The sequence below is a fragment of the Mangifera indica genome, chromosome 9 (genome assembly GCF_011075055.1).
Source record: "Mangifera indica cultivar Alphonso chromosome 9, CATAS_Mindica_2.1, whole genome shotgun sequence".
Taxonomy (NCBI): domain Eukaryota; kingdom Viridiplantae; phylum Streptophyta; class Magnoliopsida; order Sapindales; family Anacardiaceae; genus Mangifera; species Mangifera indica.
The window spans coordinates 3,794,661-3,938,839 of NC_058145.1; the positions used below are offsets into that span (position 1 = coordinate 3,794,661).

The 144,179-nt window shown below is 30.7% G+C and overlaps 6 protein-coding genes, 1 long non-coding RNA gene and 1 pseudogene across 7 annotated transcripts; 5 read left to right on the plus strand and 3 right to left on the minus strand.

Annotated features, from left to right (window-relative positions):
* Positions 1 to 7,935: 7,935 nt before the first annotated feature.
* LOC123225091 (putative kinase-like protein TMKL1) lies at positions 7,936 to 10,928 on the plus strand. Its single transcript, XM_044648951.1, has 2 exons — positions 7,936 to 8,737; positions 9,556 to 10,928. Exons 1-2 carry the CDS (start codon positions 8,248 to 8,250, stop codon positions 10,146 to 10,148), a joined length of 1,083 nt encoding a protein of 360 aa, XP_044504886.1. The 5' UTR covers positions 7,936 to 8,247; the 3' UTR covers positions 10,149 to 10,928.
* A 12,678-nt stretch (positions 10,929 to 23,606) lies between these two features.
* LOC123225424 (F-box protein At5g07610-like) lies at positions 23,607 to 25,005 on the minus strand. Its single transcript, XM_044649366.1, has one exon. The coding sequence runs from the start codon at positions 24,950 to 24,952 to the stop codon at positions 23,738 to 23,740; it is 1,215 nt and encodes a 404-aa protein (XP_044505301.1). The 5' UTR covers positions 24,953 to 25,005; the 3' UTR covers positions 23,607 to 23,737.
* A 13,846-nt stretch (positions 25,006 to 38,851) lies between these two features.
* On the minus strand, positions 38,852 to 40,066 carry LOC123225684 (F-box protein At5g07610-like). The gene has a single exon (XM_044649793.1). The coding sequence runs from the start codon at positions 40,064 to 40,066 to the stop codon at positions 38,852 to 38,854; it is 1,215 nt and encodes a 404-aa protein (XP_044505728.1).
* Positions 40,067 to 60,336: 20,270 nt separating this feature from the next.
* LOC123225685 (F-box protein At5g07610-like) lies at positions 60,337 to 61,655 on the minus strand. The gene has a single exon (XM_044649794.1). The coding sequence runs from the start codon at positions 61,653 to 61,655 to the stop codon at positions 60,441 to 60,443; it is 1,215 nt and encodes a 404-aa protein (XP_044505729.1). The 3' UTR covers positions 60,337 to 60,440.
* A 24,443-nt stretch (positions 61,656 to 86,098) lies between these two features.
* On the plus strand, positions 86,099 to 90,803 carry LOC123225445 (annotated as a pseudogene).
* A 3,775-nt stretch (positions 90,804 to 94,578) lies between these two features.
* Positions 94,579 to 96,312, plus strand: LOC123225246 (berberine bridge enzyme-like 15). The gene has a single exon (XM_044649163.1). The coding sequence runs from the start codon at positions 94,602 to 94,604 to the stop codon at positions 96,204 to 96,206; it is 1,605 nt and encodes a 534-aa protein (XP_044505098.1). The 5' UTR covers positions 94,579 to 94,601; the 3' UTR covers positions 96,207 to 96,312.
* Positions 96,313 to 135,021: 38,709 nt separating this feature from the next.
* LOC123226572 lies at positions 135,022 to 137,386 on the plus strand. The gene is made up of 3 exons (XR_006504349.1): positions 135,022 to 135,448; positions 136,060 to 136,548; positions 136,684 to 137,386. It is a non-coding gene; the product is annotated as an uncharacterized LOC123226572 (long non-coding RNA).
* A 2,347-nt stretch (positions 137,387 to 139,733) lies between these two features.
* Positions 139,734 to 141,540, plus strand: LOC123225195 (berberine bridge enzyme-like 15). The gene has a single exon (XM_044649095.1). It carries the CDS (start codon positions 139,738 to 139,740, stop codon positions 141,358 to 141,360), a length of 1,623 nt encoding a protein of 540 aa, XP_044505030.1. The 5' UTR covers positions 139,734 to 139,737; the 3' UTR covers positions 141,361 to 141,540.
* The last annotated feature ends 2,639 nt before the right edge of the window (positions 141,541 to 144,179 follow it).

Below are 144,179 nucleotides of genomic sequence, written 5' to 3' on the forward strand. Positions count from 1 at the left end.
ATATTTTGTATGATTAAGGTGATACTAAAATGACATTTATCAATTAATTAATTAAATACAATATCTCAAGATATAAAATGAAAAGTTAAGCCTGGAAAAATTATAATTCATATGATTATACTATCACCTGTCAATGTATTAACACCTTATTTATATTTATATTAGTAATTTATTTATTTATTTATTAAAATTAATACAAATTAAAAATATAAAAATTATTTAATAAGTTTTTAGGAGCACAATGTTTTTTAGCAAATAGAAAAAATATAATATGAGTTTAATTTATGACATAGAATTTGCATTTCAATGACGGCTGGGTGGCCATTTCCCTTTTACGAGAAGGGGAGTTTCACCTTTTTTTGTTTTTTTAAGGGGGGAATTCATCGAAGTAAAATTGTTATATAGGATCATAATTAATCATATTTAATAAGATAAATTTTTGATTTAGTGATCAATTTAATCACTATTAGATCTAATAAAGGTTAAAAGACTTGTTCTTACTTAAGGTATAATAAAATTATAAAGTGACATTTTTTAACTTTCGAAAATTTAAACATTTACTCATAAACAAAATTATGTTAAAAATCTCGATTAAAATTAAAAGGTATAATTATTTTTGAAAGTTTTATATATTTTGTTTTATATTAGTTTATGGACACTTAGGTCTTTTAATCTTGTTCATTAGATTTAGTTGTGTGCCAACTGGGATATGCAAGTTATAGTCATTTTCTAAAAATGTTGTACATGAATAAAAAAAACAAAGATGTATTGATATCACACAGATAACTTAAAATAGATATTTTTATGAAGGCCAAAGGACTTATTCGTACCAAAGTTTTGATGCGTTTGTAAATCACATTCATAGGTTTGAAAAATTTAAACTCTCAATCATGAGTCAATTATTATTAAAATTTTATGTTAGAGGTATGAGTAAAATCGTCATTTTATTAATAATATTAAAAAACTATAAAAATAATTATGTCCCCCCCCCTGCGCCAAAGACTTAAAATTAACAACTTCATCCATGTTTAAAGTTTTTTAACTTTCAAAAGTAACATTCCCCTCCCCCCCCTCCCCCCAAAACCTAAGATTTATTTTCCAAACACTCTCTGACCACCATCTCTTGCCATTAATGATGACGCATCAACCCACCATCTTCGACCACCAGATCTTTACTCTCCAGAGTTTTATTAATAATATTAAAAAAATATAAAAATAATTATGTCCCCCCCCCCCCCCCCCCCCCCCCCCCGCGCCAAAGACTTAAAATTAACAACTTCATCCATGTTTAAAGTTTTTTAACTTTCAAAAGTAACATTCCCCCCCCCCCCCCCTCCCCAAAACCTAAGATTTATTTTCCAAACACTCTTTGACCACCATCTCTTGCCATTAATGATGACGCATTAACCCACCATCTTCGACCACCAGATCTTTACTCTCCAGAGCAAGAAGTCGATTTTTCTGGAATAGTCGAAGACGCTAATCTTTGTTGATTCGTTTGGAATCAACAAAGACTAGTCTTTGTCAATTTTTCTGAAATTGACAAAGATGCGTCTTCATGCCATCTCCTAGAAGCGCTAGAGAGATAAAGGGTGGTCAAAAATTCGTGCGTTGAAGCATCATCCCTAGTGGTCAAAGAGTGTCTGAAAAATAAACTTTATGTTTTAAGAGGAAAAATGTTACTTTTAAAAATTAGAAAACTTTAGATATAGATGAAGTTGTTATTTATTAAAACTTTGGGGGAAAACATATTAAGTTTATATTTTTTTTTTGATATTATTAATAAAATGATGATTTTACCTTTATCTCTAATAAAAAAATTTAATAGTAATTAACTTATAAATGAGATTTTATATTTTTTAAACTTTTTGAATATAATTTTGAAAACGTAGCTAAACTTGGGTGTGAATAAGTCCTTTGGCTTTTTATGAATTATAGATGAAATGTCATTGTCAAAAAGAGAGCACAATTTGCGTGCTCAATAATTATATCTTGAGATATTTTGTATAATTAAGGGAAAACTAAAATGACATTCATTAATTAATTAATTAAATACAATATCATTAATACGTCTCCTCAAATATCATCTAACAATTAATTAATTAATAGCTAAAGGACTATTTCCCACCCAAGGTTTAATGAAAAGATAAAATTTTATCTATTAATTTTTAAAAACTTAAATACTCACAAATATATTAAAATTTATTGTTAGATTAACGATAAAATTATTATTTAACTAAAATTATTTAAAAAATTAAAAATTTATCACATTTTCTCCTTAAGTTTAAAAATCTAACAATTTTCCATCATCTAAGGTTTGAAAAGTTGTCATTCCCCATTAAGGTTTGATTTTTTTCAATAACCACTTTCCAACAACCATTATAAGAAGACCGTTAGTCGACCTTTCCACCACCTCCCTTCTTGATGGTGTCTTGGTGTGAAAATCAACGAAAATTCGATCGAAATGATTGAATAATATTGTACAAATCTGTGTGTCATCTAACCATTTTGGCGTTGGTTGGATGACGCATAAACGACATGTGTGTCATTCTACCGACATCGAAATGGTTGGACAACACACAAATCAATGTGATGTCACACAAATCTATGTGATGTTGCACAAATCTGTGTGATATCGTTCGACCATTTTGGTCGGATCTCCAGTGGTTTCCATGTCGGAAAACCACTGGGTCAGAAAGTGGTAGGAAAGCTGCCCAACAACCTTCTTGGAATGGTCATCGGAAAGTGGTTATTGGAAAAATCAAGCCCTAGAGAGGAAAATGCAATTTTCAAACCTTGGGTGAGGGAAAATTATTATATTTTTAAATCTAAGGGAGAAATGTAATAATTTTTTATTTTTTAAATATTTTTTAACTAAGTGACAATTTTACTCTTAATCTTAATAGTGAATTTTAATAAATAAGTAAGTATTTAAAGTTTTAAAAGTTTATAGATGGAAAATTGTCTTTTCACTATACCTTATATAGGAAATAATCTTTTGGCCTTAATTAATTAATTAAATAATGTACTAGGGCTACTAACATTTTGTGGCAAATAAAACAATGCACCGTCATTTTCTTAGGCCACCATATTCACCAACTTATTTATTTATTATTAGTGTAGATTCTTCATGATAATGCTTTGTGAAGAGACGCCATTAAACAAATCAATAAATTAGGCATTGGTCATTTGGTGAGATGGGTTCTCTCTTTTGGGTTTTTTTTTTTCTTTTAATATTTTGTTATGAGGATTGCAAGAAAAAATATATACATACTCTGTTAATCATTTGTTATCCAGGGAATATTTTAGTTATTAAGAAAGAAAAATATTAAAATTTAAAACTATTTATAATGTGTCACTCTCTAATTTGTTGCTTTTAAATTTAAAAAAACAATTTATTAATACTCAAATTAATGTTTATTATAAATTCTTATAGTGTTACTTATATTTATCTGGATTCATAAATATGGTTTCATTATATTCTAGAAAGAAAAAAAAAATTCAACTAAATAAAACAATTATAAGCCTTTGAGCTCTAGAAGTACAGGTGGGCAAATAGCTTGGGCCACGAAAGGGGTGAGCAGAAGTCAAGTCGGGTGTCTAGGGCTCGGACCAAGTTCAACCGTCAAATGAGTAAAAATATTAAATAAAATTATAATTTTACCCATAGATCCCTTCCCAGGACCCGATACGAGGTCCGGTTCGGATCTGTGGTTGGGGACAAATTGCCAACCGTGCCTGTCTCCTAGCCGGGTTGGGTCCAGACCTAATTGCCCCGGTCTATCTGAAAGGAGTAATAAACATTATTTCTACTCTTTTTAAGCTTCCCCAATAAAGAAGTTGTATAAACTCAAGTGGGCCAAGCCATAGACGTCCACACGTTTTGATAAGGAATCATGGTGTTGACAAGGTGGCATGGGACCCGCCCAATTGATGATGATGAGATGACCCAACACAATGCCATCAGACACAAGTTCTCTCGATGACCAAGTGGGGACACCTGTCAACTCATCAATCTGCGCCGTCAATTTGCCCTGTGATTTATTCAACCACCACTTAACCAATCTAATGGGATGGTAAAACAGGAGGTCCCACTTAGTAGTGTGCTTTATTATGAACATGGGGACCAAAATTAATTCATTTTTCTTGGTGAGGTATTTCTTTTAAATGAAAAAACATTATTTAAGTTAAATTATTTTTTTATAATTAAATTAACCATATAAAAGAATAAAATTTTAAATCTATTAACTGATCTTATAATTATTATATTATATTTGTTAAATATTTAATTTTGATATATTATTAATAAATCTTATATTTTTTATCATTCAAATTAATTTTGAGATATTTAATTGATGTATCATCGGATATTATTGATAAGTAATCAATAATAAAGTATTATAATATTATGTATGGTGGTGTTAGGAATGAATGCGCTATGGTAGTAGGTTAGTTTCAACTTTACGCAAATGAAGTTAATGATTTGATAATGAGAATTCAACAATAGTCACACAAAGACCCGTCGCTTTGGTGGATGGGTATGCCCAAGAGAAGTAATCAATGTAAGAGTACATATGTAGGAAAGCTTGACTGACTATTTCCCATCTCAACTTTATTGAAACAGTTTTGTAGTCTTTAGATTTGAAAAGTATATTTTCTCACCCATCTATCAATTTTGTTATAATAATTCATTAGGTTTAATTGTCAATTTCGTCAATAGTTATGGTAAAATATTTGAATAAGGCAAGTGCAGTGGGGAAGAGCAAATTTGATGGAGCATGGTTGTTGGTATGGAGGTTGAGCGACATCATGAAGGAGCCAATTGTGGTTTTGGAAGCTAAATAGTTTCCCTCAGTTGATTTCACACCAAATCAAAGTGATGAGATGACGACACTAAAAGAATTGAAATACAAATACGGTGTATACACAAATTTGGTGAAGATAGAATGTTTGGGCAAGCAGCGGTACAACAATATCTAAATTTTATTAGAGTGTAAATGGTGAGGAGAGGAAACAAGTGGAGGTGTTGATACAACTTTTTGAGTATAAAATTGTTGCTCCTGTAGGTAAAAGGAGAGAGATTTCGAGTGATGAAGTAGAAGATTTCTTCTGTATTCATGGGATCATGATAGTGTAAAATGATTTTCTACTCTTTCATTTTACAATTCTTATTAACACAGTTGATAAAAGGATAAAAAATATATTTTTTAAATTTAAAACGTAAAAAAATAATTTAATCAAAATTCGGGTGGGACATAGTCATTTGACCTAGAAGAAGAGAATATAATGCGGTTGGAAAGTCTAAATCATTCACAAATCAATTGTGTTATGTTTTTTAGTTATTTTTTCAAACCTGGACCATCCTTCCTGTGAAAGCGTAAAGTAATCCTAGCTTTCCATTTTCTATAAATTCATTTCTACATTTTTCTTTTTTTAATTTGTTTTTTAAAGTTATCCTTAGCTGAAAGATATGCACCCACAACCAATATTCTTGGGGCTTTGACGTCTACTTATAAAAATTTGGTAAGTTTTTATATTTTCTTGCCCAGAAATGACCATATAAACCCAAACTTGAAAACTTTTCATTTGTGGTAATTGAAAAGAAATGACAAAAAAAAAAAAAAAGGGATATCACTATGATGTACACTTTATTCACTAATTTTACCTATTATAATATTATGTACATAATTTTATGTACAAATAACGATATATCATTATATGATTGAGTATTTTTTATTTTTAATTATTTATTTATATGATAATGGATTATTATTTATATATAAAATTATACATATAATATTATTTTAGTTTTTAATGAACACCATTCTTAGCCAACAAGGTATTAGTCAAATCGTCATTATCTTGTTAACTTCTAATGATACAAAACGTTACTAAAAAAATACCATAAAACTATTTTCCACTCAAGGTTTGATGAGATATAACAATTTTTATCATTTAAATTTAAAAAAATTAATTTTTAATTTATCTTTTAAAATTAATTATTAGTTTTGATAATCAAAATATATTTATGTTATTTTTAAATATCATAATATAAAATGTAAGTAGAATTATAAGTCTCATTTTTCAAAACTTATTAGAGAGCAAATGAACATTTTTCTTATCTTATTTTAAAAATTATTATATTCAAGTTATATATTTTAAAAATAATTTTTAGTTTATTAGTTTTAATTTGATATTTATGCTCTTAAATTATTACATTTTACTCTTTTTTATATGTAAACTTAAAATTTGAAATTATTAAATGACATTAAAAATTAAAAATTAAAAAACATCCTAATTTTTTGTTATAATTTTAAAAACCTCTTAAAAGTTTTCATTATCACCCCTAAAATTTTTTAAAAAATTATAATTCATATGATTATGCTATCACATGCCAATGTATTAACACCTTATTTTTATTTATACTAGTAATTTATTTATTTATTTATTAAAATTAATACAAATTAAAAATATAAAAATTATTTAATAAGTTTTTAAGAGAACAATGTTTTTTAGCAAATAGAAAAAATATAATATGAGTTTAATCTATGACATAGAATTTGCATTTCAATGACGGCTGGGTGGCAAGTTCCCATTTCCCATAAGGGGGAGCTTCACTTTTTTTTTTTTTTTTTTAAAATGAGGAAATCTATTAGAGTAAAATTGTTAAATAGGATCATAATCAATCACAACTAATTGGATAAATTTTTAGTTTAGTGGCCAATTTTATCACTATTAAATCAAATAAAAGGTCAAAAGACTTATTCTCATTTAAGGTGTAATGAAATTTCAAAGTGATTATTTTTAAATTTTTAAAATTTAAATACCTACCTATGAACAAAATTTTATTAAAAAATTTAGTTAAAGTTAAGGATAAAATTGTCTTTTTGATAATATTATTAAAAAGCTATATGATTAAATCTATTTATCTTCTAGATTTTAAAAACTAATATTTCACCTTGCATAAAGTTTTTCAATTTAAAAAAATCATATTCTCTCTCCCCCCCCCCCCCCCCCCCCCCCCCAAACCCTCTCCGACCACCATCTTTGTCTTTAACGACCATCAAGTCCACCCTAAATTATTGTTATTGAAGTCTTCTCACTGTTCGACCATTGAAAGATTGAAATTTCAGATGAGAATCATTTAATAATGTTGTTTAAATGAATCGTTTGGATGTCGTCTAAACATATCGTTATCCAGATGATTTTTGTTTGGATTTCCAAATGACATGGCTTAGGGAGAGATAGTTGGACTTTTTTTCTAAGGATTAGAGCTAAAAGTACTATCGTTGGTGACTAGAGATAGTGGCCAATGTTAGGAAGAAAAAAACTGTAAGTTTTGAAAGAAAAATATTATTTTTAAAAGTTTAAAAACTTAAAAAAAAATAAAGTTATTAATTTTTAAAATTTAAAACAGAAAATATAATAAATTTTTTTATTAAATAAAAATTTTAGTTTTAATTTTATTTAAATTTTTAACAAAATTTTATTGATAAATAAATGTTTAAATTTTTAAATATTAAAGAGCTTCATTTCAAGATTTGGCCACAGTAGGGCTTGGCCGAGCTCGATTTTTTATTAAAAATTTTTATACAAAATAACATCGTTTTGATCAATATATATTAAAAACGATATCGTTTTGATAACGAAAAATTAAACGAACCGAACCGAACTGGAGCTCGAAACGAGCTAGCCTTAACCGAGCTCGAGCTCGAACTTGAGTTGCTCATATATGAACTGAGCCGAGCTCAAACTCAAACGAGCCGAACTCGACTCAGCTCGAATCCACCCTTAGCCACAGATAAATCAGAAGCCTGAATTTGATATACCGCAGTCAAATTACCAAAACCATCACATGGCTGATGTCTACATCTGTCTTTCTTGCTGGATTCTGTTAAAAGTATTTTTGCTCTTCTCTTTCTTTTTATTTTCTTTTTCATTTCATTTCTCCCTGCAAACTACAAATCTTTCTCTCTTTCTTTCATTTTCTTCCTTGATCCAAAGTCCTAATTATTCTTCTTTTCTTTTTCAAAAATTAAAAGCATTGGGTTCCTTACTCTTCCACAAAGTTCATATCTATCTTCATCTTCTTGTCTTGTAGTCCCGATTTACTGTACCATTTCCATGAAAATCAACTAAGCACTCTGTACTTCCATTAAAACATTTTCTTTCTGTTTTTTGCATTCTACCCAGATCTTGTTTCTTTCTTTTTGCCAACTCGCCTGATAAAATTACCAGTCTCATGAAATGAGAAACACCCATTTGCTGGAACTAGTTCTTGGACTAACTTCAGCCGCTGTTTTCATCGTTTTCATTGTCATAGTTTTCTTTTACCGCAGAAGACCTAGAAAAGATGAGCAGGATGACTTGGAAGCGAAGAATAAGCAAAAAAATGGAGAGAAGGACATTGAAAGAGAGGATCTTGTGACGTTCCAGGGAGGTGAAGATCTCACAATCAAGGACATTCTTGATGCGCCTGGAGAAGTCATAGGTAAATCAAATTATGGGACTTTGTACAAGGCCCTGTTGCAGAGGAGTGGCTCGGTGAGGTTGCTGAGGTTCCTGAGGCCTATGTGTGCCGCTAGAGATAAGGAGTTTGGTGATTTGATTGAGTTGTTGGGGTGCATCAGACACTCCAATTTGGTGCCTCTTTTGGGATTTTATGCGGGGTCGAGAGGTGAGAAGCTCCTTGTTCATCCATTTTATAAGCATGGGAATCTAGCTGAGTTTATTAGAGGTGAGATTCTTATGTTTGTTTCATTTTCATAGAGAAGTTTTAGATTTTTTTTTCTTCTGGGTTATATGTACACTTGATTCAATTTGAGGACAGATTTTTTTTCCTTAATATAGTTTTTATCCATTTCTTCAGCAACCCATTTTAGATTAAATGGGTTCTGTTATTTGTTTCAAAATCTGGAAAAAAATTTGATTGAATCAAGGTGATAGTGCTTGAACTTTACTCATTTAGAAGCAAAATACTTGACTGAATTTTTTTTTAGCAGCAACTTTAGAACATTACATGGAGTTCTTTTAGAATCCTCTTTTGAGTTCTTTAGCATCTTATCATTGTTCTGCTGGGATTTGACACTGAATTTTTCATTTGCTTGAGTTGATGTTTTGCTTTGCCTTGTGAATTTCAATTTACTTGTTTATTTTGGCATCTTTTAACTTGTACCAGCCATAAAAGTTAAACAAGTTGTAAACTTTAATCAATTTAATTTGTCGTTTAACTCCAATTTCTGATGATGATAGCAGCTTCTCATATTGATCTTATTATACTGTGTCTTTTCCTTCGTATCCTTTTACAAGGGTTTCTTAAATTGATGAAAAACTTTGGATTTCTTTGTGCACGTGTTCACAAGCAATATCTGGTTTCTTTGTGGCATAATTTACAGTGTCGGTACCTACCTTTGTCCTTTTCCCTTTTCCTTCACTTGTTGAAAAAGATTTTGAAATCTTTTTACCACAATCCTAAGTTTCTAGCAGTTGTATTTTCTTATTGTACTTTTAGCTGCATAGTGTACATTTTGAATAAATTCTGTTTCCCATGTGCAGGCGGAAATGGCGAGTCTCACAAATGGACCATCATTTACGGAATCTCCATTGGAATAGCTAGAGGATTAGATTATCTCCACACAGGATTGCCTAAGCCCATACTTCATGGAAACCTTAAGTCGAGGAATATATTATTGGATCGGAATTACCAGCCATATGTCTCTGATTTTGGTTTACATCTTCTATTGAATCCTGCTGTTGGACAAGAAATGCTTGAAGCTTCGGCTTCTCAGGGGTACAAAGCTCCTGAGCTTATTAAAATGAAGGATGTAAGTAAAGAGACTGATATTTACAGTCTTGGGGTGATTTTGCTTGAATTGCTGTCAGGAAAGGAACCGATCAATGAGAATCCACTTCCTGACGATGACTTTTATCTGCTAAATTTTATGCGAAATGCACTGCTTGATCACAGAATCTCGGATTTGTATCATCCAGACATGCTTCTAAGCAAAAACAATGGTCATGAAAACCCAGTTACTGAAGAATGCATTCTCAAATTCTTTCGGCTTGCCATTTCTTGTTGTTCTCCTTTGCCTTCTCTTAGACCAAACACTAAACAAGTCCTATGGAAGCTTGAAGAAATTCGAAAATAGGAATTTTGTCATTTTGCTGAAATTGAACTTCACATTGGCGGTAGGCCATTGTAAGGTTGATTTCTGGCTGATTTATCTATATTTAAAATTTTCTAACATAGTCATGTTTGATAGTGTGACAATAGTGATGATAATGGCATATGTGAGGAGACATGAAAATTGTATTTTTATTAAAGCAAAAAGTTGAAAATATATGGCTATGGAACAAAGATTGTAGAATTGGTGATGTGGATATTGTTTGAGAAAGTTGATTGCTGGCTATTCTTTTGTCTCAAAGGATGCACATTTTAGCCATATATCCAACAAGCCTAACATAATTGGTGAAAGGATCTGTCGGATACCAATATCAACAGCAGAAGATGGTGCATCTATTTTGGTCCCAGCTTGAGCATGGGGAGGCACATAATTTGTGAGAAAGAGTCAAATTTTCAACCGGAAAAGTGTTCGATTCTTCTTAGACCTCAGTATTCGACCCTCTACAGTGTTTGGATATATGCATGAAGAATAAAGTAGAACATTTTACCTCTTCAGGGATTTTGAAGAAAAACTCATGTCTTTGTTTGTCACAGCAAAAGGTCAGTGTCCAAACTCTTAACGCTACACTTACTGTACGTATAAATTTGCAGTTTCATAGTCGATGGTTGGTTCGTTCTTTGACCTACTTCTTGAATTACCATAGCATTGGTATCATTGTGATATTTTGCTTCTAGATTTGTTCTGATTAATTAGAATCTTGTGAATTATACATTCAACCAAATACATGTGCTTTTATATATCAAATATACCGTGCAGAACCTCCTTATGTTGAAGCCTTCAAATGTTTAGCTTTCATGGAGAGCTTACTGAAGGAATTCAATCTCTAGTTGGGCTGTGAAGAAGAGTACTTATTCATAATATTTTATATAATAAGTTAAGACTGGTACTTTGTGATGCCTTTTGCCTGCAGTTTCTGCAACTTTATTGGCCCACTGCTCATTCTCTTTTCCTTTTAATTCTTTTGGATGATTAGTGGGAGAATTTCTAATATCTTCAGCCACTAAATCAAAGCACTAATTCATTGTCCTTACTAATGGAAGATTTGAAGTAATTTTATCAAGATCTTTGCCTCCATTTACTTCAACAAAGTTGCCACAAAATTTCAATATTGGAGCCTTTTCCTTGTGACATGGAAACTGCTTTTTCTGAAAATAGTTGTCAGTGCTTTTCTGTAAAGTGCCTCAAAAGCATATCACAAAATGAAAATGTTTTCTGCTATGATGGAATTGGTTAACAAACTTTCTTTGGTCAAATTTGGGATATGCATCTTGCACATTTCTGTTAAATTTTACACTAATTATCTGTTTCTAAATCATATTATCAGATTCATGAAACATCTCTTTCAATTATCTAATACTAGGGTCAGCCAAAACAGAAACGCATGAAGTGTTGACAATTTGATCCAGGCTTTTACTTGACAACACAATTCAATTAACTGATAAGTACTCTAAATACTAACTTTAAATTAACTGATAACAACTCTGTTGAAATGAATTGTGAAAAAAATTATAGGGGTGTAAATGATTTTTTCTAAAACCTATTAGGGGAACATGAATATTTTTCCCTACCTTGTTGCAGAAAATCATCATATTTACTCCATATATTTTGAAAATATAACAATAATCCCAATAGAATGTATATGACATTTACACCTTGTGTGTTGTTTAGTATATAACTGTAATTTTTGAAATTAATATGGAAATTTTAAAAATATAAAATCATTACAAACTTATTTGAATTTTAAAAACCCCCCTTACAATTTTCTTTGCCGACCATAAAATTTTTTAAAAATTACATTTTTCTTCTATACACTTGATTATGTTTCATTGGCACCCTTTTTTAATATTTTTACTATAATATTTTTTATTATTTTAAAATGACATTAATACAAATTAGGGTATTAAATTCCTTTTAAAAAATTTAAGGACAAAGTGTTTTTAGTTTGAGGGTTTTTCTGTCTTTTCAATAATCTTATTAAAAATTTAACAAACTTTGTAAACAAATTTAATAGATAAGTGAGAAATTGATTTTTTTTTTAAACTTAAAAGATATGAATCTGACATTTCATCAAACCTAAACAGTTATTTGGCCTACTTTTAAACTTGAAAATGATAGTATATATAGATTTACAACATTAATGCTTTTTTGAAGTTTATTTTTATTTTATCAAAATAATAATTGATGAACTAACAATACAAATACATGTACAAATGTGGATGTGAAGTTAGGTGAATAAATGATTTTAAATAAAAAATTAAATAATATTCCATCAAACAATAATATCTTTATACTTAATACTTATAATTAATACGTATGTTGCACTTTTTTATTATGTTGCTGCCTTGGTCGTGCCATTGAGAATTCCAATAAAAAAGATTAGTGTCCCCTGGAATTATGGGCTCGTTTAGTTGGGCTCCAAGAGTTAATTCATTTTTACCCTGGGGTTTAATATGTAGAGTATAGATCTTGTTGTTTCAAAACCAGGAAATTCCCCCCGAGATTTAACTCATGTGAAAAATGAAATGACAGAATATCCAAGGCCAAAGGACTATTTCCCACCTAAGGTATGCTGTTTTTTCAAGTTTTTTCTAATTAATTTTGAAAATCTCATTTACCGACCTGTGGAATGTCAAAATTAACAGTTTCAAGGACAAAATTATTATTTTGTCTGTATTATTAAAAATAAACTTAAATTTGATTTTATTTTCCTCCCTAAACTCTAAAAACTAATAATTTTTCTCAATCCAAGTTTTCAAAAACAACATTTTCTCCCCTAGGATTTTCAATTTTTCAAATTCAATTTTTCGACGCCGTTTCTTTCTCTCCAGCGACCTCTAGGTGATGCCTCTTCCTCTTCGACGCGAGCTTTTTCTAATGGCTTTCCTGGGCGTGATTGTTTACTAAGACGAGTCGTCTTCCTCAAATGAAGACGAATTGTCTTCGTTGACGACGAGGACTCTTCGTCGACGAAGACCTCGTCTTCTTCTCTTGACAAAGACGACTCGTCTTCGTCGACGACCACGCCTGAAAGAGCCGTCGGAAGGAGACCACGCCAGAGAGGAAAAGGCGTCACCTGGAGGTCGCTGAGAGGAAGAAACGACATCGAAAATTTGAATCTGAAAATTGGAAACCTAGGGGGGAAAATGCTAGTTTTTAAAACTTAGGTTGGGGAAAATTGTTAGTTTTTAGGGTTTAAGAGGGGAAAATAATATAACTAACGGACTCAGTTAATTTTAACAGTCTATGGGTGGATAAATGAGATTTTCAAAGTTAATGGGGGAAAATTGAGAAATGTGCATACTTTTGGCGGGAAATAGTCGTTTGGCCAATATCCAAATAGTATGAAGTGCCTTGCAATCCAAATGCAAGCCCAATTCCAAGCTAGTATGTGAAATGAAATGAACATTGGCTTTATCCTAATTGGTTTGGTTTAATTTGAAATAGACTACTAATTATTTTCAATAACAATTTATTTGCAGTATCATTTGTTTGAACAATATTATGTATATACACTTTTTAGTATAAAATTAAATACATAAATAATGTATCATCATGTGATTGAATTGAATGTTATTTTATCATTAATTTAAAATCATTCAATTATATAATAACATATTATCTGTGTATTTAATTATGTACTAAAAAATATGTATATAGCTTTATTGTGTTTGTTAACGCAGTTACCAAGATCACAAAGGCCAATATTTTTGTAATGTTGCTTTACTGACTTTTTATTCCCCCATTAATACTCAAATTATAAATCAAATCCAACATAAACATCCTCAAACACAAGCATGGATCTTAATATGTTGAAAAACATGAAAACGTTCCCATTCAAGTCCACCCACATCAAATTCAGTTGGAGCAAAATCATGAATCTTCTTGAAGCTCTGATCCTTGAATTTGTAATGGATTACTTTCTTATAATATAATTTGCGGGATACAACCTTGTAATTTTATTGAACCTTTATCAATAAAACAAGCTTCCATCCTTTAAGCTTTAATGGTACCAGAGCTTGGGCTTGAACATTCGAAGGTTCATCTTTGCACATAGATGTTCTTGGCTTATGCAGAATGTCAACAGAAACTACAAGCAGTACTGCAGCTTCGTCAAGGAGGAATGAAAAGGTCTCTCACTATCAGTTAAGTCGCTTTGACAGACCTAGGGATTAGTTGGTAACCCATTCGCTCAAAGGAATGAACTACTCTATATGGAGAAGACTGATGATGAATGCCTTGATCTCTAAGCATAAAATCTGTTTTGTAGATAGAAATTTGCTTAAGCAACCAGCTGGAGATCTAAAAGAAGAAGATTGGATCACATACGATTCAATGGTTATGTCTTGGGTATTAAACTCGCTCAATGAAGAAAGGCCAAAGGTATATTTTCCACCCAAGTTTAAGTGTGTTCTTAAAGTCACACTAATAGAATTTAAAAAACTCAAAGTCTCATCTATAACATTACTATCGTTAAAATTCTTAGTTAAAAAAAAGGGTAAAATTATTATTTTATTAATAATATTAAAAAATATAAAATTTATTAATTCCCCCTTAAGTTTTAAAAACTAATAATTTCACCCCTAATTAAAGTTTTCTAACTTTGAAAAGTCATATTTTCCCCCCAAATTTTTTCTTCACCTCTCTGGTGCCGACGACTTCCACTCTGCACCCTAAACCATTGGTCGATGCATGTAGACAAATCTGGAACCGATTTCTTCATTGGAGACGAAGAGATCGACAAGATCTGGACTCTTAGTCGACGAAGAGATGACGAAGCGTCCAGATCTCCTCGTCGATGAAATGAAGAGATCCAGATCTCTTTGTCGATGAAACGAAGAGATCCAGATCTCTTTGTCGATGAAGAGATCTGAATCTCTTCGCCTAGATTTCTTCGTTTGACGAAGAGATCCATATCTCTTCATTAGCCAACAAGCTTCGTCGTCGTCATCCTTTTCAGATCGTTGGAGAAAGTGGCTAGAGGGGAAGAAAAAAATTCAAAGGTTTTGGGGGGAAAATGTGATTTTTTAAAGTTTAAAAACTTTTGAAGGGGTGAAATATTAGTTTTTAAAATTTAGGAGAGAAAAATATAATAAATTTTATATTTTTTAATATTATTAATAAAATAACGATTTTACTTCTGTATTTAATTAAAAATTTTAACTTTAGTTGATCAATAGGTGAGATTTTGGATTTTTTAAATCCCATGGGTATGACTTTGAAGTCGCACCTAAACTTGGGTGGGAAATAGCTCTTTGGCCATGAAGAATTCCATGAGAGTGTCGAATATTATGACTTTTGGGATGTAGAGATATGGGCATATGTGGCTTAACTTGTAATGAAAAGGGCTTAAATGTAATTGACTATTGTTGGGGTTATGTGGCATTTATGGCAGGGGTGAAATAGTCATTTCGATGGTCAGATATTTTATCAACCCTTGGTATAAAACCCAAGGTTATTCAGTCAAATAGAAATCGAGAGAATTCTGCTCCAGTATTCATCTTCTTATTTTATGCTAGGGTTTTCTATACATAGAGAAAACTATAAGGTGTTCTTTGATCTTGTGTGAGTTTCGATGAGTATTGTGGTTGTGTATCAGTGTTGCTCTATGACAAAGTGATTGCGGTCACATTTCTTGTATGGATCAAAGTTTGTTTGTATTGTAAATTGAATGTCTACTTGTTATAGCAGATTCGATTAGATGATCTCCTTTGCCTTGGATGTAGGGTTTCAATTGAGAAACCCCAACCAAATAAATGTTCAGTTGCATTATTTTGCATTCTGGATATTTTCTTTCATATTATTTGTTACTAAAATCTGATTGTATGGATCCTTATACAAGGGAGAATTGGAAAGTGTTTTTCACAAGGTAGTAGACCAGACATTACCAATACAAGACAAGAAAATCTGTCAATTTCAACCTATTATGCTAAGATAAGGGGCCTTTAGGAGAGATGGGAGGCTTAATTTGCTAAACCTCACAAGACAAGATGTGGAAGTTGCACTTGTGGAGTAACGATCAAGGAGAGTGAAGAAGAGAAAATACATCAGTTTCTTATGGAGTTAAAAACAAGAACATAGATTTAAGAATCAAAAAGTGTCTCACCATGGTGTCTGCATCAACAATAATTCTTTCATTCAAGAAAGCCATTTCAAATTTAAACATGCAGTAGAAATATAATCACCAAGTTTTTCAGCACATTTGGAAGCGTTTAGAAACAATTATGACTGTGTTATTACTATAATTATAAGCTTATATATAAAATTAAAAACAAAAATTAATATTTGCAAAATTGTGGAAAAGATAAACATTATCGAATTAAATAAAAAAATAAGCAACTTTTATGTCTTCTTTAAAAATTTTCATAAATTAAAAAATTGTAATTAAAGAAAATAATTGTAAAGTGGGAGGCCAATAGGCCTTTATATTTTACCAAAAAACATAATCATATTATACATTTTATATTGACAGAGTTTGAATGAAAAAATACTGCATACTAATTCTCATTACAATACATATATTTATACAAATACAAGGCTAACCTTTAGGCTAAAGTCAATCAACCTAATTGGAATACTAATATCATAAAAATACTAGCTAATATAGGGAATAAACTATAAGAATGATATGTAGAGATCCTATATATTCTGAAACTCCCTGCAAGCTGGAGCATGCAAGTTTCATACACCCAGCTTGCGATGTAAAAGAAGAAATCGGTGTTTATTAACAGATTTAATAAGAAGATCGCCTAACTGGTGAATAGTAGTGATAGGCAAAGGACGAGGAATACTATCAAACATACTAATGGTATAAAGACATTATAATACATATAACACACTGCCAAACATCATTTAACATTCTGCATAGTATTATAGAATAAAAATTATTTTTATTCTTGATCAACTTTGAAATTAAATTTTAGTAGACTATGTACCAACCCAGAGTTGTAAGCGGGCAAGTTTCTATACTGTCCAATCACTGATCCAATCGTTTCTGACTTTCTGTTGTTCTTTGCCACTATTTCCATCAATTATTATCTGTAAGAAACGCTAACCAATTATCCCATTTTCAACGAAGAAAAAAGAAAAAAAAGAAAAGTCAAGAGATAGGATATTCCCTTGAGAAGCTAAGTCTAATATAAATTAGAAGATAAACATTGTTTACCATCAAATATATTAAAAATGTTTGCGTATGACTTCAATTCTCTTCCATTTCTATTTAATTATATTTACAACATATTCTCTGCTTTTTTTCAATCTAACATTTTTTCATTATGTTTCTCATCAACATGGCCTCATAAGATCATATGGATAAAATGGGAAAATTTCTTCAAATTTTAAACTGTTAAATTACAAAGTAAACAGTTTATTATTTAATTATGGATAAAATTATGTATACAAATAAATTATACAAACTTATTCATACAAACAAAGATGATAATTTATGATTAAATGATATAATTGTTTACTATTTTACTTTTTCTCCTACTTAAAAATCATTAAATAGGTTCTATGACTTCAAATTGTATAAATAAATTTGTATATGTGATATTAATTTTTTATTGTATTGTAAGACTCATTCACATATACTCTAATCTTCCAACTAATTCGAATTACTTGAACTAATTAGACTAAATTCCTTTCAGGTGTGAGAGAAGAATAAAAAATCTTTGAGAGTCAAATTTACCTATAAATTTGTATCAAAATTGTCTTTAAGTTATAATAACCTAACACAAATGTAAAAGTCATATTCTGTTATGAAAGGATGTCTTCCCACATAATAAAATGAAAGGAAATTGGATATGTTAAGTATCCTTTTATGATTTTGAGTGTGTATGCATTTATAAAAAAGTCAAATTTTTTGGCTTATAGGGTGGTGGGTCCCCCTATAATTAACTCACTTAGATATAGTTGACTGAGAAAAAATAATGATACAATTAATAAGGGGGCATTTGCTTCAATTTATAGAAAAGTTTATTATGAGAATTTATACTATTATTATTTTGTTTGGCTTTGAAATAATAAAAGATTTTGATAATTTTTTTATTACTAATAATGATATTATAGATAATATAAGAGGTGATCTGATTATTAACTTTACATTAGCTATCAAAAAATTATCAAGGTAATTTTGATTTTATTATAATTATATTTTTATTTGTTAATTTTTTAAGATAAAAATAATCTTATTTTTAATTAATATAACAAGTAACATAAAAAATATTTTAAAATAATTATATCTAAAGACATTTAAATAAAATATTATATTAGTATTATTTTATTATCTTTAACCAAACATAATAATTATTTATACTTACTAAATTTTATTAAACATATAAATAATTTATACTCAATAATATTTTAGATAATTTATCTTCAAGGTAATCTTTTAATTTTGGTTATAAAATATTATCTAAACTAAATGCACAATGTTACATATAAAAACTAAATATACAAATTGATTTTATTGATATGTAATTCATTTATATAAATTAACATTTATTGAGTTGATTTTGTATACAAATTCATGCATTCATTTTATGTCACATTAATTTATATGAATTAGTTTAACAATAAAACTATATATAATACTTCTGATACACAATTTGAGTATATAAATGGCGTGTCATCATATGATTGAATAATTTTGAATTAAAGATAAAATAACATCAAATCATATAATCACACATCATCTATATACCCAAATTGTGTACCAAAAGTGTGTAAACATAATATTACTCTTAGTTTAATAAAGAATTTGTACTTAATATTATCCTTGATTAAATCTATATTTATATAGGGTGCATTTGGTTTGGTTAATTTTTTAATACAAAAAATGAAAAATTATGAAAATGATCATACTAAGAGAATTATAAGGTATAATAAGTGTTGTGTTTGGTTAAATTAACACATATAAATAATCATTATATTTGATTGTTAGTAACAAAAAAAATAATGAAATATCATTTTACTTAAATGTTCTTAAAATGTTAAATTAAATCAAAGATGTGTAGATAGAAGGAAACTGTAGCAAATCAAAAGTGTAGGCTTGATGAGAAATGATATAGGAAAGTTATAGGAAATCAAAAAGTTGGGGTTGAATAAGAGTCTAACACTTCTTATCTTCTCATCTCGATCTACATTGGTAACTTTTCCTCTTGATTAATGCATACAACTTTTCATCTCGAAATCATGTACATCTCATCTCACTCAACCATCTTTTAGACCCAAATGAAGTTGATTGCTTCTTATCTTGTTCGAAATATCTTTAAAATTTGAAAAATTGACAAAATGGATTTCACTACCATTAACAAAATGGATGAAATCTTCCAGCTATTGATGTCTTTCACTAAGGATTTTAGTGTCTTCCACTGAAAGATTTTGGTGGCCGATGGTGATGGGTGGCGGAAGGGTAATTTTAATATAGAGTGAGGAAATTGACTGCTTCTTATCTTGATCAAACCATCTTTAAAATCCAAAAAAATTGACGAAATGGATTTCACTCTTATAGAATCAACATAATGGATTTCATTACCCTTAACGAAATGGATGAAATCTTCCAGATATTGATATCTTCACTAAAGATTTTAATGTTTTTCATGGAAAGATTCTTGTGGCTGATGGTGGTGGGTGGTGGAAAGGTAATTTTAATATAGAATGAGGAAATTGATTACTTCTTATTTTGATCAAACTATCTTTAAAATCCAAAAAAATTGACGAAATGGATTTCTTTACCCTTAACGAAATGAATGAAATCTTCTAGATATTGATATCATCACTAAGGATTTTAGTGTTTTTCACCAAAAGATTTTGGTGGCCGATGGTGGTAGGTGGTGGAAGGGTAATTTTAATATAGAATGAAGATATTTTTGTTTTAATGATTGTTTATGGGTAAAATAGTCCAAACAAGGTTTATAATTACTTGTAATTTTAATTGTAATATAATGTAGATTATGAGAGTATTTTTGTCCTCACAATTTTAATAAGAGTAAAATTGTAACAATATTAAAATTAACTTGAAAATATTTTAATATCGAAGATGAAGATAATAATTGGATTACTTTATATATTACTTGTTACATCAGATTGATAATAAAATAGTAAAAAAAAAAAATTATTATATAACAAATCAAAGAAAATAATATAGGATACAACAAACTACACTAAACAACCTCTTGACATTTATTAAGCTAACCTTCTACCACAATCATCAATTTATTTTATTTATGAATCTAATAAAAAGATACTTGAAATACGACTGAAATATATATTAAACTTTAAGAAATAAAGAGAAAGAGAAAGGGGCAAAATTATACCAATGAAGGCTATGTAACATTTTGTAAAGTGAAGGAGGGGTAAGGGCCTTTCATAGTGATTTTCAAAGACTCTACTGCCGAAGTCATTATGTCCACCTCCCATGTTATTAAATGCGTCACCTAAGCTCATTTAATGTTGTTGACCAAGCTTGATTTTCTTCTTTGGGTGGAAAGCTGTCACACCCCTAAGGTCAAGACCCAGAAGCAAGGGGAAGTGTGTGTGCAACAGGTAAAAACAAGTGCACATGTAGAGGCCATTTTAACCAAATGCCCAAACAAAGCCAAGCTGAGGCGCACCTGCTGTGCCAAGCAACAAGAAATGTGCACAAAACCGAGATGGAGTGTGGAGTGCCAAAGAACAGACGCTTTTCAAGTAATGCTCATTAGGTGCCAAACAATGGAGCTTGTATGGGACCTGGACTTTATATGTAAATACTAAATGTACAAATTGATGTTATACTATTTATATATAAGAGTAATATTATATGTACAAACAAATTATTCTTACTAACTTATTCATATAACCTGATGTGATAAGATATGAGTAAGTAATTTTGAAATAAGATAAAAGTAAACAATCACATAACCTGCTAATATGCAACTATCAGAGTTTGGTAACTGGTTTCACAAACATGTAGAGGTTCATAATTTTGTTGTTGGTCTCTCTTGGGACCTTTGTGCTTCATAATTTTGTTGTTTGCTTCTTGTTGTTACATGTCCAATAAGGACTTTGGGTTATGATTTATCGGCTAATTTTGGATTTGTTAAAGTGTTGGACATATATTTAGGTGTGCCTTACTGTATACTTATGTGTTGCTATCCTCCTTTCTTAGGATGAGCTCAGGTTGTCTGCCCTTGGGCTGGTGTTTCAGGTGCAATATAAATATTTACTTACCAGAAAAAAAAACCATAATTTATGTAGATAAATTAGTACATATAATTTTATTCTATTTATAAATGAGTGGTGCTACATATATTGATTAATTAAGTAGATTGATGTGAGACAACTCTTTTATTGATATGCCAGTTTTTTATATTGATTAGCATTGATTGAGTTGTTTTTGTATACAAATTTATCTATTCATTTTATGTCACATCGGTTTGTATGTAGAGTTTAATAAAGAATTTGTGCTTAATATTATTCTTTTTTAACAAGTTATCATCTATATTTATATATGGTGTGTTTGGTTTAAGTCATTTTTTTAGAAACAAAAATAAAATATTTCAAAAAGATTGATTATTTAAAAAATTAGTAGGTGTAATTGGTATTATGTTTAGTAAAATTGACATGTATTAATAATTAATTATTATATTTGGTTGGTAGAATTTTAAAAAAACTGAAATATTATTTTATTGAAATGTTTTTAATATATTAAACTAAATAAAAAATCTGTAGATAGGAAAATAATAACAAATAAAAGGTTTGATAAGAGATGATAGAGCAAAATGGTAGTAAACCAGAAGGTTGGGTTGAATGAGTCTAACACTTGTTATCTTCCCATCTCAGTCACTATTGGTAATTTTACATCTTGATCAATACCAATAGCTTATCATCTCAAAATCACGAGCTTTTCATCTCACTCATACAATCTTTTAGATCCAAATGAAATCAACTATTTCTTATCCTGATCAAACCATTTTTCAAACATGATAAAATGATGAAATGAATTTTATCCTTATAGAGACACCTTATGGATTTTACCTTTATGAAATCTTCTAAATTTTCATGTCTTTCACAAATGATTTCAAAGTTTTTCACCAAAAGATTTTAGTGATCGATGGTAGTGTGGCGATAGAATGATAATTTTATTATAGAATATGAATATATTTGTCTTAATGATAATTTAAGGGTTACTTGTAATTTTAATAATTTTGTCATAATAATTTAAAAATAATAAAATTATAATAAAATTAAAGTTACATTAATACTGCATTAATAACGAAGGTGAAAGCAAAAATAAAATTAATTTATATATTATTTACCACGTTAATTTAATAATAAAAACATTAATAAAATCTTTAATTATTTGACGAATCAAATAAAGTAACACACGTTATGCCAAACTAAACTCACTCTTAGCATTTATTAAGATGACCTTTTACCTACATTCATCAATTTATTTTATGACATAACAATATTTTATGAAAATATTTAAAAACAGAATTAAGAGATTAGGTTTTTCTTAGTCAAAATTCTTACATTTCTTCTTGATTACGCGCATCTTAGTTTCAAAACATGGACTAATTATTCTAATCTATTGAGTTCTTATCCTAAACGATTAATCAATAACAAAGATATCTAGAATAACCATATGTAACCTAACTGAACCCTAGCGGCAGTACAATAAGTTGTCTCCTGACATAATCCATCTTATTATGAAGCAAATAGCAACAGGTCCCACGAAAATTCTTAGTGGGAAACCTCATTGATTTTTCTTCAGTTTAGTTAGAGGGAGTGCAGCACAAGACAATTAAACAATTTTTAAAGGAAACCCTCTTCTGTTATTAAAATATACAAGAACTTGGTCAATTATAACATGCATGCCACAAAAAGAAGCAATTACTAAACCAATACGTTCTTTAATGTTAGAGGTAATTAATGAAAACGGTGAGTTTTATTTTCAAAATGCACCGATAAGGAAAGAAGTAACAAAAATTAGAATCCTCTTGCATTTTTGACTCCTCAAAAAATTGCTAAGGTTATAATGCCCTTTTCTCTCGACTGTAGTGAGGATTAAACACTCAACTTGCATCGGTTAAGGACAAGATAAGTGCTTAATTTTCGTTTCTTTTATAAGATTTGATCAGTGGTTGTGATTAATCTTGATAGCAAATGTCAGACATGTTTTTTTGATCTATAAGTATCTTGTAAATTCATATCTTGAAATATTGAATATAGAGAAGAAATTTCAAATTTTTTCTTTGATTTCCGGTTCTTGGTAGTTTACTTTCATTTGTAACTGAATTTATATATGAGCGGTAAACTGACTTGGCTTGAAGCGAACCAACCATGAAATGATCAACAAGAAGAAATGAATTGTAAAATTCAAATTGAATGTAGTAATTCATAATGAGTAAGACTACGTTTATTAATAATGAATTCTAATTTGTATATACAAATAAGTATTCATCATCAGTCATTATAGTTTTACCAATTCATATTGTACATCTTATAATAACATACACTTGTTGAGATCAAAAGAAGAAAAGAATAAAAAAACCTATATTGAAAATTACTCTTCAAACGGAGGCAAGACTTTCTTGGTACTGAAACGCAGAAGTACCCACAAAATCTAAATCGGTCACTTGTTCATTTCCATTTTCACTTCCACCTTGATGTTCAGAATCACTTGAAGCAAAATCATGGATCTTCTTGAAACTCTTGTCCTTGAAATTGTAACGTATTATCTTTCCAGGTAAATGCACCACCAAATATGAATCGTCATCGTTTTCTTCCCTTACAACACATAATGTCGAGAATAGATAGTAATCCAAGTCCGTCTGCAAGTTCTTGATCATCTCAGGATAAGATGTTACAATTTGACTAAGATCAACCTGATACTTCACAACCCACCTGCAGAAATCTTCTCTTTTCTCCATTTCGTAGATGTTGAATATAGTGTTGAAAGGGCTGTAAATTTCAATAAGATGCAAATGGCCTCGAGATGCTCCTAAATACCAGCTCCACTTCTCACCCAATTCACTAACATTTGGAGGCATTGGTATTTCTCGGACTTCCTCTTTATCCAAGTCAAAATATATAGATGGGCTCCAAGATTTGCACCAGTAGATGGCATTGTTCCAGAAAACACCCTCCATGAAAAATGGACTATTTGGATAATTGAAAGAGGAATTGCATACTCTCCAGGTCCTGGTTTGGGATGAGAAAATCTCTATCTGAATTGAACTTTCAGAATTAAAACAATCTTTCACACAAACCACTTTGTAGTGAGGTGATTTTGAAGGATCAAATGCTAAGACAACATCGCGATACAGTGCCCCGTTGTCATTAGCAATAGGAGGAAGCATAGTGTATTTGTTTGTGGCTGGGTTGTACACAAAATAGTCGGGGCGGCGAGCATTTTCTTGCAAAGAACTGCACAATAACAGGCCATTGCAGGATTGTTTGACGTGAATCCGAGATGGGATATTTTCGAAGGTGAGAGATTTAAAGGGGGCAGGAGAAGGATTGGAGCCTAGATTGATGAACTTATATTCTTGACTGTTGTTGCGGGACATAAGGAGGCCACTGATGGGTTTGGGGAGACGGTTGAGACGGAAGGAGAAGTTGGGACTGGTGATGATGGACAGCCAGTTTTTGGAAACGGATTTGAAACTGAGCAAAGATTTGACGGGGAGGCAAACGAGTATTTCAGTTAAAAGATCTTCATTGTTTGCAATGATTTCTGCAGACAGTGAAGGCTGGTAATGGGAATAAGAAGATAAGGCCGCCATAGCTATAGTTTTCTCTGAGTTTAGAAGAGCTTGAATGGGTTGATATTTCTGCTTGGTTTGGTTACAAAGACATGGAAAGATGCTTATATAGCTGAATAAGAAGCTTGGTGGAAGCAAGCTAGTTAATAATTTTTCGAAATCTCAGTAGTTGAATTCGATGCTTCCCATAAGATTCCTGATAGTTAAAGATTGACCAGGTCTATTCAATGCCTTGGCAAGTTGTTTTTAGTGCAATCCTTTTACGACCAATCCTGGTCAACCACTATTAATTATTGGGAGGACAGAATCAAGATAATTTGTCAGAAATATTTTAATCGACTTTAATGTTAACATGTGAAGTACAGAAATTTATCAGAGTTAAAATCCGAATCCGCGTGCGTGCCGCGGTTTGATTTGAATAGTTCATAGTAATTAATCCAAATTCGCCGATGACTCGCTGAAAATAGAACACTTCGAACAGCCTTTGATCAACTACTCTGTTTGTCCATAGCTAAAACAAGCTACAATCTTTCTAAGCCAAAAGTCTTATTCTCACCTAAAATTTAGTGTAAACCCAAAATTTATATTTGTTAATTTTAAAAAATTTAAATATCTTTTTATTTGTTAAAATTTATTATTATTATTAAAAATAAAATTATCATTTAATAAAAATATTTAAAAAATTATAAATTCATCATATATTTCTCTCGTAAATTTAAAAACTAACAATTTTTTCACTTAAAATTTAAAAAATGATTATTTCCTCTTATAGTTTGTATTTCCTCCATTGCAACTCCTCCGGTAATCAGAGTCAGCCAACCTCAATCATCAACGCTCCTCACTCTCCGGAACGATGACGAATCATTGAATAACCATCGGCCCACCAAATGAATCTGTGCATAGCACCAACACGCGTCGATGAATCGTTGGCCAACTTTCAATTGATCAATGATTCGTCATCATTCGAGAGATAGAAGGAAAGAGGTTGGCCAACTCTTGTCACCAGAGAAATGGCAAGGGAGAAAATGCAAACCCTAAAGGGTAAATAGTCATTTTCAAACTTTGGGTAGGGAAAAATTATTAGTTTTTAAATCTAAGGTAAGAAATATGATGAACTTATAAGTTTTTTTATATAGTTTTGTTAAATGACAATTTTACTCTTAATAATAACAATAAAATTTAATAAACAAATAGGTATATAGATTTTCAAAAATTAGTGAATATGAGTTTGGGTTCGCGCTAATCCATATGTGGGAATAAGTCTTTTGGCCATCTTTCTATAGCATTCCCTTGAATACACTGCACCACAATACCAACAACACTGGCGCATTTTTTCTAGGAGGATCCCTCTCTAATACCTTTTTTAGATGTATCGCCATCAACTCTAGTTTGAAATAAACCATTCTATTTGCTTGAACCACCATTGCGACCTTTACCATACCATGCATAATTTTCTTGCTTCATTTGTACCGAGCATTGTGGTACTCAAGTAGGCAATGATAATTTTGTTGACATGGTTGATTAGGCAATGATAGCTAGAGTTGACAATTCTCCACATGCCTGTTAATTCAATACAACACCATATAAAAAATACTGGATTAGAGTTGAGTTTTTTTACATAAAATTTATTTTGGATCAACTCAACATGACTCAAAATTAAATTTGATAGTGTTAGGGTTCACACGAAAGTAACCCAATATGATCCGAATCGATCAAATATTTTGAAAAAAAATTACTTTAATAGAATTTGTTAAAGATAGATTATAAAAATGTTAAAAGACAACATCAACAGTAATTGAAATTTTTATGGATTATATATAGTTGTATCTTTATACAATTATAATTACTCATATTATTATTTATTTTTTTAAATATTTATTTTATTATTAAATAGTAAGGATTTGATTCAGTTAGATTATAAACGTCTTTTAAAGTTCGTACTCATATTATAATTATATGTTGTATCTTTCAGAATTTGAAATTTTTACCGATTGTATATAATTGTATCTTTGTATAGTTATTATTACTCATATTATTTTTTATTTTTTAAATATTTTATTATATTATTAAGTAATAAGAATTTAATTTGGTTAGTCAGATTATTAACATGTTTTAAAAGTCTTAATATAAAAATTTTTAAACCATTTGTCAATAAAACAAAATATTATATTGTGCGTTTTATTAATAGTATGTTGGGATAATTTGATGAAGAATTAAAATAATAAAAACACTTTAGCAAGTAAAAATAATAGATAATTTTGGATTAATTTGGGTTGGGTTAAGTCAACTTAAATGTTAAAAAGTTAGGTTAGGGTTATAAAATTTTGACATGGTTTTAATTCAGATCTGATTATAGTTGAATATTTCTAATACAAAACTCAAACTAACATGACACGAAGACAACTCTATAACAAGAACTGTTACGTCTAATGATAGCTAAGGTGGTTCAAGTAAACAAAGTAGTTTATAATGGATCTTCATAATTGGTTGTAAACCCTCACAGAAATGTCAATAGTGATTGCCTTTTAAGAAGTCTCGTTGTAAAATGAGACGGTGTAGTACGCCGCTCGTCATATTCAACTACGAACTTATCGCCTTGAGATAGACTGAGGAAATCAACCCCCATCTTAAAATGTACACGGTCAAGAAAGTATTCATCGTTAAATGCCCCGTCAAACATTTTCCATTTAATGGGAGTTACTTCCAACTGATTCCTCAAAAGGCATGCATGAAGTAGCCTTCTACCAATATCCGGTTTCACCCTAAAGTATAAATGTAGTTAAATCAACCTTTTGATTATCATGACTTCATACTTGTTATTATCTTTTGTATTTGTTTCAACCAAGCTTTAACTACCATAAGATCTTTAGTCCATTGGAAGACTAGAGGTCCCAACTTCTTAAATTAATTGCTCCATAGTTGCACGATTTGCATTAATATCTTGTTTCTCATTCCTTCTGCTCTGCCTTGGAAGAACTCTATCATCTGGTATCTGCTCAAAAACTCGAGTTTAATTTTCAGGAATCTATTCATTACTTATAATATTGGGTTGTTTTCTTGAGCAATTTGACAAAGGGTAACATTGTCATTGTCTCGATTAACATCTCTTGAAGTTGAGGGTTTTTGCCTTGTAGAAGATTTACTTGGCAACATCTTAGGAGAGAAAAAATGACAAACATTAGTAAAACATATACAAAAGAAAATATGAAGTCTAAGTTATTTATCAGCGAACATAGGCATGACCCTAATTATCACTTGATCAGAATGCTAAATCCAGTTATTGTATCCCTAATTTGAAACATTTTACGAGTCTGTAAAATCACTAACCTATAGCTCATATGATAATCGTAATGCCTTGAAACCATTATACAACAAGCATACAGTAGGATTGCACAAAAGGTTCCATGATTGCAAAAGTTCTAATCTCAATGCAATATAAGAATAAAACGTCCTCAAAAGAAAATACATAATTAAACAAATACTAAATCTTTTAAGGCAATCTCAATAGTTGACCATTTATTTTTTTTCTTTGTTCCCAAAAGCTAAACAATATCTCACTTTTTTATGTCAAACTTTAATCTACAAAAAATTTAATGACGAGGGGTGCCATCAACTTAGTAAGCACAAATTATATGTGACATGCGTGTAAAAATATTTAATTAAGATACTCACTAGGAAATCAAACAATGAGAGGTACTTAAAAATATAAAACAATGTATAAATATTGAACTATTGCATAACTTTTCATATATCAAATTTTAAGCACAACACTTATCTTATATCTTATGTCACGTCATATCACGTATACTCCTTGTGCCCAGCTAGAATTTTAGCTCATATGTCATCTAGACTCTTGATGACCTGACTAAAATTTTAAAACCATATCACATATACTTTCAATGACTCAACTAGATAATAAAAAATGTGCACAATCTACAAATAATTCAGTTGAACCAAATTTATAATTTCAGAGCTCAAAGTAAATATTTAAAGATCACAAACAATGAGACAAATATTATATTTTCCAAATTGTAAATGAACATAAGTTTCCTTTTAAAAGTATTTCACAAACAATTCTCCTTTAATCATTACAAATAATATATTTAAAAACCAAGGTTCAAGTGTGTGTGTGTGTGTGTTTAAAATGTTAAGTTTGAAGAAATATTTTATAACATATGAAAATAAAATTTTTAGATTTGGTTACTATTTTTTGAACATATATAGGAATTACATTAAAATATATATATGTATTTAAAACAAATAGTTTTTACTTACCTTGATTAAGAGTAAAGGTCAAAACAAACTCTTACATGTCTAAACTATCACGCAAAAAATTGCTCAATATTAGAAATTTTTTATGTGAGCTAACATTAATTATGTTTTGATTTTATAAAACTAGATAATTGAATACTCTACTATCAGTTTACAAATGGACTTAAGTGATCAATAAAGATAAACTTATACATTTAAAGGTTATTGGTTTTGGTGGACGGTTTAGTGTGAGTCTTTAAGTTATTGGACCTTTAATGGGAGGGTTTAAGTAATTTCTTATATAAATTGGCTAGGCCCCACACCAAAACCTAATTTTGATATACATTTTACCCATCTAAAGTCATCATAGGGAGATTTTTAGAGTAAAAGATTTGTCATAACATGTTTTTAGTTTTTAGGTGATTTCTACAACTATTCGAATTTAAAGACATGGCACAAACAAGTTTTTCTACATTCATAATTTCAATTTTGTATTTTGATTAAATATATAATTCGATATTCTATATATTATTCGTAATAGTACATGTTGGTAATAGCATCATCGAAGTCAGTGTCAATGTGATCAGTGAGATGACGTCGATGATTTCTCGCCATGTATGGAGTGGAGTTTGTGATTGGAGATGGTGGTGGGGGCCATCAAGTTTAGGTAGGTTGTCCTTGGTTGTTGATGCATTTTCGTGACAAAATTCTATCATCAGCGTCTACTGTGATACTAGAAAAGTGACAAGAAATTGATTTAACGCTATTGGGGATAAAACTGGTGGTAAGACATGGCAAAATTCAGTGTCGACGAATTTGGAATCGATGGCTAGGGTTTCTGGAATTATAGTTCAAAGTTAGGTTTTCCCAACTTGATTCCCTAACTCATACGGTTGAATTACCTAGAGACTAAGTCTGGTCAATCCAAGTTGTTTGACTTGTGTAACAGATGGGTTTACTCTACCCATCTGAATTGTGTTCAAATGATGCACGTAAAGTTTCTACGTACGAGAAGGTGTGCAACGTGTACGCGCATATATAATTAATGCATCATTATATAATTAAACATTATTTTATTTTTAATTTAAAATGACGTATATATAATTTTTAATTGTATTATATATACCGTAAACATTTATAGAAATAATTACATAAATATGAAACATAAGTCAGATCATCTTATTGAGGCTGAATTGATTTTATTAAACATGTGAAGTTAGTGATTAACTTATAATCATTGCACTAAGTTAAAAATTTAATTTTGAAATATTTAAAAAGAAGATTTGAAGTCTTACTCTTACGCTTAGATACTCTCTTCTTTGTCACTCAAACTACTCTCAAAGATTATTTTGTTGATTTAAAAAAAAAGCAATTGTTATTATTATTATTAGTCTATAATATACTAGGAATATATAAAATAAAGAGTAATATTATGTATCCACTTCGAATATAAAAATGGATATACACACATATATATATATATATATATATATATATATATATATATATATATATATATATATATATATATATATATATATATATATATATATAATCGTCATCCTTTCCAGATCACCGGAGAAAGTGGCCAGAGGGGAAGAAAAAAATTCAAAGGTTTTGGGGCAGGGGGGGGGGGGGGAATGTGATTTTTTAAAGTTTAAAAACTTTTGGAGGGGTGAAATATTAGTTTTTAAAATTTAGGAGAGAAAAATGTGGGAAATAGTCCTTTGGCCATGAAGAAATCCATGAGTGTCGAATATTATGACATGACTTTTGGGATGTGGAGATATGGGCATATGTGGCTTAAATTGTAATGAAAAGGGCTTAAATGTAATTGACTGTTGTTGGGGCCTATGTGGCATTTATAGTAGGGTGAAATAGTCATTTTGATGTTCAGATATTTTATCAACCCTTGGTATAAAAACCAAGGTTATTCAGTCAAATAGAAATCAAGAGAATTCTGCTCTACCATTCATCTTCTTATTTTATGCTAGGGTTTTCTATACATAGAGAAAACTATCAGGTTTTCTTCGATCTTGAGTGAGTTTCTATGAGTATTGTGGTTGTGTATCAGTGTTGCTCTATATCAAAGTGATTGCGGTCACATTTCTTGTATGAATTGAAGTTTGTTTGTATTGTAAATCGAATGTCTACTTACTATAACAGATTTGATTAGAAGATCTCCTTTGTTTTGGATGTAGGGTTTCAATTGAGAAACCCCAACCAAATAAATGTTCAGTTGCATTATTTTACATTCTGGATATTTTCTTTCATATTATTTGTTACTAAAATCTGATTGTATGGATCCTTATACAAGAGAGAATTGGAAAGTGTTTTTCACAAGGTAGTAGACCACACATTGCCAATACAAGACAAGAAGATCTGTCAATTTCTACATATTATGCTAAGACAAGGGGCCTTTAGGAGAGATGGGAAGCTTAATTTGCTAAACCTCACAAGACAAGATGTGGAGGTTGCACTTGTGGAGTAACGATCAAGGAGAGTGAAGAAGAGAAAATACATCAGTTTCTTAGGGAGTTAAAAACAAGAACATAGATTTAAGAATCAAAAAGTGTCTCACCATGGTGTCTGCATCAACAATAATTCTTTCATTCAAGAAAGCCACTTCAAATTTAAACATGCAGTAGAAATATAATCACCAAGTTTTTCAGCACATTTGGAAGCGTTTAGAAACAATTATGACTGTGTTATTACTATAATTATAAGCTTATATATAAAATTAAAAACAAAAATTAATATTTGCAAAATTGTGGAAAAGATAAACATTATCGAATTAAATAAAAAAATAAGCAACTTTTATGTCTTCTTTAAAAATTTTCATAAATTAAAAAATTGTAATTAAAGAAAATACTTGTAAAGCGGGAGGCCAATACGCCTTTATATTTTACCAAAAAACATAATCATATTATACATTTTATATTGACAGAGTTTGAATGAAAAAATACTGCATACTAATTCTCATTACAATACATATATTTATACAAATACAAGGCTAACCTTTAGGCTAAAGTCAATCAACCTAATTGGAATACTAATATCATAAAAATACTAGCTAATATAGGGAATAAACTATAAGAATGATATGTAGAGATCCTATATATTCTGAAACTCCCTGCAAGCTGGAGCATGCAAGTTTGAGTTTCGTACACCCAGCTTGCGATGTAAAAGAAGAAATCGGTGTTTATTAACAGATTTAATAAGAAGATCGCCTAACTGGTGAATACTAGTGATACGCAAAGGACGAGAATACTATCAAACATACTAATGGTATAAAGACATTATAATACATATAACACACTGCCAAACATCATTTAACATTCTGCATAGTATTATAGAATAAAAATTATTTTTATTCTTGATCAACTTTGAAATTAAATTTTAGTATAAGTTCTGTTATATTATTCAAAGTAGACTATGTACCAACCCAGAGTTGTAAGCGGGCAAGTTTCTATACTGTCCAATCACTGATCCAATCGTTTCTGACTTTCTGTTGTTCTTTGCCACTATTTCCATCAATTATTATCTGTAAGAAACGCTAACCAATTATCCCATTTTCAACGAAGAAAAAAGAAAAAAAAGAAAAGTCAAGAGATAGGATATTCCCTTGAGAAGCTAAGTCTAATATAAATTAGAAGATAAACATTGTTTACCATCAAATATATTAAAAATGTTTGCGTATGACTTCAATTCTCTTCCATTTCTATTTAATTATATTTACAACATATTCTCTGCTTTTTTTCAATCTAACATTTTTTTATTATGTTTCTCATCAACATGACCTCATAAGATCATATGGATAAAATGTGAAAATTTCTTCAAATTTTAAACTGTTAAATTACAAAGTAAACAGTTTACTATTTAATTATGGATAAAATTATGCATACAAATAAATTATACAAACTTATTCATACAAACAAAGATGATAATTTATGATTAAATGATATAATTGTTTACTATTTTACTTTTTCTCCTACTTAAAAATCATTAAATAGGTTCTATGACTTCAAATTGTATAAATAAATTTGTATATGTGATATTAATTTTTTATTGTATCGTAAGACTCATTCACATATACTCTAATCTTCCAACTAATTCGAATTATTTGAACTAATTAGACTAAATTCCTTTCAGGTGTGAGAGAAGAATAAAAAATCTTTGAGAGTCAAATTTACCTATAAATTTGTATCAAAATTGTCTTAAGTTATAATAACCTAACACAAATGTAAAAGTCATATTCTGTTACGAGAGGATGTCTTTTCACGTAATAAAATGAAAGAAAATTGGGTATCTTAAGTATCCTTTTATGATTTTGAGTGTGGATGCATTTATAAAAAAGTCAAATTTTTTGGCTTATAGGGTGGTGGGTCCCCCTATAATTAACTCACTTGGATTTAGTTGATTGAGGAAAAATAATGATACAATTAATAAGGGGGCATTTGCTTACATTTATAGAAAAAATTATTATAGTAATTTTTTATTATCAATGGTGATATTATAAATAATATAAGAGATGATCTGATTATTAACTTTATCTTAGTTATCAAAAGATCACCAAGGTAATTTTGATTTTATTATAATTATATTTTTATTTGTTAATTTTTTAGGATAAAAATAACGTTATTTTTAATTAATATAACAAGTAATATAAAAAATATTTTAAAATAATTATATCCAAAGACATTTAAATAAAATAATATATTAGTATTATTTTATTATCTTTAAACAAACACAATAATTATTTATACTTACTAAAATTTATTAAACATAAAAATAATTTATACTCAATAATATTTTAGATAATTTATCTTCAAGGTAATATTTTAATTTTGGTCATAAAATATTATCCAAACTAAATGCACAATGTTACATATAAAAACTAAATATACAAATTGATTTTATTGATATGTAATTCATTTATATAAATTAACATTTATTGAGTTGATTTTGTATACAAATTCATGCATTCATTTTATGTCACATTAATTTATATGAATTAGTTTAACAATAAAACTATATATAATACTTCTGATACACAATTTGAGTATATAAATGATGTGTCATCATGTGATTGAATAATTCTGAATTAAAGATAAAATAACATCAAATCATATAATCACACATCATCTATGTATCCAAATTGTGTACCAAAAGTGTGTAAACATAACATTACTCTTAGTTTAATAAAGAATTTGTACTTAATATTATCCTTGATTAAATCTATATTTATATAGGGTGCATTTGGTTTGGTTAATTTTTTAATACAAAAAATGAAAAATTATGAAAATGATCATACTAGGAGAATTATAAGGTATAATAAGTGTTGTGTTTGGTTAAATTAACACATATAAATAATCATTATATTTGATTGTTAGTAACAAAAAAAATAATGAAATATCATTTTACTTAAATGTTCTTAAAATGTTAAATTAAATCAAAGATGTGTAGATAGAGGGAAACTGTAGCAAATCAAAAGTGGAGGCTTGATGAGAAATGACATAGGAAAGTTATAGGAAATCAAAAAGTTGGGGTTGAATAAGAGTCCGACACTTCTTATCTTCTCATCTCGATCTACATTGGTAGCTTTTCCTCTTGATTAATGCATACAACTTATCATCTCGAAATCATGTACATCTCATCTCACTCAACCATCTTTTAGACCCAAATAAAGTTGATTGCTTTTTATCTTGTTCGAATTTTCTTTAAAATCTGAAAAATTGACAAAATGAATTTCACTCTTATGGAATCAACATAATGGATTTCATTACCATTAACAAAATGGATAAAATCTTCCATCTATTGATGTCTTTCACTGAAAGATTTTGGTGGCCGATGGTGATGGGTGGCGGAAGGGTAATTTTAATATAGAATGAGGAAATTGACTGCTTCTTATCTTAATCAAACCATCTTTAAAATCCAAAAAAATTGACAAAATGGATTTCACCCTTATGGAATCAACATAATGGATTTCATTACCCTTAATGAAATGGATGAAATCTTCCAGATATTGATATCTTTACTAAGGATTTTAGTGTTTTTCATGGAAAGATTTTTGTGGCTGATGGTGGTGGGTGGTGGGTGGTGGAAAGGTAATTTTAATATAGAATGAGAAAACTGATTACTTCTTATTTTGATCGAACCATTTTTAAAATCCAAAAAAATTGATGAAATGGATTTCACCTTTATGGAATCAATATAATGAATTTCATTACCCTTAACAAAATGAATGAAATCTTCTAGATATTGATATCATCACTAAGGATTTTAGTGTTTTTCACCAAAAGATTTTGGTGGCGGATGGTGGTAGGTGGTGGAAAGGTAATTTTAATATAGAATGAAGATATTTTTGTTTTAATGATTGTTTATGGGTAAAATACTCAAAACAAGGTTTGTAATTACTTGTAATTTTAATTGTAATATAATGTAGATTATGAGAGTATTTTTGTCCTCACAATTTTAATAAGAGTAAAATTGTAACAATATTAAAATTAACTCGGAAATATTTTAATATCGAAGATGAAGATAATAATCGGATTACTTTATATATTACTTGTTACATCAGTTTGATAATAAAATAGTAAAAAAAAATAATTATTACATAACAAATCAAAGAAAATAATATAAAGTACAACAAACTACACTAAACAACCTCTTGACATTTATTAAGCTAACCTTCTACCCACAATCATCAATTTATTTTATTTATGAATCTAATAAAAAGATACTTGAAATACGATTGAAATATATATTAAACTTTAAGAAATAAAGAGAAAGAGAAAGGGGCAAAATTATACCAATGAAGGCTATGTAACATTTTGTAAAGTGAAGGAGGGGTAAGGGCCCTTCATAGTGATTTTCAAAGACTCTACTGCCGAAGTCATTATGTCCACCTCCCATGTTATTAAATGTGTCACCTAAGCTCATTTAATGTTGTTGGCCAAGCTTGATTTTCTTCTTTAGGTGGAAAGCTGTCACACCCCTGAACAATCACATAACCTGCTAACATGCAACTATCAGAGTTTGGTAACTGGTTTCACAAACATGTAGAGGTTCATAATTTTGTTGTAGGTCTCTCTTGGGACCTTTGTGCTTCATAATTTTGTTGTTTGCTTCTTGTTGTTACGTGTCCAATAAGGACTTTGGGTTATGATTTATCGGCTAATTTTGGATTTGTTAAAGTGTTGGACATATATTTAGGTGTGCCTTACTGTATACTTATGTAATTCTATCCTCCTTTCGAAGGATGAGCTCAGGTTGTCTGCCCTTGGGCTGGTGTTTCAGGTGCAATATAAATATTTACTTACCAGAAAAAAAACCATAATTTATGTAGATAAATTAGTACATATAATTTTATTCTATTTATAAATGAGTAGTGCTACATATATTGATTAATTAAGTAGATTGATGTGAGACAACTCTTTTATTGATATGCCAGTTTTTTATATTGATTAGCATTGATTGAGTTGTTTTTGTATACAAATTTATCTATTCATTTTATGTCACATCGGTTTGTATGTAGAGTTTAATAAAGAATTTGTGCTTAATATTATTCTTTTTTAACAAGTTATCATCTATATTTATGTATGGTGTGTTTGGTTTAAGTCATTTTTTTAGAAACAAAAATAAAATATTTCAAAAAGATTGATTATTTAAAAAATTAGCAGGTATAATTGGTATTATGTTTAGTACAATTGACATGTATTAATAATTAATTATTATATTTGGTTGGTAGAATTTAAAAAAAACTGAAATATTATTTTATTGAAATGTTTTTAATATATTAAACTAAATAAAAAATCTATAGATAGGAAAATAATAATAAATAAAAGGTTTGATAAGAGATGATAGAGAAAAATTGTAGTAAACCAAAAGGTTGGGTTGAATGAGTCCAACACTTGTTATCTTCCCATCTCAGTCACCATTGGTAATTTTTCATCTTGATCAATACCAATAGCTTATCATCTCAAAATCACGAGCTTTTCATCTCACTCATACAATCTTTTAGATCCAAATGAAATCAATTATTTCTTATCCTGATCAAACCGTTTTTCAAACATGATAAGATGATGAAATGAATTTTATCCTTATAGAGACGACATTATGGATTTTACATTTATGAAATCTTCTAGATTTTCATCTCTTTCACAAATGATTTCAAAGTTTTTCATCAAAAGATTTTAGTGGTCGATGGTAGTGTGGGCGACAGAATGATAATTTTATTATAGAATATGAATATATTTGTCTTAATGATAATTTAAGGGTTACTTGTAATTTTAATAATTTTGTCATAATAATTTAAAAATGATAAAATTATAATAAAATTAAAGTTACATTAGTACTGCATTAATAACGAAGGCGGAAGCATAAATAAAATTAATTTATATATTATTTACCACGTTAATTTAATAATAAAAACATTAATTAAATCTTTAATTATTTGACTAATCAAATAAAGTAACACACGTTATGCCAAACTAAACTCACTCTTAGCATTTATTAAGATGACCTTTTACCTACATTCATCAATTTATTTTATGACACAACAATATTTTATGAAAATATTTAAAAACAGAATTAAGAGATTAGGTTTTTCTCAGTCAAAATTCTTACATTTCTTCTTGATTACGCGCATCTTAGTTTCAAAACATGGACTAATTATTCTAATCTATTGAGTTCTTATCCTAAACGATTAATCAATAACAAAGATATCTAGAATAACCATATGTAACCTAACTGAACCCTAGCGGCAGTACAATAAGTTGTCTTCTGACATAATCCATCTTATTATGAAAGCAAATAGCAACAGGTCCCACGAAAATTCTTAGTGGGAAACCTCATTGATTTTTCTTCAGTTTAGTTAGAGGGAGTGCAGCACAAGACAATTAAACAATTTTTAAAGGAAACCCTCTTCTGTTATTAAAATATACAAGAACTTGGTCAATTATAACATGCATGCCACAAAAAGAAGCAATTACTAAACCAATACGTTCTTTAATGTTAGAGGTAATTAATGAAAACGGTGAGTTTTATTTTCAAAATGCACCGATAAGGAAAGAAGTAACAAAAATTAGAATCCTCTTGCATTTTTGACTCCTCAAAAAATTGCTAAGGTTATAATGCCCTTTTCTCTCGACTGTAGTGAGGATTAAACACTCAACTTGCATCGGTTAAGGACAAGATAAGTGCTTAATTTTCGTTTCTTTTATAAGATTTGATCAGTGGTTGTGATTAATCTTGATAGCAAATGTCAGACATGTTTTTTTGATCTATAAGTATCTTGTAAATTCATATCTTGAAATATTGAATATAGAGAAGAAATTTCAAATTTTTTCTTTGATTTCCGGTTCTTGGTAGTTTACTTTCATTTGTAACTGAATTTATATATGAGCGGTAAACTGACTTGGCTTGAAGCGAACCAACCATGAAATGATCAACAAGAAGAAATGAATTGTAAAATTCAAATTGAATGTAGTAATTCATAATGAGTAAGACTACGTTTATTAATAATGAATTCTAATTTGTATATACAAATAAGTATTCATCATCAGTCATTATAGTTTTACCAATTCATATTGTACATCTTATAATAACATACACTTGTTGAGATCAAAAGAAGAAAAGAATAAAAAAACCTATATTGAAAATTACTCTTCAAACGGAGGCAAGACTTTCTTGGTACTGAAACGCAGAAGTACCCACAAAATCTAAATCGGTCACTTGTTCATTTCCATTTTCACTTCCACCTTGATGTTCAGAATCACTTGAAGCAAAATCATGGATCTTCTTGAAACTCTTGTCCTTGAAATTGTAACGTATTATCTTTCCAGGTAAATGCACCACCAAATATGAATCGTCATCGTTTTCTTCCCTTACAACACATAATGTCGAGAATAGATAGTAATCCAAGTCCGTCTGCAAGTTCTTGATCATCTCAGGATAAGATGTTACAATTTGACTAAGATCAACCTGATACTTCACAACCCACCTGCAGAAATCTTCTCTTTTCTCCATTTCGTAGATGTTGAATATAGTGTTGAAAGGGCTGTAAATTTCAATAAGATGCAAATGGCCTCGAGATGCTCCTAAATACCAGCTCCACTTCTCACCCAATTCACTAACATTTGGAGGCATTGGTATTTCTCGGACTTCCTCTTTATCCAAGTCAAAATATATAGATGGGCTCCAAGATTTGCACCAGTAGATGGCATTGTTCCAGAAAACACCCTCCATGAAAAATGGACTATTTGGATAATTGAAAGAGGAATTGCATACTCTCCAGGTCCTGGTTTGGGATGAGAAAATCTCTATCTGAATTGAACTTTCAGAATTAAAACAATCTTTCACACAAACCACTTTGTAGTGAGGTGATTTTGAAGGATCAAATGCTAAGACAACATCGCGATACAGTGCCCCGTTGTCATTAGCAATAGGAGGAAGCATAGTGTATTTGTTTGTGGCTGGGTTGTACACAAAATAGTCGGGGCGGCGAGCATTTTCTTGCAAAGAACTGCACAATAACAGGCCATTGCAGGATTGTTTGACGTGAATCCGAGATGGGATATTTTCGAAGGTGAGAGATTTAAAGGGGGCAGGAGAAGGATTGGAGCCTAGATTGATGAACTTATATTCTTGACTGTTGTTGCGGGACATAAGGAGGCCACTGATGGGTTTGGGGAGACGGTTGAGACGGAAGGAGAAGTTGGGACTGGTGATGATGGACAGCCAGTTTTTGGAAACGGATTTGAAACTGAGCAAAGATTTGACGGGGAGGCAAACGAGTATTTCAGTTAAAAGATCTTCATTGTTTGCAATGATTTCTGCAGACAGTGAAGGCTGGTAATGGGAATAAGAAGATAAGGCCGCCATAGCTATAGTTTTCTCTGAGTTTAGAAGAGCTTGAATGGGTTGATATTTCTGCTTGGTTTGGTTACAAAGACATGGAAAGATGCTTATATAGCTGAATAAGAAGCTTGGTGGAAGCAAGCTAGTTAATAATTTTTCGAAATCTCAGTAGTTGAATTCGATGCTTCCCATAAGATTCCTGATAGTTAAAGATTGACCAGGTCTATTCAATGCCTTGGCAAGTTGTTTTTAGTGCAATCCTTTTACGACCAATCCTGGTCAACCACTATTAATTATTGGGAGGACAGAATCAAGATAATTTGTCAGAAATATTTTAATCGACTTTAATGTTAACATGTGAAGTACAGAAATTTATCAGAGTTAAAATCCGAATCCGCGTGCGTGCCGCGGTTTGATTTGAATAGTTCATAGTAATTAATCCAAATTCGCCGATGACTCGCTGAAAATAGAACACTTCGAACAGCCTTTGATCAACTACTCTGTTTGTCCATAGCTAAAACAAGCTACAATCTCTCTAAGCCAAAAGTCTTATTCTCACCTAAAATTTAGTGTAAACCCAAAATTTATATTTCTTAATTTTAAAAAATTTAAATATTTTCTTATTTATTATTATTATTAAGAATAAAATTATCATTTAATAAAAATATTTAAAAAATTATAAATTCATCATATATTTCTCCCAAAAATTTAAAAACTAATAATTTTTTCACTTAAAATTTGAAAAATGATTATTTCCCCTTATAGTTTGTATTTCCTCCATTGCAACTCCTCCGATAATCAGAGTCAGCCAACCTCAATCATCGACGCTCCCGCTCTCCAGGACGATGACGAATCATTGAATAACCATCAGCCCACCAAACTAATCTATGCATAGCACAAACACGCGTCGATGAATCGTTGGCCAACTTTCAATTGATCACTGATTCGTCATCATTCGAGAGATAGAAGGAAAGAGGTTGGCCAGCTCTTGTCACCAGAGAAACGGCAAGGGAGAAAATGCAAACCCTAAGGGGTAAAGAGTCATTTTTAAACTTTGGGTAGGAAAAAATTGTTAGTTTTTAAATCTAAGGTAAGAAATATGATGAATTTATAGGTTTTTTTTATATATTTTTACTAATTGACAATTTTACTCCTGACAATAATAATAAAATTTAATAAACAAATAGGTATTTAAATTTTTAAAAATTAGTGAATATGAGTTTGGGTTTGCGCTAATCCATAGGTGGGAATAAGTCTTTTGGCCATCTTTCTATAGCATTCCCTTGAATACACTGCACCACGATACCAACAACACTGGCGCATTTTTTCTAGGAGGATCCCTCTCTAGTACCTTTTTTAGATGTATCGCCATCAACTCTAGTTTGAAATAAACCATTCTATTTGCTTGAACCACCATTGCGACCTTTACCATACCATGCATAATTTTCTTGCTTCATTTGTACCGAGCATTGTGATACTCAAGTAGGCAATGATAATTATGCTGACATGGTTGATTAGGCAATGATAGCTAGAGTTGACAATTCTCCACATGCCTGTTAATTTGATACAACACCATATAAAAAATACTGGATTAGAGTTGAGTTTTTTTACATAAAATTTATTTTGGATCAACTCAATATGACTCAAAAATAAATTCGATAGTGTTAGGGTTCACACGAAAGTAACCCAACATGATCCAAATCGGTCAAATATTTTGAAAAAAATTTACTTTAATAGAATTTGTTAAAGATAGATTATAAAAATGTTAAAAGACAATATCAATAGTAATTGAAATTTTTATGATTGTATATAGTTGTATCTTTATATAATTATAATTACTCATATTATTATTTATTTTTTTAAATATTTATTTTATTATTAAATAGTAAGGATTTGATTTAGTTAGATTATAAACGTCTTTTAAAGTTCGTACGCATATTATAATTATATGTTGTATCTTTCAGAATTTGAAATTTTTACCGATTGTATATAATTATATCTTCGTATAGTTATTATTACTCATATTATTTTTTATTTTTTAAATATTTTATTATATTATTAAGTAATAAGAATTTAATTTGGTTAGTCAGATTATTAACATGTTTTAAAAGTCTTAATATAAAAATTTTTAGACCATTTGTCAATAAAACAAAATGTTATATTGTGTGTTTTATTAATAGTATGTTGGGATAATTTGATGAAGAATTAAAATAATAAAAACACTTTAGAAAGTAAAAATAATAGATAATTTTGGGTTAATTTGGGTTGGGTTGAGTCAACTTAAATGTTAAAAGATTAGGTTAGGGTTATAAAATTTTGACACAATTTTAATTCAAATCTAATTATAGTTGAATGTCTCTAATACAAAATTCAAACTAACAGGACACGAAGACAACTCAATAACAAGAACTGTTACGTCTAATGATAGCTAAGGTGGTTCAAGTAAACAAAGTAGTTTATAATGGGTCTTCATAATTGGTTGTAAACCCTCACAGAAATGTCAATAGTGATTGCCTTTTAACAAGTCTCGTTGTAAAATGAGACGGTGTAGTACGCCGCTCTTCATATTCAACCACGAACTTATCGCCTTGAGATAGACTGAGGAAATCAACCCCCATCTTAAAATGTACACGGTCAAGAAAGTATTCATCGTTAAATGCCTCGTCAAACATTTTCCATTTAATGGGAGTTGCTTCCAACTGATTCCTCAAAAGGCATGCATGAAGTAGCCTCCTACCAATATCCGGTTTCACCCTAAAGTATAAATGTAGTTAAATCAACCTTTTGATTATCATGACTTCATAATTGTTATTATCTTTTGTATTTGTTTCAACCAAGCTTTAACTACCATAAGATCTTTAGTCCATTGGAAGACTAGAGGTCCCAACTTCTTAAATTAATTGCTCCATAGTTGCACGATATGCATTAATATCTTGTTTCTCATTCCTTCTGCTCTGCCTGGGAAGAACTCTATCATCTGGTATCTGCTCAAAAACTCGAGTTTAATTTTCAGGAATCTATTCATTACTTATAATATTGGGTTGTTTTCTTGGGCAATTTGACGAAGGGTAACATTGTCATTGTCTCAATTAACATCTCTTGAAGTTGAGGGTTTTTGCCTTGTAGAAGATTTACTTGGCAACATCTTAGGAGAGAAAAAATGACAAACATTAGTAAAACATACACAAAAGAAAATATGAACTCTAAGTTATTTATGAGCGAACATAGGCATGACCCTAATTATCACTTGATCAGAATGTTAAATCCAATTATTGTATCCCTAATTTGAAACATTTTACGAGTCTCTAAAATCACTAACCTATAGTTCATATGATAATTGTAATGCCTCAAAACCATTATACAACAAGCATACAGTAGAATTGCACCAAAGGTCCTATGATTGCAAAAGTTCTAATCTCAATACAATATAAGAATAAAACGTCCTCAAAAGAAAATACATAATTAAATAAATACTAAATCTTTTAAGGCAATCTCAATAGTTGACCCTTTATTTTTTTTCTTTATTCCCAAAAGCTAAACAATATCTCACTTTTTTATGTCAAACTCTAATCTACAAAAAATTTAATGATGAGGGGTGCCATCAACTTAGTAAGCATAAATTATATGTGACATGCGTGTAAAAATATTTAATTAGGATACTCATTAGGAAATCAAACAATGAGAGGTACTTAAAAATATAAAACAATGTATAAATATTGAACTATTGCATAACTTTTCATATACCAAATTTTAAGCACAACACTTATCTTATATCTTATGTCATGTCATGTCACCTATACTCCTTGTGCCCAGCTAGAATTTTAGCTCATATGTCATCTAGACTCTTGATAACCCGACTAAAATTTTAGAACCATATCACATATACTCTCAATGACTCAACTAGATAATAAAAAATGTGCACAACCTACAAATAATTCAATTGAACCAAATTTATAATTTCAGAACTCAAAGTAAATATTTAAAGACCATAAAGAATGAGTCAAATATTATATTTTCCAAATTGTAAATGAGCATAAGTTTCCTTTTAAAAATATTTCACAAACAATTCTCCTTTAATCATTACAAACAGTATATTTAAAAACCAAGGTTCAAACGTGTGTGTGTGTGTGTGTTTAAAATGTTAAGTTTGAAGAAATATTTTATAACATATGAAAATAAAATTTTTAGGTTTGGTTACTATTTTTTGAACATATATAGGAATTACATTAATATATATATATATATATATATATATATATGAATTCAAAACAAATAGCTTTTACTTCCCTTAATTAAGAGCAAATGTCAATACAAACTTTTACATGTCTAAACTATCACGCAAAAAGTTGCTCAATATTAGAAATTTTTGATGTGAGCTAATATAATTATGTTTTGATTTTATGAAACTGAATAATTGAATACTTTAATATCAGTTTACAAATGGACTTAAGTGATCAATAAAGATAAACTCATACACTTAAAGGTTATTTGTTTGGATGGACGGTTTAGTGTAGGTCTTTAGGTTATTGAACCTTTAATGAGAGAGTTTAAGTAATCTCTTATATAAATTGGCAAAGTCCCCACACTAAAACCTAATTTTGATATACATTTTCCCCATCTAAAGTCGTCATAGGGAGGTTTTTAGAGTAAAAGATTTTTCATAAAGTGTTTTTAGTTTTTAGGTGATTTCTACAACTATTCGAATTTAAAGACATGGCATAAACAAGTTTTTCTACATTCAGAATTTCAATTTTGTATTTTGATTAAATATATAATTCGATATTATATATATTATTCGTAATAGTACATGTTGGCAGTAGCATCACCGGAGTCGGTGTCAGTGTGAGCAATGAGACGACACCGATGATTTCCCGCCATGTATGGAGTGGAGTTCATGATTGGAGATAGTGGTAGGGGCCATCAGGTTTAGGTAGGTTGTCCTTGGTTGTTGACGCGTTTTCGTGACAAAATTCTATCATCAACGTCTACTGTGATACTAGAAAAGTGACAAGAAATTGGTTTAACGCTATTGAGGATGAAACCGATGGTAAGACATGGAAAAATTCGGTGTCAACAAACTTGGAATCAATGGCTAAGGTTCTGGAATTATAGTTTGAAGTCAGGTTTTCCCAACTTGATTCCTTAACTCGTAAGGTTGAATTACCTAGAGACCAAGTCTGGTCAATCCAGGTTGTTTGACCTGTGTAGCAAATGGGTTTACTCTACCCATCTAAATTATGTTTAAATGATGCACGTAAAGTTCCTGTGTAAGCGAATGACCTGTTATAGCGACACATGATAACATGTGGTAGATGATTTCTAGTGCGTGGCGACACGTGGCTACTGATTCTTGGGGCATGGTAGCGCTTATAATGGATTAGGTTCTTCTGGTGACATGTATTACCTCTTCTTGACTTAGAATTAGTAAATTTTAACTATTAAAGTCTAGAATCTATCAAAAACTATTGTTCATAAGGTAAGATGTAACAAATCTTAGGAAAAGATTGTAAGAGATCATAAGACATTGGATCTCATGAAATATTAAATTAAAGCAACATAATTTGGTATCATTAGAATAATTTGTGAGTTCTCAAATTGTCAATCCCCAAAGCAACACATTTTGAGGCTTATGAAATGTTCTCTTTAGTAATGGTACATTCGACAATTTTAATGCATATAATAATATGCCTAAAGGTGGTTATTGTGTGTATTAAATCTAAAATGGCATAAGGTTTATTATATAAATCAACTGGTCATGAAATATCCAATACACCCAATAGTGGTTGGGTCATTTTGACATGTGTTTTTCCTATGAGGTGAAGGATAAACTATGATTTAGAAAATTTACCTATCTAAAAGTTATATTTTTTCAAACGTCATATGTTTTAAAGGTCCTCATAAAGTTTATTATCCTATCAAGTGGAAGATGAACTATGATTTAAAAAAATTTATTTGCCCAAAGATGATATTTTTTCAAACATCATATGTAGGTCCTTATAAAGTTTTATTATAACCTTGTGTTTAGGACCCTTATTGCATATCATTCTTCCTGCCCAAAGGTGAGTTGATGATAATGCCCAAGGAATCCTAATAAGGTGTAGCTTATCAAGTTTTTTGTTTTTTAAAGCTACTTTGATTAATTGTTGCTCATTTTTTTTAACTTGTTGCATTATTTCCATTTTAGTCTATATTTCTATGAACAAAAGCAATGCCACCGTTAAGGTCCCGACTAGAAACAATTTCAAGCAATTGAAGCAAGACATTGAATTTGCTATGATTATAAGTGATTGGGATATAACACTTTTTCAAGATAAGTCAGCAGATGTTACTTATACGAGTCCTAATTAAGAAAAGAATCTATTTGCTAAGTGGATGAAGTCAAACCATTTATGCATAATGGCTATAAAAAAAGACTATAACTGAACATCTTCTAAGTGCACTGCCAATTGATGGGATCACTAAAGAATTTTTTATCGCTATAGAAAAACGATTTCGAATTTTGAATAATGCTAATGTTTCATCCCTTATAAGTGAGTTAAATAGAATAAGATACACAAAGTTTGAGGGGGGTTGGGGATCATGTATTGAAGTTATTTCACATTCAGGAGAAACTCAAGAGTCACAAAATCTTTTTACCCAATGAGTTCATTATTCATCATGTCCTAGTTACCTTGCATCAAACCTTTTCTCAAATCAAAACAGCTTTAAACACCATAGAGGGAACTTGGAGCTTATATAGTTTGATTACTAAGTGTTTTTCTGAGGAGTGTAAGATCCAAAGGGGAAAACAATGAGTTAGTCTTCTTTATCTTTTAGACTAAAGATGATCATTGTAAGAAAAAGTATAAGAAAGACAAGTTTAATCCTATTACTCCTTAAAATGATTAGAATAAAGGGCATGACCAAGGTCAAAAAAAAAAAAAACCAATGGAGGGAAATTAACAAATAGAGTAGAGGAAAAAGATCATGGGAAGTGTTTCTTTTGTGAGAAAAAAGGTATGCATTTTTTTTACGAGAAAAAAGGTCATATGAAGAAGAATTGCTCGAAATATAAGTTTTGGTTAGAAAGAAGGGTAACCCATTAAGCCTGGTGTATTTTGAATCGAATTATATTTATGTATCACCAAACTCTTGGTAGCTTGATAGTGGTGCAACTATGCATGTTGCCTTTGCTTTACAAGGGTTCAAGAGCAAAAGGAGACTAAGTGACACTGAGAAGACACTTAGAGTTGGAAACAATGAAAACGTTGATGTAGAATATATAAGAGTTGTTAGCTTTAGATTGAATAATGGTTTTGAGTTAGTTTTAAATATTGTATTCAATGTACCTCCATTTAGAAGGAATTTGATTTCAGTTTAAACTTTAAATAAATGTGGATTTTGTTTTAAATTAAAAAAGTCTTTGGTTGAATTATCTTTAAATTCCAAAATTATTGGTGAATGTGTTATGGATAAGGGAATCTACAATATGTGTTTAGCTCTCATTAATACTCATGTTTCTATGAATGTTGAAAATATTATGGGAAAAAGATTTTAATTGATAAAAAATCTTTTTTGTTTTGGCAAAACAAGGTTTGGTCATAAATCTAAGAAAAAGATTGAAAGATGAATAAAAGATAATATCCTCTTATCATTAAATTTTCAGGATATTGAGACTTGTGTTGATTTCATTAAGGGAAAGTTAACCAAGACAAAAAAGAAGTGGGCAAGTCGTAGTTCAGATTTACTAAAAGTAACTCATAATGATATAAATAGGTCTTATTCCACTACAATTCGTGGTTATCAAAATTTTATTAAGTTTAAGCCTTAAAGAGGTAACACATACCATAACAAGAACATAATCCATTGTACGCATCACCACACTCCAAAAATCAGCAATAATGCATCACAGGCTCGAACATGTGCTCACGTGCCCACATGCGTTACATACCAAGACCTTTTGTTATATCCTAAGATATTTCAATTTGAGGTGTAAGGGGTTCTTGAGCTTCAAGTGTTTCTCTTCAGATAAAATCATTTATCTCATGTTATGATTGTGTTATAGATAATGAAATGTATAATGTTTGTTTAGCTCCTGTTAATACTCATGTTTCTATAAATGTTGAAAATAACATGGGAAAAGATTTTTAATTGATGAATTTTTTTTTTTTTTGTTATGGCATAAGAGGCTTGGTCATACATCTAAAGAAATGACTGAAACATTAATAAAAGATAATATTTTCCATCATTAAATTCTAAGGATCTTGAGACTTACGTTGATTGCATTAGGAGAAAGTTAACTAAGACTGAAAAGAATGGTGTAACTTATAGCTCAGATTTATTAGAAGTAATTTATACTTATAAGTGGGCCTTATTCTACTACAATTCATGATTGGCAATATTTTATTAATGACTTTTTTCATTATAGTTTCATTTATTTAATTAACAAAAAATTTGATGTCTTGGAGAAATTTAAGGTCTTCAGAACTAAAGTGAAAAAATAATTAGAGAAAGTTATTAAAATAGTAAGATCCGACCTTAAGGGTGTGTACTATAGAAGACATGAAGATTTAGGTCAATATATGGGCCCTTTTGCCAAGTACTTATAAAAGTATGAGATTCTTGTTCAATACACCATGCTTGAGAGTTTTGAATAAAATGGTGTGGCTGAAAGATGTAACTGCACCCTTATAAATATGGTAAAGAGCATGATAAGTATGACTAATTTTCTAGAATACTTTTGGGGTGAGGAAATCAAAACAACTGTATACATTTTGAATAAAGTTCCTAGTAAGTTTATTCCCAAAACACCTTTTAAGTTATAGACTAGTAGAAAGTCTATCTTAACCATTTTTGAGTTTGGGGTTGCCCTACTAAGGTTAAGATTTATAATCTCAGTGAGAAAAAGTTTAATCCTTACTCTACCAAGTGTTACTTTGTAAGGTATTCATCTCACTCTAAGGGATATAGGTTTTTATTGTCCTTCACGTGGTACAAGAATAATAAATTCCCAAACTACTAAATTCCTTGAGTTTGATATTCATGATGCTTCAGTTTTTATTGAAATTCCTGTTATTATTGATTTTCCTGTTCATGTTCCTAAAAAAGTTGTCACATTTCCTTTAGCTCCTTCCTTTGAGATAAATGATTCTATCCAAAAAGAAATAACTAAAGTTCAAGCTAGTCTCAAATTAAAATTCTTAAGGATATAACACAAGTTCCTATTTTTTAGGTAACCCTTCAGAGATCAATAAGACAAAGAAGGGTTGTCATTTCAGATATCTATGTTTATTTGGTTGAAAATAAATATGACATTGGGGACAACTGATTTGATTTCATTCTATAAGCAATTCAGAGTCCAAGTTCAAATATGTGAATGAAAGTTATGAAAGATAAGATGTAATCCATAAAGGAAAATAAAGTTTGGGATCTTGTGGAGCTATCAAAAAGTCTCAAGTTTATTGGTTGTAAATTGGTTTTTAAAACTAAAAGAGATTCATTGAAAATTATAATAGTCTTGGTAGCCTATTTTAATTTAGAGTTTCATCATATGGATATCAAAACATATTTTCTCAATGATGAGCTTAATAAGGAGGTACATATGAAGCAACGAAATGGTTTTGTGGCTAAAAGGAAATAACATATGGCATGTAACTAAAAACATTTATGCATGGTTCAAAACAAGCTTCTTGACAATGATATCTTAAGCCTTTCCCAAGAATAGATTTGATCAATGTGTGTATATGAAGATCAGTAGGAACATGTTCATTTTCTTGGTATTCTATGTGATGATATCTTGCTTGCGAGTATTATTTACAATATATTTTACTAGACTAAGTAAATTATGTCTAGAGCCTTTGATATGAAAAATCTTAAGGAAGCTTATTTTTTTCTTAGCATGAAAATCCACCAAGATAAAACTCATAGTTTGCTTGGCTTATCTCAAAAGGCATATATTGAACATGTTCTTAATAGATTCAAAATGCAAGATTGTAAAGATAGCGACATACCTATCATGAAAGAAAATAGGTTCAATAACAAGCAATATCCTTAAAGTGATGTTGAAAAGGCATTTATGAAAGATAAACCGTATGCTAGTATGATTGGAGCTTAATGTATGCCCAAGTATGCATAAGGCTTGACATAGCTTTTGTTGTGAATGTTCTTGATTGGTATGTTGCTAATCCAGGTTTTGATTATTAGGTAGTAGCGAAGAAAATCATGAAATATTTGCAGGGAATTAAAGATTTTATGCTTACGTACAAAAGAATGGAAATTCAAACTTTAGTAGATGCCCTAATGACTTCAAATCTACTTCAGGGTACATCTTTATGCTTAAAGGTTAGGTCATATCCTGGAAAAACATTAAGCAGACATTAGTAACATCTTCAACCATGTATGTAGAATATATTGCTTCTATGGGGCAACTACCTATGCCATAAGGTTGAAGAATTACATCTTTAAGCTTCTAGTGGTTGATTTCATTTATAGACCACTGTCATCAACTATGATAATTATGCAGTTGTGTTCTTTTGCAAGAACAATAAAGTCAATAGCAAGTCAAAACATATGGAGATAAAGTATCTTACAGTTAAAGATCTTATAAAGAAATGAAAGATTGTGGTAGAGCACATTAGTATTGATGTTATGTTAGCTAATCCTCTAACTAAAGGACTTAAACCCATTGTTTTTAAAAGTCATGTAACAAATATAGATGTGTTACAACAATTTGATGTCTTAGGTTAGTATGAGTCTTAAAGAAATTTCAGTTTATTTTATGTTTGACTTTATAACATTATATTAAATTGGATGTTTCATTATAATTATGAGTTTTGCAAAACTTGGTACATGGATACATGATGGTATATTTATCTTTATATGGATGTATACACATATATACAGTTAAGGTACAATATGTGTCTTAAGATAAGGTTTCTCTTTGATGCGGATCTTGTGCATGTATTGATTAAGTTCAAGGCAAGTTAAAGACATAGAATTAGGAAAACAAGTTTGATATTTATATTTGACCAAGTAACAACCCAAGGATTACAAGATGCACTATCGGCCAAGAGATATCCATCACTAATCTCTGGTCAAGAGAAAAAGGATAAGGAGATCAATGACCAAGAAATAATTCAAGGCTTAAAGGAACACCATCTGCCAAAGGATTCTACCACCTAACTCTGGTCAAGAGAGAAAAGATAAAGAAGAAAAGAATAATTGACCAAAAACACACCTATGGCTTAAAGGAGAACTACATGCCAAGGGCAAATCCACCACCAATCTCTAGCCAAGGGAGAGAGGATAAAGGAAACTAGTTGCTGAATGAACAAACACTATGATTTTCATTAACCAAGTTTCTCTTTTACATGGAGATTGTTAAGCCTTTTTATAGGCTACAAAATACATTAAACTAATACAACTTGTAATTCAAACTAAATATTAATCTAATACAACTTTTGAATTCAAAATAAAGCTAAATATTAGTTTACAGGATATTCGCAAAGAGGTAAAAGACAAGGAGCCAACCATGGATGCCAACCTTGTCCTTACCAAATAGGGTAATTGCCTATTTGTCTCCCTTAACTCCTCCATTAAAGCTTCATTTGACTTTCTCATGTGTTTTTCTAAGGTGAACTAATAGAAGACAAGCAAGGCTTAACATAACAAAATACATTATTAAACTAAAAAATGTTTAAACTAATACACATAAGTAATTTCATTGCGCTTAATTGCTAGCCTAGGTCCCAAGTGATCATATTGCACCTAATGGAGTGGTTTGGACACAATGACAAGTGTAGGTTCGGTTGATATAAGGATGGAACATGGGCTTTGGTAATGTTGGTTGATCTTGAAGTGTTAGAACTTGATGGATCATGGGTCGACTTTATATTACTCTTAAATATGACAGTTGTATGTGTGTGTTTCATAAATCTCTAGTAAAATTAAAACATATAGGCTTTATTTGAAGCAAAGAGATTTCTCTTGTTTTTTTTTTAACATGAAGTTTAAAGAGTAATCACAAAGATTGACTAATATAGATATAATACTATTTGTGATCACTTTGTTGAGTGCTACTTCTGTTACACTCCCAAATCTAATTCATATTGATTTGATTATTAGTAATTGTAATCAAGGACGATCTTATGTAGATAGAAAATATAAGTAATGTCTTGGTTTATTATTGCTAATCAAATTAACTAGATTAGTTATTATAGTATATTTTATTTTTAGACTATTTTGTTTTCTAAAATAGTGGTTACTTAAAATTAAAAGTGTTGATTACTTGAGAGTCAAAATTTTTTTTCTTTTTTTAAATAATAATAAATATTTTCTAAGTGGAAGAATATTAGAAATTTTTAATATGGATTAACATTAATTATGTTTTGATTTCATAAAACTAAATAATTGAATAGTCTACTGTCAGTTTACTGATGAATTTCAATGATTAATAAAAATAAACCCAATATACTAAAATGTTATTAGTCTTCGTGAACGATTTACTATGGATGTTTAGGTTATTAGACTTTTAATGAAGGATCAAAGTAATCTTTCATATAAATTGGCTAGGTCTTCACTCCAAAATCTAATTTTGATATATGTTTTATCTATTCAAAGCTGTTATAAAGAGGTTTATGGAGTAGAAAACTTGTCATAACGTGTTTTTAGTTTTTAGATGATTTTTATAGTTCTTCAGATTTAGAAACATAGCTCAAACAAGTTCTTCTACATCCTTAATCTTGATTATGTATTTAGATTAAATATATAATTTGGTATTATATATACTATTGCGTGATTAAGTTGAATTAGAATTAATTCTTACAATCCTAAACATATCCGGTAAATTCAATTTGTTACCAGACAAATCTCAAAAATGTACTTAATTTCCATTGAAAACCCCAACTCAAAGATATTTTCATAAACCCTAAAGATACCGGAGAAAGAACCCTAAACCCATAACACTTGCCTACTATGTAAAACGTTTGTTCCACGAAATTTATCAATTTTAGTGCATATCAAAATATTATAAATTTCGGCAAGGTCAAACTATACATATTAATGGTTTATTAAAAAATTAGTTTAATATAGACATAAAAATCTCTGTAAAATCATTTATTTCAAAGACCACAAACACTACCAAGAATTTCCAAATTTGACAGATTAAGTTTCTAAAAACTTTAATAAATTATATATAATTTATAAAATTATGAAATTTAATGAAATCAAACTAGACGTATTATTTTTCTTATTAAAAATTCAGCTTAAAAAGGATATAAAAACCTCGCCATAACCATTTTCTTCATGACTACGAATACTGCAAAACAATTTATAGATTTGATAGTTCAAGCTTTTACAAAATTTAATAAATTTTTTATAATTTATAAAATTATTAAATTTGGTACAAATCAAACTAGACTTTATTTTTTAATTAAAAAATTCAGCTTAAGATTGATTTTAAAACCTTTCTAAAACTATTTTCTTTGACATGCCAATTTCTAGTTTTGATATTTTTAGCTTTTAGAAAGTTTAATAAATTTTTTCTAATTTATAAAATTTCAAAAATTATAGACAAAGTTACTAACATGCTTTGGAATATCCTATATAGTTTTCTTTTTAAATTTTTTAATAACATTATAAAACAATAATTTAAATTCATATAACCAGCTTGTAAACTATGTTGAAATTTGAGGTTTTATACAATTCTATAAATAAGTATTATAAAAGTGATAATTACCCTTTTTATTAACAAAACAACAATTTCCTTAGTCATAATAATGTTACAAATAATTTTTTTTTAAATAATACTTTCACAGTTTACGTATGAATATGTTATTATAAAAAAAATTGATACTTTAAAGAATTAAGATACTTCTTCTTAGTTTTAATTTAAAATCACTCAATCACATGATGATACGCATAAATGTGGACATATTTATATATCTAAAATAGATACACATGGTTTTATTGAAAAAGTAAATAACATCAAATATATAAAATAGAATAAGGATACTTTTGTAATTACAAAACATTAAAGAAGCTCAGAATAAGCTTATAGGAAAAGAAAAGTTCAAAATTTAAATTTCTCTGGGGAGAAGCAAAATAGCATATTTTAAATTTTATAAATGCAAATGACGTAAGAAAATTTGGCCAAAGGACTTTTTCTAAAATTCCCTCTCATTAGTTTTGAAAATTTTATACCCAACTATTTATGAATTTTTGTAGTTAGAATTAGTAATAAAATCGTCATTTAGTAAAAATATTTTTAAAAACTAAAAAAAAATCACATTCCCTCCTCCCAAGTTTAAAATCTAACAATTCTTTCTCCCCCCCAAAAGTTTCAATCTCCTCTCTCCAATAACAATCCCTTCTCCAACCATTGATATCCACCATTGATATCCTTCCTCCTAGTCTCTCCACTACCCTCCCTAACATTTTTCATCTCCAAATTTGACGAAGATGATAAGGAGACTACTAGGAGAAGAAACCAGGAGGGAGAGAAAAAGTTGATGTCCGAAGAAAGGATTGTCACTGGAGAAAGGAGATCAAAACCCTAGGGGGAAAATAGTGATTTTTCAAACCTTTGGCGGTGGTGGAGAGGAAATTGTTAGATTTTTAAAATTGGAGAAGAAATGCAATAAATTTTTAATTTTTTCAAATATTTTTGTTAAATAACTATTTTACCCCTAACATTTAACTACAAAAATTAATAAATTGATAGGTATTTAAGATTTTCAAAATTAATGGATAAAAATTTGGGAAAACGCTAATTTTTGGGTGAGAATAAATCCTTTGGCTAAGAAAATTTCTAAATTGTTCTTTTAGCTGTTAGCCTAACCTAAACATACTCTTAATCTAAAGTTCTTTTTTTTTTTTTTTCTAGAAGTTAACTTATTATGAGGCAAACTATGGTACTCCTAAACTAAGCTTTAAAATTTTTATTACAAGCAATGTTATACACATATATTTTTTTTCTACATAAAATTATACAAATATGATATATTATTATATGATCGGGTATTACTTTTTTTTTCAAAATCATCTAATCACATAATGACAAATCATTTGTATACACAAATTATATACTAAAAATATGTACACATAGTTTTATTATTTTATTATCACCTGCTAATATTTTACTATATTGTTGTTATTTTTTCATGAAAAATCACATTGTGATTTGCAATGTTTTAGTTCATATTAACTTTTGTTTTATTTAATATTTAATTTTAATAGTGAAAGGCCAGCTTTCATTTTAAATGTTATCTAAAAATTGGCCACGGGATTATTTCCCGTCTAAGATTTAGTGAAATAACAAATTCTTAATTGTTAATTTTTAAAAACTCAAATATTTACCTTTTTATTAAACTTTATTATTATAATGAAGGGTAAAAATATTATTTAGCTAAAAATATAAAAAAATAAAAATTTATCACATTCCTCTCTTGGTTTAAAAATGTAACAATTTTTTCATACCTAAGGTTTGAAAAGTGATAATTTTACCCCTAGGGTTTTTTCTCTTCCTCTTCGACAAACATCTCCTTCCCAGTCGTTCGCATTCTCCCTCTTGGTTGGCTTTTCTCTTGTTCCCGGTCCCTCTGTTGCCCTCCCCTAGCCATTTTCGTTTGAGACAAAAATGATTTGTCATCTTTCTCTAAGATGAAGACATCCAAGGAGGGTCATAGAGAGATCAAAAGAGAGAGAAAAGCCTACTAAGAAGGAAAGCGCTAAAAGGCGGGAAGGATATGTTTACCAAAAAAGAGGAGAAAAAAAACTCTACAAGGAAAATTATCACTTTTCAAACTTTGGATAAAGAGAAATTATTAGATTTTTAAACTCAGGGAAATGGGGGATGTAATAAATTTTCGGTTCTTTTTAATATTTTTAACTGAATAAAATTTTTATCTTTAATCCTAATAGTAAATTCTAATAAAATTATGAGTATTTAGGTTTTTGAAAGTTAAAAGGTGGAAATTTGTCATTTCACTAAACATTGGGTGGGACATAGTCCTTTAGCCTTAAAAATTCATATAAACTTAATTTCTTACAATATTCTACTGAAGATTATCTAGCATTCAATATGGCATTATATTACATAATGTAATTTAAATAATATATTACAATATCGTTTGCATAACATTGTTTTATTTTTATTTTTTCAACTTTGAAATTAAAGTTTAGCATAATCCTGTTAATTTTATGTAATATGGAATAAGTCTTTCTTCTCCACCAATCCCTTGGGAAGTGTATAAAATGTGTTTATAATATGATTTTTTTTTTCTTGGTAACAATTTTCTTTAATTACAATTTTGTAATTTATGAAAATTATTGAAGATGACATGAAAGTTACTTATTTGTTAATTAATTTGATAACGCTGATCTTTTTCACATTTTTGCAAATTTTTTTTTTGTTTTTAAGTTTTATAATGCATGTTACTTGATTATATTGTTATTATAAGCTCATTTATACAGTAATAACATAGTGATAATTGTTTCTAGCCAAAGGCTTCTAAATGTGCTTAAGAACTTAGTGATTAAATTTCTACTGCATGTGAAAAGGTAAGATGAATTCATACAAAAATCTTTTGTAATGGTTGCTAAAAACATTAAATATAAATATACAATATATTGACAAAAACAATGAATAATAAATAATAGGGAAATGAAAAAATAAGGTTTCACCCTGTTAACTAAAAAACAATTAAAAAATAATTAATTAAAATTTAAACCTAATATCCCGTTTATTAATCTCAACATGGATAGATTGTTAAAACACAACAAAATGAATTGTTAGTAATTGGAGAAATGGAATCGATGATAATATAATATAAAAACATTATAACACACATAACACATTACCTTTTATGATCTATTTTATTTTTTATTATGTTTTGGTCACTTTGAAGTCATTCTCTTTCATAATAAATAGTAATCGATGATAACGCTGATCATTTTTATGATCAACCAATTTTATTGATCATTTCAATAATCAATTTTATAATGACTAAGATTAGTAAAAATAAAATGTTTAGTAGAAAAATTTATATTAACACTCTATAAAATTCGTATTAAAATACTCTCCTAAATTTTGATATATTTTATTTAACATCCTTGTATAATGTCTGATATTAAAATACTCTATATATTTTTTAAAAATATTATTTAGACCTCTCATATATTGTCAAATATCAAAATATTTTTATATTTTTTTAATATTCATCCTAAGGCACAATTATATATAAATATATAAAATATGATAACTTTATATTGGCATCTATGTTTTGTATATAAAATGCCCCATATTAAAGTGGGGACTTCATATTCAATATTATCCAATAAAATAACAAATAAGTAAATTTCATGTCTTCTTTAATAATTTTCATAAAATTACAAAATGGTAACTAAAGAAAATAGTTATAAAATGGAGGCCAAACATTATAATACATATGATACACTACCAAACATCGTTTAACATTCTGCATAGTATTATAAAATACAATTTTTTTTATCCTGATCAACTCTTAAATAATATTTTAGTATAAGTTTTGTTTATATTTTTTAAAATTGACAATATACCAACCCAGAGCTGTGAGCAGCCAAGCTTTCATATTTTCCAATTCCCAACCCAATTGTTTCTGACCTTCTGTTGTGCTTTACCAGTCTATCCGCGTCAATCGTCAACCATAAGAATTAAGAGGCCCCAACCAATTATTTCATTTTCAGCGAAGAAAAAACAAAAAAAAGGTCAAGTGACAGGATATTGCCTTGAGTGACCTAATATATATTTGAAGGTAAACACTGTCTAACATAAAATATGATAAAAATGTTTGGTTCTGACTTCTTGGGAAACGAGCTGTTATTCTGGTGATGATGGTCTTTCAATTCTGATTCTCTTACGAATATATGTTGAAAATCTTTGTATGTATACGTGGGATCTCTCTTATCCATTTTAAAAAAAAAAAGTTTTAATATTTCATGAATTGGAAATTGAGCAATTTTTTAAACAAACTTTGTTTTTGCAGTTGGAATATTTTGGAGTATCTGTACATAATTACACAGTAAACCGTTTATTTTGTAATAATTTAACCGTTTAAAATTTGTGTTTAATGTTAATCTTTATTAACAGGTTATCATTTATATTTATATAAGGTAATTTTTTAGTACAAAAAAAGAAAGATTACAAAAAAGTACCTAAAGTATTATTAAATATAATTAGTGTGTATTTGGTTAAATTGTCACATATAAATATTTATTATATTTGATTAATAATATTAAAAAAATTTTGGATATTATTCAACTTAAATATCTTCAATATATTAAACTAAATCAAAGATGTGAAACTATAGCATATTAAAGGCAAGGGCTTGATGAGAATTGACAAATTGTAGTAAATCAAAAGTTTTAGGGTTGAAAATGAGTCCAACACTTCTTTTTTTTTTTTCGTCTCAACTAATATTGGTTAACCTTTAAAAAAGGGATTAACAAAATTGATAGAATATTAAAATCTTTAAGGATAAATTATGGATTCGAATTTCTATCATGTTTATGAAACTCTTTAATTAATTACTTATAAAAAAAATTAATTATACAAATATTAAAACTTTTAAGAATAAGTCATGGGCTCAAGCTTAAATCATACCTGTGAACTTTCTAAATAATTTCTTAAAAAAAATTGAAATTACGTGTTGTTCTCATCTCGCTCAAACCATTTCTAGATCCAATGAAATTGATTGCTTCTTATATTGGTTGAACCATCTGACAAAATCAACAAAATGGATTTTACTATTATGGAATTGACATAATGAATATTACCCTTAAGAAAATCGATGAATTACTCTAGATTTTGATGTCTTTCACGAAGGATCTTAGCTTTTTTCAACGAAAGATTATAGTGTTTGATGTTAGTGGGTGGTGGCCATTGGTGGAAAACGTAATTTTAATTTAGAATAAGGGTATTATTGTTTTAATGATTGTCTAAGGGTAAAATAACTATAAATTTAATTAAAAATGAGAATATTTTCATTTTAACAATTTAATAATAATGAAATTATAATAAAATTAAAATATGTTAATAATATTTTGATATAAAAATAAAGACAGTAATTAAATTATTTTATATATTATTTTAATAATAAAAAATTTAATATTTTATTAGTTGACAAAATCATGTCAAATAATAGATAACATCTTGAACTAATAAATGTGCTTTGGACCTTTATTAAGATGACCTTTTACCTACATTCATCAATATATATTTTTTTTAATGACAAAACAATATTTTATAAAAATATTTAAAAACAGGTAATTCTCAGTCAAAATTCATGCATCTCTTCTTGATTAGATAGTTAGTTGCGAGATGTCATCGATTACGTACATCTAATTAGTTCAAAACATGGACTAATTATTCTAATCTACTGTATTATTATCCTAGGATAGCCATATGTAACCTAACTGAACCCAACAGCAGTACAATAAGTTGTCTCTCTCCTAACAGAATCCAGTCTAATAGCAAAAGGTCCCAGGAGGAAAATTCTTAGTGGGAAACCTCGTCGATTTTTCTTCAGTTTAGTTAGCGGAAATGCAACACAAGGCAATTAAACAATTTTGAAAGTAAACCCTCTTTCCTTATTAAAATATAGAACAACTTGGTCAATTATAACCTGCAAGCCACGAAAAGAAGCAATTACTAAATAATATGTTCTTTAATGTCAGAGGTAATTAATGAAAACGGTGCGTTTTATTTCAAATTGCACTGTTTCATTAAGGAAATAAGTAACGAAAATTAGAGTCCTCTTACATTTTAGACTCTTCAAAAAAATTGCTATGGTTATGCTGCCCCTTTTCTCTCTCAACTGTATGTAGCAAGGATTTGGCAGTCAACTTGCATCGATTAACGACCAAGACAGCTGCCTATTGTTTCGTTTCTTTTATATGACTTGTTCAGTGATTGTGATAAATCTCGACAGCAAACCTCAGACTGGTTTATTTGATCTATAAATGTCTTGTAAATTCAGATTTGAAATATTGAATATAGAAAAGAAATTTCTAGTAATTTTCTTTGATTTCCGATTCTTGGTAATTTACTTTCATCTGTAATTGAATTTGTATGAATAATAAACGAACTTGCATAACTAGAAGCAATCAAACCAACTAGGAAATGTTCAACAAAGAGAAATGATTTATAAAAATTAAAATTGAATGAATAGTTCGTATTGAGTAAGACTATCTTCATTAATTAATAATGAATTTAAATTTGTGTACAAATATGTCACTCTATCACGACATAAAAACAAAAATTAATACTCAGTCATTAATTATTCATTATAGTTTTACCAATTCATATTATACATCTTATAATAACATACACTTGTTGAGATCAAAAGAAGAAAAGAATAAAAAAACCTATATTGAAAATTACTCTTCAAACGGAGGCAAGACTTTCTTGGTACTGAAACGCAGAAGTACCCACAAAATCAAAATCCGTCACTTGTTCATTTCCATTTTTACTTCCACCTTGATGTTCAGAATCACTTGAAGCAAAATCATGGATCTTCTTGAAACTCTTGTCCTTGAAATTGTAACGTATTATCTTTCCAGGTAAATGCACCACCAAATATGAATCGTCATCGTTTTCTTCCCTTACAACACATAATGTCGAGAATAGATAGTAATCCAAGTCCGTCTGCAAGTTCTTGATCATCTCAGGATAAGATGTTACAATTTGACTAAGATCAACCTGATACTTCACAACCCACCTGCAGAAATCTTCTTTTTTCTCCATTTCGTAGATGTTGAATATAGTGTTGAAAGGGCTGTAAATTTCAATAAGATGCAAACGGCCTCGAGATGCTCCTAAGTACCAACTCCACTTCTCACCCAATTCACTAACATTTGGAGGCATTGGTATTTCTCGGACTTCCTCTTTATCCAAGTCAAAATATATAGATGGGCTCCAAGATTTGCACCAGTAGATGGCATTGTTCCAGAAAACACCCTCCATGAAAAATGGCCCATTTGGATAATTGAAAGAGGAATTGCATACTCTCCAGGTCCTGGTTTGGGATGAGAAAACCTCTATCTGAATTGAACTTTCAGAATTAAAACAATCTTTCACGCAAACCACTTTGTAGTAAGGTGATTTTGAAGGATCAAATGCTAAGACAACATCACGATACAGTGCCCCGTTGTCATTAGCAATAGGAGGAAGCATAGTGCATTTGTTTGTGGCTGGGTTGTACACAAAATAGTTGGGGCGACGAGCATTTTCTTGCAAAGAACTGCACAATAACAGGCCATTGCAGGATTGTTTGATGTGAATCCGAGATGGGATATCTTCGAAAGTGAGAGATTTAAAGGGGGCAGGAGAAGGATTGGAGCCAAGATTGATGAAGTTATATCCTTGACTGTTGTTGCGGGGCATAAGGAGGCCACTGATGGGTTTGGGGAGACGGCTGAGACGGAGGGAGAAGTTGGGACTGGTGATGATGGACAGCCAGTTTTTGGAAACGGATTTGAAACTGAGCAAAGATTTGACAGGGAGGCAAACGAGTATTTCAGTTAAGAGATCTTCATTGTTTGCAATGATTTCTGCAGACAGTGAAGACTGGTAATGGGAATACGAAGATAAGGCCGCCATTGCTATAGTTTTCTCTGAGTTCAATAGAGCTTGAATGGATTGATATTTCTGCTTGGTTTGGTTACAAAGACATGGAAAGATGCTTATATAGCTGAATGAGAAGCTTGGTGGAAGCAAAGCCAGTTGATAACTTTTTTGAAACCCCAGTAGTTGACCAAGTCAATTCAAAGCCTCGGCAAGTTGTTTTTAGTGCAATTTTTTGAGGCCAAATCCCCCTATCTTAGTTGCTACCTTTTCACTTTAAAAATTTTAGTTATCTATCTATGAGCGGTTAAAATTAACAAAACTCTAATCTCTTAAAATTTTAATTTTTTTTCTTTTAAACCTAAAAATAAACTATTTTTCTCATATGCCAAATTTTAAAAAATGATATTTTCTCCTTAGGATTTAATTTTCAATCTCTGACATTATCTCTAACACTTCTCCTGTAGCATCTCATTTCTTTTCCTCTAGTGATCGTTTTTTCACCATCTTCCCCTTCGACCGATAGTTCTAGACCCACCATCTTCGTCTCTCTGATGTCTCATTTTCATCGGATATTTTCTTTGTTTTTCTAATAAAGCTAAGATTTATTTTTTACATTAATCGGTATCGTTCAAGCTTTCAAATCAAAAAAGCTTAACCACCAGAGAAAGAGGAGGCATCGATAGATATTCATCATGGATGATAGCATCGGATTTGAAGTCAGAGATATAAAAATTAAACCCTAAAGGGGAATCGTCATTCTTTAAAACTTGAGTTAGGGAAAAACTTTTAATTTTTAAGATTTAAAAGAGAAAAAAAATTAAATAGTTTATTTTTAATATTATAAATAAAATGATAGTTTTCTTTGTAAAATTATTAATTTTAACTATTTATAAATAGATATTTAAAATTTTCAAATTTAGATAATAGAAACTGAGATAGGACTATACTTTAGGTGGGACTAAGACGTTTGGCCATTCTTTTGCCATCAATCCTGGTCAACCTCCACTAAAACGAGATGACAGAAGGTAGGTGAATTTTTTGTGGCTTTCAGAAATATTATATTGGATTTTGATGTGAACAAGTTAACTACATAAAATTTACCAGAGTTAAAAATCTAAATCCGTGTGCGTGCTGCTGTCTGATTTGAATAATTCATGGAAATAACTGAATTTATAATTAATGTGTATTGTCCGACTCAGAATCAAGGCTTAAAAAAAAGTATCAAGGCACCCAATAATTTAGAATAATTACTATTTAAAAAAATATATTATATTATATTATATTATATTAACAGGATAAATATTACTTGAACTCTTTAAACGAAATTTTAGATTTATTTATTTTATCTTTTTCTAATTAAATATATCATTAATTTTAAGTATCTAATTAGTTGTTTAACATATAATCATATAATAATATATTATTTATATATCTAATTAAGTATTTAAAATTATATATACATAATATTGTGGTAAACCCAAGTGAGAAATGAATCTATAAAAATACATGAATATTAGGGGTCAACAAAGCCGGTTAACTGAACCTGTTAACCGGTTTTATAGATCGAATCAAAATTTTGATTTTATAAAAATTACTAATCAAAACTTAATCATTTTACATATTAACCAATTTATAACCGAATCAAAATTGTTGGACAATCAATCTGAAATTTTGGTTACCTGATTTTGAACCAAATCTTAATATTAATATTTCAAAATTTCAGTTACACGCTAACTATTTAAAGACATCCGAGGAAAAGAAAAAAAAAGTCCAAGGAAAGCAAAAGATAAAACACATGTTTTTTTAAAATAAATATTTGACTTTCATGTTAATAGTAAAAGACAAGTTTAAATTTTTTATTATTTTTTAAATTTAAAAACCGAACCGGTTATTAGATAACCAATTTCTCAATTTAATCAAACTAAAAACTAAACTGAATTTTCGATTTTCATAATATTTTGACTAGGTAATTGAACTGATTTTATAAGTACCTTATTTTTCAGTTTGGATACTGATTCAGTTTGATTATCGAAATTTTTTAAGCACCATTATTGAATATAGCTATCAAATTGTGAAAGATAATATTATATATATTTATTTTGAATATATAAATAAATATTTATTTATTTATATTATCATATAATTAAGTATTATTTTATTTATAATTTATTATTATTTAATTATATAATAATATTTATTTATTTATACATTTAAAATAATATATAATTTTATTTAATTAAATATGATTTAGGTATATTTGGGATGTTTTATTTTGACCGGAATTTCATAGAATGAGTCAGCTTGATGTGGTAAACGCTAATCTTTGCCCGACTCATCGTTTCTATCAATCTCTCTCTCTTTCTCTTTCAGAGGGGTGGGGCTCAGGTTTTTCAATATTGGAAAAATAATTATAATTTATAACCAGGTCAAATAGAACCTGCAGGCCAAGGATTTACGTAGAAGGTTGAAGGATACAGCTTTCTATAGCTGAACCTGCAGGCCAATTAATTGGTTTTTATTATTTTATTGAATTTAAATAATAGGTAAATGAAGATAGTGTCTTTTACTTTTAAATTTTAACAAAATGAACAAATCTATAAATCATTTACTGAATTCATCGGACATCCCAATTCACTAAAATCAGGATCTATAATATTAAAACTAGTCAGCTTACTTAAGATTTAACCCATATAAAAAACTAGGGTTTTTTCTGCTGGGGTTTGCATATTTAAAAGAAATTTTTAATTATATTTTATTTTATCTTTAATTTAAATTATTTAATTTATTAATTTAAATCTCTATATAAAATTAGGTGTACATATAATTTTATTATTTTTAAAATAAACTCAGTATTGTTATTATCTCACTGTGCTTTTAATTATAGTTTATATTTTTAAATTCAGGTTCATTTCATTTAGGATTTTTATTTCCATAGCTTTAATAATAGATTTTCATCAAATAAATAAATATTTTAATGATTTTAAAGATTTTATAAAATCAGGGTTTATACAAGAATTATAAGTTGAAAATACAAAATAGAGTATAATTGTATTTAGAAATTATTACCTTTTTTAAAAGTAATTTTTATTAAGGTTAAAGTTGAACAAAAAATATTAAAGTGGGGATACTACTATAACGAGCAATATTTTGCATACCTAATTTAAATATATAAATAGATATATATTTATATGAGTAATTATGTGATTGGTTATTACTTTATTTTTAATTTAAAATAACTTAATTACATTATAACATATAAATATGTACTTATTTATGTATTTAGAATAAGTTGATAGAGGCTCAAAATCACTTCTCTAAATATATATAAATTTCCATATATTTTATGTTTAATATATTTTCCAATATAAGTGTTTTAAAACTACAATAATTTGAAAAAAAAAAATTGATTAAAAAGAAAGTGATACGTGTCAAAATAAAAACAAATGGCAACATATAAGTCAAAATAAAGAAAAATAGAAAAAAAAATTTAAGCAGTACTCTATATTTTAGTTTCAATTTTTAAATATATATCACTTTATTTTAATTTAAATAATTATATAAATTTTAATTATTTTAAAATTTTCCGATGTATATATTGTTTTATTTCTATTTTTTTTTTTAACAATAAAATCACTTATATATGGATAGTTCAATCATTCAAAGTTAACAGTTTTACTTTTACACCATTAAATGTCTTCTTATTATCATTTTTAATAGAATAATATTATATACATAATTTTTATATAAAATTTTATATGTAAATAATGACATATCATTATATAATTAAACATTTAAAAATTAAAAATATAATAACACTCAATCATATAGTAATATATTATTATTTATGTATAAAGTTATATATAAATATTATGCACATAATATTATTGTTTTTAATTTTTTTGTTAAATTTTTGATAAAAATTAATAACCCTTTCACAAAAACTATGTGAAAAGTTTATGTTTTTGTAATATTAAAAATACAAAAACGAAAAAATTTTATCTACTCATTTATAATACCTAATATATACATGTACACCGAATATGGTAAATTGGGTGCAGTAGATATAAGTAATTTTTCAAATTTTTACAAGTGTGATAGAGGTTTGAATCTTAATTTTATATTTAAAAGTTTTAATGTTCAATTAATTTTGTTAAGTTAGAGTTTTTTTTTTTAAACTCAATTTTCATTTATTTCAATTTTTCTCATTTTTCACTATCATATTATTTGATTTTTATGAATAAAAATTAATTGGTTAAAATTATATTAGAATTTGTGTATATTATACTAAAATATAATAACCATATCTAAATATTTAATGAAAGAAGCCGAGGATTAATTTTTATATACTAATGCAAGTTATATAGTTGAATGGTCAATTTGATGTAACAATTATATATAAATATATGCATTACGATGCTCGCCGCGAATAATTAATAAGTCGTTTCAACTATGGCATTCCATAAAATAATTCCCATTGGATTTAAAACAATTTTTTTATTTTAACTTAAGAATGGGAAAGAAAGCAAACTACGTATTAATCAAGTTATTTTCTTTAGGCCAAAAGTCCTACTTTCTAAGTTTCAAAAAACTTAGATCCCACCGTCATCAGATTTTGTTTGTGAATTATATTAAGTAAAAGAGTTAAAAAGACTTTTTTTTTTTTATATATATATATTTTTTCTATTTTCTATTATTTTTATTTCACTTTTTCAAAGGATTATCATTTTATTTTAATAGATTTTCTAATCTCTACTATTAGTCAGGAAACCAAATCACCAAGCTCTTTCTTCTTTATTGCTGAAAGAAATTTAACTCTAATCTTTTTTATCTTGGACAACTTATGAGTTTATATCTTAGGGTCATAAGGATTGAACTTTGGTTGCTATTGATGGAGTCTCCAATAGGAGGGGCACAGGTAGGATCGAATTCGAAACAAGTTTATTCAGACTCACAACGAGTTTTGTTTGAATAAACTCGAATATGAATATGAGATAATGAGCTTGAGCTCGAGCCCGAGCCCTAACCCTAATATGAGCTTAGAAGTATGAATGAAAATGAACCCTTGCCTGAACCCAAATAGGTATTTTGCTCGGCTTGCAAGCCAAACATGATTCGGTTTTGTTAATAAATAAACTTTGAAATAATATCATACAACCGAGTTTGTCGAGCCTGAGATGCGAGCCTAAGGCCTATTTGATAAGACTTTCTTTTTAAGGCAAAGAAATAGCCTGTAAGTTTATTAATTTTCTGCACACCCTGGTGTTAGACAATCCTAAGTTTAAATACCAGAACAAATAAACAAATTTACCTAAACTTAAGGCCACCAACGTCTAGTGATCCCTTAAGTTCAGCAACTTCCTATCCTAAACTTGAGGAATACTCAAAACCTATTCAACAACAACTACTACCTAATTGTGAGATATTTGCTCACTTATTTAACTGTTCATAAAATAATTAACTAACAATTACGTAAAACTCAGCTACGCCACCCTATAGTCATGCCACGTAGTCCTGGTATCACGCATTCTGGATGTGCATCCTGGTTGACGTTCTTAACATACTTCTTAACGTATCATTGCCCTCCCCTTGAAGTGGTACCTTGTCCTTAAGGTCCAGATTGACGAATCGATCTTTCAGCTGCCTTGTATTCTCCCATGTTGCATCCTCTTTTGGAAGATTCTTCCATTGTACCAAGCTTTCTTCCATCCATCCGGACCCTCTTCGAACTCAGCGTGTGTCCAAAATAGCCTCAGGAACTACTATGACCTTGCCATCATCCTTCATTGGTGGTAATTCAGAAGCAACAGGGTGGTCATTTCCTACATACTTCTTGAGCATAGAGACATGGAATACAGGATGTATACGGGCTCCCTCTAGCAACTTAAGTTTATAAGCAACTTTTCCGATCTTTGTCTCCACCTGATAAGGCCCGAAGTACCTGTTGGCTAGCTTTTGATGAGCCTGTTTATAGACGTTGTGTTGCCTATAAGGTTGTAATTTAAGCAATACCAAATCCCCCTGCTGAAATTCAACTTCTCTCCTCTTCAAATCTGCCAATTGCTTCATTCTATTAACCGCCACCTGTAATTGAGATTTAAGCTGCTTAAGGATGTTGTCTCGAGCTCTTAAGGCCTCGTCCACTTCATTGACAGGTGATGTGCCACTTGAGTAGTATGGAATGGTTGGTGGTGCTCTCCCATAGAGAGCTTGAAAGGGGGTCATTCCAATTGAGCTGTGGAAAGTGATATTATACCAAAATTCAGCCCAAGGAAGATAAGCACTCCATTTTTTTTGCTGTTGTGACACATAACAACGTAAGTACTGCTCCAAACACCGATTTACCACTTCGCTTTGTCCGTCCGTTTGAGGATGGTAGGATGTACTCATGTGAAGTTTGGTTCCTGATAGTTTGAAGAATTCTTGCCAAAAAAAACTAATAAAGATAGGGTCCCTATCACTTATAATTGATTTTGGCATCCCATGAAGCTTCACCACTCCCTCTACAAACTTGTCTGCAACCACTTTCGCAGTATACGAATATGATAGAGGTACGAAGTGAGTAAACTTACTCAATCGATCCACAATGACCATTATCGTGCTTTTCCCTTGAGAGATAAGAAGTCCTTCCACGAAATCCATGGTTATATCATCCCATACTTGACAAGGTATGGGTAATGGTTGCATGAGCCCGGCTGGTGATAGTGTTTCCGTCTTGTTTTTCTGGCAAACTACATAAGCAGCGACATATTGTTGGATCGACCGATGCATGCTCGGCCAATAGAATTGTTGTGCCAAGCGCTTGAACGTCCTTAATAGTCCAAAATGACCTCCGTAAGGGGTGCCATGAAATTCATGAAGAAGCTTTGGCACAATTGGAGAGTCTGACGGAATGACCACTTTATTTTTGTAGTAAATCAACCCATTTCGCCATGCATAAGGAGTTCCAAGTTTCTTTATAGCTTGCTGGCCTATCCGCACCATATAAGGATGTTGTTTTGCTTCATCTTTAATCTCATCCCACAAAGAAGCATGTGAAGCATACAAAGTATTAAGGCTAGGACTTTCTAACCTTCTTGATAAAGCATCTGCGGCTGAATTCTCCTTCCCAGGCTTATATGAGATCTCGTAGTCATACCCAAGGAGCTTAGACACCCATATTTGCTACTCAAGAGTGGTGATCCGCTGCTCTAACAAATACTTAAGGCTCATTTGATCAGTTTGGATGTAAAATTTACGTCCAAGAAGATATGGCCTCTAGGTTTTGATTGCTTGCACAATGACTAGCATTTCTTTCACGTAAATGGACCAGGCTTGCTTTGCAACTCCTAATGCTCGACTCATGTAAGCTATGGGTTTCCCTTGCTGACTAAGGACCGCTCCAATGCCTCCCTCTGATGCGTCTGTTTCTATAACAAAGGGAATATCAAAATTCGGCATAGCCAAGGTTGGGGTTGACACCATCGCTTGTTTCAACACTTCAAATGTGTCTTTGGCCTCTTTGGTCTATGAAAATTTACCCTTTTTTAGTAGATTGGTCAAGGGACGAGCTATGATTCCATAGTTTCGCACGAACTTCCTATAGTAACCAGTAAGGCCTAAAAAACCACGCAATTCAGTCACATTAGTGGGTTCAGGCCAATTAACCATAGCTTGTATCTTTTCTGAATCCACCTTTACCCCTTGCACCGAGACAATGTGACCCAAATATTCTATCTCTTGCTGACCGAAGGCACATTTGCGGAGTTTAATAAAAAATTTATAGCGTCTCAAGATTTCAAGGTTCTTTCGAACATGCTCAAGGTGTGTCGCCCAATCCGCACTATAAATTAAAATGTCGTCGAAGAAAACTAACACAAATTTCCGCAAAAAGGGTCGAAAAATTGAATTCATAAGAGATTGAAAAGTTGAAGGAGCATTACACAGTCCGAAGGGCATGGCCAAATATTCATAATGGCCATTGTGTGTGCGGAATGCTGTCTTATGAGTGTCCACAGGATGAACTCGCACCTGGTGATAGCCGGACACCAAATCCAATTTAGTAAAATAAGCAGCTTCATGTAGTTCATCCAACATATCTTCCATCGTTAGAATTGGAAATCTGTCTTTGATAGTGACTGCGTTAAGGGCCCTGTAGTCAGTGCAGAAGCGCCATGTTCCATCCTTTTTCTTTACTAGCAAAATGGGTGAAAAAAAGGGGCTAGTGCTAGTCCGAATTAATCCCATATTGAGCATATCCTGTACTTGTTTCTCTATCTCTGCCTTCTGAAAGTGGGCATATCTATAGGGTCTTATATTGACTGGCTCTATCCCCTCCTTAAGATTGATATAATGATCAATTTCACGTGAATGAGGTAGCTGTTTAAGTTCCTGGCATACATCCTCAAATTCTTGCAAGAAGGGTTGCATCTCTGTAGGAATTTCCGCTCCTACATCACACTGTAAACAAATCGCAAATAAAGAGTTCCCTTGCTTTACTTCTTTTGCTAGAGTACTGAGTTCAGTGGGTCGGATAGGCTTGCTATCCATTCCTTCCAATTGATGAGGTTGGCTTTCCCATATGAAATCCATTGTCATTCGTCTCCAGTCACACATAACCGTACCCAATTGGTCTAGCCAATGAATTCCTAACACCATGTCTAATCCGATTAGTGGTACGGAGTATAAGGTTAAGGTGAAGGGAATTCCTTGAAGCCATACTCTGACATTTTCGAACCTTCCTTGGCACTTAAGGGGTGCACCATTGGCTATATTTATATTAAAAGGCTGAGTTGGCACTGCTGGTAGTTGTAATAATTTTGCAATTTTTTCATTGATAAAGTTATATGTCAAGCCACTGTCAATAAGCACAACCAACTCAGCCGACCATCCGGTAAGGGCATGAAGTGAGATTTCTGGGTCATCTTGTTCCTCCTCATCATCTGGGTTTCCTTCCAGTAACAAGAGTTGCAGACCCTTACACTTGTGTCCTAGCACGAATTTATCATCACAATTAAAGCAAAGTCCTTGTGCTCTTCGTTTCTGCATTTCTTCCCATGATATTCGCTTCATTGGTGAGGCTGGCTTAGGATTGTTAGAAGTCATACTCCCTCCAACAGTGGTAGAGAATCGAGTCACCTTCTTTTGCTTGCTGAGTTATTCATCATTCATCCTGGCTAAGCCAATTGCTTCTTTGAGGGTCTTCGGTTTGAACATGCGAATTCCTTCAGCTATTTCAAACTTCAGTCCACCCATAAATGTTCCCAGTAAAGCCTTTTGAGTCCACCCCTGAACTCTATTACCCAATTTCTCAAATTCACGCTAGTAATCTCGTAAAGAGCCTGTCTGACGAATCCTTGATAGAGATTCGTCAAAATCCTCACAATCGGTTGGTCCAAATCGTGACCACAATTCCTCTACAAAAATACTCCATGTGACTTCTTTTCCCTCCTCTTGATAGGTTCTGTACATCCACTGCCACCATTGGTCTGCTTCTTTCTCAAGATGAAACGAGGCCAACGGCACTTTCTGTGACTTTGTAGTGCTTTGAAACTTGAAAAATTTTTCTGCCTTATAGAGCTATTCAGTGGGGTCGTCTCCCGCAAACTTGGGAAACTCTAGTCTAGTGAGCTTAGAAGAGAACATGGGACGCTCTCCTTCGGCTTGCCCACGACCACTATTACTAGAGGAATACCCACTTCGATCGAAAGCTTGAGTGAACTTGATTGCTGGTTGTGATTCTGCGGCTTCCGTAAGTTTGCTAATCGCAACCTCCAACCGTTGAAGCTTCTCCCCGAACCCCAACTCTAAACGAGTGAACCCATCTTGTAAACTACCCACGTTGGACTCCAGATTTTCAATTCGTTCCTTATTGGTTGTCATCGGAACCTAGCTCTGATACTAAGTTGATAAGACTTTCTTTTTAAGGCAAAGAAATAGCCTGTAAGTTTATTAATTTTCTGCACACCCTGGTGTTAGACAATCCTAAGTTTAAATACCAGAACAAATAAACAAATTTACCTAAACTTAAGGCCACCAACGTCTAGTGATCCCCTAAGTTCAGCAACTTCCTATCCTAAACTTGAGGAATACTCAAAACCTATTCAACAGTAACTACTACCTAATCGTGAGATATTTGCTCACTTATTTAACTGTTCATAAAATAATTAACTAACAATTACGTAAAACTCAGCTACGCCACCTTATAGTCATGCCACGTAGTCCTGGTATCGCACATTCTGGATGTGCATCCTGGTTGACCTTCTTAACATACTTCTTAACGTATCACTATTAAAGCAAACTTGAGCCAGAACACACGAACTTGAACATGCTAATCACAAATACTAAAATTATAAAGCAAGCCAAATACGAACATGTGTTCAACGACCTTAAGTCCAAGATCGAGTCTCGACTCACTAAAATGAGTTGGCCTTGTTCGTGTTTGACTCAGCTCATATCCAACCTTAGGTGTAGGTGCCTTCACTCCATATCCTATTCATGGCATCTTCATCATTAAAATGAATATTGTAGAAACCTTTTGCAAGAGGGATTATCTTCCACATAGACTGAGGGACCCAAAGGTTTTGCATATTCAATTTTTTAAATTCTCCAGTTTTAACGATCGAATTGGTGATATTTTGGTTCAAGTCGTCATCTGGGCAAGCAAATCAGAGGTGATCAATAGCATCCAAAGAATCTTGTGTGGCGAAGGTGGATAATTGAATTGGCTGTCGGGCTTCGAGTTGGACTGTCGGCGACAACGAATTGGGTGGCGAAAAACTTGAATCTTTGATGAAATCCAGGTACTTTTTATTTCTGGTTATCATCCTCTTGAGTGATTATTTTAATTGTAATTTCTTGTAATTTCTTTTTTCTTTTTGAGTTATGTGCTAAGTGATAGGCCAATTCTATATAATGCCAACATTGGAGATCTAAAGGATGTGAAAACTTTGTAATCCCCGCCAAAATAACAAATGTACTAGTTAACTCTATCTGTCTAAAACTTGGGAGATGACCTATTTTGCTTTTTAACAAAAGCAACCCTCTTTTCAACCCAGAAACAGAGTTGTCTAAGTGTGCTTAGAGTAGATTATTCTGTTATGTTTATCTGTTTTCTTATTGACCAAATCAAATATTGCTATAAACTATAAATACATTATTCAAACATAAATTTCAATTTACCATAGATTATTGTAAAGCGATTTTCTGAATTTTCGTATCACAGATTTGTTATTGTTGTAGTTTAATTTAATTTTTTCCTCTTTAATTTATTGAAGCTTGTTTAACACAAATGGTGATTATAAAATGTTAATACCCTTAAAGAAACAGAAAAAAGGGCAAAATAGTCATTTCAAGAAAATCAAACAGAATTCTTTTAATAGAAGTTGATGATAGGTGGCATTTTGGCCTTTTATTTATTACGAAAATATCTCTTCTTTTATTAAGGGAACCCAGCCGGTGTGTCCAGTCAAATCAACCTGGCGAGGACAGCCCCCAGGCTTGAGTAAAGAGACAATGGCTCTTCATTTATTTGTTTTTCCATTTTTCGGTTTTGACAAATTTAAGCTTAAAGCATAAGCATTCTACTCCTACACTACATTTAATTATTTCAAATAATTATATTTCCACAGTTAGTTGTTGAAGAAATGTCTATGTTTGACTTTCGAATTTCAAATTAATCAATTTTCTCTTTCTTACTTTATATGCTACGATTTTCTTCATTTGACTTACGGGATAAGAAATTACTCCTGATTATATATACAAATAAATTACAAAAATTTATTTATATAATCTAATATAATAGTTTATGATTAGATAATTTTAAAGTGAGAAGATATATCTTTGACTCTATAGTTCATATTCATTCATAAAAATTTATGCTAGTCTCACCAAATTTAGATAATTGATATATAATCAGTGGATGAAACTACCGTTAATTTGAAATAAGTTGACATGAAATTTCTTACAAAGAGTTGATGGGGAAATCGATGACCACGAGTCTAGATTTAAAAGTTTCAAATCAATATTAGTCAAGGATGGGATCTAATATACATTTTGGTAGAACATATTAAATTGTTCAAACAGTAATACATATGTATATATTTTTTATATATAATTTAAATACACAAATAATAGATTATCATATAATTAAGTGATATTTTGACTTTAATTTAAAATCATCCAATAATATTATTAAAACTCTCAACAATTTGAACAACAATAAAACTATATGTTTAGGGTTCAATCATATGTGTTTGTATCTATATGTGCACATATCTTTAACGATTACTCTAATTTGTGGTTGTTTTTTATTCTGTGTTACATATGAACTACTTATTATAAGCAGACTCAAGTGAGAGTTTTACAAATTCCTTTTTTTTTTTTTGCAATAACAACACTTTGGTCAACTTGGTATTCAAATCTTCTTTAACGATATTTCAAAAATTGAAAAATAACTTGTCTAATATAGTAATTGTGAGACCACCCATCTTCCTTAACTTTTCTCTTTTAAGATTTTGTACTAACAACTTCAAAAAACCTAATTAACTTGAGCACCATTAATAATTTAATAAACATGATAATAGCCTAAAAAGATTCAAACTTAATGCATAGCATAACCACATTTTGATTATGAGATAAAAGTTTAATCATGAATTACTTTCTATTACAAATATGGTAAATTTCATTTCAATTTTTTTTTTTTTTAGGTTTTAAAGCAACCACATAAATATATTTTCATTTTTCATATTTTCTTATTATTTTCAATTAAAAAATAAGAAAATAATTATATAATTAAATAATTTTAAATTAAAAATAAAATAACATCTAAATCATATAATGATATATCATCTAAACATTTAGTGAAATATCCAAAGCTATATATTTATAAATATATATATCATTATTCTTCACAAATTTGGAAGGATTGACTTCAAACAGGATATTATTTAAACTCCAGTATTTGATTGGCGGAAGGTACAATTCATCTAGAAAGCCAGATAATGCATTTAGAAAATGCAACGGTTTAATTCTTTCATCTAGATGCACTTCATTTGAAAATTATGTCCAGCCATGTGTCATTTTTAATCCAAAACTAAAGATGAGGATAGTATTATCAATATCATAATACTATGTACATAATTTTTGTATATAATTTTATATATAAATAATAATATATTATTATATAATTAAATATTATTTTATTTTTAATTTTTAATTATTTAATCACGTGATAACATATCGTTATTTGTATATAAAATTATATTGAAAAATTGTATATATAGTACTACTTTAATATTATATCATGCTGATTTATAATGTTTTATAGACAGTTAAGCTTCTAGATGACTGATATAAAACGTTTAAAATAATTTATAAAGATATATTTAGTATATATATCTTCAAAAATATGGAAAAGGCCATCAAATATACTTATAAAATGAAGGGAAAAATTAGAATTTTGTCAAGGATTCAAAATTCCCCCCCTTGTCAAGGATTCAAAATTCCCCCCCCCCCCCCCCCCCCCCCCCCCCCCCCCCCCCCCCCCCCGCTCTAAATTGATTATGTTATAAGCCAATATTAAAAACAATATTATGTATAAATATTTTTAAATCTATAATTAGATATATAAACTCTATTTTTGACGTTATATAAGTCATTCTATTTAAATTTTCACTTCCTATTCATCTAAAGAATCAATTTAAATTAAAAAGATTAAAATAATTTTCTCTCTCTCAAAAAAAAAAAAATTTGTCCTAGAGATGAATTACAATAAAGCTCTTTACTAAATCATGATATAAATTAATTATAACTCTGATACTAAATATAAGAATATTAAATGACCTAACTATACATAATATCCGAATAGAACATAAATAGATTTGAATTAAAATATAAAACTAACCTTTGACTTGATTAAAATGTTGAACAAAGAATTCTTTCTTGAATGCACAGTTCTTTTGAACTGATAAATTTTCTCTATGATGATGCATGTAAAGTTTTCAAAATAGTTAGTTTTGGGGACATATGTATGGCTTCTTATATACATCATTCCCGTCAAATGATGTAACTACAAAGAAAATAGAGAGGTGGATATAAATTAACCATTATTTGCAAAATTGACTTCCATGTGAGCAGTTACAATAAAGAGGAAAAACCGATCTGAAACTGTTCAAAACACACCAATATCTATGAAACTCAAATAATATAAAACAAAAGTGGTTTTTGATAGGCTCCATGTCTGTGTTCTTGATGAGACAATCTCTATCTAATAATTGTCATATTCAAAATTATTTAAATTATTTACACAAATGATTAAGTAATGGAGTGATTTTGAATGATCAAATGTTAAATTGCAACCAAGACAACACACTCCACACAACTAGAACGGGGTCGTGCGTGATGTTTTGCTTTGTAGTGTGGTTGTAAATAAAATTGACTGATGATGGTCTTGGTCTCTAATGGGTTGCTACCAAGAGTAAGGTATTTAAAAGGAGCAAAAGAAGGAGAAGAGCTAATATTGATGAAATAATATTCTTTATACATCGCTGAGGCTAAGCATAAAAAGGCTAGTGATGGGTTTAGAGATAAGGCTTAGGCATTGTAAATTCAAGTTGGGATTGGAGATGAGGGCAACCAGTGCTTGGATACATATTTGGCTTTGGCAGGTGCTATGCTTTAGTACAATGTGCACAACGCATAGGCCTTTTATAGGCACACGTGCCACCCGTCGGTGATAAAGAATTGCAAACACTTGCAATAATTTTTGTTAGGTTCTTAATCATTATTGAGTTCCAATGCGGAAAGTCAAATATCTATGATTTCTCTCACATCCAAACACTTCTATTATTATATTTTGGTCTTTAAGATACAATACTCAACATGGATTATCTAGATACCAATCCAATTTATTTTAAGTCATCCAATACTTTTACAGTTTGATCAATTTTTATTATATATAACTCATAGATTTTTCATTGCGCTAATAGTGCACAAATTTGTATTAAACCTACAATTTGACAATCATATTTACACAAACTACGATTAATATTTAGTGAAAAATCATGACCACCAAACTAACTACGATTAATATTTAGAAAAACATCATGACCACCAAAGTAATAAAGTGTCAATGATTGACTTTCAACTTGTCAACAATACTGAATCTTATATAATTCGATCTCTTTTTTATACAATATCTCTACGATATTAAGATTTATATTAAGTGTCTATCTTAATGAACCGTCAATATGCATGAATTAATATTTGCACCAACGATCAAACAATATTGGATTGAACAACAATTCAAATCCTATTGTTGCCTTAAATTCATTGTGATCTTTGACATCCATCAATAGGTCTATCATAGATATTAGATCTTGTGATCAGAAGTGAAAAATTTTATTGATCAATCATAGCTTTCATACATATATCAATATAACCAATCACCACCTTTTTTGTTTTCCTCTCTCAAAAACTATGTTAGGTTGGTATCAAATTATATCGATACTTATATAAGACGATATGGTGATTAAATTAATGGATCACATGTACCGTTATTTGTTAAGAAGATGTATTTTATAAATATTAGAACAACCATCTAGAAGTGTTCAAAAATATCTAATAACTAAATTGAATCTATTTTCAAACCAAAAATTGAACCAAAAATAGGTTATTAGAAAAATCAATTCGAATATTGGTTCAAGAATATAGAAAAAACTGATTTTTCAGTTTGGTTACTGGTTTACCACTTTTTTTAAAACTAGTTAATCTAACTGAAGTTTTTAAAAATTAGATAAAAATAAATAAAATATTGAACATATTTTCAAAAAAAATTGAAAATAAATAATAAAATAGGATAATTTTTTAAAATTCGATTCAAAATTGATTGACCAATACCAAGCTGGCTTGGTTAACCAATGTTAAATGCTTTTAAAACCATTCATATCAAATTCTCTTATTGGGTCAATTCGATGGATACGTCTACACAATGTGCACCTTTGTATTGCACTAAATTGTTTGCAAACAATTTTGACACATGAGATGTGCCACTATCTTTTAGTTGATTGTTCAACACTATGATAATACTTATCATATTACTTGTGTCCTTAATTAAGATAATATTAAGATTACAAATGTTTTTAAAACGATCACTTCATATGAATATAAGATTCTCACGATTAGTTAACATATTGATCTTTTATCACAATTTTATCATTCTAAGGATATTTATCTACTTTTCATATAGGATTAATAATAAAGACATATCATTTTATTAATTCAAAATTATGATCATATTTGTTTATACATCAGTGACGATTGACTATAGGACATCTACACTAACAATATGAACTTTCATTCAACTTTTACTCTAACACACAACCATGCACCTTGTATGAATGAGCGTGCATCCCTTTCTTATCATGAGCAATTGCCTAGTCATGATCATCATTAGTTGTGACTTCATTGCACGGTTGTAAGTGTCTTTGGTACAATCATTCATGCTCTGGAAACTTGAATCTTTGATGAGATCTAGGTAATTTTATTTCCAATGCAAACTTGAACAGGTATTTTTTATTTCTGGTTATCATCCCCTCGAGTGATTATTTTAATTGTAATTTTTTGTAATTTTTCCTTTTTCTTTTTCAGTTATTAGCTAGGTGATAGGTCAATTCTATATAATGCCAACATTGGAGATCTAAAGGATGTGAAAACTTGCAGTCCCTGTTGGAAATAACTAATATACTAGTTTACTCTACCTACACAAAACTTGGGAGATGACTCGTTTTGCTTTTTGACAAAAGCAACCCTCTTTTTAACCTGGAAATAGGGTTGCCTAAGTGCATTTAGAGTAGATTATTCTATCATGTTTATCTGTTCTCTTATCAACCGAATCAGATATTGGTATGAACTAGAAATACATCATTTAAACATAAATTTCAATTTACCATAGATTACTGTAAAGTGACTTTTTGAATTTTTTTATTACAGATTTACAATTGTTGTAGTTTAATTTAATTTTTTCCTCTTCAATTTATTGAAGGTTGTCTGACACAAATGGTGATTATAAAAGGCTAATACCCTAAAAGAAAAGAAAAAAGGGCAAAATAGTCATTTCAAGAAAATCAAACGGAATTCTTTTAATAGAAGTTGATGAAGGGTGGAATTTTGGCTTTTTGAAACTTAGAGGGTGGGTCATTTAATCAAACCTTGGGTGGAACACAATCATTTGGCTTTTTATTTATTACGAAAATATCTCTTCTTTTATTAAGGGAATCCATCCGGTCTGTCCATCAAGTCAACATGGTGAGGACAGCCCCCAAGCTTGAGTAAGGAGACAATGACTCTTCATTTATTTGTTTTTCTTTTTATTGATTTTGACAAATTTAAGCTTAAAGCATAAGCATTCTACTCCTGCACTACATTTAATTGTTTCAAATAATTATATTTCCACAATTAGTTGTTGAAGAAATGTCTATGTTTGACCTTGGAATTTCTAATTAATCAACTTTCTCTTTATTATTTTATATGCTACGATTATCTTCATTTAATTTACTGGATAAGAAATTACTCTTGATTATATATATAAATGAATTACAAAAACTTATTTATATAATCTCATATAATAATTTACGGTTAGATGATTTTGAAGTGAGGGAGTGTATCTTTGATTCTATAGTTCATATTCATTCATAAAAAAATTATGCTAGTCTCACCAAATTTAGGTAATTGGTATGTAACTAGTGCATGAAACTACAGTTTATTTGAAATAAATTGATACGAAATTTCTTACAAAGAATTGATGGGGAAATCACTGACTAGAAGAGAGTAGGCTTAAAAGTTTCAAGCCAATATTGGTCAGGGATGAGATCTAATATATTTTTTGGTAGAACATATTACGATATTTTTTGGTATATCTAATTTGTGGTTGTTTTTTATTCTGTGTTACATATGAATTACTTAATATAAGCAGACTCAAGTGAGAGTTTCACAAATTGCTAATTTTTTACGATAACAACACTCTGGTCAAGTTGGTGTTCAAATTTTCTTTAACGATATTTCAAAAATTGAAAAATAATTTGTCTAATATAGTAATCATATAATCGAATAATTTTAAATTAAAAATAAAATATCATTTAAATTATATAATAATATATTATCTGAATAATCAAATAAATATTCAAAGCTATATATATATATAATTCTTCACAAATTTGGTAGGATTCACTTCAAACAGGATGTTATTTAAACTCCAGTATTTGATTCGTGGAAGGTACAATTCATCTAGAAAGCCAGATAATGCATTTAGAAAATGCAACGGTTTAATTCTTTCATCTAGATGCACTTCATTTGAAAATTATGTCCAGCCATGTGTCCTTTCTAATCCAAAACTAAGGATGAGGATAGTATTATCAATACCATAATATTTCGTGTATAATTTTTTAATATTATTTTATCTTTAATTTTTAATTATTTAATCACATGATAACACATCATTATTTGTGTATAAAATCATATTAAAAAATTGTAATCATTGTACTACTTTAATATTATATCATGTTGATTTACAATGTTTTATAGACATTTAAGCTTCTAGATGACTGATAAAACATTTAAAATAATTTATAAAGATATATTTAGTATATATATCTTCAAAAATATGGAAAAGGCCATGAAATATTCTTATAAAATGAAGGGAAAAATTAAAATTTTGTCAAGGATTCAAAATTTTATTTCCCCCTTAAATTGATTATGTTATAAGCCAATGCTAAGAACAATACTATATGTAAATATTTTTAAATACATAATTAGATATACAAATGATTTTTCATCATAACTTAAACATCCTATGAAACTCTATTTTCAATGTTATACAATGTGTTATGCTCTAGTACAATGTGCACGATGCATAGGCCTTTTATAGGCACACATGGCACCCGCCGGTGACAAAGAATTGCAAACACTTGCAATAATTTTTGTTGGGTTCTTAATCATTATTGATTTCCAATGCAAAAAGTCAAATATCTATAATTTTTCTCACATCCAAACACTTTTATTATTATATTTCGATCTTTAAGATACAATACTCAAAATGGATTATCTAGATACCAATCTGATTCATTTTAAAGAATCTAATACTTTCAAAGTTTGATTAATTCTTATTATATATAACTCATAGATTTTTTATTACACTGATAGTGTACAAATTTGTATTAAATCTACAATTTGACAATCATATTTACACAAACTACGATTAACATCTAGTAAGAAATCATGCCTACCAAACTAATAAAGTGTCAATGATTGACTTTCAACTTGTCAACAATATTGAATCTTATATAATTCGATATTTTTGTTATACAATATCTCTATGGTGTTGAGGTATATATAAAGTGTCTATCTTATTGAATCGTCCATATGCATGAATTGACGTTTGCACCAATAATCAAACAATATCAGACTGAACAACAACTCCAATCCTATTGTTGTCTCAAATTCATTGTGGTTTTTTATGTCCATTAATAGGTCTATCATAGATATCAGATCTTGTGATCAGAAGTGAAGAATTTTATTAATCAATCATAGCTTTCATACATATATCAATATAACCAATCACCACCCTTTTTGTTTTCCTCTCTTAAAAACTATATTAGACTGGTATTAAATTATATCGATACTTATATAAGACGATATAGTGATTTTAAATTGATGGATCACATGTACCACTATTTGTTAAGAAGATGAATTTCATAGATATTAGAACAACCATCTAGGGGTGTCTCAATCATATTACAATATCCTTGCTGAAAGTGATGAACCGAGGGCTTGCTTGCCTGAAATTAGAAATAGAAAAGTTTTATAAGAAAGTGTGTTCTTGCGTATTTTAGAGGAAATTGGTATTATTGATCAGTTTATGGAGATAGTAAATTAGATTAAATGGAAAGATCTATTTTTTATGAGACTTGATAAATATAAAAATCTGATTTACAAATTTTACAATTACCTAAAAGTAGGAATGGTTGTTGAACATCACATTGTAGATTTCACTATGAAATTCAAATTGCGTGGAAATGATTTTACTATTACTCCAGAAATGTTTACTAAATAGTTGGAATGTGATTGTGATAGAATAATGAGTGCTCCAAAAAACTTTAATTACTCTGTAGCTTAGAATGAGTTAGGAGGTCAAGAAGTTTGTGATTCACATTTGTCTAAATCCAGAAAGTTGGATAATCTACTCTTTTGGGTATGTCATAGGTTAATTACTTATACTTTAAATGCCCGAACAAACTCAAATAGATTTGTTTCAATTCATAACTTATAATTGATGTTTGCTGCTTAGTGTGGAATTCAAGTTGATACTGTTCGTTGGCTTATCCATTGATTGTATCTTATTAAAACTGATGATCATGCTATTCAGTTTGGTATGATCGTATCTTTCATTGCAAGAAATCTTGGATTAAACCTAACAACAAAAGCTCTAGATTACCTTATAAAATTCAGAGATCTAGACCTTTTTTCAGCTCAATCCTTGATAAAGATGGAATTGATCGAATAAATTGATCAAGGAGACTAAAAATAAAATAAGAAATCATGATTATGAAATGCATGATCACGGATAACGTATAAGAAAGGATAGTGAGAGTTTTCAATAAGAAGTTCGTGATTAGATGCATCGTCATCCGTGATCATGCGTTTCATAATCATGATTTCTTATTTTATTTTTACTATGTTTTGATGCTGATACTCATTCATTATATATTGATATTGATAATGTATGTGGATTTATCTGTTTGCTTATATAGATATTGAAAGTTCCGATTTATGATGCTATTGTCTAATTCATACTATGGATAAGATTGATTGGTTGTTAATAATTTTATGTTATGATTCCTAGTAAAGATATTATGGATTATATAGATTGACTTTGTTAGTGATAATGATATTCGAAGTTGGTTGATTGATATTAAGAGTGCTTTTCTTTTATTTGTTTTTTTGGGATATTCGAAAAACCGAGGAAACTCCGTCTATTTTTTTTTTTTAATTTATAACAACAAGAAGGAGAGATTGGGATAATGACTTATTGAATTTGAAAGAAATATATAGGTTTAGTATTATCTGCTAATGATTCTACTTGATTATTATATAAGTTTGATGTTTCATTATTATATAAGTTTGTTGCTTGCTGCTTACTAATGATTCTTATGACATTGGTTTTTTATTGTTAACAAAAAGGGGGAGAAATTAGTAAAAAAAATATTTTTTTGGTTAAAAGTAAGATGAAGTAAGTATGTCTTATATTTAAATTTTTTATTTTTATTATATTTTTTTAAACTAAATTTTTGTCATTAATCAAAAAGAAGGAGATTGTTAAATCTTAATGTTTTGATGATAATAAAAATGTAAGTTTAATTTATTAATATGTCTAAAGAATGCTTGAATATATTACAAAATGGACAAAGTGTAAAATTTATAGATAAATCTAAAGCAAAAAGATATTGGTCGTACCTCTCCCATGCCCAAACTGTGTATTAACCATTCAATTTTCTAAAAATAAAAATAATTAAAAAGAGCAAAGGTCTAATCATGCTATTCATCTTAAGTAAAGTTGTCCAACCATAAAGTTAAATATTTTCAACTATTGCATTTAATATCCCAACCATGACTATTAATTATTTTTAAAGTCACATGCATTAAATGTCGTAGTTACGACACTTGAAAAATGTTCCACCCATGACATTTCTCTTCATAAATTGCTACCAAGTGTCGTCTCCAACCAATGTCTTAGCCCACGTGTCCAAGAATGCTACCAATTTATTTCATGTTGCCACGTATCCAGTTGCATTAAATGTCTCAATTGAGACACTTGAAAAACTTTCCAACCGTGACACTTTCATCTGGATAGATATCACATGTCATCTCCAAGTTGTTCGATGTGTCGCTGTCACGTGTTCAAACATAGTCTTAACCGTAACATGTTGAAAATTATCCCAACCATGACACAAAATCTAAGACAAGTGTGACATGTGTAAAATTTGTCCTTTTCGTGCAATTTCTAAAAATTTCTCAGACATGACATAAAATTCAATTAAATCTATGTAAGATCTTATTCTAGCACCCCAACATAACTCACTCCAAAGTATTTGCTTAAATAGGAAAGTCCACTCAATTACCACAAACAATCTTTCATAGACTCTTATATGTGCTCACACTTGTGTTAGCTAAGTCTATCACACCTATAGCCATTTGCGTCACCATCAAGTCTTTGCATGCTTTTGAACTTGATTTACTCATAACATGCCCATACACTATTATGACATGTCGTATCATGTTGCTTCAAGGTTTACCATTGAGTCCAATGTGCCAACTTGGTGCACCTATTCGCCTTTGGATTTTAGGGGCATGGCACAAGGCTTGCACTCACTATGCATGTAAATGATGTGTGTAATTACCCATAACATGGCATAACATTTGACCACCATGCAAGCATACCATGACATAACAATGGCACCATTGACCACCACTGCCACCCAACACCACCACCATCGAGAACCACCTCTAGCCATGAGCATCAGCTATTGCCACCACCACCCACCATGCCATCACCATATGCACCAACTATCACTATTAGTACAACTACTGTCATCCCACCATTCACTTGACTACCCTATAACACCATAAGCACTAGTTGCACCATGCCCACCACCATTGTGCTACCCCATCTGTATTATTCATATGGTGTTGCTTAAGAGAAAGGTTGAAAACAAGAGTCTTAGCCTGCTCAAAAAAGTCAAAGTTCTATGAGCTAAAATCCTGATGAATGAATTAGATTGCGAAAAGTTAAAGAAGCAAAGGGAAATTGATCATGAAGAAGAGTATTAATTTTGGATACATAATCTTAAATCTTGTGTTTCTTTCTATGCTATTTTTGCAACTCTTCCAATTATTATCTCAATCCTTCCTTTGACTTTATTTTCCTTTTATTTTCTCCTTATTCTTATTGTTTAATTAATTGACTCAATGAAAGATGAATTTGTATTGTGTTTTAATTATGAAAAGAGTTGCATTTTTATAGGTATAGTGAAAACCAATTGATTGTGGTAAAAAAGAGAGACATTAGTGACGATAAGAGGAAATTGGTAAGATTGAGTCTCTTAACACTTGTACATATTGTATTGATGTTTTAGAAGGTATATCTAACCTCTGTAAAATTGATTAAGGTCGGATTTAGTCTTACAACTTACTTTTGTAACTAGCACTTGTGGTAAAAAGAGACATAGAAGAAGAAGATAATTGCAAATAAAAAGAATAAATGAAAAAGGAAGAAATAAAAAAGTTAGACAAAAAGAGAGAACACAAAAATTTATGTAAAATAATAGTTTTATTGCAACATATAACAATATGAAAAATGGGTGAATATATTTTTTAAACTAAATTGAAAAATTTTTCGTTTCACATGGCCAGAGTAGGAAATAGTCATTGAGCCTTTAATTTTTTTATTATTAAATAAGGCCGAAGAATGTGTCCTTAAAATCACACCCGTAGAGTTTAAAAAACCTAAAATCTCATCTATAGGCCAACTATCGTTAGAAAAGACAGAGGTAAAATCATCATTTTACTAATAATATTAAAAAAACATGAAACTAATTATATTTTTCCCTATAAGTTTTAAAGTCTAACAACTTCAACCTTACATAAAGTTTTCAAACTTTGAAAAGTTACATTCTCCCTTCCCCAAACCTAAGGTTTTTTTTTTCACCTCTCCGACCATCATCTCCAATGCAGATGACCTCTCCTCTCCACCCACAAATGTTGGTTGGTGCATGACAATCTCCCTTCTTTAAATCTCTTTGTCTTCAACGAAGAAATCAGTTTCTTCGTCTCAATGAAAAGACAAAAAACTGTTTCTTCATCTATTTGTTGAGATGAAGAGATTTAAAGATGAAGAAATCTCTAGATCTCTTCATCTCTATGAAGTGATGAATCTCTTCATTTCTACGTTGAGACAAAGAGATCGATCTCTTTGTCTCTAATGATGCGATCTAGAGAGGGAAGACACCAACTGATGTTTTAGGGTATAGAGACAAAGTCGTTGGCACCAGATATGGTGGTCAAAGGGAAAAAGAAAAAATCCTAAGTTTGAAAGAAAAAATATGACTTTTTAAAGTTAAAAAACTTTAGATAAAAATGAAATTGTTAATTTTTAAAATATAGGGGGAAAATATAAAAAATTTTATATTTTTTAATATTATTAATAAAACAACAATTTCACTATATTTCTAACAGAAAAATTTAATCTCAATTAACTAATAAATGAGATTTTAAGTTTCTTAGACCTCGTATGTGTGATTTCAAGGATACAACTAAACTTGGATGGGGAATTGTCCTTTGGCCATTAAAGAAATGGTATTTTGCGTCATCATCTACTGCCTTTTGGGGCTATTTAGGGCATAATAGCGTGCGCAATTAATCAGAACCGCAAAACCCGATCCGGCCCGCACGCGCAGCGTTTTGTTCGAAGCGCAGGCAAAATAAAATTTGAAAATCTTTCTATTCTCAACCGCGCTCACCAGAACAAAAAATTTTTTATTTAACGATTTTTTCGAACTTTACTTCACCATCCACTTTCAAAAATTTGAAACTCTCTCAAATCTCAACCGGACTCACCTTCAACAATTATTGCGATGGATCTAAGCATCAATTGCCTCACATTCTTCCTACACGATCTCGGGGCCAATTGGGCACCAATGGCGACGTGAATTTGCAAATTTTATGACCGTTTTTGGTTTATTCTTTTTGCCATGACTGTAACTGGAGTTCACTGAAGCTTATAAACAGACCGGGTCGTGTTGTTTTTCACCTAACTCACGTTACATAGCTGTTGCCGTCGATTATCGCTTGTTATCCGGGGCACTCACTCTTTTAAGGTAATTCTCCCTTCTTTCTTATTTTCCTTTTTTTCCAACTCGGATGTAACTAGTAATCTTTCATGTAATTTAAGATTGTAAATAGGTAGTGATATCGTTCTGGTAATTGCTGCAACTTAGTTAGATCCTGACATTGTTTCGCAGTGATTTGTAATGCCGGCTTCATTCAGTTTAGTTCTTAGCTTTTTTGTAACATTATGATATAACTCAGGTACAATAGATATATAGTTAAGTTCCCACAGCTAGTTAAAATGGTGTTGGTGAGATTCAAATCTTATGCAGCTAGACTTGTTTCTTATTTGTAGTCAATTTATTAGTTTATCGGAAAACAATTATTGATACGGCCTGATTTTTGGCCCAAATTCCGTGTTTCAGAGTTTTCTCAGAAACCTCCTTTGACACCATTGTTTGAAAATATTATCAGTAATCTTTTTGAGGAAGGTTTATCAATATAAGATGAATGGAATTTTGCGCCAATTTATATATAAGGTTATTGCTTGGTGCTGGTCAAGGAAGCATGGTCCTCAGAGGGATGCTTTGGGAATGCTAAGTATATAGACCTTTGAATGTACTTTTATGTTTGTGATGCAGGTTGTGCAGTTGTTTTCATGCTTGGGTAAGATAAGCTACATCGAATGGGCACTTGATTCTGAGTACATTCTTTGTGGTCTTTTTAAAAGACCAATGATACAGGCATGGCCACTGATCCAACCTGAGTGGACATGCAAAATAAATGAAGGGTCTACTGGCATTGATTACGGTCGATGGAGTCCAGATAGCTGTCACATTCTTACTACATCCGATTTTGAGCTGCAATTAACAGTTTGGTCACTACTGAACACAGCATGCGTTCATGTGCAATGGCCTAAGCATGCTTTGAAGGGGGTCTCTTTCACTGAAGATGGGAAATTTGCTGCCATTTGTACCAGACGTGATTGCAAGGACTACACAAATCTGCTTTCATGCAGTTCTTGGGAGATAATGGGTGTTTTTGCTGATGATACATTGGATTTGGCTGATATTAAATGGGCACCAGATGATAACTCCATAGTGATTTGGGATTCACATTTGGAATATAAGGTAGTTGATGTTGTGTGCTTCATTGCTTTAAAATTAGATACTACTACTTTCATTTAATCCACTTTCTAAATGATGCTAATATACAAAAAATTGAAATGATTCTGATTGGCCCCCTTTTTTCATGTAAACTTCAAGGTTCCATACTATGCACCTTGAATTTCCTAGCAAATGAAACCTGCTCTGCATGTACCTAGAGAGCATTGTGTTTTCCAACTTTCTATAGATATGTAAAAGATGAATCTTCACAAGACCTTGAGTTTATAAAATGGGGGTTTTCATTTGAGCCTATTGATTCTGTGGTCCCTGGTATACTTGATTGTAACATGAGAGAATGATCACCAACCATGAAACACTCATGTTGTGTACAGGTTCTTATTTACTCACCGGATGGAAGGTGTCTATTCAAGTATCAAGCATATGAAAGTGGACTTGGAGTAAAAAGTGTTTCATGGTCTCCATGCCGCCAGTTTCTGGCTGTGGGTGGTTTTGACCAAATGTTGCGGGTATTGGATCACTTGACATGGAAAACATTTGTTGAATTTATTCACCTATCAACTGTCCGTGCTCCTTGCTTTGCTGCTGTTTTCAAGGTAATTGGATTTCTTGTTCAAAGTTGACAGACTTGAAAAAGATAATTTAATTCATTTGAAGTGTATTTTACCTCCTGTTTCTTAAAATGGCAGCAGGTAGATGAACCGTTGCAACTTGATATGTCCGAATTATGTTTGAGCGATGATTTTATGCAAGGTGGTTCTGGTAAGTGCAGTTTTCAAACGTTTCTTTAACAAGTTGCACTCGCATCTTTATCTATATGTATAATATTTTAGTTAGAAAATCAATTTGAAACTCTCGTCTCTATTTTCCGTCTTACTTTCCACTTATGTATGCTATTTTTGTTGGTCTGAAAGTTTTTCATGTTTGCAGCCTTGATTATATCTTAGTTGAATTCTATAAAATTCTAGACAAATATTCTTATATTATTAGTGAGTTCCATAAGCAAGCAAGATGTCTGGTGGATGTAGAATTTTGAAATATTTGACCAACACTGCCTCTTTATTCTTGTTCTTGCAAATGAAGAAACCCAAAGTCAGTTCCTGATTTCATCATCTAAGGTAAACTTCACCGATAGTTTATCAGTTTGGAAAATAGAAAAAAAAAAAAAAAAGAAGTTCATAATTGTGCAGTGATATTATCTTCCCTCTCACTGACACTGGCATATATGATCTTTCACTGTAATGTCCCTCTATATCTTATTTTTATACGCAATTTTTGGTTTTCCAATCATTTGATTAGTGCCCTTTTTCCCCCAAGAAGACGCTTCAGATGGACACTTCAGAGTTAGGTATGAAGTTATGGAAGTACCAATTACTTTGCCTTTTCAGAAGCCTCCCGCAGACAAACCAAACCCTAAGCAAGGAATAAAGCTGTAGATGTGCTACCGGACTCGAGTGACTGTAGATGTGCTACCAGACTCGAGTGACTATAGCTGTGCTGCTGTAGATGTGCTACCAGATGGAAAAACAAATGAGTCATGAAATCAATGTTTTGTGTCACAACCTGGATGACATGTAACCATTTGTAAGCATGTAAGCAATTCTGACTCCCTACCCCATCGCCATTACCTCTTTGTGGTCCATATTATAGCTGTCTCTCTCTTGTGCTTTAACAATACCTCGTCTAGGGACACTATTTTCTCTGTTTAGTTTCTATGTATGGTTGAGAAAGGAAGTGGAAGGGTAGAATTACATTTTTATGGGTCATGGGAGGACAGGAATCTATCCAGGACAATCTCAAAGATTTGGTAGATGGGGAATCTGATTTCATGACTCATTTGTTTTTCCTACGGTTGGATTCGAGTTAAACTAAGTCGAACTTGACTCGATTTATATGGAACTGAATTCAAGCTCGTTTCAAATAAGCTTGATCTCAGCTTGTTTCAAAAGAGTTAAGCTTGAGTTTGATTCGAACTTGAATTCGAATCAAACTTTTAACTAACTCATTATTAAAACAACGTCATTTTAATACATATTGATTAAAATGATATCATTATGTATCAAAATTTTAGTTCATAAGCTTGACAAGCTAAAAACTCCAAAGTTTGAGTTTGAAAATGTTGAACTTTTAAGCTTGAGCTCGTTTCAGGCTTGTCCAAGCCGAACTCAAATAAAAAAAAACAAAGAAGTTCATAATTGTGCAGTGATATTATCTTCCCTCACACTGACACTGGCATATATGATCTTTCACCGTAATGTCCCTCTATATCTTATTTTTATACGCAATTTTTGGTTTTTCCAATCATTTGATTAGTGCTCTTTTTCCCCCAAGAAGACGCTCCAGATGGACACTTCAGAGTTAGGTATGAAGTTATGGAAGTACCAATTACTTTGCCTTTTCAGAAGCCTCCTGCAGACAAACCAAACCCTAAGCAAGGAATCGGTGAGCTCTGTTTCCTTTTTAACAAATAAAATGTAACTAAATGCAGTACCGGTTGAAGGCAATACCATCAACTTCTGAATAAGAATGCAAGGCTGGTGCACTGTGTAATATACTCAGAACTCAGCTTGAAGGTTCTAGTACTTAATAACAGACTGATAAGACAGGCCAATCAATTTCAAGAATTTTTAATTCCTTGCATTTTATGAGCTGAAGAAAATTAATTTTAATTTTGCAGGCCTTATGTCATGGAGCAGCGATAGTCAATATATTTGCACTCGTAATGATAGCATGCCAACTGCTCTTTGGATATGGGACATTCATCGTCTTGAACTTGCTATCGTCTTGATGCAGAAGGACCCCATCCGAGCAGCAGCATGGGACCCAACATGCACACGTCTTGTTCTTTCCACTGGAAGCTCTCACTTGTATATGTGGATCCCTTCTAGTGCCTACTGAGTAATCCGCTACCACAGTTTAACATAACTGATCTGAAATGGAATCAAAATGGAAGTTGTCTTCTCCTCAAAGACACAGTCATTCTGCTGTGCTGCTGTAGATGTGCTACCAGACTCGAGTGACTATAGCTCAGATGATTAAATCAATGTTTTGTGTCACATCCTGGATGACATGTAACCATTTGTAAGCATGTAAGCAATTCTGACTCCCTACCCCATCGCCATTACCTCTTTGTGGTCCATATTATAGCTGTCTCTCTCTTGTGTTTTAACAATACCTCGTCTAGGGACACTATTTTCTCTGTTTAGTTTCTATGTATGGTTGAGAAAGGAAGTGGAAGGGTAGAATTACATTTTTATGGGTCATGGGAGGACAGGAATCTATCCAGGACAATCTCAAAGATTTGGTAGATGGGGAATCTGATTTCATGACTCATTTGTTTTTCCTAGGGTTGGATTCAAGCTAAGCCGAGTCAAACTCGATTCGATTTATATGAAACTGAACTCGAACTCGCTTCAAATAAGCTTGATCTCAGCTTGTTTCAAAAGAGTCGAGCTTGAGTTCGATTCGAACTCGAATTCGAATCAAATTTTTAACTAATTCATTATTAAAATAACGTCATTTTAATACATATTAATTAAAATGATATCATTATGTATCAAAATTTTAGCTCACAAGTTTGATAAGCTAAACACTCTAAAGTTTGAGCTAAAAAATGTTAAACTTTTAGGTTTGAGCTCGTTTCAGGCTTGTTCAAACCGAACTCAAATAAGTTCGGTTTGAATACAGCCCTAGTTTTTCCTTCGTACTGCTTTTGGGCTCTACTGAACATGTGATGTGAAATAGGTAGTTTGACGTCGACAAATGGTGTGAATTGCAAGTTTTTGTAAGACTTGGAAAATAATTACAGCTTCTCTGCATTTCCTATTTAAGTTCTTCATTGCTTGTCAGACTGCCAACAGAATGGTGGGATTGGGACCAGCATGTTTGTTCTGTAAAAGAGTCTGGTAGACATTGAAGACATTTGACACATATCAAGTGATGGGTTGATTTTGAATTAGGGATAAAGTAACACTTAATTACGTGATGACATATCATCTATGTAGTTAATTGTGTACTCACAAGGGTCTATATGTAACAGTGCTCTTATTTAATAAAGTGGTGGAAGAAAAAGTAAACGCAAAACTTGAGGGCGGCACAATAACTGGCAAGAAATATTGTATTTGGCTTGCAATTTTCAAAGTAGTTTGAAAAATGTGTTGAAGCAAGGCCAGGATTTCCAACCCATCTCAAGACTTATGCAATTTTTTATAGAAAATGGTATCACTATTTTATTCTTTATGTTTATTAGATGGTTAAATGTATTGTTGAAGATAAATCTATCAATTTGAAGACTGAAATGGACTCTTATGCTTCTTCGAATACTATCTTAATATTGAAGTTATGTTCATATAACTGTTGCAATCTATTAAACGTGTATTAGAAGTATTGTGAGTGGACAGTTGAAAGGGGAGAGTGTAATGAGTGAATGAGTGACATGAAGGCAAGCATGGAAAACATGTCGAAAGTCCAAGATGTTGACATTGACAACAACACCACATGGAAGGGAAAAGTCTCATGTGCCATACAACATTTTCCAAGATGTCGCAATCAACATGACAATGAAGTTGTGCCTAAGATAATTGGCATCCCTTAAGCCATTGAGTTGTGCCACAAGTAAAAAACTTTGACGATTGTTTGGCAAACATTTGTAAGAATTATATGCGCAAGCGTGTGCATAGACCTTATTGTGTGTTAGTGTGGTTTTCTGAAACATTTAGGTAGAGGTTGATTAGGGTCGAATTCGAATCTGGATTTGAATAAGCTTGAAACAAATTCAGCTTAACAGAGCTCATGTTCAAGCTCGATTCTGACAATTCAATATTTTCAAGCTCAGACTTCTAAGGTATTCAGTTCATCAAGTTTGTGAGTTTAAAAATTTGATATAAAATGACATTGTTTTAACACTGAGCATAGTTTAAAACTTGATTTAAGCTCTAACTTGAGTCGAACTTAAACACTTTTGAAATGAGCTTAATAAGCTCGAGTTTGGTTCTATATAAAACGAGTTGAACTAGAATTTGAATTCTACTCAATTCAAATCCAATCCTAGGATTGATAATTAAGACATGAGATGTGCTCCTCTTATTATATTGACAATCTTTATATGACTCTTTAAGAGGAAGGGTCTTAGTAAAAGGGAAGGACAAAAGCCAAGTTTGATAAGAGTTATTCATATTTGACAATGAAAAAAGAATATTAGGTTATTTTTATACAAATTGGCTTTGAATTAAGTCGTTCTCCTAATGAATTTATGATAGGACATAACTAAAGAACCTTAACCTAATGAATACAATACATGTAGGCTTAACCTAGCTTAAGGGCGACATCAGGATTGTTACTCCACGTCAAAACTCTAGGCTCACGATTGGTAAATGTAAATCTACCTATATTAAATTCAAACTTAATATAATTAAGGACTTTGAAATTCATATTCTACCTCTCTCCAACAGTTAAAAGGTCACAAATAAAACAAAGCAGCCAAGAATGACTAAATTAATTTGATGACCGGCAATAATTCAATTCAAAGCCGTCCCAATTTTTTCCAGCAAGTTTTCTAAATTAGAGTAAGATGTTGCGCCATGTTATCATTACCAAGGCAAATATATTATTGTGACATTAGTTCGCGTATTTTTAAACGAGATAATCTTATTTGAGTTAATATATTACTTTAGGGTAAATTGACTAATTTTAATAAGTAAAATTTGGAATCCAATAACTAACTTTACAACAATTATACTAATAAGTTAAAAGTTTGATATTGATATGTTGTTAAAATGTCTTAAATTCATATCCGTTCATTTAGAGATTCTATATCTTTTGTCATCAAATCTACCCTTCCAAACTATTTAAGCTATTTATTTAAACAGGGTGAAATGACTATTTCCCATCCAAAGTTTGACATAAACTCAACTTCTTACCTGTAAACTATTAAAACTCTAAATACCCGTCTGTTTATTAAATTTTACTATTATTATTAAGGTTAAAATTGTCATTTATCAAAATATTTAAAAAGGCTAAAACTTTATCACATTTTCCACTCCCAATTTTAAAAATATAACAAATTTTTCCACACCCAAAGTTTGAAAAATCAATATTTTCCTCCAGGATTTTCCCAACCACGCTATCAGTGGCTAGAGACAGTGACAACCTTCTCCTCTTTCCCTCTCAGCTTCTCTACCATGGAAGACCACCAGTACTAACTGGAACGGTGGCCTAAAGACCGACGTTTCCTAGAATCTTTGTCGGCTCTTTGTTACGAAAAGCGATGAAGATTGGTGCGAAACAAATATCTTCAACATTAAGACAAAGATGAAGACTAAGGATGTTGAAGATCGATGTTTTGCATTGATCTTTGTCTCAAAGAGCCTACGAAGATTCCAAGAAATGCCCAACGAAGATCAGTGCAAAATGCCGATCTTCGGGCCACCATTCTAGCTAATATTGGTGGTCTTCCATAGCAAAGAAGTTGGGAGAGAGAGAGGAGAAGGGTGTCGTCGTCTCTGGCCAACAACAACATGGCTGGGAAAACCCTAGGGGAAAATGTTTATTTTTCAAATTTTAGATAAAAAAAATTGTTAAATTTTTAAACTTGTGGGGGGAGTGAATGTGATAAATTTTTAGTTTTTTTAAATATTTTAATAAATAACAATTTTACCTCTGATAGTAACAACAAAATTTAACAGACGGGTAGATATTTAAATTTTTTAAAATTAACATTAAACCTTGGATGGGACATGGTCATTTGGCCTTTAAATAACATTATTGAATGCTTCCAAGGTTCTTGAATAAAGTTATCGGACAAAATAAGAACAACCAATCAATGTGGTAGGTAGTCAATCTTAGAAGGTCAAGTCATTGCTGCATATTGCAGAAATTACCACAACAAAAAGCCTAACTCATATTTGACATCAGGATTACCTCATTTAGACGTCAGGATCGTCCATTTCATAGCCTATATATAACACTAACTCTGAACTCCAAATTCCTGTGCTCAGAGAAAATCATGAAGATTTCAAGCAATTTAATCGTTCTAGTTTCAGTATTTTTGTTGTTAATTTCATGGGTAAATTCAACCCCAACTGCAAGTTTACAAAGTTTCAAACAATGCCTCTCGTTCAATTCCAGGATTTCTTATCCTTCCTCTAGTTTTTACACCCCACATAATTCTTCATCTTTTTTTTCAATCCTAAATTCCACTGCCCAAAACCTCAGATATTTGGAGCCTTCAAAGCCCAAGCCTCAGTTTATTTTCACGCCTTTGAATGAACCCCAAGTCCAGGCAGCCGTTATTTGCTCCAAAATGCTCGGATTTCATCTGAGAGTCCGCAGCGGAGGCCATGACTATGAGGGTCTCTCCTATGTCTCTGAAATCGAAACGCCTTTTATAATCGTCGACCTCGCCAGGCTTCGATCCGTCGACGTTGATATTCAACAAAACAACGCCTGGGTTCAGGCGGGTGCCACAGTCGGTGAAGTCTACTACAGAATTGCAGAGAAAAGCCAAGTTCACGGCTTTCCTGCCGGCCTTTGCACAAGTTTAGGCATTGGTGGGCACATTACAGGCGGAGCTTACGGTTCCATGATGAGAAAATACGGCCTTGGAGTTGACAATGTTCTTGACGCCCGTATGGTCAACGCCAATGGCAGAATTCTGGACCGAGCAGCCATGGGAGAAGACCTCTTTTGGGCCATAAGAGGCGGCGGAGGGGCAAGCTTCGGAGTCATTCTCGCCTGGAAGATAAAACTGGTTCCTGTACCACCAACCGTCACAGTATTTACAGTCACCAAGTCACTGGAGCAAGGCGCCACTAAAATACTATACAAATGGCAACAAGTTGCAAATAAACTTGATGAGAATCTCTTTATTAGAGTTATGATTCAAAACGGCACAGGCCAAAACGGCACCAGAACAGTGACAAATTCATACAACGCCCTGTTTCTCGGCGACGCTGAAAGTCTCCTGAAGGTGATGAAGAAGAGCTTCCCGGAATTGGGTTTAACGCGAAAAGATTGTACTGAAACAAGCTGGATCAATTCTGTGCTTTACATCGCCCTGATTCCGAGCAACATAACTGCTGAATTTCTTCTTCAGGGGAAGCCTTTTTCTCCCAAGTCGTATTTCAAAGTGAAATCAGATTTTGTAAAAGAGCCGATTCCTGAAACTGCACTTGAGGGGATATGGAAAAGGTTTTTACAGGAAGATAATCCGTTTTCAATATGGAATCCGTACGGTGGAATGATGAGCAGGATTTCAGAATCTGCAACTCCTTTTCCTCATAGAAAGGGGGTTTTGTTCAAAATCCAGTACGGGACGTATTGGGTGGATGGAGAAAAGAGCGACGGAAAGCATATAGATTGGATAAGGAAGCTTTACAAATACATGACGCCTTATGTTTCTCAGTCTCCCAGAGAAGCGTATGTGAATTACAGAGATCTTGACCTGGGTATCAACAAGAAGCGATACACGAGCTACAGTCAGGCGAAGATCTGGGGCGAGAAGTATTTCAAGGATAATTTCAACAGATTAGTGAAAGTAAAGACCAAATTTGATCCCGAAAATTTCTTCAGGCATGAACAGAGTATTCCTCCTCTTCGATTCTACCACTGAAAAGGCTTAACAGATGAATGAGTTTGTGTATTTTATTGAGTTGTTTGCATTACTTTTGAAGCAGGCGGGCAGTTTGGTTAGTTAAATAGAACAAAAATTTTAGTCATTTTCGCTTTCTGGAGCCAAGTGTTTCTCGCAAGATTTGGACATTTAAATTCATTCAGTTTAGTAGTTTTTATAGCGGGGTGTCTCAAGTCTTTGTTTGGGAAAGGTACCGTGAGTCTCACGCAAGCTAAAAACACTACTGAGTAGGTTTTGGAGGTGAGTTCTTCACAATTGATATTAGATAGTATCACGATGAGAAAGAATCCCTTAAACCAACAGGATTAATGCATTTGAAATGAAAGATTAGGTTAAATTTTCAATATAATTTGTTAATTTGATATGATATAATATAATATAAAAAAAATTAAGTTAAATTTGACTTTCATTGATAAGAAATTTAATTCAAGTAATAGGGTTGGATTCGAGCATATTGGGGTTGATACAAAATAATTCAAATTATCTAAATTGATCCCAATGTTTAAAAAATTATTACTATAGTAGACTTTGTCAGGGGCAAATGAAAGAAAGTTGAAGGATAAATATTAACAATAGTTAAAATCTTTATAGATTATATATAATTGTGTCTATATATAGTTGTAATTACTCGTATTATTCTTGTTTTATTTAAAAATTTATTTTAATTTTTGATAGTAAAAATAATATTTGATTACTAAGATTATTAACTTGATTAGTCTTGAACTATAATTTTTTAAATTATTTATAAATAAGCGAAAATGTTATGTATAATGTTTTGTTAACCCTAGATTAAAATAGACAATTTTGAATCAATTACAGTTATATCTGGTTAATCTGAACATATTTTAAATTGGGTTAAGATTAAAATTTTTTTATATAAATATAATTTAACTAAGGATAAAGTTGAAGATTTTTAACTTAAAATTTGAATTAATATAAGATGAATATGACCTCCTAACACGAACAAACAGTTTATGCAAGACATTGTATTCGTTGACTCGTACTCGCGTATGATGACAACACTGGTCCTGATTGACTTGATGTGAGCCCCAGCACAATTTTGGCTTTGAATTAGTGTGGAAAAACATCCCCCAAACTGATGGAGGCAAATTCTACCAAACCTAAATTGAACTATTTAATCACTTTGAAAATAGCAGTGGTGCACTAATTTTCTTTGAGTGGGGGACTTTGAAATCAGTTTGTGGGAAATGCCCAAAAACCAAATTTACATATAATCTTGAGACCTGAAGTCTAGAATATCATAAATCTAAACCTGAAGTTCTGAATCTTATTTGTAACTTGAAGTTTATAAAATTATGAATATGGACTTGCAGTCCTGAACATCATAAATCTGGATCTGAAATTTTGAATATCATGCGTAACCCGAAGTTTACGGAATCATAAATTTAGACCTAAAGTCATAAATATTATTTGTAACTTGAAGTTTACAAAAACCAAAAATTTGGACAAGAAGTCCTGATATTATTTAAATATTTATTTTTATTGTATTCCATTTATTTGAATATTTATTTATTCGCATATTTATTTATTTGAATCTTTATTTTTATTTATATCTGATTCACAACCTGAAGCTTGTAAAATCGTGAGAAAATCATATGTATGGGCCCGAAGTCTCGAGTTTTACGATTTACAGCTTGAAGTTTGTAAAATCATGAGAATACATATATATAGGCCAGAAGTCCCAAGTTTCATCAAAGTCTTTATTTTAGAATAATGATATCACCTTTGCAACCTGAAGTTTGCATAAAGTGTGAAAAATATGGACTTGAAGTCCAAAATATAATCAGAATACATATTAAAATATTTTGAATACTAATTACAAAAACCAAAGTTTTGTAAATATGAGATAATATATGGACCTGAAGCTTCCAAAATTAATCCCAATAATTCTCCTACAAAATCAGCTATTTTGTAGATATGAAATAATATTTAAACCTGAAGTTTCAAAGATTAACTCATATATATTGTCTGCAAAACCAAAAATTTTGTAAATATGACAATAATTGAACCTAAAGTTCCTAAAATTGGATGAATAATATTAAATGAGTTTTTTGCATGAGTCTCCACCTAGAATTTATGAGCCTTGAAAACTAACTAAATAAAATGTCCCAGAAGGACAAGTACAAAGCTATTATTTTTCGACATTATATCTCTGAAGGATTGCAAGCCGAAATATGGATATAATAATAAATCCATTAAATTTATGGAGAAATTTGAAAGATAGATTTGAACATCAGAGTCAATAATACTCTCAATGGTTTTATAATTTAATATAACTCTGTAATATTCAGAATCTTTTTTTGAATGTGAAAGATAAAATATTCCCCACATTTTATTTTATGCTCCTATAGTAACAATATTGGAAAAGAATTTTGAATTAATATTTTTCTTGAGGTGAACGCAACTACCAAATGTAGTTATCATGGATATTAGAAATAATAGAAAAGCTCAGTCACACCACCAGAAGTGGACTAAAACTGAGACGAAATAAATTATAATGCAGAGTAAATCACCAAACAATAAGTGTGGTTATAAATGTCATTGGTGGTGTACCTGTAGTACGCACAAACATTGGGTGAATCTATATTGAGCACCCATAAGAATTAAATTTTTAATAAGTTAGATTTTGTCGCTCTAATAATTCTTGATGTTTCAAATCATCTTTCAAAGAATAACAATATGGGTCACTTGAATAGTGATAAGGATGCCCAAGATTTTTATAAGCCCATCATATATATTTTGGAGTCATAAATATTATTTTGTCTTTCAGTATCATATTCTTTTCCTTTCAATATTTTGTGTATGTTATAACTAACGTAATTTTTAAATGAAAGGAAATGGACTCCAAAATTGAAGCGTTGACTTCAAAAGTTGATGTGAGAGACATGTGTTTGGTGGATAGTGCAACAACGCACACAATTCTCAAGGAAAAGAAATTTTTCTTAACTTTAGCATTAATTGAAACTAAAGTAAATACCATATCAAGATCAATTGATCTGATAGAAGGCTCCAGAAGAGCCACAATTATATTAAACAATGAGACCAAATTAAGCATCAATAATACATTATATTCAAGTAGATCCAAAAGAAATCTACTGAGTTTTAAAGATATAAGAAAAAATGGTTATTATTTTGAAACCATGAGTGAAAATGGTACAAAATTCATTTGTATAACTAGTAATGCCTCCGAAAGAAGGCTTATACTAGAAAAATTATCTACTTTATCATCTGAATTGTATTATACAATCATAAAGGCAATTGAAACCTATACAGTATCGAACTAGAAGTTCGTTGATCCAAAAGCATTTACGCTTTAGCATGATTGTTTAGGCCACCCATGATTTACAATGATGCGTAAAATTATTGAAAATTCACATGGACATATATTATAGAATCATAAAATTTTATTGTCCAGTTCTGTACCACCTGTTCTCAAGGCAAATTAGTAATAAGACCATCCCCCTCCAAAATTGAAGGTGAATCCCCATCATTCCTGCAAGGGATTCAAGGGGATATATGTGGACTTATTCATCCACCAAGTGGGTTATTTCGTTATTTTATGGTTTTAATTGATGCATCTGCACGATGGTCTCATGTTTGTTTATTGCCTACTCGAAATGTTGCATTTGTTAAATTGTTAGCACAAATTATCAAATTAAAGACACATTTCGCAGATTATTCGATCAAGTCAATATGGCTAGATAATGCTGATGAATTTACATCCAAAACATTTGATGATTATTGCATGTCTATGAAGATTGAGGTTGAACATCCAGTTCCGCATGTCCACACATATAATAGATTAGTTGAGTCTCTTATCAAACGACTCCAGGTAATTGCACGTACTTTATTACTAAAAAGTCAATTATCTACTTCTATGTAGGGACATGTTATATTACATGCTGCAATATTAATTCGCTTGCGACCTTCTTCTTATCATCAATATTCTCCCCTATAATTGGTCCTTAGTTACCAACCTGGTGTATCTCATTTAAGAATATTTGGTTGTGTTGTATATGTCCCTATTGCGTCTCCTCAACGGACAAAAATAGGACCTCAACATCGCTTAGGAATATATGTTGGATATAATTTACCATTCATTATCAGGTACTTGGAACCATTAACATGTGATATTTTTACCGCACGATTTATAGATTGTCACTTTGATGAGACAACTTTCCCTTCTTTAGGGGAAAAAAAATGCCTCCTGAAGTTAGGTATGAACTTACTTGGTATGTCCCTACCATATCTTATTTAGATCCTCGCACATCCCAAAGTGAAACTGAAGTGCAAATGATAGTGCGATTACAAATTATTGCCAACCAAATACCTGATGCATTTGTAGATATGACAAAAGTGATAAGATCACATGTTTCAGTTGCTAATGTACCATCAAGAATCAATATGACTGCTGAACAATCTATTCAAGTCGTGACTGATCAATCTACCTCACACCAGAAGCGTGGTAAACCTGTTGGATCGAAGGATACTATTTCTCGAAAAAGAAAGACAAATAATCAAACAAATATTAATCTTGATGATCATAAGATAATTGAAAAATTCACACTCTCTAATACTCCTCTAGAAGAGGTTATGGTCCTTGAAGAGACTCAAGCCCCTAAAGTGGTATAAACCCCTGAAGTGGTACAAAATCCTGAAGAACAGGAAAATGAGAATATTGAAATATCTTTAAATTATGCTCATACACGAGAGAAGTGGAATGGTGAAACAATTATAATTAGTGATATATTCTCATTTGCAGTAGCTACTAAAATTATGAATGATGATGATTTTGAGTCACGTACTATGGCTGAGTGCAAACAAACACATGATTGGCCCAAATGGGAAGAAGCAATTCAAGCAGAATTAGCTTCTCTAACAAAACGTCAAGTGTTTGGGTTTGTAGTTCTAACACCTCAAGATGTACAACCCATTGGATATAAATGGGTATTTGTGAGAAAAATGAAATTGCTAGATATAAAGCCAGACTTGTAGCCCAAGACTTTTCCCAAAGGCCCGATATAGACTTTGATGAAACATATGTACCTGTGATAGATATTATCACATTCAGATATTTAATCAGTTTAACAGTCTTTGAAGGACTGGATATGCATCTAATGGACGTAGTTACTGCTTATTTGTATAAAAATTTGGATATTGAAATTTATATAAAACTCCCTAAAGGATACAGATTGTCTGAAACAAAAAGGGTCAATTCAAGAGGCATGTACTCAATTAAATTACAATGATCATTGTACGGATTAAAACAATTAGGACATATGTGATACAATCGTCTCAATGAATATTTGAAAAAAAAATGACTATGTAAATGACCCTATATGTCCATGTGTCTTTATCAAAAGGTCAGAATCGAGATTTGCTATTGTAGCAGTTTATGTTGATGACATGAATTTAATCGGGACTCCTGAAGAGCTTTCAAAAACTACTAAATATTTGAAAAAAGAATTTGAAATGAAGGATTTGGGGAAAACAAAATATTGTCTTGGCATGCAAATCAAACACAATTCAAACGAAATATTTATCCATCAATCAACGTATATTGAAAAATTATTAAAACGTTTTCATATAGATAAGACTTATCCTTTGAGCACCTCAATGATTGTTTGATCTCTTGATCCAAAGAAAGACCCATTTCGTCTTAAAGAAGAAGATGAAAAGATATTTGGTCCTGAAGTATCATATCTTAATGCCATTGGAGCCGTATTATATTTGGCGCAATGCACAAGATCGGATATATCCTTCATAGTTGATTATTGGCCCGATTTAGCTTTACACCAACTCATCGTCACTGGAACGAAATCAAACATATACTTCATTACCTATATGAGACTAGAGATTTGAGATTATTTTATTCTGTCAAATTCCCTAAAAATCCTAGTTTGATTAGATATGTAGATGCTGGTTATCTTTGTGACCCCCATAAGGCCCGTTCACAAACGGGATATGTTTTTATTTATAATGACATAACTATATCATGGTGCTTCACCAAACAAACCTTGGTTGCAACTTCTTCAAATCATTCAGAAATTTTAGCTCTCCATGAAGCCAGTTGAGAATGTATATGGTTGCAGTTTATTATCTATCATATCTGGAATGCATGTAGTCTTCCTTCTACAATAAACACTCCTTCCATATTATATGAAGACAATGCAACATGTATAACCCGAATTAGAAGTGGATACATCAAAGGAGACAGAACCAAACATATCTCACTGAAGTTCTTTTACACTCATGAGCTCCAGTAGAGTAAAAAAATTTGATGTAAAACAAATAAGATCCAGTGAAAATCTTGCAGATTTATTCACTAAGACAATACCTATATCAACATTTGAGAAGTTAATGTATAACATCGGTATGTGGAGGCTCAACAAGCAATCAAGTTAATCCTACTACAAAGAGAGGGAGCGTTCATCAGGGGGAGCATTCATCATGCAAAAGTATGAAGTTTATCAAATATTGGACAAAAGGTACACTATACTCTTTTTTCCTTCATTAGGTTTTGTCCCACTGGGTTTTCATAGTAAGGTTTTTAATGAGGCAGTTTAAGCACGTCCAACGCCAACTTACAGGATATTTAATAATTATGTTCCTTTGCTTTAGTTTTTATCCCACTGGGTTTTTCCTTAGCAAAGTTAATATAATTATCTGTAAGTGGTGAAAATTCAAGGAGGAGTGTAACAAATCCAAGTGACTTTCCACCAAATGAAGTCAAGAAAAGTGGTGGAACCCATTTATTATTGTAAGCACATGGAAGAAGAAATTGGTGAAGCTGACACAAGAGAAGAAATTTTGGCCAAAAGAGTGTGAATGCATTAATGGCATTAGAAAAATTGACTTGGAAATTTGCCATCTTTGTTGATTGGAGGGGCATCAAATTCCCTATAAATAACCCCCTTCCTCTCTTCACGTAACATACAATTTTTCTTCTTTTCATCCGGAGCTTATATAAAATTATTCTCTCAATTGCTTTCTCTCCTTTCTTCTCAATTCTTCTTTAATCATTTATCTTTTCATATTTGTTAATTAAATTTATAACAATCTACATAATTTATTTAGGTACATCTTATTAGAGTTAGATTTGAATTGAGCAAAATTCGAGCTCGTTTAAGCTTAAGTTCGTCTCAACTTATATATAATTGAGCTTGAATTTGAGTTTAAACTCGTTGAGCTCGTGAAAGTCAAGCTCAAACTCGATTCAAATTGGGTTCGATTAATTTTTTGTTATTAAAACGACATCATTTTAATACATATTAGTCAAAACGATATCGTTTTGTATCAAAATTTTTAATTAGAAAATCTGACGAATACTCAAGCTCGGCTAAGGCCAACTCGTTTCAGGCTCGTCTGAACCGAGCTCGAGCTGACTCAGTTCGAGCCCAGCCCTACATCTTATCACTAATTATGTTATTATTCTATTTATATAATACAAATATAAATATCTTAATTATAATATTATCATATTTATAAAATATACCCTATGGGTGTTTCAATTATTATTCTGTTTAATTTTTTCACTATATTTATATTTCTGTTTGTGCAAAGCAAACTACAATTATGTTAATTTTTATAATTATTTCATATTCATAAATAAAAATTATAATTGTATCTTATTTGCAATTTGAAGTTTATAAAATCATAAATCTGAACCTGAAATTTTGAATATAATTTATAATCCGAAGTTTGTAATATTATGAATTTGAGTCTGAAGTTCTAAATATCATTTAAATATTTATTTATATTATAATAATTGTAACTGATTTGTAACCTAAAGTTTTCAAAATTGTGAGAATATATATATATATATATATATATATATATATATATATATATATATATAGATGCACTTAAAGTCTCAAATTTCATAAAAATATTTATTTGTTTTATATTAATTATATCACATTTGTAACCTAAAGTTTGCTTAAATTATAAAAAATATTAACTTGAAGTCCGAAATATAATCAAAATTAAATTTTTAAATACTAATTATCAAACCAGAAGTTTTGTAAATATGGGATAATATCTGAACTTAAAGTTTCAAAAATTAATCTCAATATTTTCTCTACAAAACCATCTGTTTAGTAAATATGAGATAATATTTTAACCCGAAGTTTTAAATATTAATCCCAATATATTATTTGGAAAACCAGAAATTTTGTGAATATGAAAGTATTTAAACCTGAAGTTTCTAAAATTGGATGAATAATATTTAATAGGTTTTTTGCATGATTTTCCACTTAGAATTTGAGCCTTGAAAAACTGATTAAATAAAATGTCATAAAAAGACAAATCTAAGGCCACTATTTTACGGGTATCACATTCTTGAAGGATTATAGACTGAATATGTGGATATAATAGTAGATCTACTAGATTTATGAAAAAATTTGAAAGATAAATTTGAATATTAAATTCAATAATATTCATAATAGCTCTGTAATTTAGTACAACTTTATAATATTCAAAATTTTTCCCTGATCGAGATAATATGAAAAAAAAAATTCTTCACCTTTCATTTTTTTAATAATATGTTATTGTAGTAGCAATATTAAGAAAAGAAATTCTAAATTAATATTATATTTTCTCATTAATGAAAAACTATCAATCTGAACTTATAAATACCGCATCGTTCCTTGAAGTAAACACAACTATCAGTAATAGTTATCATCATAGGTGTGAGTAAGGTCATAAATAAAATAATTTTTTATCTGAAGACGGGTATAATAGAAAATCTTAGTTATACTATTAAAAGTGGACTAAGATTATAGCAAAATGAAGAATAATGCAAAATAAACAACAAAATAATAAGTGCAATTGTAAATGTCATTGGTTGTGTACCAATAGTACACATAAACATTGGGTAGTTTTACATTAAAGATTTATAAAAATTAAATTTATTGACAATTTAGATTCTATCGATCAATGAATCTTGATGTTTTAAAGCATTTTTCAAAAATAAAAATATAGGTCACTTGACTAATGACATGAATGCCTAAGATTTTTATAATTAGAATCTATCATATTTAATTATTTTAGAGTCATGAATATTATTTTGTGTTTTATTATCATGTTACTCTCCTTTTTACTATTTTGTGTATGTTATGAGTAACATAATTTTTAAATGAAAGAAAATGGACTGCAAACTTAAAGCGTTAACTTCAAAAGTTGATGATAGAGACATGTATTTGATGGATAGTACAACAACGCACAGAATTATAAAAAAAAAGAAATTTTTCTTAACTGTAGCACCAATTGAATTCTAAGTAAATATTATATCAAGACCAATAAATGTGATTTAAAGCTCTGGAAGAGTCACAATTTTGTTAAAAAAATTGGATTAAATTAAGCATTAATGATGCATTATATTCAAGTAAATCTAGGAGAAATCTACTTAGTTTTAAAAATATAAGAAATAATAGTTATCACATTAAAACCATAAGTGAAAATGGTGCAAAGTTCATATGTATAACCAATAAAACATTTAGAAGAAGACTTATACTAGAAAAATTGTTCGCTTTATCATCTAAATTGTATTATATAATCATAAAGATAATTGAAACATACACAGTATCAAACTAAAAATTCTCTAATCCAAAAGTCTTTATGCGTTAGAATGACCATCTAGGTCACCCAAGATCTACAATAATGTGTAGAATTGTTAAAAATTCACATAAACATACATTAAATAATCATAAGATTTTATTATCTAGTGAAAAATTTTGCACCACTTGTTCACAAAACAAATTAGTAATTAAACCATCTCCCTTCAAAGTTGGAGTTGAATTCCCATCATTCATACAAAAGATTTAAAGAGACATATATGGACTAATTCATCCACCAAGTGTGTCATTTTGTTATTTTATGCTCTTAATTGATGCATTTATATGATGGTCTCATGTTTATTTATTGTTAACTCGAAATGTTGTTTTTTCTAAACTCTTAACTAAAATTATCAAATCAAAGACACATTTTATAAATTGTTCGATCAAGTCAATACGGCTAGATAATATTGACGAATTTATATTAAAAACATTTGATGATTATTACATGTCTATGAGGATTGATGTTGAATATCCAGTCTCGTATGTTCACACTCAGAATGGATTAACTGAGTCTTTTATCAAATGAATCTAAGTAATTGCACATACTTTATTGCTAAGAACTTAATTACCAACTTCTATATAGTAATATATTATATTACATGTTGCAGTGTTAATTCATTTGCGATCTTTTTTTTATTATTAATATTCTCCCTTACAATTGATTCTTGATCACCAACCTAATATATCTCATTTGAGAATATTTGGTTGTATTGTATATGTCCCTACTGCATTTTCTTAACATACAAAAATGGGACCCTAACGACATTTGAGAATTTATGTTGGATATAATTCACCATTCATTATCAGGTATCTTAAACCATTAACAAATGATATTTTTATTGCACGATTTACAGATTATCACTTTGATGAGACAATATTCCCACTATTGGGAAAAAAGAAAATGTCTCCTGAAATTAGGAATAAACTTCCTTGGTACAAATCTACCACATCTCATCTAGATCTTTGCACATCTCGAAGTGAAACTAAAGTGTAAAGGATAGTATGTTTACAAATTATTGTCAACCAAATGTCTAATGCATTTGTAGATATGACAAAAATGACAAGATCATATGTATCAGATACCAACGCACTAGCAAGAACTAATATCATCAACATATATTGAAAAATTGTTACCTATTAATCACATATAATACTTATCCATTAATCAATAATGGTTGATACTTGTAGATCGAGCACAATTCACCAAAAACAAAAATGACAAGATTACAAATTATTGCCAACCAAATATCTAATATCTAATGTTTATAGATCGAACACAATTCAAATGTAGTACTTATCCATCAATCAACGTATATTGAAAAATTGTTAAAACACTTTAATATGGATAAAGTTTATCCTTTAAGCACCCCAATGGTTGTTCGATTTTTTGATCTAAAAAATGACTCATTTTGTCTTAAAAAATAAGATGAAAAGATACTCAGTCCTGAAGTACTATATCTTAATATTATTGGAGCTTTATTATATTTGGATAAATGCATTAGACCATATACATCAGTCGCAGTTAATTTAGCTCTACATCAACTTGTCACCACTGGAATGAAATCAAACATATATTATGTTATTTATGTAAAATTAGAGATTTGAGATTATTTTATTTCATCATATCTCCTAAAAATCCTAGTTTGGTTAGATATACAGTAGTTAATAATGTCATGGCGCTTTACCAAACAGACATTGGTTGCAACATCTTCAAATCATTCAAAGATTCTAGCTCTTTATGAAACCAATCGAAAATACATTTGGTTACGATCTGTCATCCATAACAACAGGAATACATGCGGTATTCCTTCCGTAAAAGACACTTCTTTCATATTATATGAAGACAATGTAGTATGTATTGCCCAAATTAGTGGTGAATACATTAAAGGAGACAAAACAAAATATATCTCACCGAAGTTCTTTTATATTTATGAGCTCTAGCATAACCGAAAGATTGATATAAAACAAATACAATCTAATGAAAAGCTTAAAGATTTGTTCACCAAGACATTACTGACATCAATATTTGAAAAGTTAGTGTATCACATCAATATGCATTGGTTTAACAAGCAACCAAATTAATTTCACTACAATCAGGGGGAACATTCATCAGAAGAAACACTTATCAAGGGAAGCAAATTGTTTAAGTGTGACACATATTAAACAAAATATACACTATGTTCTTTTTTTTTCAGTAGGTTTTGTCCTACTGAATTTTCTTAGTAAGATTTTTAATGACGCAGTTTTAGTACGTCCAACCCCACTTTATAAAATATTAAATAATTATATTTTTTTTGCATTGATTTTTATCATATTGAGTTTTTTCTTAACAAGTTTAATATAATTATTTATAAGTGATAGAAATTCAAAGAGGAGTGTTACATATCCAAGTGGCATTCCAGCTAATCAAGTCAATGGATGCAGTGGGAATGCATTTAAAATTGAGGGCGCATGGATAAAAAAAAGAGAGTGAGTTTTTAATCTTTACACAGACAATCAATACATCAAAGACAAAACTTGTGCACTATAAATACCCCTTCTTCTCTTTTGTAATTCTCCTCCCCGCGCATATCTTCATTTTAAGGAAACTTCAATATTATTCTTTTTTTCATTTTTCTCTGGCCAGTTATTATTTTATAACATATATATATATATATATATATGGATAGAAAATTATGAGTTTTATGCACGGTAAACTAAAAGAGCAATGACTTGGAATCTGAAAGACTTAAGTATGTCTATTATGATATATTAAAATGTAAACAAAAGAAAATAAATGTAAAGAGATAAAACACATGATTTTAATATGATTTGAATCTATAATCAGACTGTCTATGTGCACGGTATTGTTATTAATAGAGATGTATTACAACAAAATTGCAAAATTTTAAGTTAAAATCAAAATTAATTGTAAATAATTTTTCACAGCAAACTCGTATTATATTTTCCCATATAATTATAATATAGTTTTGTAAAAGACAAATATATTTTCAATGAAATATTATAATGGAGAATGGACAGCTTTAGCCCATCTTCAAATTAAAAACCCATCTCTGATCCAATAATGACTATGTTTAGTATACTTTGGTTCAAAATATAAAATTAGCTCAAGTTATTCAAAAATTATAGTTTCATTTGGTTTAATTTATAAAATGGTTTGTTTTGAATTGACAAATTTTGAAATGGTTTAGGTTGCGGTTCGACAGTTTCCAAACTAAACCTTAAACCATATTTTTTCAAAATACATATAAGCCAAATGACTATTTCCCACTCAAGGTTTAATGAAATGAAAAGTTTCCACATTTAAGTTTGAGAAAAAACCATTTTCCTACTCATTTGTGCAATTTATTAATAAAATTTATTAATTTTTCGTGAATTTGTTCAAAAGAAAAACCATCAAGTTAAATAACAGTTTGTCATCAAATTTTTGTTAAATAATTTTTTTGTATCCCTAATTATATTCATTTCAATTAAAAATTAAAAAAATTACAAGTATATATTGGGATGTCAATAATGTGTAGCCGTATATTAGGAGTGAATTGTAATTTTTGAAAATTTTACAAGTGTTAATATTATATGTTTATGTCATGTCATGGATAATTATAATTTAATTATTATTTATTAAGTAGAAATATTGGAGAGGGAATGATTTTTAATAGATTCAAACTATAATTTTAATTAAATTAAATTGTATTTTTTTAATTTTATTTGATTTGAAATCTAATATAGTTTGGTTTGGTTCGTTTTGAAATTTTTTTTACATTGTTTTGTTCTTCTTTTAAAGTTTAGTTTTAAAAAGTTTTTAAATTACATCAAACTGAACTTTACACACCTCAATAGATACTTGAACCTTTAGGATTACAGGCATTGAAGAGGCCGAATTGGCCCGTTAAAAATGTATGACCTGCCTTTGCATAGCCCACAAAACACGCAAGTCAACCTTTAGGATTACAGAGATTGAAGAGGCAGAATTGACCCGTTAAAAATGCATGACCTGCCTTGGCAAAGCCCACAAAACACGCAAGTCGTTATGTTAAAAACTCATAGAGGCACAATCCAAGGAACTTTTAGCCTTGCGTTAAGTCTTACTTTTCAATAAGTCTTTGCTTGTCATAAGCCGTAAGCTTGGCAGGCCATGCCAAATTAAGCCTGGCACTGTCAACAAGCATTTCTATTTAGGAATTTTCCATTGTTGTTTATGTGATAATAGTTTATTATTTTCGGTAAAAGCTGGAGATGATGGATTTGAAAGAATGTCAATGAATTGTAGTGGTTAATTAAGAGACAACTCCAGGGTTGGAGGAGGTTGATTGAAGCTAGACTTGGTCTTCTAAACTCTAACCCACAGGAAAGAATCTTTCCTGCCATCTTTTTAATTGTATTTGTAGGACCTTTAATAACAATAAAATCTGGTATAAATAACTTAGAACTTAGCCTATTTTTAGCCCAACTTGATTGGGTATCATCCTGTCCTTTCCAAGAATTATAACTGCCAATGTGATTATCAGAATACATAGCTGACAAAGAAAACTGATTAAAAGTTAATGTCATCATATTTTATCATAATTAGGTTAATAATGCTATATACGATCAAGCGAAAGTAAATTAAATATCCTATACTCATGTGCCCAAAGCAAAAAGGCTTACTTTATAAGGACTTAAACAAAAATACCCACAATTCAAATTACTTAAGGCAAAAACTCCTAACTTTTGTTTTAAAATATCAAAAATACCCTTCATGCGTTCTATATAAACCCTCACCCTTCATGCTTTTTTCATACCATTCAGATTTGGCTTTTCACTCAAATTTTGATACTATAAATTTGATTAAAAGAAAATAAGTTCGTGTTTCTGAATTTGATTGGAAAAAAATTTTGTTCCATTGTTGGTCTCCAAACACACATCTGCAATACCAACGACATTAGCCAAATTGTCATTGTCCATCTTAACACATCTAAAATTACCAAATGTATAAGAGGTAAAGAAATCTCTGCGAGATGTAGCATAAATGGATACATTGCTATCTATCACCAACTAGTCTTATGGTATACAAGATTGACAACATTAGCGTCATAAATGAGAAGAAAGTCTGAAGTGGTTGTGGTAACTTGATCATCCTCACCAACATCATCATTCTTCTTCTCCTTCACTTTCCCTTATTTAATGTCTCTCTTTAGCTGGCAACAATACTTTTTTATATGCCCCTTCATATCACGAAAGTAACACTCAATATTGGCAAACTTGTTAGACTTGTTTCTTCATTTATCTTTATTTTTCAAACCTCTGCTTTTACTTCTTTCCATTTTTTAGTAACTAACACTTCTAATTGTGATGAACATTGTGCTTTTCTTTTTATCTCTTCGTTCAGAACACTACTTTTTTCCAACTCCATATTAATTATACCATCAACGGTAGAATTAGATAAAGTCGTTTGAAATGTCTCTCGAGAGTCTAGTAAAGTACCAAGCAACTATAGTCCTTGCCCTTCATCATCAAACCTGATTTCCATTTCTGCTAACTAATTAAGAATCCCTTGAAAGTATTCAAGTAATCAGTCATGGCAGCATCTTCTTCATACCTCAACATCATCAGTTACTTAATTAAAAACAACTTATTTTTTCTAGTTTTTCGAGCATAAAGTTGTTCAAGCTTTGTCCATAATGTACATGCATGTGTCTCACTGTTGGCATGATTCAAAGTTTTGTCATCAACCTATTGTTTGATGTAACCACAAACTTGTCTATGAAATAAGTTCCATTGTTCATTGGATTTATCTTTTGGCTTCTCAGAACTAATTACTGACAAATAATATTCTTTCACATATAAGAGGTCTTCCATCTTACCTTTCCATACATGGTAATTTGAGCCAATAAGGGTAACCATTCTACTTGTATTTGCTTCCATCATTCAATGCAAAACAACAAGATTCAATAACCTAAGGCTTTGATACCATGTTGTTGGGAGAAGCCATACAATGATACAACCCAATTGTAAATTCATACAATCAATCAATACTCAACAGTGTAATTTTCTCCCAATTTGTGTGAACCGAAAAATATAGAAGCAAACAAAAACAAGTAGCACAAAACACAAGCAATTTTAACGTGGAAACCTCATCAATGTAAGAGAGGAAAAGCCATAGGGTTGTTGCCCGTAGTCCACCCAAAAATTTTCCACTATCAATAAGATTTGGTACAAATCTCTCTAGTTAAAACTAAAGACAAAATTCCATGACTCTTCAAGAACAAATCTTATTGGCAAATGCAACAAATTTCCACAACAGATATAGAAAAGTCTAACAAAAAACAAAGGTGTGTTTAAGGGTTGAATGATAACTTTCTAGAATTCCAAATATGATCTCTACCGTTTAGAATGATGATGCTCTTAAAATTTCAATTCAATCGGACCATAGCTTGACCTTGATCAAGCTATTGATCAAACATGAATGAAATGTTCTTACCCAAAAAAATCTGCACATTTCCTCTCTGTTTATTGTTATAAAAACCAATTCTACCATCTACTTACTCCCTTAAACTTTTGAGATTTTAATCTCTTAACTAGTTATCAAGATTACCAATTTAGCCTTCCTCCAAGTGAAAAAAAAAAAAAGTTGACTTGGGTTTCACTTTTAATAAGTGAACTTTGAGTCATCCTTCACATAGAGGGAAATCCAACCCAATAATTTTTTAATATGGTTTGAAATGATGATCGGAATGGCTATGTGCATGGTATTGTTATTACTAGAGATGTATTACAACCAAATTGAAAATTTTTTAGTAAAACTCAAAATTAATTGTAAATAATTTTTTATGGCAATTTGGTATTATATTTCCACATATAATTATAATCCAGTTTTGTAAAAGAAAAATATATTTTCAATAAATATTATAATTGAGAATGGATAGCTTTAGCCCATAAGTTATTCAAATTAAAGACTCATCTCTGTTCCAATAGTGACTATATTCAGTATACTGAATGGTGTGTATAATTCAATTTAAATTATAAACTTAAATTGAGTTATTAAAAAATTATAATTTCATTTGGTTTGATTTATAAAATGATTTATTTTGAGTGAGTAAATTTTGGAAAAAATGGTTTATGGTTTGGGTTGCGGTTTGACACTATCCAAATCAAACCTTAAGCCATATATATATATATATATATATATATATATATATATATATATATATATATATATATATATATATTAGTACATATAAGTAAAATAACTATGTCCCACTCAAAATTTGATGAAATGACAAATTTCCACATTTAAGTTTAAGAAAAAATAATTTTCCTACTAATATGTAAAATTTATTAATTTTTCAAGAATTTGTTGAATAGAAGAAAAAACCAACAAGCTAAATAACACTTTGCCATCGAATTTTTGTTAAATAATTTTTTTGTATCCCTAATTTATATTAATTTCAATTAAAAATTAAAAAAATTATAAGTACAAGTATATATTGGGGTGTCAATAATATATAGTCATATATTTAGAGTGAATTGTAATTTTTAAAAATTTTACAAGTGCTAATGTTACATGTTTATGTCATGTCCTAAATAACTATAATTTAATTATTATCTATCAAGTAGAAATATTTTAGAGGGAATTACTTTTAATAAATTCAAACCGTAATTTTAATCGAACTAAACCGTATTTTTTTAGTTTGATTTGATTTGACTTGAAACTTGAAATAGCTTGTTTTGGTTCGTTTTGAAATTTTTTTCATACCGTTTTGATTTTTTTTTTTTTACCAATTTGGTTTGAAAAAGTTTTTAAATCACACAAAATCAAATTTTGCACACATCGATAGATACTTGAACCTTTAAGACTACATAACTTAAAAGGGCATGACCTGCCTTGGTAAAACCCACAAAACGCACAAGTTGATATGTGAAAAACTCACAAAGGCATGACTAAAGAAATTGTTGGCCTTGCCCTAAATCTTACTCTTAAAAAATGTATCGTTATATGATTAGATATCATGTTGCCCCTCAATAGTTGAAAATGCATTGTATTAATGCATTTTAAACTCGAATCATATCAGAATAGTGTTAATATTGTGAAAATCTCACTAAAATGATATAATTTTAGTTGGAATTATACAAAAATGATGCAATTAAGCCAAAATTAAATTATCGATTCTTGTTGAAATCAAACCATTTTGGTGTAATTATAATTAAAATCTCATCATTATATTGTGATTTTAACAGGAATTGCACTATATTGATACTATTCTAATTAGAATTGCACAAATATGATGTGTCTCAATTGAATCACACAAATTTAATGTAATGTTTGTGCTTTATGGTAATGAGTATGTGAGTGGTAGACAAAATATTAGTGGCTTGTTACTTCCTCTTTGGATATTTATTTGTGTAAAAAGTTGTCTAAAGCCAATGAATTGTTCTTTGGGACAATCTCGTAGTTGTTTGAAATTGATTAATTGTCCCTTCAAACAACTTTTAAGTAGTGCAAAACTAATAATTAACTATCCTTTTGTGTATTTCTATAAAAAAAAAAAAATCTTAAAAATTTTTGTATTTATTATAAAAAAGTTCTCTAATTGTCATGTACAATTAATTAAGATAATGTTGAATGTAAATGTTTTTATAAGATGAAATTCATCTTTTCCTCCGTGTATTTGAAGGAGATAATGAATAAATAATTAAAATAATAAGGTACTGAATTATTATCTATCAAAAATTTCTCAATAATACAACAATGAGCACTGCTTAGAAAATAGAAAGAATTTAACAGTACAAATTAAAAGACAAGACAAAGCGACAACAAGTGATGTTAGCCCTCTTCTGAACAGTATAATAAAATGACGGAAATAAAATCAATTAGTTAGTGGCCAAAGGACTATTTTCTAACCAAGTTTTAATACAAAGATAAATATATAAATGTGAGGTTTAAAAATTTAAATATTCACTCATAAATTAATAACTGTTAAAATTTTCTTTGACTTTGTCAACAAAGAGACGACTTCTTCGTCAACAAAGGTGAAGATTCATTTGTTGGAGATGGTCGTCAAGTCTCTGTCTCGTCTTCAGATAGTCACCGTTGCCAGAAATGATCACCAAAGAGGGGAAAAAGAAAATCTAGGGATTTGGGGGTGAAACGATCACTTTTCAAAACTCGAAAACTTTGAATAGGGGAATATTGTGAGATTTTAAAACATGAGAAGAAAAATGTAATAAAACTTTAATTTTTTAAATTTTTTTAGTAAATAATAGTTTTATCCCCAACCAAAACTGAAATTTTTAATAGAAATTGAATCGTAGGTGGATATTTGAGTTTTTAAAACCTTACGGATATGTATTTGTCTTTGCATTAGGGTGGGAAATAGTCCTTTGGCCTTAGTTATATTAGCTAAGCAAGGAAGGAGAGGGGATTTTATACAATGTGATGGTAAATTCTACTGCAAGCATCTTTAAATTCTAACATTACAAAGGCTACTCAGAAGAGAGATGATAATATACAATATGATAGCATATGTGTTTTGGTAACTTTGTATATCCAAACCAATTATTTACACAAATTAACTAACATAAGCGTATAGTTTTTGCCATAATTTGGAGCTTTTATATTGTCTCATGGCAATAACATAAGCTTACATTGGATGATATGTGAAACTAGATTAGATATGTGAAGGTCTAACTTTGCCTTTGGATATTTTTTTCTCTTCTCTTAGTGGTCTTGCACTATATTTTACCATGACACTGAATGTAAATCTGACAGTTTGTGTTATAGGATTGTGTTTGTGTCATGTCAATATTGATTTTATGTTAGAGACATTTAATTCTAATCCAATTATAATTAAAATTATATCAAAATTTTTTAACTGTATACCCAACCCTTTAATATTTAGGTTGACATGATATAATTCAAATTGACTGTAAATTATCTATTGTTTTCACTCTTTTATGTGCTTTTGGTATTATAATTTATTTACCAAATTACCCCAATCTAGTATTAATAAAATACACAATATAATATTTTCTTTTGTTTACGAATGGTTTAGAAATTACATACCAAGACTTTTAAAATACATTAATAATTTTACTAAAAAAATCACATTTTTACCATCGAATAATAAAATAAATTATTTAAATAAAAATCAAGAATAACATGAATAATTACAACTACGTAAATATACAATTATATATAATATATAAGGATTTCAACTATTATTGATATTATCCTTCAATAATTCTATAATTTATTTTTAACAATTTTTTTTTAAAGTAATATTTCGTTAAACATTTGAGTTAGTTCGAATTACTTTTGTGTTAACTGTAATATTATTTGATTTAGGATCAAATCATATCAGATTGATCTGAAATAAATTTTGTATAAAAAACTCAATACTAAACTGATTTTTTTCATGTTGTGTCATGTTAAGTTAACGGATTGTATTAAAAATTGTCTAACTCTACCTGCATGCAACCCTGTCCTTGCAAGTCATAGCAATTGTAACTAACCAATATTACCTTTCGATGTCATTGTGCACAAGTCATCGTTCTTAAATCATGTGTCACGCAAGCATTTTCTGTGGGGCATAAGAAAAGAGATAAAAGGCCAGAAGAAGTAAACCGTCAACAAAAATAATATTTAAACTCAAAACTCATATAAATGTTAAACTCAAATGTTGGCATAAATGGAAATGAACCTGCTTTTTCTGGATGAAACCATTGAGTTTCAAACAAATAATGTAGATTTGTTAACAAATAACAAAATAATCGAGCAAATTAATTGTCAAATTTAGCCACAAAGACAATAATAAAAAACCTCATATTTAAAAACATTAGGAGTAAACACATGCTTTATATTAAAAACAGATTAAAAGGGATTAAATATTACTCTGATAATTAATCTTTTATTATTTAGATTACTTTATTTGGTTTAAAAATAATAAAAGATTTCGATAATTTTTTATTACCAATGGTAATGTAATATGTAATATAAGAGATAATCTGATTACCATTTTCATCTTAAGTATTAAAAGATTATCAAAGTAATCTTGATTTTATTATAATTATATTCTTATTTATTAATTTTTTAGAAAAAAAAATAATCTCACTTTTAATTAATATAACAAATAACATAAAAATATTTTACAATAATTATATCTAATGATATTTAAGTAAAATAATATATTAGTAATTTTTTATTATTTGTAACCAAACACAATAATTATTTATACCTACCATTTTTTATCAAATTTTATCAAATATAGTAATAATTTATACTCAGTAATCTTCAAAAATATTCTATCTTCAAGATAATATTTTAATTTTGATAAAAAAATATTCTTACCAAAAGAAAATGTAAAATATACTTGTTCTTAATTCATACTTTCAAATTGCATCATTCAATATAATTTTTCAATTATGGATTTTGTTGTACCTACTAGAGCATCTTTCATAGTAGATAACTTTCGAGGCGATTACTTTATTCTATTGAGGCAAGAAAATGTGATACTTTATAATTAAGTGTTCAAAATTGTAAGTTTGATATTATACCTAACAATAAAAAATGTTAACATACTTTAACGTAGACTTGGCCACGGTTCATGAACCGCTGGTTTCGGTTCGGAACCACTGGTTCACGGTTCAAAAACATAAGGACCCTGAACCGAAACCGTAACAGGACGGTTTCGGAACCAACGGTTTCGGTTTGAAACCGATATTGAACAGTCAATTTTAATACATGATTTTGATTTAATTTTTAAATTATTAATTACAATAATTGAAAATTAAAAGAAAGGCTTGGACTTAATTACAATAAATAAAATTAATTATATAAATAAATTATATGATTAATTATAAAAGATAATAAATAAATAATAAATAAAATTAATTATAGAAATAAATTCTATAATTAATTATGAATTGTATAAAAAAAATTGAAATTGAAATTAATAAAAAATTAAGAAAGAATTTAATTAAATTTAAGAAAATTTGATTGAATTGAAAGATTGAGAGAGTATTAAGAGTTTAAAGAATGAGAATGAGAGTTTGAAGGATTGAGTGAGAGAGTGGAGAGATTGAAATTTGAGAGAATGGAATTTGAAGGAGGATATATAGGAAAAAACTTTTTTGAAAAAAATTAAAAATAGGGGGGTTGAATTGAGATTCAGAGAAATTGCAGGGGATTGGTCGCCTGATTTTCTCTAAAAATTGCAGGGGATCCCCTGCAATTTTCCCTTCAAGCCAACGGTTCCCCGCGCAGGGAACCGTTGGCTTTTTTAAAAAAATTCAAAAAAAATCAAAAAATTCAAAAAAATATTCAAATTTTTTCGGTTCAGCACAGTAAACCGCCGGTTCATAAACCAGGTGTGAACCGGCGGTTCACGGTTTCAATTTATGTAAACCGGAACCGAACCGTAGAACCTCGATTTCAGTTTCGATTCAGTCCGATTCCGGGTCTGTCGGTTCTGGTTCCGGTTTTAGGCGGGCCAGTTTCGGTCCGGTTCATGGGCCAAACTGGCCCATGGCCAGGTCTACTTTAACGTAAAAGTTTATACAAATAATTTGGTGATTGACCATAAGAATTAATAAAATTAGTAGAACATTAAAATTTTTAAAGAGAAAATTTGAGTTCAAACCTCTATCATATTTATAAAATTTTGATTTATTTGTTCTAATAGTTATAAATTTAATTATTGTGTTCTAAATTTATCCATTTAATATATACGGCGAATTCCTCAAGTACCAAAAAAAAAAATTGGAATATCATATATATGACAAGCCTTTCTCAAACTTTAGTTTCTGGTGAACATATCTTAAAAGTCAAACCAGTAAATTTTTACTTGAAGCTTTGAAGGTACGCAATATTGCTCTGTGGGTCATTTAAATATTTTATTTTATTTTTTGGAGGATATGATTTGGTTAATAAAATTATTAGGTTTAGGTTACAATTTTTACACTATTTGCAAACATTAAAAAAATATTACATTATGTGTTTTATTAATAGTAGGTTTGAGTAATTTGATGAAGAAATTAAAACACTAAAAACATAAAAATAAAAATAATAGATAATTTTAGATTAATTTATATTGAGTTGGGTTAACCCGAATATTAAATAATTGGGTTGGAGTTGAAAAAATTTGTCACAATTCTAATTCCAATCTAGTTAAACTTAAAGGTTTCATTAAATAATTGGGTTAGAATTGAAAAAAATTGTCACAATTCTAATTCCAATCTAGTTAAACTTAAAGGTTTCTTATCTGAAATCTAAACTGACATAATACAGATATAATCTGATAACACAAACTATCATGTCTATACTCACCCTTTGTAGCCCTCTCCTCTGATGGACAAATTTACCCTTGATTAGCCTTGGTTATCTAGAGTTGAAAGTGACACAATTTTAACTGTCTTATCATTATAGCCTTCTTATTTTCGAATTGACATATAACCCCAAAATGATTACATGAAACTTCTTTCTTCTAGGCGTGTTAAAATAAAGTTGTGGATGACAATACCGTAATTTGGTATTAGAATTTGATGAAATCTGGGTTTAGTAAATCTGGTATTCACATTTTATTCTGCAGCAGTACAACTAACCTTTTTTGCTTTCTGAAAGGAGGACGAACACCTAACTTATTGGCTCCAATTACCAAATGTTATCTTCCCAAAAGCATAGTTGATTGTTGAGTAAAGTACGTCTCACCTAAGGCAAAAAACTTAACATGGAATGTTGGAAGTAATGGTGGAGAAAGAAGAAACGGTTAGACATCTTAAATATTCTGTCATTATGTAGAATTTGAATTACACACAAAGAGAATCAAATTATCCTCATAAGTAGTTAAGTGAGAAAAGAAGAAACTTCATGTAAAAGAGAGCATGGATTCAAGTCTCATTCGATAATATATCAAAATCAAATTTTTAATTTGACTGATTTAATAATTGTGAGATTGGTTATCAGATTCAAATTTATCTTACTCATTATGGTTAGTTCGATTTTAAAAATGACGATCCGGTTCAAGTGGGATTCATCATTACATAGGGAAAAAAACAGTGAATCAAATTAATTCATGGTGTATATAAAATATTATCTTTCCAATGTCATTTAAGTATTGAACTATAACATAATGGAAACAACCTCCTACTAAATTCACAACTCTTTCAAACGTTGAATTACAAAATTGATGGTGCATGCGTTTGTCAACATTTGATAGTAAATTGGGGTTAATAAAAACTAGTGGAATGTTTGAATTTTCAGAGAAAATGTTTGTATTTAAGCCTCTACCATGTTTGTGAAACTTTGATTTGAATTACTTAAAAAAAAAAACTATTTGTTAGTAAATTGATGGTTTGTGGACTTATAAATAGGTCATTATAAACATATTGTCTAAATAAACCGAATAAAAGTTATATTACGCATATATGTCTATATATCAAAATTACATGATGGAACCTATTTACATCACAATTACATAATGGAACCAATCTCATTCACAATATATGCTCATGTTAGAGTAAATGCCCTAAAGTCAATTGTTATAGATGTATAAATTGTTGTAATAATTATTTTAAAACCTATATTCTAATTGCAATAGCTTATGTGACTCACATGACTAGTTGCCAAATCTCTTAGTCTGATCAACATAATTATGTGATGTTTAAAAAAAAAAAATGTTTTATGAAAAATACCTTTACCAAAATGAATTTTATATGCATTGTATTTTATGTCATCCAAGTTTTGATTCGTAGGTGTACCCTAGATGAATAAATACATAAGTTAAGGAACATAAGTTTTAAGTGTGAAAGGAATCAAAATAGAAGAAATATGAGACCTTGTGTCTTCAACTTTACTAAGTGATTATCACTCACTTTTTTTCTTTAATGTTTTATAGGTAATTACAGGTAGTGATGACGGTTGCATAGAGACGAGTCACCTAAAGGTGTGCATGGTGGACACATTCTCATATGTTATATTAAGAGTTCCAGATATTATGTTTATGAGTTATATTATGTTTTTTAGACTCACGGTATATTATGATTTAGTTATGCTACATACATTATGTTGTTTTAGATTGTGATATTGTTTGTATGCTTGTCACTTTACAAAGTATTTAACTAATTTTAAATGATAAATTTTGTATGTTTTATGTTTGAGTTATAATCATGCAAGGTCAGTCAAATAAGTGACATTTCTCTTTAGGGTGGTACATTTGGAGAGAGATGTTACACTTCCAAACTATTTGAATTACACAATTGATAGTTTATGTACTTCTCAAAATTCTTTACTATCAGTAGTCCAAGGGACCTATGCTAGGTTTCTTATATCCATTCTTCTCATCTATAAAACTCGTCTTCAAATATATATCCTTACATATAATATGACCCAAAAAAAACATGTACAACTTAAACTTTTTCTTAACCATAATGGACATACAATATGATTATAAAACACTTACATGAAATGAGCATAAAAAGTATGAAATAACTGAAATGCTCAATTGAGAAATACTGATATTATATCATCAACCATATAACATCCACATGTCTGAATATAATCCCAAGTACATAAATATGCATAAAAAGTCTCAACTAATAAAATTGGTGCATATGTGAAGGAAAATTGGTAAGGGAGGGAAACTTAATTTATAACTATAGCATAAAAAGTCATAAATATGCATAAATATGGTAAGGGAGGGAAAATTTATTGCAGTCTCTCCCTTACCATATATGCATAGTTATGGGATTGCTAACTAGATTATCATCCTAGGGTGACTCTTAGCATGAGTATACATGTGATACACCTAGCTGATCACATAAGGATGCTACTAATAGAATAATCTCATACCAAACACATCTAAACTGAAATAAGTGGCTAATGTAACTTGGTGTCGAGTGCATAATACATTTTATAAAAATACTACTAATATGACAATCTCATATTATGCATACCTAAACTAAAATAAGTGACTCATGCACCTTAGTGTTGAGTGCATAATGTATCTTATGAGTGTCTAACTCTCGTAAAGTCATATTGTTTTCGCATATAATGCTACTTTTGCACAAAATTGGTGGCTATTTCAATATACATCATTTTTGCCTGCTTTCTCTATTTTCAAATATAATTTGCTTTAGTTAGGGTTTGTGTCGTCTTCCATACAGCCAGACACATTTGATTAGCTATTTACCTTAATTTCGCCTTTAATAGGCCTTTCTAACTTTATCCTTACTCTAACACATAATATAGAGAAAAAATAGTATTTTAATTTGCTCTATATTAACAAGAATCACTAGCCCTTGCTCACCGTGCATCTTACTAAGCTTGTGCATGAGTGTTTGCATTTTGTTATGAGTAGGCGTTCATTATTCTTTTGACTAATGACAAACTAACATTGACTAACTTCGTTAAGTCTCCTTATCTTTAACTAATGGTCTTTCGTCCCATAATCTTATCATTTGTCTTAAGATACCATGAATAGATGTTCGTCCTAAGATATTATGAACGGATGTTTGTCCCATACCGAATGATTGTTCAAGTTCAAACCCTAGAATAAATGTGCATCGCATGAACGGGGAGTGTTCTTCTTTCTAAGGGATGAACATGCATCCATGCTCGTGTGAACAACTGTTCATCTGCATCTAAAAATTGCAATCTTACTAGTTTCTACTATTTTTGATCAACCAACAACAATTCAAGCAATTATAAGCATATCAAACCATACCAAAACATTCTAAACATATCTCTGTCAATAAAAAATTCATAAACATACTTCAGATATTCAGATCGCAAAAATCATCCTCAATATTCAACTACATGTATCCAACTATAACAACATCACATTTTTCAACATGGTTTACCAATATATCATCATAAAGTCCTCTTAATAGAAGTATTTGCATATCAGCAAAATCATTAGAACATACATATATTTATAGATATTGCCAAAACCATAGCAAATTTGAATCAAACTAAAGGGTGAAGGTCACCAACTTACTTGCCCTCTGAAGACCTTGCTTTTCTTTACTTGGCTTGGCAAAAATCAGATGATCCAATCCTCTCATGTGCTTTCTGGCTCTTAACTTCTTTGGTTTGTTGCTTAATTTCTAAAACTAATAAAACAATACTTAGCCAAACAATGCAACAACTATTTTTTTATTTTGCCAAAATAACAACATGAACGGTGGTCCCTTCCATTTCCCACTTAATAATAAATCTTGAAATCATTACTAAATTGTTAAACCAATTTCAAATTCGACAAATGGATGAATGGGCAGCATATCAATCATAAACAATCGCTTGTCCTTACATTTAGACAATTTTCATGCGTTTAACATGAAATGACCATTTTGCCCTTGTTCAGGCATGAACATGGATCCACCCTTGTGATGTATGACTGTTCATACACTTCAACAACATATACTCAATTAAATCACATAGTGTTGGAGGAAAAGATTAAAATTCTCTTGGACATACCTATGAGTGTTATACCATCAAAGAATGTAACTACAAGGGAAATGTTGAAGCGAATATGAATCACCTTATATGTCGAATTAATTGTTGGAACAATTTTTAGAGAGGAAAACTCAACCATTATCTCTTTATTTAACTAACTATGAGTAGTTACAATGATATTAGAGAGAGAAAGCCAACAAAAACCAGATTGAGGGAGAGAAAGAAGGAACCATATTAATCAATGAAGAATTAGTATTAATGGAAGTAAAGAGAGATTTGAGATTGGTGATGACGATGACGATATTGATGAGAGGATTGGTGGTCGTTTGGGTAGGGTGGCCTCCGTCCAATGTTTTTGATTAAGTGGGAGATGAGGTGAAATGTCTGTTGGTTGGCCGTAAATTCATTTTCGCCTAGCAAGATTTGGTGGATTTATTTTATATGGTGATAAGGTTAATATAGTAAATTTTAGTTAGGGCAAAATAGTAAATTTTGAAAAAGTGAAACACTTAAGAGTAATATGGTGATTACAATATGTGCATTGATATTTTTTTCGTAAATAAAGTTTAATTTTGGATTTAAAAAAGCAATTTATCCCATTAAATGGTGGAAAAATGTTTTTGGGCTAAGCCTCAAGTGGAAAAAATGTAATTTACTTTTTGAGTATCATATAAATTATAATTTTAAAAGATAGTAAAAAAATAACTATTATAAATTTATTATTTGCAGGTATGATCAAGTTTTATGTAATTATCAAATCATAATTAGTCAATATTTAATGAAATTTATAATAAATTTAATTTCAAATAATATTATTATTAAAATTTCTATAACTTAAATCTATAAAATATGAAACAATAATTGTGAATTAATGTTATTAAGTAATAGTTAGTGCTTATTTACCAGTAAATTTTAAAAATAGTAGATCTTGAATTTTGACGAAGATCTCAGATCGCCCTTTCTGCTTACGTGGCGATAAATCACCGGTCATTGTTGTCTACCTAATTTTCTTTTAAATCGTACACCCTTCACGTTTTCCTTTCCATAAACAGTTTCTTACGGTCTAAGGTTCGTCTTCTTAGTCTCTTATCAAACTCTCTAACCTGTGTTCCCATTTTCCTCCACTTTCTCCCTATTTTTTTCCCCCAATGAGTAGTGGTTCAGTTTCAGCACAGAGAAGCCCTCCTCCAGACCGAGACAGGAAGGGTAAACGACCTCTCCAGTTTAGAGGCATGAAAGAGAACTAGAAGAGTGGAAAGAAACAAAGAGGACTTGAGATACCAACTTGCCAAAAATGTGGGAAGCAACATAGAGGAGAGTGTTTGACAGGCCAGATAGTTTGTTTCAGATGTCGTTAGCCTGGACATATTGCTCGTTTTTGTACAGCTACCCCATGAGAGTAGAGCAGTAATAGCCTATAAGAGGGGCCACAGCCAGAGTTTATACGATCACCTAGGGCCAAACAGAGGCTAACCTAACAACAATTATGGGTCAGATTCTCTATCTTAATACTCCTATTTATGTTTTAATTGATTGTGGGGCTACTCATTATTTTGTAGCCAAAGTTTGCTTGAGAGGCTAAAGGTACAACCCATTAGAATAGCCCAGAAGATTATGATCGAGTTGTCTGATGGAGGGTCAATCATTAGTGAGAGATGCCATTAGGACAGAGTATTATGATTCAGGGTCGACAATTACTGGTGGACCTGATTGTATTCAAAATGTCAGATTTTGACATGATTTTAGGGATGAATTTTTTGGAGAGATACGGAGCTGAGATTGATTGTAAAAAGAAGAAAATGAAATTTAGCTTGGACTCTGGAGATCAATTCAAGTTCGGTGAGGGTCATATCCTGAGTTTGATTATTAATATGATAAAAGCTAGTAAAATGTTGAAAATGGGTGTACAGGATATTAGCTCATGTAGTAAGCAAGGTTGAGTCAGACCCAACTATTGATGAGACACTAGTGGTATGTGAGTTCCTAGATGTGTTTTCAAGTAAGCTATCGGGATTAGCTCTTGAGCGAGAGATTGAGTTTAGTATAGAGTTGGCACCTAACACAACACTTATTTCAAGAGCACCCTATCGAATAGCCCCTGTCGAGTTACAAGAATTGAAGAAGCAGCTTCAAGAGTTATTAGATCATGGTTTTATCAGACCGAGCCATTCTCTTTAGGGAGCTTCCATCTTATTTGTGAACAAGAAAGACAGGTCCATGAGGATGTGCATTGATTACAGAGAGCTAAATAAAGTCACAGTTAATAACAAGTATCTGTTACCCAGAATTGATGACTTATTTGATCAGTTGAGGGATCCGTGGTCTTCTCCAAGATAGATTTAAGATCTGGTTATCACCAGGTGAGAGTGGCAGAGAAGGATATACCCAAGACAACTTTTCGAATAAGGTATAACCACTTTGAGTTTATAGTAATGTTGTTCGGATTAACAAATTCCCTTGCGGTATTTATGGATTTGATGAACAGGGTATTCCATGATTGCTTGGATAAATTTATTGTGGTATTCATTGATGATATCTTAGTGTATTCTTGCAGTCGAGAGGAGCATGAGCAACACTTGAGGTTTACCCTCCAGAGGTTGAGAGAGAAACAACTGTATGCCAAATTCTTGAAATATGAATTTTGGCTAAATGGAGTTACCTTTTTGGGGCATGTGATTTCAGCAGAGGGTATATCTGTGGATCCCAGTAAGATTGAGGCAATAGTTGAATGGTAGAGACCAAAGACAGTCAAGGAGGTTCGTAGTTTCCTGGGTTTGGTAGGATATTATAAGAGGTTTGTGGAGGGATTTGTCAGATTAGCCAGACCTCTTACAACCCTCACAAAGAAAGCAACGCCATTTCAGTGGTCAGATGCTTGTGAGACAAGCTTCCAAGAATTGAAAAGAAGATTAACTACTACTCTGGTGTTAGCATTTCCAGATGAGGGAGTTGAGTATGATTTATACACCGATGCCTTACACGGTGGTTTAAGAGCAGTGTTAATACAGCGAGGCAAAGTGATAGCATATGCCTCAAAACAGTTGAAGGAATTCAAAACCTGATACCTTACTCATGATTTGGAGTTAGCTGCGGTGATTTTTGCTTTGAAAATCTAGAGACACTATTTGTATGGGGTAAGATGTAATATTTATACTGACCATAAGAGCCTTAGATATTTCTTCACTTAGAAAGAGTTAAATATGAGGTAGAGGCGATGACTTAAGTTAGTAAAAGATTATGTCTATGATATTAAATACCATCCAAGCAAGGCTAATGTGGTTGCAGATGCCCTCAGTAAAAATGTGATGACATCATAACTGACGGTCTAGAGAGAAATTCAGAGAGATATGAACCAGAAACAAATTGAGCTTGTGATTGAAGCCCTCGCCAAATTATAGATTCAACCCACTCTCATAAATGAGATTCAAAAGGATCAGATAAGGGATAAATGATGTCAACAAAAAATTCAGAAAATGGAAGAGGGTCTTGAGACAAATTTTCAAGTATCGAATGAAATTTTCAAATTCAGAGATCGAGTATATATTCCCCAGATAATTGAATTGAGACAGAGAATTCTTACAGAGACTCATAGTTCTCTTTACACTGTCCACCCTAGGGTCTAAAGATATATAGGATTTAAAAAGACATTTTTGGTGGTCAGGCATGAAAAGGGATATAGGTGAGTTTGTTACCAAATGTCTCACCTGTCAGCAAATTAAGGCTGAACACCAAAGACCTTCAGGGTTGCTTCAGCCTCTATCTATTCTAGAATGGAAATGGGAGCATATCTCCATGGACTTTATCAGTGGACTCCATAGAGTTCAGAATGGACGCAATGCTATTTGGGTGATTGTGGATAGATTGACCAAGTCAGCTCATTTCTTGCCCATCAAAGATACTACTATCATAGATCAGCTAGGGAGATTATATGTTAGGGAGATTATTCAATTACATGGGATACCCAAGACCATAGTATCTGATCGTGATACAAGATTTGTATCAGCTTTCTGGAAGAGTCTCCAAAGATCTTTGGATACTAATTTAGCATTTAGTACAGTCTATCATCCTTAGACAAATGGACAAACGGAGAGGGTTAATCAAATTTTAGAGGACATGTTAAGAGCTTGTTGCCTAAATCACAAAGCTACAGGGGTAGAAATGTTACCCTTAATGGAGTTTTTTTATAATAATAGCTACTAGACGACTATTCAGATGGTACCTTATGAGGCATTATATAGTAAGAGGTGTCGTTCTCTTCTCTATTGGATGAGATAGGAGAGAAAGATGTGTTATCCTGATCCCTTGGGCCCGAGTTGACCCAAAAAATGATTAATGATGTCTAACTGAACAGGTAGAGAATAAAACAGGCCTAGGATCGACAAAAAAGCTATGCAAATCATTGACGTCAAGACTTAGAATTCAATGTAGGTGAATTTGTATTTGTAAAGGTTACTCCATTCAAGCATTTGATGTGATTCAGAAAGAAGGGAAAACTAGCTCCCAGATTTATTGGTCCATATGAGATAATTGAGAGAGTTGGTAAAGTAGCTTACAAATTGGCCTTACCGGCGAGTATGGACCGGATTCATGATGTATTTCATGTCTTATCGTTAAGGAAATGCCTTAGTGATCATTCTTAGGTTGTGAATACAAATGATATTAAGTTATCAGAAGACCTTAGTTATGAAGAAAGACCAATTCAGATATTTGACAGAAGAATTAAGCAACTAATGAATCAACAGATTCCTCTAGTAAAGGTCCTATGAAAAAACCAAAAGGTAGAGGAGGCCACATGGGAAATGGAGTAGACTATGAAAGAGAAGTATCCAGAGTTATTTTTATGAATTTCGAGGACGGAATTCTTGTGAGGGGGGAAAAGTTATAATACCTTCAAGTACATTTCAAGGGCATTTGTGTCTTTTGATCCTACTTTGAGACATTTTCAATTTTAAATTTATATGTTGAAATGTGTGAGTGTGTGTGTGTTATATACAAAACAATTACAAAGAAAAAGAATTATATATATATATATATATATTCAAAACTGATAGCTATTTCAATATACATCATTTTTGTCTACTTTCTCTATTTTCAAATATAATTTGCTTTAGTTATGGTTTGTGTTGTCTTCCACACAGCCAGACACGTTTGATTAGCTAGTTACCTTAATTTTGCCTTTAACAGGTCTTTCTAACTTTATCCCTACTCTAACACATAATATAGAGAAAAAATAGTATTTTGATTTGCTCTATATTAACAAGAATCACTAGCCCTTGTGCACTGTGCATCTTACTAAGCTTGTGCATGAGTGTTTGCAATTTGTTATGAGCAGGCATTCATTATTCTTTTGACTAATGACAAACTAACATTGACTAACTTTATTAAGTCTCCTTATCTTTAACTAATGGTCTTTCCTTTTATAATCTTATTGTTCGTCTTAAGACACCATGAATAGATGTTCGTCCCAAGTTACTATGATAAGACGTTTGTCCTGTACCGAATGATTGTTCAAGTTTAAACCCTAGAATAAACATGCATCGCATGAACGGGGAGTGTTCTTCTTTCTAAGGGATGAACATGTATCCATGCTTGTGTGAACAACAATTCAAGTAGGTATAAGCATATCAAACCATACCAAAACATCCTTAAACATATCTCTGTCAATCAAAAATCCATAAACACACTTTAGATATTTAGATCGCAAAAATCATCTTCAGTATTCAACTACATGTGTCCAACTATAACAACATCATACTTTTCAACATGCTTTACTAATATATCATCATAAAATCCTCTTAATAGAAGTATTTACATATCAACAAAGTCATAAGAACATACATATATTTATAGATTTTGCCAAAACCATAGCAAATTTGAATCAAACTAAAGGGTGAAGGTCACCAACTTACTTGCCCTCTAAAGACCTTGCTTTTCTTTACTTGGCTTGGCAAAAATCAGATGATCCAATCCTCTCTTGTGCTTTCTGGCTCTTAACTTCTTTGGTTTGTTGTTTAATTTCTAAAACTAATAAAACAATACTTAGCCAAACAATGCAACAACTAATTTTTTTATTTTGCCTAAATAACAACATGAACGGTGGTCCTTTCCATTTCCCACTTAATAATAAATCTTGAAATCATTACTAAATTGTTAATTATCCAATTTCAAATTTGACAAATGGATGAACGGGTATCATCTCGATCATAAACAATCACTTATCCTTACATTTAGACAATTTTCATGCGTTTAACATGAAATGACCATTCTACCCTTGTTTACGCATGAACATGGATCCACCCTTGTGATGTATGACTCTTCATACACTTCAACAACATATACTCAATTAAATCACATCGTGTTGGAGGAAAAGATTAAAATTCTCTTAGACATACCTATGAGTGTTATACCATCAAAGAATGTAACTACAAAGGAAATGGTGAAGCAAATATGAATCACTTTATGTGTCGAATTAATTGTTGGAGCAATTTTTAGAAAGGAAAACTCAACCATTATCTCTTTATTTAACTAACTATGAGTAGTTACAATGATATTGGATAGAGAAAGCCAACAAAAACCAAATTGAGGGAGAGAAAGAAAGAACCATATTAATCAATGAAGAAGCAGTATTAGTGGAAGTAAAAAGAGATTTGAGATTGGTGATGACAATGACGATATTGATGAGAGGATTGGTGGTCGTTTGGGTAGGGTGGCCTCCATCCAATGTTTTTGATTGAGTGGGAGATGAGGTGAAATGTTTGTTGGTTGGCCATAAATTCATTTTTGCCTAGCAAGATTTGGTGGGTTCATTTTATGTGGTGATGAGGTTAATATAGTAAATTTTAGTTAGGGCAAAATAGTAAATTCTGAAAAAGTGAAACAATTAAGAGTAATATGGTGATTACAATATGTGCATTGAGTTTTTTTCGTAAATAAAGTTTAATTTTGGATTTAAAAAAGCAATTTATCCCATTAAATGGTGGAAAAATGTTTTTGGGCTAAGCCTCAAGTGGAAAAAATGTAATTTACCTTTTGAGTATCATATAAATTATAATTTTAAAAGATAGTAAAAAAATAAATATTATAATTTTTTTTTTTTTGCAGGTATGATCAAGTTTTATGTAATTATCAAATCATAATTAGTCAATATTTAATGAAATTTACAATAAATTTAATTTCAAATAATATTGTTATTAAAATTTCCATAACTTAAATCTATTAAATATAAAACAGTAATTATGAATTAATGTTCTTAAGTAACAGTTAGTGTATATTTACCAGTAAATTTTAAAAATAGTAGATCTTGAATTTTGACGAAGATCTCAGATCACCCTTTCTGCTTACGTGGCGACAAATCACCAGTCATTGTTGTCTACCGAATTTTCTTTTAAATCGTACACCCCTGACGTTTTCCTTTCCATAAATAGTCCTTTCCATGAGTTAAGAGGTCAAGAAGTTTATGATTCACATTTGTCTAAATCCAGAAATTTGGATAATCTACTCTTTTGGGTATGTCATAGGTTAATTACTTATACTCTAAATGCCCGAACAAACTCGAATAGATTTGTTTCAATTCATAACTTATAATTGATGTTTGCTGCTTAGTATGGAATTCAAGTTGATACTATTCGTTGGCTTATCCATCGATTGTATCTTATTAAAACTGATGATCATGCTATTCAGTTTGATATGATCGTATCCTTCATTGCAAGAAATCTTGGATTAAACCTAACAACAAAAGCTTTAGATTACCTTATAAAATTCAGAGATCTAGACCTTTTTTCAGCTCAATCCTTGATAAAGATGTAATTGATTGAATAAATTGATCAAGGAGACTAAAAATAAAATAAAAAATCATGATTATGAAATGCATGATCACGGATAACGTATAAGAAAGGATTGTGAGAGTTTTCAACAAGAAGTTTGTGATTAGATGCATCGTCATCCATGATCATGCATTTCATAATCATGATTTCTTATTTTATTTTTACTATGTTTTGATGTTGATACTCATTCATTATATATTGATATTGATAATGTATGTGGATTTATCTGTTTGCTTATATAGATATTGAAAGTTTCGGTTTATGATGCTATTGTCTAATTCATACTATGGATAAGATTGATTTGTTGTTAATAATTTTATGTTATGATTCCTAGTAATGATATTATGGATTATATAGATTGACTTTGTTAGTGATAATGATATTCGAAGTTGGTTGATTGATATTGGAAGTGTTTTTCTTTTCTTTTATTTGTCTTTTTGGGATATTCAAAAAACCGAGGAAACTTTGTCTATTTTTTTTTTAATTTATAACAACAAGAAGGAGAGATTGGGATAATGACTTATTGAATTTGAAAGAAATATATAAGTTTAGTATTATCTGCTAATGATTCTACTTGATTATTATATAAGTTTGATGTTTCATTATTATATAAGTTTGCTGCTTGCTGCTTACTGATGATTCTTATGACATTGGTTTTTTATTGTTAACAAAAAAGGGGAGAAATTAGTAAAAAAAATATTTTTTTGGTTAGAAGTAAGATGGAGTAAGTATGTTTTATATTTAAATTTTTTATTTTTTATTATATTTTTTTAAACTAAATTTTTGTCATCAATCAAGAAGAAGGAGATTGTTGAATCTTAATATTTTGATGATAATAAAAATGTAAGTTTAATTTATTAATATGTCCAAAGAATGCTTGAATATATTACAAGATGGACAAAGTGTAAAATTTATAGATAAATCTAAAACAAAAAAATATTGGTCATACCCCTCCCATACTCAAACTGTGTATTAACCATTCAATCTTCTAAAAATAAAAATGACCGAAAAGAGTAAAGGTCTAACCATGCTATTCATCTTAAGTAAAGTTGTCCAACCATAAAGTTAAATATTTTCAACTAATGCATTTAATGTCCCAACCATGACTATCAATTATTTTTAAAGTCACATGCATTAAATGTCCCAGTTACGACACTTGAAAAATGTTCCACCCATGACATTTCTCTTCATAAATTGCTACCAAGTGTCGTCTCCAACCAATGTCTTAGCCTACGTGTCCAAGAATGCTACCAAATTATTTCACGTTGTCATGTATCCAGTTGCATTAAATGTCTCAATTGAGACACTTGAAAAACTTTCCAACTATGACACTTTCATCTGGATAGATATCACATGTCATCTCCAAGTTGTTCGATGTGTCGTTGTCACGTGTTCAAACATAGTCTCAACCGTAACATGTTGAAAATTATCCCAACCATGACACAAAATCTAAGACAAGTGTGACACGTGTAAAATTTGTCCTGTTTGTGCAATTTTTGAAAATTTCTTAGACATGACGTAAAATTCAATCAAATCTATGTAAGATCTTATTCTAGCACCCCAACATAACTCACTCCAAAGTATTTGCTTAAATAGGAAAGTCCACTCAATTACCACAAACAGTCCTTCATAGACTCTTATATGTGCTCCCACTTGTGTTAGCTAAGTTTATCACACCTATCGCCATTTGCGTCACCATCAAGTCTTTGCATGCTTTTGAACTTGATTTACTCATAACATGCCCATACACTATTATGACATGTCGTATCATACTGCTTCAAGGCTTATCATTAAGTCCAATATGCCAACTTGATACACATGTTTGCCTTTGGATTTTAGGGGCATGACACAAGGCTTGCACTCACTATGCATGTAAATGATGTGTGTGATTACCCATAACATGGCATAACATTTGACCACCATGCAAGCATACCATGACATAACAATGGCACCATTGACTACCACTGCCACCCAACACCACCACCATCGAGAACCACCTCTAGCCACGAGCATCAGTTATCGCCACCACCACCACCCATCATGCCATCACCACATGCACCAACTATCACTATTAGTACAACTACTGTCATCCCACCATTCACTTGACTGCCCTACAACACCATAAGCACTAGTTCCACCATGGCCACTGCCATTATGCTACCCCATCCATATTATTCATATGGTGTTGCTTAAGAGAAAGGTTGAAAACAAGAGTCTTAGCCTGCTCAAAAAAGTCAAAGTTCTATGAGCTAAAATCCTGATGAATGAATTAGATTGCGAAAAGTTAGAGAAGCAAAAGGAAATTGATCATGAAGAAGAGTATTAATTTTGGATATGTAATCTTAAAACTTGTGTTTCTTTCTGTGCTATTTTTGCAATTCTTCCAATTATTATCTCAATCCTTCCTTTGACTTTATTTTCCTTTTATTTTCTCCTTATTCTTATTGTTTAATTAATTGACTCAATGAAAGATGAATTTGTATTGTGTTTTAAGTATGAAAGAGTTGCATTTTTATGGGTATAGTGAAAACCAATTGATTGTGGTAAAAAAGAGAGACATTAGTGACGATAAGAGGAAATTGGTAAGATTGAGTCTCTTAACACTTGTACATATTGTATTGATGTTTTAGAAGGTATATCTAACCTCTGTAAAATTGATTAAGGTCGGATTTAGTCTTACAACTTACTTTTGTAACTAGCACTTGTGGTAAAAAGAGACATAAAAGAAGAAGATAATTGCAAATAAAAAGAATAAATGAAAAAGGAAGAATTAAAAAAGTAAGACAAAAAGAGAGAACACAAAAATTTATGTAAAATAATATTTTTATTGCAACATATAACAATATGAAAAATGGGTGAATATATTTTTAAACTAAATTAAAAAAATTTTCGTTTCACATGGCCAGAGTAGGAAATAGTCATTCAGCCTTTAATTTTTTTATTATTAAATAAGGCCAAAGGATGTGTCCTTAAAATCACACCCGTAGAATTTAAAAAACCTAAAATCTCATCTATAGGCCAACTGTCATTAGAAAAGTCAGGGATAAAATCATCATTTTACTAATAATATTAAAAAAATATGAAACTACTTATATTTTTTCTTATAAGTTTTAAAGCCCAATAACTTCACGCTTACATAAAGTTTTCGAACTTTGAAAAGTCACATTCTCCTTTCCCCAAACCTAAGGTTTTTTTTTTTACCTCTTCGACCATCATCTCCAATGCAGATGACCTCTCCTCTCCACCCAAAAATGTTGGTTAGTGCATGACAATCTCCCTTCTTTAAATCTCTTTGTCTTCAACGAAGAAATCAATTTCTTCGTCTCACTGAAAAGACAAAAAACTGTTTCTTCATCTATTTGTTGAGATGAGATTTAAAGATGAAGAAATCTCTAGATCTCTTCATCTCTATAAAATGACGAATCTCCTTTGTCTCTGATGACGCGATCTAGAGAGGGAAGACACCAACTGATGTTTTAGGGTACAGAGACAAGGTCGTTGGCACCAGATATAGTGGTTAAAGAGAAAAAGAAAAACACCCTAAGTTTGAAAGAAAAAATATGATTTTTTTAAAATTAAAAAACTTTAGACAAAAATGAAATTGTCAGTTATTAAAATATAGAAGGAAAATACAAAAAATTTTATATTTTTTAATATTATTAATAAAATAATGATTTCACTCTATTTCTAACAGAAAAATTTAATCTCAATTAATTAATAAATGAGATTTTAAGTTTCTTAGACCACATATGTGTGATTTCAAGAATACAGCTAAACTTGGATGGGGAATTGTCCTTTGGCTATTAAAGAAATGGTATTGTGTCATCATCTACTGCCTTTTGGGGCTATTTAGGGCATAATAGCGTGCGTAATTAATCAGAACCGCAAAACCCGATCCGGCCGCATGCGCAGCGTTTTGTTCGAAGCGCAGGCAAAATAAAATTTGAAAATCTTTCTATTCTCAACCGCGCTCACCAGAACAAAAAATTTTTATTTAACGATTTTTTCGAACTTTACTTCACTATCCACTTTCAAAAATTTGAAACTCTCTCAACTCTCAACCGCACTCACCTTCAACAATTATTGCGATGGATCTAAGCATCAATTGCCTCACATTCTTCCTACACGATCTCGGGGCCAATTGGGCACCAATGGCGACGTGAATTTGCAAATTTTATGACTGTTTTTGGTTCATTCTTTTTGCCATGACTGTAAATGGAGTTCACTGAAGCTTATAAACAGACCGGGCCGTGTTGTTTTTCACCTAACTCACGTTACATAGCTGTTTCCGTCGATTATCGTCTTGTTATCCGGGGCACTCACTCTTTTAAGGTAATTCTCCCTTCTTTCTTATTTTCCTTTTTTTCCAACTCGGATGTAACTAGTAATCTTTCATGTAATTTAAGATTGTAAATCGGTAGTGATATCGTTCTGGTAATTGCTGCAACTTAGTTAGATCCTGACATTGTTTCGCAGTGATTTGTAATGCCGGCTTCATTCAGTTTAGTTCTTAGCTTTTTTGTGACATTATGATATAACTCAGGTACAATAGATATATAATTAAGTTCCCACGCCTAGTTAAAATGGTGTTGGTGAGATTCAAATCTTATGCAGCTAGACTTGTTTCTTATTTGTAGTCAATTTATTAGTGTATCGGAAAACAATTATTGATACGGCCTGATTTTTGGCCCAAATTCCGTGTTTCAGAGTTTTCTCAGAAACCTCCTTTGACACCATTGTTTGAAAATATTATCAGTAATCTTTTTGAGGAAGGTTTATCAATATATTTAGTCTTTAATTAGGCTAAGATGAATGGAATTTTGCGCCAATTTATATATAAGGTTATTGCTTGGTGCTGGTCAAGGAAGCATGGTCCTCAGAGGGATGCTTTGGGAATGCTAAGTATATAGACCTTTGAATGTACTTTTATGTTTGTGATGCAGGTTGTGCAGTTGTTTTCATGCTTGGGTAAGATAAGCTATATCGAATGGGCACTTGATTCTGAGTACAGTCTTTGTGGTCTTTTTAAAAGACCAATGATACAGTTATGGTCACTGACCCAACCTGAGTGGACATGCAAAATAAATGAAGGGTCTACTGGCATTGATTACGGTTGATGGAGTCCAGATAGCTGTCACATTCTTACTACATCTGATTTTCAGCTGCAATTAACAGTTTGGTCACTACTGAACACAGCATGCGTTCATGTGCAATGGCCTAAGCATGCTTTGGAGGGGGTCTCTTTCACTGAAGATGGGAAATTTGCTGCCATTTGTACCAGACGTGATTGCAAGGACTACATAAATCTGCCTTCATGCAGTTCTTGGGAGATAATGGGTGTTTTTGCTGTTGATACATTGGATTTGGCTGATATTAAATGGGCACCAGATGATAGCTCCATAGTGATTTGGGATTCACATTTGGAATATAAGGTAGTTGATGTTGTGTGCTTCATTGCTTTAAAATTAGATACTACTACTTTCATTTAATATACTTTCTAAATGATGCTAATATACAAAAAATTGAAATGATTCTGATTGGCCCCCTTTTTTCATGTAAACTTCAAGGTTCCATCCTATGCACCTTTGATTTCCTAGCAAATGAAACCTGCTCTGCATGTACCTAGAGAGCATTGTCCGTGCTCCTTGTTTTGCTGCTGTTTTCAAGGTAATTGGATTTTGTTAGGGCTCAAGTATACGTGAAGAAGAAAAGAAGAGGCATGAAGGCAAAGCTGAAGATACAATCTTAGGAACTAACAGACAGTAACATTATTAACGGCATTGGAGAGCTCACTGTGGGAGCTAAAGGCTGTAATTCTAAATTTGATGCTAGCAGTGCCGATGATAACTCTGGTGGGCAGTCCACAGGACCTCCAGATGGCAGCATCCCAGTAGCAGTTAAAGCAGCAGACATGCAGCAAAAGTATGGGGATGTGCTGGGAAAAGAAGGCACTCTGGAGATGTTAGAAGCTGAGCTGGCACGCGAGGATTGGTGGAGCTACAGCAAGGAGTCAAATATTAAGAGCCTGGTGAGAGAGGAATAGAGGGGAGAAAAAAGAAAGGAAAGAATAGGGGGAGAGAACCAGCCTCTCGAATGCTGGAGTGAATTTGGTCTGTGGCCTGATTACTTGCTTTTATTAAATCTTTTGTGTTGTTTGCTTTGTTTTGTTTACCATTGAGATACATTATTGTAAGAGTGTTAACTGAAATCTGAACCTCACAGTTGGCATTGATTTGTAATGTGATACAATGGGAATGCAGTACTTGTTTGATTAGGTGCAAAACAAATTCATTGCAATAGTAATAATCTTTACTTTCATGCCTCTGTTTCTCATTACACTGTTACATTGAGGAAGAAATCGACAGAACTCGCAGGACACTTGTTTAACTTGCAAGAGACCAGGCCTGCAAGGCTTCCTCGGAGGGAGAAGTTCAAAGTTGACAGGCTTGAAAAAGATAATTTATTGTATTTGGGTTGCAATTTTCAAAGTAGTTTGAAAAATGTGTTGAAGCAAGGCCAGGATTTCCAACCCATCTCAAGACTTATGCAATTTTTAATAGAAAATGGTAGCACTATTTTATTCTTTATGTTTATTAGATGGTTAAATGTATTGTTGAAGATAAATCTATCAATTTGAAGACTGAAATGGACTCTTATGCTTCTTCGAATACTATCTTACCAAGAAGTTATGTTCATATAACTGTTGCAATCTATTAAACGTGTATTAGAAGTATTGTTAGTGGACAGTTGAAAGGTGAGTGTAATGAGTGGCATGAGGGCAAGCATGAAAAACATGTTGAAAGTCCAAGATGTTGACATTGACAACAACACAACATGGAAGGGAAAAGTCTCATATGCCATACAACATTTTCCAAGATGTCGCAAAAGATCAACATGACAATGAAGTTGTGCCTAAGATAATTGGTATCCCTTAAGCCATTGAGTTGTGCCACAAGTAAAAAACTTTGACGATTGTTTGGCAAACATTTGTAAGAATTATATGTGCAAGGGTGTGCGTGGACCTTATTGTGCGCTAGTGTGGTTTTGTGAAGCATTTAGGTAGAGGTTGATTAGGGTCGAATTCGAATCTCGATTCAAACAAGCTTGAAACAAATTCATCTTAACGGAGCTCATGCTCGAGCTCGATTCTGACAATTAAATATTTTCAAACTCGGGCTTTTAAGATATTTAGTTCATCAAGTTTGTGATTTTAAAAATTCTATATAAAATAACATCATTTTAACACTGTGTCTAGTTTAAAACTCGATTTAAGCTCTAACTTGAGTCGAACTTAAACACTTTTGAAATGAACTTAATAAACTCGAGTTTGGTTCTATATAAAACGAGTTGAACTGAAATTTGAACTCCTCTCAATTCAAATCCAATCCTAGGATTGATAATTAAGACATGAGATGTGTTCATCTTGTTATATTGACAATCTTTATATGACTCTTTAAGAGGAAGGGTCTTAGTAAAAGGGAAGGACAAAAGCCAAGTTGATAAGAGTTATTCATATTTGACAATGAAAAAAGAATATTAGGTTATTTTTATACAAATTGGCTTGGAGTTAAGTCATTCTCCTAATGAATTTATGATAGGACATAACTGATGAACCTTAACCTAATGAATACAATACATGTAGGCTTAACCTAGCTTAAGGGTGATATCAGGATTGTTACTCCACGTCAAAACTCTAGGCTCACGATTGGTAAATGTAAATCTACCTATATTAAATTCAAACTTAATATAATTAAGGACTTTGAAATTCATATTCTGCCTCTCTCCAACAGTTAAAAGGTCACAAATAAAACAAAGCAGCCAAGAATGACTAAATTAATTTGATGACTTGGCAATAATTCAATTCAAAGCCGTCCCAATTTTTTCCAGCAAGTTTTCTAAATTAGAGTAAGATGTTGCGCCATGTTATCATTACCAAGGCAAATATATTATTGTGTCATTAGTTCAGGTTTTTTAAACCGAGAAAACCTTATTTAAGTTAATATATTATTTTAGGTTAAATTGGCTAATTTTAATAAGCAAAATTTGAAATCCAATAACTAACTTTACAATAATTATACTAATAAGTTAAGAGTTTGATTTTGATATATTGTTAAAATGTCTTAAATTCATACCCGTTCACTTGAAGATTCCATATCTTTTGTCATCAAATCTACCCTTCCAAACTGTTTAAGCTATTTATTTAAACACGGCCAAATGATTATTTCCCATCTAAGGTTTGATACAAAGTCAGCTTCTCACCTATTAACAATTAAAAATTTAAATACTCGTCTATTTATTAAATTTTATTATTACTATCAAGGTTAAAATTATCATTTATCAAAATATTTAAAAAAACCCCTCTCCCAAGTTTAAAAACATAACAAATTTTTCCGCACTCTTGAATGCTTCCAAGGTCCTTGAATAAGGTTATCGGAGAAAATAAGAACAACCAATCAATGTGGTAGGCAGTCAATCCTAGAAGCTCAAGTCATTGCTGCAACCTGCAGAAATTACCACAACAAAAAGCCCAATTCACATTTGACGTCAGGATTACCTCGTTTAGACGTCAGGATCATCCATTTCACAGCCTATATATAACACTAACTCTGAACTCCAAATTCATGTGCTCAGAGAAAATCATGAAGATTTCAAGCAATTTAATCGTTCTAGTTTCAGTATTTTTGTTGTTAATTTCATGGGTAAATTCAACTCCAACTGCAAGTTTACAAAGTTTCAAACAATGCCTCTCGTTCAATTCCAGGATTTCTTATCCTTCCTCCAGTTTTTACACCCCACAAAATTCTTCATCTTTTTTTTCAATCCTAAATTCCACTGCCCAAAACCTCAGATATCTGGAGCCTTCAAAGCCCAAGCCTCAGTTTATTTTCACGCCTTTGAATGAACCCCAAGTCCAGGCAGCCGTTATTTGCTCCAAAATGCTCGGATTTCATCTGAGAGTCCGCAGCGGAGGCCATGACTATGAGGGTCTCTCCTATGTCTCTGAAATCGAAACGCCTTTTATAATCGTCGACCTCGCCAGGCTTCGATCCGTCGACGTTGATATTCAACAAAACAACGCCTGGGTTCAGGCGGGTGCCACAGTCGGTGAAGTCTACTACAGAATTGCAGAGAAAAGCCAAGTTCACGGCTTTCCTGCCGGCCTTTGCACAAGTTTAGGCATTGGTGGGCACATTACAGGCGGAGCTTACGGTTCCATGATGAGAAAATACGGCCTTGGAGTTGACAATGTTCTTGACGCCCGTATGGTCAACGCCAATGGCAGAATTCTGGACCGAGCAGCCATGGGAGAAGACCTCTTTTGGGCCATAAGAGGCGGCGGAGGAGCAAGCTTTGGAGTCATTCTCGCCTGGAAGATAAAACTGGTTCCTGTACCAGCAACCGTCACAGTATTTACAGTCACCAAGTCACTGGAGCAAGGCGCCACTAAAATACTATACAAATGGCAACAAGTTGCAAATAAACTTGATGAGAATCTCTTTATTAGAGTTATCATTCAAACAAGCACAGGCCAAAACGGCACCAGAACAGTGACAAATTCATACAACGCCCTGTTTCTGGGCAACGCTGAAAGTCTCCTGAAGGTGATGAAGAAGAGCTTCCCAGAATTGGGTTTAACGCGAAAAGATTGTATTGAAACAAGCTGGATCAATTCTGTGCTTTTCATCGCCGGGTATCCGAGCAACATAACTGCTGAATTTCTTCTTCAGGGGAAGCCTTTTTCTCCCAAGTCGTATTTCAAAGCGAAATCAGATTTTGTAAAAGAGCCGATTCCTGAAACTGCACTTGAGGGGATATGGAAAAGGTTTTTACAGGAAGATAATCCGTTTTCAATATGGAATCCGTACGGTGGAATGATGAGCAGGATTTCAGAATCTGCAACTCCTTTTCCTCATAGAAAGGGGGTTTTGTTCAAAATCCAGTACGGGACGTTTTGGGTGGATGGAGAAAAGAGCGACGGAAAGCATATAGATTGGATAAGGAAGCTTTACAAATACATGACGCCTTATGTTTCTCAGTCTCCCAGAGAAGCGTATGTGAATTACAGAGATCTTGACCTGGGTATCAACAAGAAGCGATACACGAGCTACAGTCAGGCGAAGATCTGGGGCGAGAAGTATTTCAAGGATAATTTCAACAGATTAGTGAAAGTAAAGACCAAATTTGATCCCGAAAATTTCTTCAGGCATGAACAGAGTATTCCTCCTCTTCGATTCTACCACTGAAAAGGCTTAACAGATGAATGAGTTTGTGTATTTTATTGAGTTGTTTGCATTACTTTTGAAGCAGGAGGGCAGTTTGGTTAGTTAAATAGAACAAAAATTTTAGTCATTTTCGCTTTCTGGAGCCAAGTGTTTCTCGTAAGATTTGGACATTTAAATTCATTCAGTTTAGTAGTTTTTATAGCAGGGTGTCTCAAGTCTTTGTTTGGGAAAGGTACCGTGAGTCTCACGCAAGCTAAAAACACTACTGAGTAGGTTTTGGAGGTGAGTTCTTCACAATTGATATTAGATAGTATCACGATGAGAAAGAATCCCTTAAACCAACAGGATTAATGCATTTGAAATGAAAGATTAGGTTAAATTTTCAATATAATTTGTTAATTTGATATGATATAATATAATATAAAAAAAATTAAGTTAAATTTGACTTTCATTGATAAGAAATTTAATTCAAGTAATAGGGTTGGATTCGAGCATATTGGGGTTGATACAAAATAATTCAAATTATCTGAATTGATCCCAATGTTTAAAAAATTATTATTATAGTAGACTTTGTCAGGGGCAAATGAAAGAAAGTTGAAGGATAAATATTAACAATAGTTAAAATCTTTATAGATTATATATAATTGTGTCTATATATAATTGTAATTACTCGTATTATTCTTGTTTTATTTAAAAATTTATTTTAATTTTTGATAGTAAAAATAATATTTGATTACTAAGATTATTAACTTGATTTAAAGTCTTGAACTATAATTTTTTAAATTATTTGTAAATAAGCGAAAATGTTATGTATAATGTTTTGTTAACCCTAGATTAAAATAGACAATTTTGAATCAATTACAGTTATATCTGGTTAATCTGAACATATTTTAAATTGGGTTAAGATTAAAATTTTTTTATATAAATATAATTTAACTAAGGATAAAGTTGAAGATTTTTAACTTAAAATTTGAATTAATATAAGATGAATATGACCTCCTAACACGAACAAACAGTTTATGCAAGACATTGTATTCATTGACTCGTACTCGCGTACGATGACAACACTGGTCCTGATTGACTTGATGTGAGCCCCAGCACAATTTTGGCTTTGAATTATTGTGGAAAAACACCCCCAAACTGATGGAGGCAAATTCTACCAAACCTAAATTGAACTATTTAATCACTTTGAAAATAGCAGTGGTGCACTAATTTTCTTTGAGTGGGGGACTTTGAAATCAGTTTGTGGGAAATGCCCAAAAACCAAATTTACATATAATCTTGAGCTTTAATTACGGAAGTTTCATATTTCCAATTTTCCCTCCAATCGAACAAGAGTTTGGTGAAGCACTATTACAGGATCCAATTGGAGATCAAATGTGTGCATTTAAGATAGTGATAAATAAGAGAATCTACCAGTGCTAAACCGGCTAACCCATTTGGTATGGTCCATTGGTTGACAAATAAGAATGTTTAAACTTTTTTTAATAATAAAAAAATAAATAAACCATAGCTACGATGGCAGAGGCAGCCAAGACGGCCGACAAGCCCATGTTGAAAAGTCTTCTTGAACATGTATTAAATTAATTATTAATCTTGTCTTATTATTAGTCTTGAATGTTTGGTTTGGTAACAGGCAACGGACTTCGATTTAAAATTGGAATTAAGCTCATATGAACTAACCACAAAATATCTGGGAAATGCACATGAACAGAGACACTTGATTAAGTGAGAAATTAATAAGTGCTGTCTTTTCACAGTAATGATCCATATATATATATATATATATATAGTTACGTATCCAAGTGGCTTTCCATTTAATCAAGTCAATGAATGCAGTGAAAATGCATTTAAAATTGAGGGCGCGTGGAAAAGACAAAACTCGCGCACTAGAAGTGACCCTTCCTGTTTTCCTTTGTACGATACGTACAACCTTTACTTTTCTAGTTCTCCTCTTCTCATAAATGCATTTTTTCATTTTAAAAAAACTTCGAAATTATTCTTTCTTTCATCTTTCTGTGCCCATTTATTATTTTATAATACGTTTTCAACACAATTTATTTAATATTATAAATATAACTAAATAAATAAAAAGAAAGAAGCTTTGAGAGGGATTTATAATAAAATAAAAACAAAATGAAGTGAGAGATTAATTTTTCTGGATGATTCAATTACAAAGGATAAAGGGGTATTTATAAGAAAATTTGACTACCCTTTTAGTCAAGGAAAGTGGCTAAATATAAGGCAAATGTCCACCAAGGCAATGATGTAGCTCACCATCAATTTAATGCATTCACACCCAAACTTTTCATTTTTCTCCTCATGTGGTGGAAAAATCCACCTTCTGCAACACTCCCCTTTGAATTTTCACCACTCACAGATAATTATATTAACTTTGCTAAAAAAAAATCCAGTGGAATAAAAACCAAAGCAAAAAAGTATAATTATTTAATGTTCTGTAAGTTAGTGTTGGACGTACTTGAACTGTCTCATTAAAAACCTTACTAAGAAAACCTAGTGGGACAAAACCTAATAAAGGAAAAAAGAATACAGTGCACCTTTTATCCAATATTTGATAAACTTTAAACTTTTGTCTGATGAATGTTCCCCCTCTTTGTAGTAGGATTAACTTGATTGCTTGTTGAACCACCGCATATCGATATTATACACTAACTTCTCAAATGTTGATGTCGGTAGTGCCTTAGTGAACAAATCTGCAAGATTCTCACTGGATCTTATTTGCTTGACATCAATCTTTTTGCTCTGCTGGAGCTCATGAGTGTAAAAGAACTTCGGTGAGATATGTTTAGTTTTGTCTCCTTTGATGTATCCACATCTAA

Excerpts from the sequence above, each read along its gene's own strand:
- LOC123225424 (XM_044649366.1), bottom strand. The coding sequence starts at position 24,952 with ATGGCGGCCTTATCTTCTTATTCCCATTACCAGCCTTCACTGTCTGCA.
- LOC123225091 (XM_044648951.1), top strand. The coding sequence starts at position 8,248 with ATGAGAAACACCCATTTGCTGGAACTAGTTCTTGGACTAACTTCAGCC. Across the intron at positions 8,738-9,555 it reads TCTAGCTGAGTTTATTAGAG|GCGGAAATGGCGAGTCTCAC; the intron begins GTGAGATTCTTA and ends TCCCATGTGCAG.
- LOC123225246 (XM_044649163.1), top strand. The coding sequence starts at position 94,602 with ATGAAGATTTCAAGCAATTTAATCGTTCTAGTTTCAGTATTTTTGTTG.
- LOC123225684 (XM_044649793.1), bottom strand. The coding sequence starts at position 40,066 with ATGGCGGCCTTATCTTCTTATTCCCATTACCAGCCTTCACTGTCTGCA.
- LOC123225195 (XM_044649095.1), top strand. The coding sequence starts at position 139,738 with ATGTGCTCAGAGAAAATCATGAAGATTTCAAGCAATTTAATCGTTCTA.
- LOC123225685 (XM_044649794.1), bottom strand. The coding sequence starts at position 61,655 with ATGGCGGCCTTATCTTCGTATTCCCATTACCAGTCTTCACTGTCTGCA.